This window comes from Gambusia affinis, linkage group LG05 (assembly GCF_019740435.1).
Source record: "Gambusia affinis linkage group LG05, SWU_Gaff_1.0, whole genome shotgun sequence".
Classification (NCBI taxonomy): domain Eukaryota; kingdom Metazoa; phylum Chordata; class Actinopteri; order Cyprinodontiformes; family Poeciliidae; genus Gambusia; species Gambusia affinis.
This window is the reverse complement of record NC_057872.1, coordinates 20,114,591-20,255,403: the sequence shown is the minus strand read 5'-3', so window position 1 is coordinate 20,255,403 and position 140,813 is coordinate 20,114,591. Positions and strand designations below refer to the sequence as shown.

At 39.6% G+C, this 140,813-nt stretch overlaps 9 protein-coding genes across 27 annotated transcripts in view; all 9 read left to right on the top strand.

Annotated features, from left to right (window-relative positions):
- arnt (aryl hydrocarbon receptor nuclear translocator) overlaps window positions 1-9,963 on the top strand; it is a 15,851-nt gene extending 5,888 nt beyond the window's left edge. The window contains exons 7-20 of one of the 11 annotated variants that reach the window (XM_044116000.1): window positions 71-173; window positions 260-325; window positions 429-514; window positions 609-685; window positions 1,556-1,690; window positions 1,774-1,848; window positions 3,255-3,406; window positions 3,634-3,750; window positions 4,204-4,297; window positions 5,733-5,914; window positions 7,164-7,350; window positions 7,699-7,861; window positions 8,032-8,171; window positions 8,268-9,963. In XM_044116000.1, coding sequence (XP_043971935.1) covers window positions 71-173; window positions 260-325; window positions 429-514; window positions 609-685; window positions 1,556-1,690; window positions 1,774-1,848; window positions 3,255-3,406; window positions 3,634-3,750; window positions 4,204-4,297; window positions 5,733-5,914; window positions 7,164-7,350; window positions 7,699-7,861; window positions 8,032-8,171; window positions 8,268-8,351 — 1,661 coding nt within the window. In that variant the 3' untranslated portion in view covers window positions 8,352-9,963. Of the gene's footprint in view, window positions 1-70; window positions 174-259; window positions 326-428; window positions 515-608; window positions 686-1,555; window positions 1,691-1,773; window positions 1,849-3,254; window positions 3,407-3,633; window positions 3,751-4,203; window positions 4,298-5,732; window positions 5,915-7,163; window positions 7,360-7,683; window positions 7,862-8,031; window positions 8,172-8,267 lie in introns of all 11 variants that reach the window. The other 10 variants (XM_044115997.1, XM_044115996.1, XM_044115998.1 and 7 more) reach the window with 10 other exon arrangements.
- A 1,707-nt stretch (window positions 9,964-11,670) lies between these two features.
- LOC122831117 (cortexin domain-containing 1-like) lies at window positions 11,671-11,865 on the top strand. The gene has a single exon (XM_044117069.1). It carries the CDS (start codon window positions 11,671-11,673, stop codon window positions 11,863-11,865), a length of 195 nt encoding a protein of 64 aa, XP_043973004.1.
- Window positions 11,866-12,283: 418 nt separating this feature from the next.
- Window positions 12,284-29,380, top strand: setdb1b (SET domain bifurcated histone lysine methyltransferase 1b). Of its 2 annotated transcripts, none has more exons than XM_044115993.1 (25): window positions 12,284-12,422; window positions 14,103-14,306; window positions 14,375-14,544; window positions 14,642-14,682; window positions 15,429-15,555; window positions 15,638-15,817; window positions 15,933-16,134; window positions 16,577-16,650; window positions 16,740-16,930; window positions 17,079-17,208; window positions 18,382-18,649; window positions 19,571-19,684; window positions 22,261-22,564; window positions 22,655-22,916; window positions 24,077-24,167; window positions 24,269-24,385; window positions 24,511-24,680; window positions 24,775-24,990; window positions 25,081-25,251; window positions 26,087-26,217; window positions 26,328-26,344; window positions 26,449-26,567; window positions 26,646-26,908; window positions 26,988-27,076; window positions 29,072-29,380. In XM_044115993.1, exons 1-25 carry the CDS (start codon window positions 12,406-12,408, stop codon window positions 29,187-29,189), a joined length of 3,786 nt encoding a protein of 1,261 aa, XP_043971928.1. In that variant the 5' UTR covers window positions 12,284-12,405; the 3' UTR covers window positions 29,190-29,380. The 2 variants fall into 2 exon arrangements, with proteins under 2 accessions (XP_043971928.1, XP_043971927.1); XM_044115992.1 differs by having other exon boundaries at window positions 17,076-17,208.
- Window positions 29,381-29,681: 301 nt separating this feature from the next.
- Window positions 29,682-37,205, top strand: LOC122830570 (meiotic recombination protein REC8 homolog). 2 transcript variants are annotated; one of them, XM_044115991.1, is made up of 17 exons: window positions 29,682-29,759; window positions 30,919-30,987; window positions 31,836-31,978; window positions 32,059-32,134; window positions 32,216-32,336; window positions 32,418-32,505; window positions 32,692-32,759; window positions 32,837-32,915; window positions 32,994-33,144; window positions 33,217-33,391; window positions 34,475-34,673; window positions 34,835-35,016; window positions 35,107-35,149; window positions 35,664-35,748; window positions 35,826-35,906; window positions 35,991-36,100; window positions 36,779-37,205. In XM_044115991.1, exons 1-17 carry the CDS (start codon window positions 29,704-29,706, stop codon window positions 36,880-36,882), a joined length of 1,830 nt encoding a protein of 609 aa, XP_043971926.1. In that variant the 5' UTR covers window positions 29,682-29,703; the 3' UTR covers window positions 36,883-37,205. The 2 variants fall into 2 exon arrangements, with proteins under 2 accessions (XP_043971926.1, XP_043971925.1); XM_044115990.1 differs by having other exon boundaries at window positions 32,837-33,144.
- Window positions 37,206-37,394: 189 nt separating this feature from the next.
- On the top strand, window positions 37,395-46,687 carry clk2b (CDC-like kinase 2b). Its single transcript, XM_044115989.1, has 11 exons — window positions 37,395-37,885; window positions 38,742-38,832; window positions 38,910-38,976; window positions 39,066-39,182; window positions 39,255-39,421; window positions 40,927-41,021; window positions 42,968-43,097; window positions 43,171-43,253; window positions 43,334-43,413; window positions 43,492-43,582; window positions 45,714-46,687. Exons 1-11 carry the CDS (start codon window positions 37,820-37,822, stop codon window positions 45,894-45,896), a joined length of 1,170 nt encoding a protein of 389 aa, XP_043971924.1. The 5' UTR covers window positions 37,395-37,819; the 3' UTR covers window positions 45,897-46,687.
- Window positions 46,688-56,532: 9,845 nt separating this feature from the next.
- LOC122830567 (cytochrome P450 11B, mitochondrial) lies at window positions 56,533-66,099 on the top strand. Of its 3 annotated transcripts, none has more exons than XM_044115983.1 (9): window positions 56,533-56,891; window positions 57,568-57,723; window positions 59,500-59,714; window positions 62,066-62,269; window positions 62,951-63,132; window positions 63,215-63,381; window positions 64,739-64,817; window positions 64,896-65,111; window positions 65,813-66,099. In XM_044115983.1, exons 1-9 carry the CDS (start codon window positions 56,599-56,601, stop codon window positions 65,921-65,923), a joined length of 1,623 nt encoding a protein of 540 aa, XP_043971918.1. In that variant the 5' UTR covers window positions 56,533-56,598; the 3' UTR covers window positions 65,924-66,099. The 3 variants fall into 3 exon arrangements, with proteins under 3 accessions (XP_043971918.1, XP_043971919.1, XP_043971920.1); XM_044115985.1 differs by lacking the exon at window positions 56,533-56,891 and adding an exon at window positions 57,097-57,169; XM_044115984.1 differs by lacking the exon at window positions 57,568-57,723.
- Window positions 66,100-66,152: 53 nt separating this feature from the next.
- pklr (pyruvate kinase L/R) lies at window positions 66,153-83,313 on the top strand. 2 transcript variants are annotated; one of them, XM_044115988.1, is made up of 12 exons: window positions 66,153-66,226; window positions 72,095-72,259; window positions 75,537-75,628; window positions 75,755-75,886; window positions 76,769-76,955; window positions 77,788-78,061; window positions 79,172-79,322; window positions 79,999-80,151; window positions 80,249-80,415; window positions 81,704-81,770; window positions 82,805-82,919; window positions 83,030-83,313. In XM_044115988.1, the coding sequence occupies exons 2-12, from the start codon at window positions 72,121-72,123 to the stop codon at window positions 83,131-83,133; spliced, it is 1,581 nt and encodes a 526-aa protein (XP_043971923.1). In that variant the 5' UTR covers window positions 66,153-66,226; window positions 72,095-72,120; the 3' UTR covers window positions 83,134-83,313. The 2 variants fall into 2 exon arrangements, with proteins under 2 accessions (XP_043971923.1, XP_043971921.1); XM_044115986.1 differs by lacking the exon at window positions 66,153-66,226 and adding an exon at window positions 68,384-68,555.
- Window positions 83,314-84,775: 1,462 nt separating this feature from the next.
- On the top strand, window positions 84,776-104,376 carry LOC122830566 (potassium/sodium hyperpolarization-activated cyclic nucleotide-gated channel 3-like). 2 transcript variants are annotated; one of them, XM_044115981.1, is made up of 9 exons: window positions 84,776-86,791; window positions 93,785-93,991; window positions 94,260-94,473; window positions 94,620-94,781; window positions 96,927-97,145; window positions 98,661-98,807; window positions 98,893-99,133; window positions 99,214-99,378; window positions 99,756-104,376. In XM_044115981.1, exons 1-9 carry the CDS (start codon window positions 86,076-86,078, stop codon window positions 102,002-102,004), a joined length of 4,320 nt encoding a protein of 1,439 aa, XP_043971916.1. In that variant the 5' UTR covers window positions 84,776-86,075; the 3' UTR covers window positions 102,005-104,376. The 2 variants fall into 2 exon arrangements, with proteins under 2 accessions (XP_043971916.1, XP_043971917.1); XM_044115982.1 differs by lacking the exon at window positions 84,776-86,791 and adding an exon at window positions 87,205-87,216.
- Window positions 104,377-112,340: 7,964 nt separating this feature from the next.
- zbtb7b (zinc finger and BTB domain containing 7B) lies at window positions 112,341-140,441 on the top strand. Of its 3 annotated transcripts, XM_044115979.1 has the most exons (5): window positions 112,341-112,693; window positions 116,797-116,898; window positions 136,478-137,529; window positions 137,612-138,231; window positions 139,286-140,441. In XM_044115979.1, the coding sequence occupies exons 3-4, from the start codon at window positions 136,484-136,486 to the stop codon at window positions 138,210-138,212; spliced, it is 1,647 nt and encodes a 548-aa protein (XP_043971914.1). In that variant the 5' UTR covers window positions 112,341-112,693; window positions 116,797-116,898; window positions 136,478-136,483; the 3' UTR covers window positions 138,213-138,231; window positions 139,286-140,441. The 3 variants fall into 3 exon arrangements, with proteins under 3 accessions (XP_043971914.1, XP_043971912.1, XP_043971915.1); XM_044115977.1 differs by having other exon boundaries at window positions 112,346-112,693; window positions 137,612-140,441; XM_044115980.1 differs by lacking the exon at window positions 112,341-112,693 and adding an exon at window positions 113,393-116,199 and having other exon boundaries at window positions 137,612-140,441.
- The last annotated feature ends 372 nt before the right edge of the window (window positions 140,442-140,813 follow it).

Here is a 140,813-nt window from a genome sequence, read left to right as displayed (position 1 = left end):
AAGATGTAAAAAGCCTTTTTAAGGTGAAAAAATAAAAATGGTAACTTTTCAGTCTCCTGTGCTTTTAAAGGAAGGATGTTGGACCTGAAGACAGGAACTGTGAAAAAGGAGAGTCAGCAGTCATCAGCTAGAATGACAATGGGGGCGCGCCGATCATTCATCTGCAGAATGAGGTTAGACTTGCACATTATAAATAAATCAAATGACTTTTTGTGCCAATCTTGATGCTCGGACATATTCTACAATGGTCTTTGTGCAGGTGTGGAACATGCCCAGTGGAACCAATGTCTATGAACAGGCTCGGCTTCCTTAGGAGTAGGAACAGGTGAGCAGACTCACACATTTCTACTCGAATTAGCGTAGAATGGATCCATGTTAACTGAACTTCAGGTGTAAATAGACTTTTTGTGTTTCTTGCTTCACGCCAGGAATGGTTTAGGAACACCCAAGGAAGGGGAACCCCAGTACGTTGTGGTCCACTGTACAGGATACATTAAATCCTGGCCTCCCGGGGGTAAATCAAGCAAATATTGGGCCGTTGTGATAAATGTCACAATATTTAATAGTGGATTTAGTTTGTTCTGTTTTGGTTATTATTTGTATTTCAGGTGTATCATTAACAGATGATGAAGCAGACAACAATCAGGGGAGTCGCTACTGTCTCGTTGCCATTGGGAGATTACAGGTATGAAACAACATAGATGACTATAAACTTCTCTCTCAAAGGTAATTTTAAAGGCAATATGTTACATGACAGATTAAATTAAAAATATTTCAGACAGATTGAGAATAAAGTTAATGTAATTGTTTTGAAATATATTAATTTTACATTATAGAAGCTTTCATAAAATAAATAGAGCAATTATTAATGTTCCTAAAGTCTGATAACATTTAGTTTTATTAACAAAGATTTGTAATGAAATAACCTCATGAAACTAAACAAGCAGAACTGAAAATGTATCTTGCTTATTGACTCTTTTTTTTTCTTGAAGTAAAAATATAGTATGAAACTTCATTGTAGATCATCGCAGATATGCTGCAGATCAGAAAGACCCGAGACAATTTTCTGCAGCAACAAGTCCTAAACGCAGCCGGAAGCCATTTTATGTTTGGCTTGCAAAGAGTGGCACATTTAAGACCTTTACAAGCTTTTGAAATGACACAATTGTTTCTTTTTTTTAGTCGGGATAACAAATAGCATACACTAACATTTATAGGATAAGCTAATTTGTGATTTCTGTTGCTAGATGAGCTTTCGGTTGCATAAAACATTAGACACAGTAAAGAATTATAATTCCATGAAGAACATGGTTTCGGCATTTCATTTATAACTATATAGGAACTTCTTTGGAAACTCCTACGCTGGGATTAAGACAGTGTGGGGAAAATCCTAATTTGCTAAATCAACTAAGCAATTTTTCCAAGAAAATTAGCAAAGTTATTACGGCAGGTAGAGAAAGTTGGGCTTAGAGACTGAGATGGATCAGGAAATCCCTGCTTTGTTGTCCTGGGTTGCTATGTCCTGCTTTTCATCGCCGCTCTCTGTTTTCTGCAGGTCACCTGTTGCCCTGGTGACACAGACCTGAACAGCATCAGCGTTCCTGTAGAGTTCATCTCCCGCCACAACTGCCAGGGCATGTTCACCTTCGTAGATCATCGCTGTGTGGCCTCAATCGGCTACCAGCCCCAGGTGAACCTTCAGCTCCATTAAAATATTCCTTAGTTCTCCAACTTTCTTTTAAACCAAGTAAAGTTTTTTTGTGTGTGTCGCAGGAATTACTGGGGAAGAATATTCTAGATTTTTCACACCCTGAAGACCAGGGTTTGCTGAGAGACAGTTTTGACCAGGTACTAAAAATATCTTGAATTTTGATTTCACTTCATTTTTTCTCTTTTCTTTTTTTATTCTAGTTCCTGTTACTACATTTGTGCATTTTGAGAGTAATGTATTAAATATATACTAATGTAATTTGGTAAACTTGTGCAAATTGGAAAACTAATTTTTCTCCTTTTATATATACGTGAACTTCCCATTTTGGTTTTTGTTACTGACGAGCATATCAGATGCTCGTCTTATGAGACGTTTCCCTTTAATCGTGGTCGGCATGTCTCTGTGTTCATCGAGGAAGCTGGAAAAATTACAGATTGCGTAAATATGCTTGTGCAATTCAATTAATTAGAATACCTTTGAAAAGTTTAAGTAATTCAGCCCAAGAAGTGACTCTTGTACACACAGTGATATATTTCAAGCATTTTTCAGTTAGTTTTTAAATATGGATTGCATTTATTACAAATCTCCAGCTTCCCAGAACATTTGAACAATCCATAAGACCAATAAAAAAAAAAAAGGGGATTTTCTTTAATATAGTCATGATGAAGTCATGGGGAAGAACGTTGATTCGACTACTGTGTCACTGACCCAGGAGCCCCAAAAGGAGGAAAAGCCACAGAGGCTGTTGGAGAAGAGTCTTTAAGTACATGCAAATGGAAAGTTGTGTGGAAGAAAAAAAGTGTTTTTCTTTAATAAGGACTACAGTTGTAGGAAATGGGATGGGAATCTTGGGATAACTCGTCTAAAACACGAGTCAAACTCGAGGGCCGGGGGCCAAATCCAGCCCACCATAAGTTTTTATGTGGTCTTCTAGACTCTAAAGGAGCCACATAAGCAGAACCTTCATGTCAAGATGTGTGCTTAAATATTACTTTATCATCAAATCAAATCTGTTTTCAGTCAAATTACATCAATTTATAAAGATTCTCAGTCTTATGTAATTTTAAGAATTGACTACAGAAAAGTTATTTATTAATATTTTAATTGTTGGTTAATGAGTTTTATGAATATATTCTGCCAAAACCGAACCTTTGAGGGTGTTCGTGATCATGATGTGGACTAAAATATAAATGATGCACATTTCTTTCTTAAACATCGTTTTCTATTGGTTTTTCCTTTTTATTTATTTTATTCAAGAAACAAAATGTCGGATTTTTTATTAGCTGTAGTCATGAAAGTGAAATGAATTCTTAACATATGTCACTGTGTAAGTATTGCATCTTCAGAAAGTTCTTTTTTTGGATTGAGTTAATGACATTTACTTTTCAGCAGATTTCTAATTTGCATTTAAAAATGACAATTCTTGAAATACAACTAAAACATAAAATTTGTTTCTTGTGAATGAGCGTTTTTTTTTTTTTTTTTTTTATGATTCTGCTGTTGGATGGAGTGACGGTTTGGTACTGTGGCTTTGCGTCCTCAGGTGGTTAAGCTGAAAGGCCAGGTTCTGTCGGTCATGTTTCGGTTCCGGGCCAAAACGAGAGAATGGATGCTGATGAGAACGAGCTCCTTCACCTTCCAGAACCCCTTTTCAGAGGAGATCGAGTACATCATCTGTACCAATGTCAATGTCAAGTGAGTAACGCGCGCTGCCAGATTACTCAACTGAATAGATAGCGAAGCAGTGGAAGTTATGAAATGTTGGCTGTTGTGAAATGTTGGCTTTGTTTGGATGCGTATCGATTTCCCTCCGTCCCCAGTTCCTCCTAAGCCTCAAACTCAGCGTCTTGATAAAAACCAAACTCTGATCATTCTCTCCCAACACTTCTGCTCTTCATCCAACAATGATTGTTGGGCATCAGAAACTCAACCCAGGACCCTCTCACTCTCGTCTCCTCCCCCGGGGCTCCAATGCCCCTGCCTCAGAGCAGCCCAAATGGCCATCCTGTTGTGCTCAGCCCAGACCCGATGGCCGCCAGGTGAGATCGGGCCTGAAGAGCTTTTCCTCCCACCTCAAGGGAGCGCGAGGGGCGGCTGCTTTCTGGGAGTCTGTAGCTGTCTGTAGCAGGCTAAAGTTCTTCTAATTTTTGGTTTCTCATTTTCCGTTCTGGGTGACTCTTTCTCCCTTCCTTCATTTGTGTTGAGCTTTAATAACTGTATTTAAAATAATAATAAAAAAAGAAGCATGTCTTATCAAGCTTTACATGTAGTTCTCAGACAAACCTTTTTTTAGAAGTGGTGTAGCATCTCAGTTATAAATGTGTTTAACAGACTTTCTCTTCACCTCTCCTGTGATTGTTTATGGTTACTGGTGGCAGGTTGCGGTGTTTGGGGATTTCTCGCTCATCAGTGAAGGGAAGGAAAAAAAACAAATGAGTTAATTCTCGGTGGACAGCAATCAGAAGTCCTTGTTTTTGTGTTTGGATTTTCAGACAGCTACAACAGCAGCAGCAGCACGCCGACCTGGAGGGAGGGGCAACAAGAGATGGGATGTATGAGGCGGGACCAATCAATATCCAGCAACAGGTACGGAGCACTGACAGCAACAATTCTCAATCAGTTTCCTCAAGATATCACCAATATCCCCTCCCAACACAGGGTCGGTTTGATTGATAACATCTCAATTAGCCTGGCGAAACTTCACCTTTAATGTGCTCTTTCTGAAAGGAGACACATTTCGCATGTGTTTTTATACGTTCTTTTGGGTCTTTCCAAAAACGGCCAAAGCGCTTAAAAAGAAAAAAACAAAAAAAAACATTTTTTTTTTGTAATAAGTTGATGTTTTTTGGAGTCTGGAAAGAAAGCCATTTCAAAAACCTCCAATATGTAGAGTCACAACCTGATCACTGCGCCGTTGCCTAGCAATCCCAGCCTGTCACCTAGCAACCAGAGCAGCACGTAATGGTCAGCTGGATTTTCTGCTTTTTGCGATGTTCGATAGATGCTGGAAAAGACAAATGTTTTGCTGTTGACCTACCATCCAAAAACCACTTGCTTCAATCTTGTTGGTTGGGTAGAAGGGTCCGCTTCTGCTTTTCAAAGATGTACAGATGTGTAACTGCGGATCTCTGTTTGCAGCCATTTTCACTGTGAGAGTGTAAACGTTGAGTTTGGGGCGTGGCCATCAACAGCTTATTTGGATTTAAAGTGATAAGATGCCCTAAAACAGCTGAAAGGAGCTCAAAACGAACTGATCAGTCTGTTTATGATAAACAATGTTTGCAAAGGCTGTTTAGACCTGAACATGTAGTGAGGGTTGTCACCATGTTGAGTAAGAGTCATGAAAAAACACCGTGCTCTATAAAGTAACCCTGTCACAACTCGGATGATTCGGCAAACTGATAACTGGTTCTGGACTCTGATACGGCCGCCTCTTGTAGTCACTCTGAGCAAGCAGATTTGCGTAGCCACAGACTACTAAACAAAAATATAACACTCATTTTGCAAAAACATTCTAGGATATTTCAAACAAACACATTTACCTTGAAGAGTGCAACTTTTATTTTTTAACTACAAATTGACATGTGCAGTGTTGTTCTTGTGGAGTTCTACAGCAATACTAACGATGGCATTTTGTCACCTTTCAAAACTATGAACATTAATGCAAATTTTAGACAAAAATCCAGAGCTAACTGTATTTGTCATAGTCTGAACTCCTGTTATCATTGACGAGTCTAAAATTTGCTTTGGTCGATGCAGCGGGATGATTGGTTCAAAGGTTTCTTTGTCTGCTAGATTTAGACCAGAGATTTACGATTTATTACCAAATAAATTTAGATTGTTTATTGAAAATAAATAAAAGAAACATTAATTACATTAATAGAAAAATTGCAATTTAATGTGTCACTTAAATATTTGTCCCCATAAATAGTCACATTTTGATTCAATCTAACAGATCACAGTTTTTATCCCCCCTTTTAATCCCATATTTGAACCTTTTGTGGTTATTTTGTTGTTTCAGATGCCGGTGCAGCCAGTGGTAGCGGTGGGGCCGGACCACGGCAAAAACATGGAAAAGCAGGAGATCTATCCGCCCATCTTCCCAGGGTCAGATCAGACCAAGGGCATGCCAACCAACTCAACACCTTCCACTCAGATTTACACCAACAACTTTTCTGCTGGTCGCTCCAATGACTCATACAGGTGGGGTGTCTTTTGTATAAACAAGCGTGTCTGTGTGTTTACGTGCACATTTTGTTCTCAACCTCCAGAAAATTTACTGCTTGCTTTTTGCCCAATGGGAGCTTTGCAAACGACCTGGTGTCTGAAAACGCATTGTTTCCTGTGAATATGCTGTGGAAAGATTTATTAGACTGATATGTTTTCAACCTGCCAGACAGTTTTCATATCTGGACCTTTGCACACATAAGAGTGAACTGGGCTTGGCTCTTTGTTTGAAATTGGTTGATTTGCAAGGAAAGCTGTTAGTTCTGCTAGTGTGCCTTTGCTTATCCTTGTTGATTTAGTGGAGGTTTTTACCCAAAGCAGCTTAGAAATGAGAAATAATATGTAGCAGACAGCAGAACAGGTTAAGAAGAATAGAATAGAAATATTTCTGTTCAACAGCAGCACAGTGGCAAATATAGCGACACAAAGAAACAGAATAAAGTATAAAAATACTGTATATTAAGAGAAAAATTTCAACATTAAAACTGTATGGCTATTAAAACAAATGGTGTACTTCAGTCCAGAGGAATGTGCAAGTGAGCTTAATTTAAAAATGTGCAAAACGTTCATATCTATCTGAGCGTTAAGATGGATCATTTATAAATGCGAGGTAGCGATTGTGTTAGGAGTGTTGGTTTTAAGGATGAAATAAGATGGAAAAGCAACAAAAACAGTTCAAACTAAGACGGATGATTAAAATCACAGCTTCACCAACTAGTTTATGAGGCTGATTTCCAAACATAAATTTCTTATGAACTTTTTACCTTCCACTATTTCTTTTTGCACCCTTAAAAATGCAAACACTATTTCCCAGAATGTTTTTCATAAGCTCTGTCTAACTTTGTAATTCAGCAAGAAAAGCTCTGATTTCCTATTTAATTGTTATTGTAGCTAAGCCTTTCTGTGGTAATTAATTATTTATATGGGATGCAACTCTGCAGAAAGGACGCTCCATCTGTTTTATCTCTGTTAGCATAAGTAACGATGAACGTCTTTGGGTCTGTTGGCTTCATGCACGTGAAGTCAACGGAGAGTTGGCAGCTTCTAAACCGCTATCATTTTTTATCCTCCCCAATGATGGCTGCACCGATATTGTAAGAACTGCCACTGTCAATATACCTCGTAAAACATAAGTAAGCACATTATTTTAGATGATGATTGATTATTTTTATGTTTTAGGGAAGCCAGGTACCAGGGTTCTCAATCCTGCTTATTGTCTTTGCAGACCAGTCACTATGCCGCCACAGATGACACAGCCGGCGCACTCGGCACCGCAGATGCTGCCTCACATGTCTCGCCAAAATGGCGCCCCGCAGTCTGTTACCCCATCAAGCACTAACAGCCCCCTCCATGGACCGTCAGGAGGATGGCCTGGACCCGGACTTGCAGCCAAGCCGCAGTTCAGTAACCAGGTAACCCAGGTAACGCTCTGTTCCTCCTTGTTTTGTTCCGTAACTTCAGACTTTGATTGGTTTTTTGTATTTATTTTCCTTGTTGGTCCTTGAAGCGGGATTCATAGAAGAATTTTTTGTGCTTTAGTTTTTCTTGTTCCTGATATAGAATGTAAAATATTAATATCGGTTATAAGTCATATCACATTATAGTGAATTGAAACTGTCTTCTTTATGTTGTTTTTATCTCCAATGTGTGGTTCTGGAAAAGTTTTATATCTTACCTTAAATGTTTGAAATGTTTGTTTGTGGGAACCCCGTTGAGCAAAGCCGACCCGTTTCTACTCTAACCAGCAGGTTGCTCCGCAGGCAGCAAAGACGATGTCTCAGCAGTTTCCTCCAATTGGAGGATTCGGAGGCGGCTCTTCTAACACCTTCAGCCAGATGCCCACCGGTGCCGCTCCCACCCCCACCAACGGCACAAACTACCCTCAGATGAATCCTCGCACCAGCCTCAACACCAACGGCTACGGTAGGTCATAGAAACTAGTGGCAACTTATGAGAGCAACCAAATTAGACTGCACTATACCTGCAAATAAAAGGTTTTTGGCTACTTACGACTATTCCGATTATAAAACACCCCAAATCTAATGGCTTCTGACATTGCTGCCTAGTCTCACCATTCTGTGCTCTGCTTTTAGACACTTCCCAGTCTGGAGGCCAGTTTCCACCTCGAGTGACGGAGGGGGTGTGGCCTCAGTGGCCGGGCCAGCAGCAGCATCCTCAGAACAACAGAGAGCAGCATCCTCACGCTCAGGGAAACCAGCAGGACATGTTTCCTGTGAGTAATGGGAACTTACTCTATATTACAAACCCCCCTCTTTTCTGCTGTCTCTCGAAAGAATGTCGTTCTTCTGTTTTATTTGTTTGGTTTTAGGATGTGTTGTCTATGCTAGACCAGCCTCCCGCCTTTAACAGTGACGACTTTGAGATCGCCATCTACCCGCCGTACAACGAGTGACCAGCGCGACGCCTCTCTTCTTCCTCCCCCGGGGAAATTTTTCCTTCACATCTTCTGCTCCTGAACTCTTCCTCCTCCTCATAGTGGCAGTCTTCCCTTTCTTTCTGTGGCCTCGCTGTAAGTCAGGTAAAGAGGAAGGGACATTTTACTGCACCTAAATTAAGTAGAAAGTGAAAGAATAACATTATAAAAAAACAGAGATATTATTTTCACAATATTCCAGTCATTGTAAGAGATTGCTGCAGCTAGCACTACCCAAAGCTCCATACCGGTGTTGTAGATATGTGGTATTAGTATTTTGGAATAGAAAGATATGATAAAACGCACAATCGCACCACCACATGTGGATGGACTGCACAGAAAAAAGAAAAAAAAAAAACACACACTGCCACTTTTTGAAAACACACACAGAGATAAAATGGCCTTTTATTGCAACATGTCAGTGGTTTTTCTCAGGATTACTAGAATATTTTACTCCTCAGCAGGTATACTAAGTATTTCAGAGAATGATTTAAAACCTTGGAAAGTACCAGTAATATATATATATATATGTTCATTTAATTAGATTTTTTTTATTCATTATGAATCCACAGCATGTATTTGCATGATTTACAGCATTAAATATTCTGCAGATTTATGTGTAATTTAACGTATACATGGCTGACTTCACCTATAAAAGTTTCTTTACACTTCGAGTTACTTTGACAACACATGTGGATGGCAGCACATCTTTTATTCAGTCTCTCTGCTGGCAGCAGCTTTTTTTTTTCCCATTTTTTTCATTGCAGATACACGACTACCGCCCCCATGTGTGCGAGTTTGTAAGATTTATGCATAATTAACAAAAGGTTGTTGGGTATCTGCCTTGCGTCATTTACCCTACATTTGTAGGATTTTTGTACTCCTTTTGTAAAAGAAATGTATTTGTATAAAAAAAAAATAATCAGCAGCAATAATTGACAGACAGGATTTATGTCTTTTTAAAGCCATTTTCACCTTTCTTTTTAATGTTTTAAAATGCAGAGATGTGATTGTAATCTTCGGATTTTAATTATGCTTCTTGAGTATTTTATTGAGCTATTTGTCGCTTCTCTTGCGTTGGTGTTTTACGGTTAGATCAGGGTATTCAAGCGAGTGGACCTACATGTGAGAATGTACAAACAGGTTATTTTGTTTCTGCCTCAGTGTTTTTCTCTCTTTTTTTCACGATGTTTGGGTGAGGACTCAACTTTTGCCAACAGGATGTGTTCTGGACAGCTTTCACAGTGGAGCAACGCGAGATAAAACATCTTTCATTTTTAAAATGTTGAATTTGAGATCAAGTGTTTTATTTTTCCATGTCGGTGTGTAACATTCACACACTTGTAATAGCAGGCTATGTAACTGCAGTGTAGATAATTGAGTGTTTTCTGAGCTTCCAAAGGATGGCATGTTGGTGATTTGTGTTCGTTCTTTAATGGTTTTTGTGTTCAAAGCAACTGATTACTCTGTATCCAGGTTTATTTTTCACTCTTAGAAACACAAATATATAAATATACTGTATATGTTTATGAAATTTTAAGAGAAATATTTGTTGTTTTTTGTATTAAATTGATATATTGTCAAGACTGAAGGGCTTGGTGGTTTTTCTTCTGAGTACCACATTTTCGCAAGTTTGTATATATTTAGAGAGATGGAGATATAGCACAAGTCATATAAAAATAAAAGGAAAAAGAAAAACTGCACTTTAAAACTTCATTAAGAATAATAGGAATATGCAGGCGTTGCATAATCAAATTCAGACCAAGTAAATTGCTATGACATAGGGTTGGTCAATAAATCGGTAATCTATATTGTGATAGACATATAATGGTTCTGGTCCAATATTCAATATATAGAATATTCACTAAACTTTGATCCAGAACTGCACAGCATTCTGGGAGATGTAGGCAGAGGAAAGGCTTTAGTGGCTCAACTCTTACAGCAACTTAAGCAATGTGTGTGGCATCACCAAACTTGATCTTTGGTTGCTTAGCAACAACCTGTTCAATCTATCAAATTTTATTTGTACAGCACATTTCAGCATCAAGGCATGCCAAAGTGCATTACATCAAATCAAACACAGAAACACAATGCAACATAGAATCAACAATCAAAACATGACAATCAGTCAAGTTCCATCAATAAATTTGTAATTGATTACGTTTCAAATACAATCCTAAACAGGTGGGTTTTTAGTTGAGTTTGCATCTGTAAAAGGTTTACCGGTTACACTCCTACTGTGTTATAAGGAACAAAATAGCTATTGGTATTTTTATTCCCTTTCAATCACTTCCTGCCTCATGACTAAAAAAATAATAATGGCATAAAATAAAAACTGGATAAAATAGGAAAGGCCATGCCACCAGTTTGGAAGTATTTCAGATATTTCAGTCATTGCAAAAATCCCACACAAATTAGGCTAGGTTAGAAATTTATGCAGAAAACAGCTAGAAATGCGCCAGTAGTATGGATTCAGTTTCTATCTTAGTTTTTCACCACTTACAACTAACAACAGACAAATGTAATATTTTAAGGCACTCATGGAAACTTGAATCTCATTTAATATGCAGCATATATTCTTATACTTTAACTTAAATGCTTCCCATCCGTTTGTCCTGTTCTATGGTATTTGGTTTTATTTGAATATACTCACCTCACTTTTGGCCTGTGCATTCATTAGGTAACCTGCTCTGTTTGTTTTTTTTTTTGTTTTTTTAACTCAGGATCAGTTTCTGAGCCCTCTTAACTAGATTACAGCTAAAGCATCATATCCTCTTTCTTCTCTAACCTTTTTTCCTTCTTTGTCATTTCACTTCCTACTTTTTTAGAACATTTTTGTCATGGAATAATTTTGAGTGTTGTTCACTGGAGCAGAACTGTGTGTGAACTGTTTCATAGTTTTATTTTAAGCAAACTGGCATGACTTCAGAGCGTGCACACCACAGTAAAAGCTTACATTTTCAGGCAATTCCAAGGCAGATGTAACAAGTTTTCCGAATTTTTCTGTTCTGCACAGATACATGAGAGTTCTAGTCACCGGAATGACCTGTTTGTTACCAAACTCCCTATTAACTATTCAAGGAGGCCACAGTTGCAAAGCAGGAGCCTGTGTTTGGCTCATTGGAGGAAAAAAGGTGAAACAGCAGAACAGAACTAGGCAATAAAAAGATATCCGCTTAGGTTAACTATAGTGATAAACAAAGCAGAGGTGGAATGATGGTAAACTTTTCAGGATCTTTTTTTTCTGGAATCAGATGAGATGTAGAAACACATTTTTGGATTTTGTGCATTTGTGAACATGGACCCTTCAGTCGGCCCTCTGAGAGGATTTGAAGTGGATGTGGACCTTGGTTTTGCCCTCTTCTTTTTCTTCCTTCTTTGCTTCTTTTTGCTCGTGACCATTGTTCGCTGTGCTCACCTGGTGCTGGACCCTTACAGTGCTGTTTCTGTGTCTACATATATGGAGGAGCAAGAGGACGAAACAGAGGAATGATGGAGACCAAAGAACAGTTAAGACTCCTCACGTGGATGCATGCTTTGGTGACTTGCTCTGTGTGCCTGTGAATTCTGAATCTTGAAATGAAGTGAGTGTGCTACGAAGAAGGTTGAAGATCTTTTAAGTGGCATTATTGGAAAGTGGGAAATATTTGCATAAAAATGATTCTTAGAAAACACCATATTTCCTAAAATAAAATGGATTTTCTAAGCAAAACAAGTCAGTAAATATGCAAAGATATTTAGAAAATACAAAATAAAAAGTAGATGCTGATATTTAACAAAGAAAGTTTCATTAGATGATAATAGCTATTAAGACAGCAGCTGTGGAAGAAAATCCGCAAAGATTAAGGGTAAAAGTATTTTTTAAAATTTTAACAGCCTGTCTTTTCTGACTGGAAGTGATATCATTTTGAGCGCTTTTATTTGACAAGCAGCACCGCCCACCTCGGGTGCCCCGGCAACCACAGCATGCGCTACTCTTTGTAGCAACCCTTCGCGTTAGCAACAAGCTAGTTTAAAATTTGCAATCGACAGGATGGAAAGCGGTGATGGGTGAGTGTTTTAATTAGCCTTTCATTATTTGTTTAAGTTCAGTGTGTGTCACGTTTTTGAGAACAGTTGCAAACTATAAAATAATATTTATTTTTCAGGCAGCCGCCGCATCCTGTCTGAAATATTAACACATTTCATTGCTCATGCTAGGCTAACCAGCTAGCATGCTCTTGAATCTTGGTTGCTGCTAAACAAAACACTTTGAAGTTGTGATTTTTTGAATTGATACGCTGACTTAAATAACTTTATTTTGCAAGTCTGCACATTTTATACATTATAAACAAAAAAGTCGCAATATTACTAGTGTATTTGTTTCTACTGTAATTCTCAGATGTTTACTAAGAAGATAATCATACTGCCTTATCAATCAAAGCTATTTTGCGCTTGCTTCTTTACTTTCTGACTAAACCTTCTACAGTTTCTATGAATGAGCGAGTTACAAACACAGAAAGAAAACCGTTTGCTTTTCTGCTTGACCAAACTGAGCATGGGATCTGCTGCATCCTTTACTGCTAATGGTCGCATTATTTTGCTCGGACTTATTCTGTTTTAACTTGTTTTTATCTGGAGGATATCTAGGGGAAAACTCAGAAAGGGAAAATTCCTGTAAGATCTTCCCGCAGTTAATTGCTCTCTTAGTGTAAATGGAGTGTTTTTATGGGCACTTATGAAAAAGCAAAAAAAAAAAAGTTTGTATTTTATACTTTTTTACTCGGTTGTTATACTTTTCAAAGGTGATTTTGTGTCAAAGATTGACTGAGGCACTATTATTTTATGTTTTTTACAGACGGGTGCGTTTATGCTCCAACAAATAATGATAAAATATTCCATGTCATGTTTACATAGCAACCTATAATTTATTTTTATCCCATCTATCCATCTATGTGTCTATTGAAGTCTCTATAAAGACGTAGGAAGTATAAACTCTGTGATACTGTTATTCTCGTATTGCTTTCAGTAATAGTGTTTTAAAGTAAAAATATATAACTCAAAACTTCAACAGCATTCTGAGACCTTCCTAAAATACAACAATTAAACTGTTGCTCCCTTACAGCATGTATGTTGTGTTTTCTAATATTGCGTTCAGTGTTTATTATCTCACTCAGATTTGGATGAATAAGCAGGTTCTGTCATTTAAAATGGTAGCTTTCCTAATAAAATTATATTATTAAGCAATATTTTGATAGTAATGTGTTTGTGCTAGATATAGTCACCAATCTGACCTCTATTTCTTATGCTGATAAAAAATTTTAGTCTTATTCAAGCTGTGTAATACACATGAACTCAATCAGTTATCAAGTATTTTATTTGTTGTTTAATTTTAGAGTTAAAAAAATATGCATTTCAAGATATAGTTCAGGCATTTTATAAGTAAATTTTTGACCCTATTTTTATTGATTGTGGCTCTTAATCCCATACGTTCCACTTGACTCTGAAGAATTATGACAGATTAACTGTTAGCAACATTTATTAGAGGCACATTATCCCATTTCTTTGCTTAGACTATTAAAAATGATAGAAATTTCTCCCCACTGACAGCTCAATTTTGCGCCAGACTTTTCTGGGAACAAAGTCGTCACCATCACTTTCCAGAACCATAATTTGTTATTACACCTCCCTCGGTCACTCAAAAATCATATCAAGTGTGATGCTTTTCTGCTGGTTTTGTCACCTCCTCAGAATGGAGGTCGACGGCTGGGACCCCAGTCTGGAGGACGAGTTGGGAGTTTCGCTGGATGACCTGAAGAAATGGATTGAGGAGGCTGTGGAGCAGAGCGAGGCTGTGAAGAAGAAAAAAGCCCAGCTGATAGAGCTCGAGGAATGGGTGGAACAGAAAGAGAAAGAAGAGGCGAAGACAGAGAAACTTCTCAATGATGCAAACCAGTATGGAAGATGGTGCTTTTTTGTGGTGTTTCCTGCCATGTGCTAATTTTGTCTCTCTGATTCTTCAGGTCCGTATTGGAGTGTGAGAAGCTGGTGAGGGCAGCGTATGAAAACAACGGCCTCGTCTACCAAGAGAGCAGCTCAGAGGATGAAGGAGGCGGCGGAGGAGGAGGGCCCCCCTCTGAAGTCATCGAGATTGATGATGATGACGACGATGACGTCATAGCTGTAGGATGTTGTAAGTCACAGTTTTCTTCGGAGTGGCTGTCAGTGCTGCAGTAGCTGAAAATGCTAACATGCTTATTTTATCTCTCACTTCTGTTCTCCACCATCAGTGGTTCCTCCAAAGACACAAACGCCATCTAAGGACCCAACAGTGAGAACAGCCAGCCGCGGTTTTTCCTCTTCTGATGACCAAGTGTCCATGATGAATGATTAATTAAATTATGTGTAAAACACAGTTTTCGGCCGTGAAATTAATATTTCCACCTCCAAAAATAATTGTACACATAGCATCGTTTTCTGACAGGTTTTCATCCACATCAACGCTCACAATCTGGTCCTGAGTGTTGTATGAAACATGCCAAACCTATAGGGGGCAGTGTAGCGCTAAACTAAAACTTGTCAACCAATCAGATTACTTCAAAACAACCAAAACTTCCTGTTAGGAACTAAACATTGTTTGAGTGGCCTGAAAAACGATCAATTTATGAAAGTGAAAGGGCTATGTGTATATTTTTATAGAGTATAACATTTTAAAATATAATTCTGAAATATGTCTTTACTACAAGTGTTGTGTGAATTGGTAACATAATCTGGAAAAATTAATAAACGGAAAATGTAACAAATAATAGAAGAAAAAAATGCACTTGAGTTACTTGGACGTAAACAAAAATAATCTCCTGCACCATTCCATATAACAATTAAGGCACCAATGGTAAATAATGCTCAACCGTAAACATTAACCAAGGCTCAAAAAGAAATGAGGAAGAAAGGAGCGCTCTGTGACTATCCTCATCCTGTTTTCCACTGCATGAATTGTCTTCTAATGTTCAACTAAAACCTGAAGTCCACATTGTTTCCAGCTGTTCTGACTTCTGCTGCCTGCTCTCTCATCACCAGTTAAATGAAGCCTCTGCAGTTCTGCAGAAAACCACCCAGCAGGTCCAGAAGTTGGTCCAAATAGTCACCAAGCCTTCCTCTGGTTCTCCTTTGATACGAACAGCAGTGCAATCTGTAGTTCAGCCAGGTGAGCACACGGAAAGCTTCTTGCTCTGTGGACCTGTTATTGATACTAATGTGAGGATTTAAAAAAAATTTTTATCCTCCAGGAGTTCAGAGCCCGACACCAGCAATATTTGTATCACAAGCTCCGTCTCATCAGACGATGACGCAGACGCAGCCAAACCCCAACATAAAAGAAGACGAGCTCAAAGTGGGGATGAACATCCTGGGAAAGAAACGCACCAAGACATGGCATAAAGGCAACCTGGTGGCAATTAACCCTGTTGGTGTGTTTCTTTTAAACTCGTCATAAGCATCACCTGTATTACGATGTTTTACGTAACTTTTGCTTTCTGCTCTGTTGGATTGTTTTGATAATCCATAAGCGCTCTTTGTTTCCAGGAAATGGTGTATTTAAGTACAAGGTGAGATTTGATAAAGGCAAGAGTCTGCTGTCTGGAAATCATGTGGCGTTTGACTACAACCCCACCCTGGAGAGCCTGTATGTCGGGGCTCGTGTTGTCGCCAAGTACAAAGACGGAAACCTGGTGTGGCTGTACGCTGGAATCGTAGCAGAGATGCCGAACAACAAGAACCGCATGAGGTATACATTTTATTTATTGTCATATAACACAGATTAAGAAGAACTTATAGGTTTACATTGGTAATTATTCTGATCCTGTGTGTCCGGTTGTTATTTACAATTGTCAGTTTTTCTATTCTTATTATCCATAGATTTTTTTTGTCTTCTTATGAGTTCATTTGTAACCATTTTATCTATTTAATGCAATTTATTTGTTGCCTCCTTAGCATAGTAAATTGGACAGGCACAGTAATATTCTAACATGGGTTTAATTACAAAGTTTTCTACAACTAGTCCTTTATAAGCAGAAAAGTGGTGTTAACGAATTGTGTATGCACATGTTTTCTCTGTCCTACTGATTGCTTGTAAAAACCTGCTTGAAATAAATAAATCAAATAAAACACGTGGACATTTTCAAAAGTTATGATTTTAAGTTCAATAACATACAACTTTTGTGTTTTAGGTTTCTGATCTTCTTTGACGACGGCTACGCTTCATATGTGATCCTTCCTGAACTGTATCCAGTTTGCAGACCATGTAGGATTTAGCTACTGTCTTTGGTAAAAAATAAAAATAACATGTAGGAAAAGAGATAAATGAAGAAGTTTTTCTGTTTCTTTGCGTAGTAAAGCGAACTTGGGAAGACATAGAGGATGCATCTTGTCGGGACTTCATCGAGGAGTACATCTCCGCCTATCCCAGCAGGCCGATGGTGCTCCTAAAGGTCGGCCAGATAATCAAGACAGAGTGGGAAGGGACCTGGTGGAAGAGCAAAGTGGAGGAGGTGGACAGCAGCTTGGTCAAAATCCTCTTTCTGGTTCGTACGAGCCACTCGTCCGAATTCAAATACCATTTTTCAGAGCTTCTAGGTCAACAGTTGCATTCATATTTCTTACAAAGATGTGGCACTTTAATCGTGGAGAGTGTTCTTACACAATTTTCTGTGTTTTCTTGGTGTTGAGAAGGACGATAAGAGGAGCGAATGGATTTACAGAGGATCCACCAGGTTGGAGCCCATGTTCAATCTGAAACTGGCTTCAGCAAACACACAAGAAAAGAAGCTAGCTGGCCACCAGAGGACAAGGCCAAACATGGGTAACTGGACACAGACTAGCATTCACACAGATTCGCAACATTAAAATCTTGTATTGAACCTTGTCAAAGCCTGACTTAATCGGAAAATCCCCCTGGTTCTGAGCCAGGACTGGTTGGATTTGAGCCTTTTTTATTAGGACTATCATAAAGGTATTTATATTATAATATTAATATTACATAATGCAAATTAATTGCATTACCTATTTTTACCAGTGCGTTACACGGTCAACAATACAGAGTCACAAATGTGAGTGAAAAGATGACGTGGAGTCCTTAACCACAAATTTAAAAAACATTTATATAAAGTCGAAGTGGTATGTTGCCCACATATTGCAGCAGTGAACTACCCTTTCTTTAGTTCCAACTAGTTTATAATTAACATTTTTAAATTTCCTTTCAAACTAAATCATTTGTTTTAAACCTTCCTGAATATTAAAATCTGGAAAACTGAGAATCTTCGCACAATTTAGTTTGAGACAATAAAACAGCTGTGATTAATGTAGTCACATGTAGGCCTATCTTGATCAATTTTGCTGGGTGATATATTATCCCAATAATAATGTGATAAACAATAATATTGTTGTTTTGAGACCATTTTGAAGTAACATAATGGTAATGACATTATAACGCAACTTTGGTTTTGTTTCAAAATAAAACACAACCAAAAACAATAAATACATTAGATATAAATTTACACTCACCTAAATCCATAATATCAATGGATTAAGATGTCAAAATTACCTTTCAGAAAATACCAATCATCAGATTAATTTGATTAATTGCTTATTGCGACAGGCTCACTCACATGTTGCTAAGCCTTATTGGAACAGTTCAACATTGAGGTGTTGGACCAAACAGCGACCTCCCCAACACGTGGATGTCAGATGTGCAGGACTAGTGCTTTTTATCACGATCACGTCAAGTTGCCTTCACAAACCCAAACAAAACTCAAAACACAAAAGCTGTACATTATATGATCTATTTAGTGACTATAACTTTGTTTTGTTTTGGTTTTTAACAAATATTCTTCTAAAACTTGCATTAATAATAGTATTTTGATCAGTAATTACTACATGCTCTTTTTTGGGGATGAAAGTTGGATCTTTAATGGAGACCTTCCCTCTGTCTGTCACTACTTCTACACTGTCTGTTGCTACTTTCTCCAATCTCTAGGAGCATTAAGGAGTAAAGGCCCAGTCGTTCAGTACACTGGCGTTGAACACGTCGGAGTTTCTCCTGCCAAACCTCCTCAACCGACACAGAGTCAGCCGCCAGCGACGACACTGATCCAGCAGCTTCAGCAGCGCCCGCAGCCCCAGCTCATCCAGCAGGTCCAGCCATCCCAGCAAACCCAGCAAACCCAGCAAACCCAGCAGCTACAAATTCAACAAACCCAGCAAACCCCTCAGCCCTCACTGGCTGCCCAGCTTCAACGCATTGAGTAAGTATTAGAGCTGAAACGCTTAATTGCGTTACTGAAATGTTGTGTGGATTATACATATTTAAAAAAAAGTCAATTCGCTGAAAGAACAACTCAGAGCAGTAATTAACCTAAAACTATGCCAAAACATTTTGCATTTAAGATAAAAAATATATATATTTTGGCTGTAAATATGTTCTACCCAAAATTTTCCACTGGATAAATTTTGGGTAGAACAAAATTAGGTAATGCCTAATTTAGGCTTTACCTAAAATTGTGTGAACCCAAAATAAAACTTTTAATCAGTCCAACAAACAATCACTATATCAGTCCTACACTACATTGAGGTAAGAGGAATAGCTGAGCATTTCACACGTTGATGTCAAAATTATGGTTTTCACTGAAGCGTCCTTTGCTACAAATGACGTAGCATACACTATAGAAATGCTTTTCTATTGCATTTTAGGCAATAAGATATTTACTTTCAAATTTTAAAAAGTTTATTTGTTTTTTTGCGTCTTTTAATGTTTGCATGAAAGCCAGTAATACGAACAGGTAAATAAGGATCATCATCCAGATCAGGGGTGGGCACTCCTGGTCCTCGAGGGCCGGTGTCCTGCATCTCTTAGATGTCTCCCTGGTCCAACACGCCTGAATCCAACAGCTGAATCACCTCCCAAGTGCAGTCAGGTTCTCCAGAGTCCTGCTAATGACCTCATTATTTTACTCAGGTGTGTTGAAGTAGAGATACATCTAAAAGTCGCAGGAGACCGGCCCTCGAGGACCAGGAGTGCCCACCCCTGATCCAGATGATAGGTTCTAGCATGTTTCACTTCCTGTCAGGGTATAACGATTACAGCTTCCTGGGAAGCTAACCTATGCTTTAATGCTCAAGTTGTCAAGATAAACAATTTTTTTTTCCTTTTGTTTTATCACCTCAAGAAATAAACATCAGATGGCAAAGAAGAGCACGTCTAATTTCATCCCTGGTGTCGGCGGGACGCATGCCTCCAAGATCTTGCAAGCTGCGTCCGCTAATGCCAGCAACCTCTCAGTGTAAGTTCACAGTTTTACACAATTAAATTCAGTAAACACAACCATGAAAGTAGCTAATAAAGCTACTCAGATTCTGTTCTTTGATCAAAAATTTGCACTAGATAGTATATTTTCTATTTTTAATACAGAAACAATGTTTGGTAAAGCTCCATTTTTGTACTGCTGTCATTTTGTGCTAAAGTCTGTGTCATACTAACAAAATTTGGTGGATGAAAAATAGCCCCAGAAGTGTTATTACAATAAACAATAACATTGTTCTTTTGAGGCAATTTTCAAGTAATATAATGGTAATAATCCAAGAATACATTCTCAGCCTTAAAGGCTTATTAACATTTAGCGCTGGACCAAGGACCATTTTTAAAATAAATAATCAGAACAACCGAAATAAAAAACTAGAAAATTCCTGAAGAAATTTAACCGGGGCCTGCCAAAGTGTGCCCGTCGGTTTGGACCCAGCGTTCTGATGGTAAAAATTAGCATCAATGCTAAGCTTAGCTCAAAAATTCCAAAGAACCACAAGAGAATCACAAGAATGTTTTCTTGTGATTCTCTTGTGTAAGTGTATCTAAGTGTATCAGCTAAAATTAGCCAAAATGCTAATGTTAGCGTGAATGCTGTCAGTAGCATGTGGGGCATCACGAGCATGTTGTCTATACTTGACTTACTCCATTCAGTATACTAAGCATGACTAATAAGTCAGAAAAATAGCTAATAGCTTATTTAAGTTAAAAGGCTAATGCTAACCTGAGACAAAAAGATAATACAGGCTAATATTATTGCACCGCCTTTGGCGGTGCACTAACCTGAGGATATTGAGGTTTTTATTTTGAAATTTTCAGTAAGCTTCATATTAGATGGCAACACTAATCCAATGTGTTACAGTGGTCCAGTTAAGTCAGTTATATGTTATATGGCCAAAAGAGCAATGACATGAGGTAAAACTTGTCAAGGCTTTTATTTAGTTCTGCCATAGTTAGAACTACAGTGATGCGTTTTTGTAGTCCTAATCAGCTGCTCTGCCCTCCTGTGTTCCGTTGCTATGGTAATGGATCCTCTGCTAACTGTGAGACAGAAAGGTGGAGAAAGAATTCTATCTTTGTGAGACACCCAGTTAGTTTTTATGAAAAAAGCAGTCCGGACAACCCCTTCCCATTCGGTAACCATGATACGTATTGGAAAACCGTTTGAAGCGTCTGAGAGGGCTATTTGTCGTCTCTGATAGTACCACGATTCATATCTGTAGCTCACTCACAGTAATAGCAGCGATGAGAGAAAAATGGTGTGTGCGGAGGTCTGAAATTTTTCAGAAAAGCATGAAAATGAATGGTTCAGCGCGTCAGTTATCCTGGCGCATGATTTGGCGATTTCAAAAACACTTTACCGGAGCAGGCATGCGTATCAATGTCATGATCGAGTTTGATACAAATAGTGCGATATTTGTGGGCGTGACGGCTATTTCAAAAATCCACTTCATTTCTCACTCTTGATGAAGCGGCAGTTGGTGTCAGTTACACTCTGCGTTTTCCTCTGGAACCTGTTGGAGGAAAAATATCCCAAGTTCAGAAGATGTGCTTTAACCTATCAGAGCTCTGTGGTTCCTCCTGTTATTCTGTAGTTTCTCATATTGAGATCATCAAACCAACATTCAGATCTACCATAACTGACTGACATTTGCTGGGCTCAGGTTTGCAACCAGCTTCTGACAGAGAAACCAGTAACTTCCTCCCAGTGTCAGAATCTCACCGAGGAAGAAACTGGATTAAGTTTTTTATCACTTTAATATGTCTGCTATAACTGATGTATATTTGCATAAGTCAATAGAGTTTCATTTACAATTTTTATATGTTCGTGTGATGTGGTGAGGGAAAAAGTAGATCTTAGTCTCAAAAGGTTTGGGCACCCCTGCACAAGAGGATCAATAAATATCAGTAAATTTGAAAATATGATTGAATTCAGGTACTGTGTGCAGCTTAGTGACATAAATCTCACTTCTATAAGTCAGTGGAGTCCTGAAGAAACCTGTTTCAAATGGGAATGTTTGTGTTTGTAGCACCATGCATTCATAGCCATAAAGTTACCTAAAAAAGAAGCAAAAAATATTTTTTAATCATAATTTTTATAATTACCACAATATTAAAACGATGTATCCTAATAAAATTAAGTCCATATCGTCCAGTGGCCATTTTAGTGTTTTGACCATTTTGATTTTATATCTTGTTTCCATTAGATATAAAACCCGTTATGATGGAAAACCTTCTGCTTTTGAAGAGATGTTGCTCCCGAATTTATTTCCCGTCTCTGACAATTTAACGCTTCCGTACAAAAGTTTCCGGCAAGAACATAAAAACTTTTTATTTTCAAGAGGAAAGGAGCTGATAAACTGTAAGTCTCAATGCCCTCAGGAAAGGACGAAACAACTCAGTTCAGTATTTTAATTGATTTAAGTGATTTAAATATCTTTGCGTAGCTGTTTATACTTAGAATTGTTTTATTTATGAAGAAACAGTTTTGACATTCAAAGTTAGCTGAATCACATTCAGTTTTTTGTCAGTTCTTTTAATGTTTTAAATCCACAGTGGAAAAGTGCAGAGCACCCCAAGTACACCCACGTCCACCTTCGCGCCTCTGTATCAGAGGCAGACGTCCGCCCTGGTGTCTCCTCCTACCATCGTCACGCATGCGATGGCCACCATCCCTCAGCAGCCGTCCTACAGAGCCCCGACGGACCGCATCTTCTACCTGGCTCACACCTGTCAGCCTGCGTGTCTGAACCGTGTTCGACCAGCAAAATCAGACCTGCACAGAGGAAAGAACCCCCTCCTCACCCCGCTGCTCTACGATTTCAGACGCATGACGGGACGACGCAAAGTCAACCGTAAAGTACGCTCGAGCCTTTAAGTCGTATAGAAATGCTGCTTGTGTGAATTAATTTAGTCTTAAAATGACGTTTTCTTTATGTTCGACCTTCAGATGTCCTTCCATGTTATCTACAAGGCTCCGTGCGGACTTTGCCTACGTAACATGGGGGAGATCCAGAACTACCTCTTCCAGACCCGCTGTGACTTTATATTCTTAGAGATGTTCTGTCTCGACCCGTATGTCTTGGTGGACCGGCCTTTCCAGCCTCAAAGGCCCTTCTATTACATTCCAGACATCACTAGTGGGAAGGAGGACATCCCTCTGTCCTGCGTCAATGAGATTGATACCACTCCACCACCTAATGTAAAATACAGTAAGGATCAAAACCATTTTCTACCAAATGTGGGATTTTTTCATATTTTTATTCTTCCTTTCTTTCAGTCTCATTTTTTCCTGTGCAATTTATTTAACATGGACACATTTTCTCCAAAATCTTCAGTATGAAAATATTCAGCTTCGATAACGACTAATTTATTTTCAGGCATTTCACTCATCTGTAATGGTAATCTTTAAATAAAACATTAGTAAAAGAAAAATAAGTTTTTCTAAGTACTAAGAAGAAATATGTCAGCTCCTTAAATTGGGAAAAGAATCAAATTTACTTTTGTGCATCTAAGATCTATCATGAGATGCAATGGTATACCATAACTCATTTTCACTTTGGGCCATATCAAAAATCTGAATGTTCTTAAAGGGCCAGACTGTATTAAAACCATTCAATTGCTAAAATATCAATAAATAGCTGTTTCAGCATTCAATAAGTGTTTCTTAAAATTAAATAATCTTTTCAAACTGATCAGTCCAGCCAGGATTGTTTTAGTTTTTTTGCAATCAAAATCAGAGATTTTCTGGCATTAATTTAGAAATATTTGTAAGGAATTTTTATATTTGCTAAAGTATGATGTTAAATATGAATTTTCTATTAATCGCCGTATTGATCACAGACTATGACTTGACATCAAGTGAGGCTGAGGCAGCAGTCACTTAAACTCAAAGTTTTGGCCAGTTTTGAGAAAAAAATTTCCAGTAAAATCGGAAAAAAAATGTGTGGATCTGTTGACTTTGTGTGAATTTTTCAGATTTACTGGGGAAATACTGGAGGGACTTATTGATGTAATTTTGAGCCCGAAGGGCCACATCAAAATCTCTGGTGGGCCACATTTGGCCCCCGGGCCTTAGGTTTAACAAATGTGACCAAAAATAATAAATGTTTCAAGATAAATAAAGAAAATCGGTACAGTTTCTCTTGTTTTTTCCTCTCTCTCTTTTTTTTCTTTTCTTTTCTTTTTTTTTTTTACATGAGAGCGAAGTTTAGCAAGTCGATCACAATCTGTGTCAAAATTAAAATGCGGCAAATTCAAAATGATTTCTAACTTGTGCGTTCAGCTGTACTTTGCCGCTGAATCCAATTTGCTTTGTGACAATGTCATACCTGACAGCTGTGCCTGACTCATTCTCTCCTCTCTCTACAAGGCAAGGAGCGAATCCCTGAAGACGGAGTATTTATTAACACCAGTTCAGACTTCCTGGTCGGCTGTGAATGTACCGACGGCTGTAAAGACAAGTCAGTGGAGATAATCGCCTTTATTTCAATTTGTCTGCTGCAGATAAGACCCTGGAAATTTGTCATGGGATCTTGGCATTTCTTCTTCGTTTTAATTACAGATCCAAATGTTCCTGCCACCAGCTGACCCTGCAGGCTTCCGGCTGCACACCTGGGGGACAGATCAACCAGAGCGCTGGATATTCATACAAGCGATTAGAGGAGTGCTTACCTACAGGGTCAGACATTTTCACATGCATAATTCACTCATGTCTTTCACAAACACACAGGGAAATAATAACTTAAAAACTAATTTTGTCCTCATGTTTTAATGTGAAATTCTTTCTGCCTGCTCTTCTCTTAGGATTTATGAGTGCAACAAAAGGTGTAAATGTTGTGCTCAGATGTGCACCAACCGGCTGGTGCAGCACGGCCTGCAGGTCCGTCTGCAGCTCTTTAAGACCCAGAACAAAGGCTGGGGCATTCGCTGTCTGGATGATATAGCTAAGGGATCATTTGTGTGCATTTATGCTGGTGAGAAACACGATTAGGACTGATGGGAAGACAGACACAATCAGGCTGCCATGCAGAGCCGATGCATTGTCTTTCTTTTCTTCTATTTTACCAGGTAAAATCCTGACTGATGATTTCGCTGACAAAGAAGGTCTAGAGATGGGTGACGAGTATTTCGCTAACCTGGACCACATCGAGAGCGTGGAGAACTTCAAGGAAGGCTACGAGAGCGAGGCGCACTGCTCCGACAGCGAGGGCAGCGGCGTGGACGTGTCCAGGATGAAAATCCAGCCGTCCGCTTTAGTCTCCAGCAGCGCTGCCAGGAAGAAAGGTGAATCCTCCCCCAAACACATGATGTCTCTGCTGCTTTTATTTACAACATGCAGCCATTTTATCATACATGTTTCCTCGTCCCCCGCAGCTCAGAGCTCCAGCTCTTCAGATGACAGCAATGACGAAGAGGAGAAAGATTCAAAGAGTGAGGATGAAAGCGACAGCTCAGACGACACGTTTGTGAAGGACAACTACTACACCCCCAGCTCTGTGTGGAGGAGTTACACGACTCGTGGTCAGGCCAAGGGCAACAAAGAAGGTACTGCAGATCCATCGCTAATGATCAAACTCAGCAGTAGGGGTGCAATAGACCTCTCTGAAAAAAATGAAGAGGCCACTGAAGTGTACCTCATTGAAAACCTCATGAACTCTTCCTGAAAACATCAGTATTGTTTCTAAATGAACATGAACTTGTTTTCTTTGCATTATTTGAGGTCTGGAAGCCTCAAATAATCTTTTTTGTTATTTTGACCATTAGTCATTTTCTGCAAATAAAAACCAAATTTTTGCTTGTAACTTCAGAGACATGTTGTCAGTAGTTCATAGAAAAAAAGAACTATGTTCATTTTACTCCAACTTATACCCATAAAAAGTAAAATCAGAGAAACTGATCATTTTAAGTGTTTTCTTAAATTTTTCCAGAGCTGTATATGTGAATGATTTCACTATCTTTATTTTCTTTATAGTATGTGCTCACCACACATTTGTCCTTTGCACGCTAAATATAAATTCAGTTTTTTTTTCCCCAAAAACTTACATTTCAGGAAAGCCCCTATTGCTCACAGAGTTAATCTAATTTAGAGGAAATCAACACATATTACTGATACTGATGATCTCACCGTGAGCAAATTGCTTTAATATTAAATGCAGGCGAGTCTTTTATGGACTCTCCTGCATTTAATGCTTAAGGGTCATTAAAAAATTGACATTTGGTAGAACAACTTAATTTATCACGTTTTGATAAACGGTTGTAGTACGTCGACAACATGCTAGCTAATGTTAAAACAGCGAGATGAATGCGGGTAGCCATGCTTTGCCTTATTACTGCCTGGTTGTTTTGCTAACTAAAGTTAATTCTTGCACTCCTGCTGCAGGGAGTCAGGACAGTAAAGATGGACTGAGTGTCTCAGCCAAAGGTCAGGATGATGAGAAACCGCCCTCTATGCCAGAAGAGACGGGGAAAAGCAAAGTGGCTTCCTGGTTAACAAGCCAGGGTCTGAAGAAGGTCAGATTATTTTACATCCTGATGTGTCCAGGTGCCACATGAAACAAACTCTGGATATATATTTTATTTTGGGTGATTTTTGCTTAGATACTCTGTTCTCTCTCCAACAGGAAACTGGAGACAAGAGGTGTGCTGAAATTCTCAAACTCTCCCTAAATTTAATAGGATGTTTTCATTTTAAGCTTTAATGTTACACAAAATGCCTGCTCATAGAACATCCTTATTCTGCAGTCAAATAAAGACAGAGCAATCAAAGAAACAGGATGTCATGACTCTATCGGACAGCGACGATGTTCAAACCATTAGCTCCGGATCTGAAGACAACAAAGAGCGAGAGAAAGCCACTCCGGGTAAACGCAGTTAAAAAGCAAAAACCAAATCTTTACTCTACGTGTTTCATGACTTTCCCACACTCTTCTTCGCTGGAGCTTCTGTATCTGGCGTGACCAAGAAGCAGGTGGCGGTGAAATCCACGCGAGGCTTCGCCCTGAAGAACAGCCACAGTTTGATGGTGAAACCGTCTGGGGGAGGAGTCGGGCCCAGCGCTCAGGGGAGCAAACCGGGCCACCAGGGGCAGCCTGGAGGAGGGGCAGAAAACGCTCCCAGAACCACACGGCTGTTCTTCGACGGCGAAGAGTCCTGCTACATCATCGATGCCAAGTTGGAGGGAAATTTGGGACGTTACCTCAATGTAAGAAAATGTTCTCAGTCATTTAAGAGCAGCTTTCTGTGATTCAAATTGACATGCTCTTCTGTTACCTGCATTACAGCACAGCTGCAGTCCTAACCTGTTCGTCCAGAACGTGTTTGTCGACACACACGACTTGAGATTCCCCTGGGTGGCGTTCTTCGCCAGCAAGTGAGTTAGAAATGGGTTCATTTCATCATTTTGGGGATTTACAGTTTAAATATGGTCTGTAAGCGCTGTTGTGACATACTAATAAAAGAGTAGGAGGTTCTTAAAGAGACAGAGGCCAATTTCATGGATATAACTGTGATTTTAATTTATTTTTGATTTATAAAGAGTTTTAAAAACAACCGGAGATAAGATAGTTTTAAGCTTTAAACATTTTCTCTAGAAAAAAATCTGGAAGCAACTAAGTGTTGTAAAACTGCAAAAGAATTCACACCTCTTCAACTTTTCAACATTACAACCTCATTACAGCCCATTTCTGGTTTAATGGGACACACAGAAACATATACAGCTTTGGAAAACATTAAGAGCCCACCGCTCTGATTTATTGATTTGATTGATTTCTGAACTCTTCCTGAGTTAAAACATTAGTATTGTTTCTAGATGAACATGAACTTGTTTTCTTTGCGTTATTTGAGGTTTGAAAGCACTGTATCTTTTTCGTTATTTTGACCCTTTCCCGTTTTCTGCAAATAAATATTACATTTTTGCTTGGAAATTCAGAGACATGTTGTCAGTAGTTTATAGAATAAAAGAAAAATTTTCATTTTACTCAAACATATAGCTATAAAGGGTAAAATCAAAGAAACTGATCATTTTAAGTGGGCTCTTAATTTTTTCCAGAGCCGTATTTATGTTAGAATGGCCCAGTCAAAGTCCAGGCCCAAATCCAGTTAAGACGGATGGTGTCCATCTAACCTGACTGAGTTTGAGCTATTTGGAAAAGAAGAACAGTCAAAGATTTAGTCTTGTGTCTGCAGAAACAGACCATAAACTATTTGCAGCTGCATTTACAGCCGTAGGTTTCACAAATAGAAATGTTTGCTGCTCTTCTAGATTTTGATTTAAAAGTTTTGAATACAACATATCATTTTGTTTCCACTTCATAATTACATTTTGTGTTGATCTATCACATACAATCCCACTAAAATAATTGGGTTTGTTGTGTTTAAAATGTGGAGAAGTTTAAACTGTATGAATATCTTATAGTCTTACATTTCAATATATAACCACAGAAGAAGATGTTTCAGCTAAAGAAGGAAAACCAAAATACATTAAAAGGATAAACATAATTTAAAAAATATGTTTCAAAGATTACTAGATGTATTTTTACTGAAGTCAACAGGGATTTTTATTTATTTATTTTGCAGCTTAAACCTGGAATTTGCTATTGGTTCTTTCAGCAGCTACTGCCATGATGATGGCTACTTCCTAACTACAAAGACTTTAAAGCCTTTTGGTGTCATTCAATTCAAATTCAAAAATACTTTATCTATCCCAAATTAAATATAGCAAAATTCTAAATAATACTGCAAAAATATGTCCTACTATACAAAAGAAAAAAGAAGAAACATTTGTCCCCCAAAAAAGCAGTTTTCCTCCCAAGAGGCAGGAATGAATGTCTGAAAAAGGAAGAAAATGTCAATGAAAGTACAGAGCTACTGCATTAATAACATATCAATATTAATATAGTTTTGTTTCCTTCATGCTGCATTTTGTTGTAGCTGGGATTTAAGTCTCAGACTTCTAAGCTGGACAAATCTGATAAAAAGGTTTGAAAACCTCATGAATGTGGTGTCAGGAGGTGTAATGATGATTTATTGGTTTTTTCTCTTATATTTCTTAAAATCCACCTCACATCCAGATGTTTGACCTTTGACATTAAGCTTCAAACACATTTGAAGACCGAAACATTTGTTACTGGAGCTCTGGTTTGTTGGGAGTCATTCCCAGATCAGGTTTTCATAGTCGGTCGAACCAATCAAACATTTTGTAATGGCTTGCTTCAGTTACAAGTCTAAATATTATAGATCAGAAATGCCTAATAGTTGTTTTTTAACTCATTTGCACCTTCATTCTTCTTCATATTGTTGTATTATCTGATAAAGTTTCCTTCTGTCTCTTCCGCTGATGTTTTCTTCTTGACTGTGTTGCGTTCAGGCGCATCCGGGCCGGGACAGAACTGACCTGGGATTATAACTACGAGGTGGGAAGCGTTGAAGGCAAAGAGCTGCTGTGCTGCTGCGGATCCACAGAGTGCCGTGGACGGCTGCTGTGATCCACCCGGACTTATCCCAACATCCCCCCTCAACGCCGAACCTCGTTTATTTTATGTTTTATTAGGTTCTAGGAATTTTATAACATCCCGTTCTTGTCGTGTGTTTATTTTTTACCAGCATGTGACTCTTGAGTGTCTGATGTCGTCCATTAAATGTTTTCTTTACCTCCGAATAAAAGTTTCTTCAGTGACCGGAGCTCCTGCTTTGTTACTCATGTATTACTGCGTGAATTGTAAGGTATTTTGTGTTTTCTGAAAAATCTCTTGCTGACCAAAAACAGCTAAATATGTTTTATTTCTGCTTGATGTGACTCAAACTTGCAGAAGTCCAGGTTCCCTCAAAACGATCCGTTTCTTTCCATTTATCCAACCGGGCAGAGAGTTTGTCCAATCAGCTCAACTCAATCTAAAAAAAACAAAACCAAAACATTTGTCTCCAACATAAAACTCAGAGCAGAAGCTGCTAACCTTCATCAGTTTTGGATGGTTTCTGGTTTACTCGAACGCTTTTAACATGTTTTACTACCCGGCTGTTTTAAACCGTCGCTCAGGATGTTTCTCTACGATCTGGTGAGTGAAATCTTTTAAATCCTTCAACAGTCCAGTGATTGCATTTACAATCTGAACCCATAAAATGTACCTGTATGTTTCCTCTAAATCTGATTTTTAAAAATGTATTATTGAGGTTGATGTGTTGCATTGCTGCTTAGGAAAAAACAAAACAAAACTGGTGAACTAAGTTTAAACTAAGTTAATATCTGTCATTACAAAAGAAAAATGGTTATTTAAAGAAGAAAAGGACAATCTTGCACAAAGTGACAAAATCATGAAATACTCAATACATTATTTCTTTCATAAATGTAATATATGTCTACGTTTTTTAAATTTAAATCTGTAACCTGTTCGATTTTAACACAAAATGGGTGCACAGAGTTGACAAGGTTTTTTTTTATTTTTTTGATGTCAGAGTCCAGGTGCACCTTTAAAAGCTGACTAACAAAAACAGCGTCTCTGAAGTCAAAACAAAAGTGCTGCAGCGTTTGATGTGTCCTTAACCCAATGTAAGATTTCTGAAGATTAAAGAGAGTAAATAAAAAAAATAAAAAAAAACTCAGCTTGATTCCCACAGGTGCTCCTCAAATGTGAACATTTAATATTTTTTTGTAGGTTTTCACCAGTTTTGATTCTAACTTTTAACTTAAAGAACATATAGCTCCTTAAATTATTAGCGGAAATCACAATATTAGAATATAAAGAGCCACAAATTTAGTTCTTTAAATATGTAAAGATTTTTTTTTACATAGAGATGCTGGTGAATAATGACAGGATGCTGTAGAAATCCCAAAAATAATTTTATATGATCATTCAGAAATGAGGATTAAAATCTAAAACCAAAATTGACCTTATTTTTATGTTTTTTATGTTTTTTCCCAAATTCTCTCAAACTAAACGTTTTCATGGATCAGTAGAAGAAAATGTATTTCTGATCCTTTTCCAGGCAAAACATATTTAACATTACATTAATCTGTAATCAAATATTTTTTAGTAAATGAAAAATAACTTCAAAGTATAACGTTTGTTAATTAGTTATAATAAAGACCTTATAAGTTGTTCTCTGTTGGTGGGATTGTCATTGGGATCGGCTTCAAATCGGTTTGTGAAGCTAATTTGACAATTAGCTCTGTCTTCTGTTTTTAATTCAGCAGTAAATGAATTATTTACATTTCAGGCTGGTTGCCACTAATGGCATCAAAGTTCCTCGCAGGGATTTCCTGAAAGTCAACGTGAAAAGGACTTGGTAAGTGTTTTTTTTCCCCAAACTGAAGTTGCTTTATTCATTGCATGACAGTTTTATTTGTTCCACCATTTATGCAAAAGGTGAAGCGCAGGGACAAAATGGAAAACAGTTAAAGTTTTATTAATATAAGAAACAGAAAAATACTACAAATGCAAAATATAAATTGCTGAAATATAATAAAGCAATCAAATCTTTTGATTTCATGCAGAAGATGCATTTTTTTTACTGCAGCTTTCATGCAGCAAACGTGTTTCCCCATGAAAAGTTTTAACTTGAAGGAGTTTTTTGTGGCGTTTGTTCCAGAGTTTAGGAGATTGATGTGTTTTCCTGGTGTTGGTCAGGACTCTGACAGCATCATTTTGAATGAGTTGTAACTTCCTGATCTAGTTTTTACAGAGACAACAAGATTCTAACCAAGTAAAAATGAGCATTTCATTGTATTTTTCAGCCACATTGCAAAAAAGTAATTAAAGACACACTTTTCCAAATATCAACTTTGTATTTGGAGAAAATTACAACTGATAACCTAGAAAAAAAAATCCTAGAAATAATTTGGTTTTTTTTTTACAACATTTTTAACCATCCTTTTTTATGCCTTAAGAAAATCAAAAACACTTTGGAAAGGAAAATCCTGACAAAAAGGATCATAATTCATGCATGAAAGGGTCATGTGGCGACAAATGAATCTAAAGTCGCATTAAAAAGCAGCGTTTGGAGAACGGAGCCTTGAGGAATCCCACAATCGATTTTCAGTCACGTTTCTAATTAAGGCGACACAAAGTCGTCTGGGTTTCTCAAACCAACCAACCAAAGAACTAATGATGTTAACAAAGCTGTTGCCTTGGCAGCGATGACATCATGAACTACGTGCTGGAGCGGGTCGCCCCGCCTCAACCCGGCCTGCCGCGACCCCGCTTCTCCCTCTACCTCTCCTCACAGCTGCAGTACGGCATCATTCTGGTCTACCACCGGCAGTGCACCATCTTACTGGGTTAGAAAAACTATAAAAGGTTGAAAAGTTTTGGGGGGAAAACCAGTAATGGAGTTCATGACAAACTAGTTCCCTTTCAGAGGAACTCCAGTCCATTCTGGGCCAGCTGTTGAAACAACGAAGGTCAGGGAAAAGGGATCTTTCAAGCCAAAGCAAGTATGAACTTTTGCTTTAATATAGTAAAATCAAATCACATTTCTTCTTCTTCTGCTTTAAGTCCTGTTTTATTCATTCAAGGTCAGCTGCAGTTCTGCCTGATGCCCTGATTCTGATGGAGAACACAGAACGAGCTCCGGATCCTTTATTTGGAGAGATGCTCCTCCAGGACACGATGCCCAGCCCGACGCAGCTGATGCAGGTGCCGACTGACGGGAAACGAGCGCCGAGCCGATGCATGTCGCTCAGGATAACTGAGGTTTTATTCTGCCTTCTGTGTCAGATGAATTGGGAAACTCTGCGAGAATCCTCTCCTGAGCTTCTCGAACAGAGCAGCTCAGCTACTTCTTCTTCTCCACATCCAGAAAATGGTAGGATTGTTCTTTATGTGCTGCAACTACATTATGTGGTGGTGGGAGTGTCATGGTTTGGTCACAGAGTCAGAAAGGAAACGCTCCTCACCTTCCATCCTCTCATTTTTCCCTGCTGTCTTCACCGGATTGTGCATCAGCCATTTTTAGTTAAACGATGGGTTGTGTGTTTTTTTTTTTCCTCAGGCATCTCCGCTTCCCCAGAATCCATCACTCTGAGCGAGCCGGTAGCCGCCCCTGCCCCCGCCATAGAGGTTCGCCTGCTGGCTGAAAAACGATAAAAACCCTTTCAGTCTGAGTCTCACGGCCTTTTTTCCTCCCTCTCATCTAGTTTGATGAGGAAGACTTCACTGATTATCTTCCAGAAATTGTTGCTTTACTCCTGGATCAGCCGGATCACTTTCAAGAAGGTTTGAGGAAGATCTTGTTTCTCAGCTGTAGTGTAAGTTACCAGATGCTTAATGGAGGAGCTGCTGCGTTGTCAACAGGAGGTTTGGAGCCAAGACAAGAAGAGAGGAGAGAGAGGGCAAGAGAGAGGGCAAGAGAGAGGGCAAGAGAGAGGGCGAGAGACAGGACGAGAGAGAGGGCGAGAGAGAGGGCGAGAGAGAAGACGAAGGAAATGACTCCATCCATCCCAGAGTAACGCCTTCCTCCTCGTGTACAAACATAAATGAGAAGAAACAAAATCCGACCGACTGTTTCATCTTTCAGCCTGCAGCCGCCCACCGTCTCCAGCGAGGGCCCTGAGCGGCTGCCTCTGGAGGAGCCGGGCCCCTCTGAGGAAGCCCCCTTAATGCCCAGAGACCAGGTCACCCCGGTGTCGGCGCCCGGCGTCCCCTCACCGCCGTCTGCAGCCCGGCAACGGCGCAGGAGCCCCGAGTTAGAAGTGTGTTCTCTCTTTTTGTTGTTCTTCTAAAAAACTGTAGTTTAAACTCAATCATCATTGCATAATTAAATACATCTTTATATGTTTTAATAAAGATTGCCTACTATGCAAAAGTCACATTTTTATGCTTCCATTTCGGCTTCTAAAAACAGCCCAAGTTCTTCAAATAAACAGAATTTTGGGGGGGAATAAGTTAAATTTTTCTGTCTTCTGATTGTAATGTCACAAATCTGCAATGACTGCCCATCACCTAGAAACCCAAGCTGAGCTCCAGAACATCTGATCAGCTGGTTTTACCTCTGTATGTGCTGTACAATGGCTGCTGGAAAAGACAAGTGGTCTGTTGTCAATTTACTGTCCAGAAAGAACTTGCTGCATTCTTGCTAGTTGTGCAGGAGGCTCCGCTTCTGCTTTTCAAAGATGTACAGCTACATAATTACTCATCTGTTTGCAGCTATTTCCACCTGTGAGTGTAAAGGTTGAGTTGGGGGCGTGGCCAGCAGCAGCTGACTTGGATTTAAAGTGACAAGACGCCGTAAATCATCTCATTCTGAAAGGAACTCGAAATAGACAGAACTGATCAGACTAAAATCTCATTATCTAAGAATGATTTTGTGCAAAATATGAGGTGAACACGTTTTGTATAGACCATAGATCCGTTGTAACCTGTTGAAGGAAGCATAATCGGTCACCGTCACATCAGTCAGTTTTAGAGGCTGATTTTGTCCCAAAGGAGTTCAATTTAAAGTGACAGTACCAACAATCACTCCCTCCTCCCCTACAGATTTGATTATTTCAGAGTCTATACTCCTTGTCCAATTAATACCAATAATACTTAATAAGCCATGATTAAAAATGACACAAATTGTTTTCATTAGTTAAATTGTTCTCTTTCGCTTTGGTCATCATAGAGTGGGATGCAATGGTTGCGCAGAGAACACAAAAACATTTCAGGACATTATTTTACAGTTTTAAGATGCTTTAACGTTCCTTCGACACCATAAATCCTCTCCTGCAGCCATCTTCCCATCACCAATCACCCGTTTTTTTAAATGTTATGTCCCGATCCGCTCACCCCGCCAGGAGGTCCAACCTGAGGTGAAAAAGAAGAGGAGGAGGAGGAGGCAGCTGGTGTTCTTTGATCCGGAGACGCAGCTCTCGGAGACGGAGCAGCAGCAGCAGATTGAGGAGCCTCTGATTGAGACCAGAGCGCTGGCCGTCGCCCCGCCTCCGTCTCACAGGGTCATTCCTGCCGCCGACCTGCTCAGCAATCCCTGCTGCTGTCAGTGAAGCTATTTTCCACTTCAAAATATCCAACACTTACTGACTCCATGAGTCTCTGTGTGTGGCACCGACTTCCTGTGAATTAAAGCTTTAATGAAGGTACTGAGCTTAGCTTTTTCCTGCACTGCTGCTCTGATCCACACACCTTTACATCGCCAGTTTTGCCTGAGGAGATTCTGTCTCTGTGGAGACGGGCGGCGGTCGTAACGCCGCTGTCGGGGCCCGACCTGCAGGTTGGGGACAGGGGGCCCGAGTCCACCGACTCGGAGCGCGAGCGAGAACGGGAGGCGATGCAGGAGGCGGCAGCAGAGGAGCAGAGAACCGACGAGATTTCCACAGAGGTGTGGCCAGGTGTTTCTGCTTCTACTGATGAACTGATGTGAATATTTGAGGGATTTTAAGTGTGTGTGTGTGTGTGTGTGTGAATGTAGGTCCAGAGAGCAATGGAGGAATCTGAGATGATGACAATTTCAGGTGATATTTCTGGTTTTTTTCTTCACTATTCAGTAATAAATAGTTATTGAAACGACATTTCAATAAGTTATTTTAACTTATTTTTATGGTGACTGAAAACAGATAAAAACACATTTGATTTTATTATAAAAAATGAATAATTAAAAACTCATCATTAAAAACAGTATTTGATTTTTTTCCCCCCCAACTTCCTGATGTCCCCTTGTCACCTCCCGCTCGTCCTCCAAAGGCCCACGGCCCTCACTTTGATAAACACTGTTCTCAGATTTAACTTTGTAAACCTTTTGCTTTTAACATTTACTCTAGTTTTTTTGTCAGAATTATATGTACTTATGATGAGCTCAAACATTTAAGTGTGACGAAGGAATCTGTCTATGGGAAAATATTTTCTCAGCTCTGTGGGAGTTAAGTTCAGGTTAAAAGTCATGACTGACACTTTTCAGACTTGAGGTTGTCAGCGCATGAAAACTGAAGGTCTTGTGGTGTGCGTGTGTGTGTGTGTGTGTGAGTGCAGCTGAGTCTGCTCCATCTCTGGAGGGATTGGACCAGCGGGAGGCGTCTCGAGACGGTTCTTCTCTGTACACGTCGGAGAGAGAATGGTGGGTGGCGAGGAAGCCCGTGTGTCTCTGTTGGTGGGGTCTCGCATTGAGACGCGTCCTCCTGTGTGTGTCTCCAGGTCCACCGTCTCCACGACGCTGCAGGACATCCCAGAGGCGGTGGACGAGAGGATTGAAGAGTCGCCAGTGGAATCCCCTCGGTGTGCTTCTCTGGACTTTTGAACTCAGCTAGCTGGGTCTTTATTTACATTTTACATTTTATTTTTGCGTCTCCGTGTTCCCAGGTTGCTGCCGGAGTCGGCGGACTTTGAAAACGAGCCGGTGCTTTTTCAGTCGGTTTTGCCGTCTGGAGCCAACCGCAGGACAGTCAGCGGCATTTTTCAGAGGCTGCTGGGTAACGAGTCGCCATTTCCACTCGCATCTCTCACGTTGAAGCTGGGATTATTTTACAGCTTCTCTGATCGATATGTGGCCTCTGGTAACTCTGCATGTCTGAACCACACCAGTTATTTGTGGTTATGAGCAAAAACAGTTTTTTGACATGAATCTGATTTCTCTACACTCCAAAAACACAAAATCTTACCAATATTTTGGTCTAGTTTCTAGTGCAGATTTCTCAGCACAATGTCTTGTTATAGGTGAAATAATCTGCCAGTGGAAGTAACATTTTTCCATCAATAATAAGAAATGACTGACTTAAAATAAGCTCATATTTCTTGCTGAAAGGTCGCTTGGAAGTTAACTGTGTCTTATTTCAAGTGTACTGAGATTTTTCCACCAGAAATGCTTGGTAAGGGTTTGTGTTTTTGCAGTGTCAGCCAAATGCAGGTCAGGTCACATGAAGGAATTTGTTGACTTGTAACTGTTTACATACAGTTTCTTTTCCAGGACTGAAAACTGACATTTATACAACAAAAACTTTGACGATTCTTTTAAAAATAAGAGATTAGCAAACTAAACTGCAGGTTGTCTTTTTTTTCCATTTCCACACAGGGTGAAAATTATATTACCTAAAAGAATACAAACTAGACGACACTGGAAACCTAAAGTCACGTTTCCATTTTGTTTGCAGAGAATTTATCGTTCAACAGGATTTCCGCTGAGCAGGCAGAGCCGTATGGAGACATCCAGATCCTCCCCGGGCCCAGATATGAAGAACTGGATCTGCCTTCATAATCTGCTCCCAGCTGAGACTCTTGAGGATTTCCGAGTTCACTATTTCAACCACTGCATAGTTTTAAAAGTTGCATGATTTCCAATTGATCCCTTTATTATGTATTACTAGAATGAGTTTTGTGGTTCTAAAGTTCTTCTTTCATTAAGCAAGGGAAGATTTGCATCAGTTTTCTGTGTTTCTGGTGGTTCTCGTAGGTTTTACGAACGACATGAGATCTAATCTGAATCCTAAATTTGATTCTCTTTTGTTCCAGCTTTCATATTTGAAATCAAAGCTCCCCGATTCTGTGTTCCTTTCAACAATAAAATGCATTTCTGTTGAATTTGTGCTGATTATTCTGCATGCTGGAGGGTTTGTGGGGGAGCAGGCCGCGGGGCAGATGAGTCGAGCGACACTCGATCTTCCTCTGCCTCTTCACACATCTTAATTCTCCTCTGCGGACCCTGAGAGGCCAGGGGGTGGGTGGGGGGTGGGGGGTTGTGACCAGTTTATTATTAGCGTCTGTCTCCGCTCGCCTTCGCTGTTTCTGTCGTCTCATTCTGTCCGTCACCCTCCGTCTTTGTCTGTACTTTTGCTTTCTTCTACTTTTTGTGTGTTTGGTTTTTCTTTTTACGTTTTTTTATTATTATTATTATTTCTGTCTGAGTTTCTGTCTGTCCTTGTTGACTTTTCTGTCAAGTTTGTGTCTTTCCTTCACTTCAGGTTTCTGCTGACAGCACTGGAGGCTATTTTTTACTTTTTCAGTTCTAGATCCTCTGCTTGTGTTTTTTTAAGCCACTTATTTCATATTCATGGTGCTACCCTCATTTCTTTTTCTCTACCTAGCTCCTAAAGCTTATCAGCTGCCACTTTATCTGCTTCTCCTTAAAGGAACATCCCTCTATCTTCTCTTCCTCTTGAACTTGACCTTGCTAGTATCTGATCTGCACCTCTGTGATGGGAAACAAGGAGCTGTTTTCTCTCCTGAAGGGCTTCCTGGACTGCATTTGTCTCCGCCTGTCAGTGAGTACCATGGATTTATTTTACTTTTTTCATCCATAGATCTCTCTTCTTCATTTGTATGATGATAGTTTTGCCTCAAACCAACAACAACAGACTCAGTTTAGTTCGTTTATCCACAAACTCCCCAGCTTTTCAAACACACTTGTGTTTATGTTGGTCAGTGTGACTTTAGTGTGCGTGTTTTTTGGCGCGTTTCCAGCGCTGAGTATCTCCTTTGCTTACATGCTTAGCTTCTGATATTAATACCAGCCTCAGAATGGGGATCGAAATAGACGCTGGCCTCACCCAAAGAGACCAGAAGTCTCTTATTAGCCTCTTTTAGTCGTTGCTAACATTTCTGGGATCAACGGCGCAATAAATGACAGTTTGGGTTTTGAGAGGAATGGGGCTATTTGTCAGATCTTTCTAAACGTAGGACATCATCAGGACATTTGTGTTTAGTTCATAGTTCAAATACTACTTTTACGAAGGAATCATATTTAGTGAACAGATTTCTCTGGTGCTGATTACAGAATCCTTACTCCAGTTTGTTACACGGTGTTGAAAGTATCATATTTGTTTTGTTTTTCCTTGAAACAAACCAAAAAATTTTTTTAACTCCTCAGATGAAAAAAAAATGGATTTCAAATTTAGATCTCAGTAAAATATCCTGCATTCAAAATATTTCAGCGCTTTTCAAACAGGAGTGAAGATTTTAGTACAAATAAAAGAAAAACCCTAAAACCTTACAAACTGATCTCCATGCTGGTGACTTTGAATTCGCCGGATGTTAAATGGAGACCTTCAACTTTATCTCCTGAAGTTGGATCGGTCTGTTTTTAGTGAAAGCCGGATGGTTTCTTGACTTCGTTTACAGCAGAGAAGCATCAACATTGAAGCTGAAAATGAGCGGGACTCTAAAAATGGCCACCTGACCTACGACAGCGGGGACATCCTGGAGGACAGATGTAGGTGCAGAACATCTGGCAGAGCGGGTTGCAGCTGGAATCCAACAACACAGATTAATCTGACCGCTGTTTTCCAGATGAGGTGCTCGACACGCTGGGAGAGGGAACCTTCGGGAAAGTGGTGCAGTGTCTGGATCACAGCAGGTAGCTCCTCCTCCGATTTAATGCTAACTGGGTTCAGTGCGTGAGAGTTTATGGGCGTTAGTTGTGACGTAACGCGTTGAAACACACAGAGGAGGAAGACCAGTAGCTCTGAAGATCATCAAGAACTTGGAGAAATACAGAGAAGCGGCCAAGCTGGAGATAAACGTTCTGGAGAAAATCCGGGCCAAAGATCCTGAGAGCAAGCAGTGAGTTTAACACTCAGCGTGTTTTTAATGTTACAATTCAATGTGTGTCATGTTTGCTTGTGTCCCCTCCAGTTACTGCGTTCAGATGCTCGACTGGTTTAACTTCTGCGGCCATGTGTGCATCTCGTTTGAGCTGCTGTCTCTCAGCACCTTCGACTTTTTGAAATCAAACAACTTCCTGCCGTACCCCATTAACCAGGTCCGACACATGGCGAGCCAGATCTGCCACGCTGTCAGCTGTGAGTGCAACACAAACCCCTGCAGCCACGCCCCCCCCGTTACCTGTTTCATCAATAAGAGAGTAGGGAGATGTTTCACAGTGGGGATGTAAAAAAAAAAAACAAAAAAAAGTTTGATTGAGTGAAACAAAAGAAGATGACGCGAAAGTTTCTGGTTTAAATCTGCAGGCCTGACCAAAGATACAACCAAAGAAAAACTCGTAATTTCTAAGTGTGGAAACATTTAGTTGTTGTTTCAAGTCCACAACTATTTATATAAATCTAATTAAGCTAAGACACCAGAATGAGATTGTAAGGATTTTTTTTCTCCATAGTGGGGTTTTGTAGGGTAGTTATAAGCAGTCAGTGTCTTACCTGACATAGATGGCAGTAAAAGCAACTTCCCAAAAAGTATTTACATAAATAAATGAGTTAATCAGTCAGTTGAAGTAACATAGCATGCCATCACACTAAAATATTCTAAAACTGATTAATCTTTAGTAAAAGATTAAAAAACGACTAGATGCATATAGCAGCATCATGATGTATAGATCACTCTTTTGTTTTACAAATCTTATAAAGCTTACAAGCAATGGATTTAAACTGATTTAAATTTAAATTTGATACTACAGATGCATCTGCAAAATATATATTTTTTTCCTAGTTAGCGAATGGATCATACTAAATGAAAATCAGTCACACTGACAGTAATGCTGCTCTTCAATGAAGTTGCTGGTGAGTGAAAAAGATACAGAGGAAGATGTTTTTAGTTTCAGAGAGGTGCTTAAAAAAGAAATGAGAGGAAGCACAGATAAGTATTAACGTATTAAGACATGGAGCAAGAGAGAGCATAAACTTCAGGAAGTAACAGGAAGGCTGAATGTATTAGTAGATTTATATGTTTCACTCCTGAGTAAGTTGTTAGACTTTTTATTCAGGGATAAATTAAACAAATACCTCTGGAAGTGCCTTTATTTAATTAAATAGTTATTATTATTATTATTATTATTATTATTATTATTATTATTATTATTATTATTATTATTATTAGTAGTAGTAGTAGTAGTAGTTACTTTGGGGATACAGATGTTTAACAACAATCTCCTGTTCTGTATTAAGTAAAGATAAAATGACAGGATGATATTTAATTCCAACATTTGACTATAATATCAGAACAACTGGAGAACTAACTGGCAGAATAAGATAGCTTTAAATGCCTTTTTACTTTTTATAAATAAACAAAGAAAAAGTAAAAACAATGTATCGTTTTTCATTATGTAAATGATCGGTGCAATATTTGTAACTCCTCTAACTCCAAATCAAGTGTTTTATACCCACTGTAATGCCAGTTTAACCAAGATGAATGTATATTATTATTATTATTATTATTATTATTATTATTAGAAATACCATTTATTTTCTTCAATTAATCTGACAGGTTGCCGTAGATTAAGAAGCCGCCAGCGGGGGGCGCTCGTTTCTGACATATGCAATGATGTTCTGTCCTGGCTCGCTCTCGTCCGCAGTTCTCCATGACAACAAGCTGACTCACACCGACCTGAAGCCTGAGAACATCCTCTTCGTCAACTCCAACTACTCCCTCATCTACAACGCTGAAAAGGTGACAGTCGGCCTGCATCCTTTAAGGAGGCCGCACGGCGACAAAGCAGGGATTACCGGTGGCAGGACAACCTCAGAGTTTCCTTTGTGTTTTCTTATTTAAATGCAAATTTATCCCAGCAGCAGAACCATGAGCCACCCACAGGAAGTCTCCTTTTAGCTGCAGGTTTATCCGTCAAGACTGCAGGCTGTATTTGTTGCACATTGAACAACATGTGGCATTTGAAGATAATATATGTTAGAATTTTTTTTATAAAAGTTGAAAAACGACAACCCTGATAGTACAGCTCTAACTTTTGTAGCATTTCACTTTGTTACAGAGCAGGCAGAAAGAGGGAACTTTGACATCTTTTCAGAGTTTTGGATTCTCTCTTTAGCAAATCTGATAAAAGTTCCTGAGATGGATAGAGAAAAGTTAATTTTGTATCTGGTGGTTTTGATTTAGTTTATGTTTTGGATTTTATCCTAATGAAAAACATAAATATAAACCATCCTTTCTTATGAATTAAAGCAATCTGCTGCTTTTAAACACTTAATGATGTTCTCTATGAAGATTCCTCTTGCCTTTGGAAGAGATGTTGGCCCAAAGCATGACACATCCTCCTCCACCCTTGACAGTGTGCATGAGGTGCTTTTCCAAACCCATTTGATTTTCTCTGTTGTTGAAAAGCTTCACATTTTTCCAGATGAAGCTTCAGTACTCTCATGGCCCCATTGTTGAGTCTCACTCCAGCTGGTTAATGTCTGGGTGGTGTGTCTCCATTGGTGGTGTGTTCCCCATTATGGCTGCCGTCCCACTGCAGAGCTGATGCTCAGATCCAGTTTTTTTCTGAAATCACATCTCCAGTGTTTGCAGTTCAAAACTGACCCACGCAGGTGTAACTTTCTTCCAAAAAACATGGAAGAAAGTTGCTTTCATATTACCCCGTTTGTTAAGTTAGTGTAATAACTCACAGAACTATTGCAACTGTCGTCCATCTTGCCAACATTCCTGCCAGCCCACAGTTAAGACAAATAAGTGACGTTAAAGTTGGATCAAAGCTGCTTTGGTTCTTCCCCCGGGAATCACATCGGACAAGATTGAATACAAGTCAGATTCAGGAGCACATATTGTCACTTTCCTAAATAATTTTTATTTTTATTTTTGACAACAAAATAACTTAGGCCATTATTTGAGAAAGGTGACAAGATGGAAGTGGCTCAAATCTGACTCAAGTAAAATTAAATTTGGGCCAGATCTGAGTGTGTTCTGACCTGGTCACTTATCCTCCCAAAAGATCTGATTTGGGTCACATTTGCTTGCAGTAAATATGGGCAGCAACGTGAACGGGCGGTGAACGTGCTGTAGTTTCGCCAGTTTCTCTGAAAAATCTTTATATATTTGTTTGTTGCCTGTTGCCCCGTCCAGTTGATGCTGGATGCTTTTTTTCTGCCATATTTGATTAAAAAAAGCTTGTAGTTCAAGGTTTGACCAGGGGATTATTGACTTACAGCTCGCCGTCTTGCCAACCACCACGGTCTCATTACAGATTGAAAATGTTACTGTTGGTGGAGGAATCAATGGATGCAGTCTGCTGCCAATCAGGTCCCTTTTCACCTGAACACGTAAACTATAAAACATGCAGCCTGGATGAAAATAACAAACAAACAAGTAGAGTTAAAGTAATGCCTACTTCTTTTTCTTTCATAAGTTGTTTGTTCATCAAAGCAGGCAAGTTACCGTCTACTAAATCCTTAGATATGTACAAAACACAAAAAGACCGGAATCATCCTGAGGCTAGAAATTGTTTTTGACTTCTTGAATTAAATGTCTCAAGTGTTCCCAAACATTTTCGCTCTGGTTTAACTGTAATTAAATCACCTGAAGCGTGAACATATGACTCAAAAATAAGAAATGAGATCCAAACTGGACCTTTTCTCACGTGTCTCTCTGTGTCTTCTGAGTAGAAATGTTGTGAACGGAGGATAAGAGACACAACGGTGCGGCTGGTTGACTTCGGCAGCGCCACCTTCGAACAAGAACACCACTCTCTGGTCGTCTCCACTCGTCACTACAGAGCCCCAGAGGTCATACTGGGTATGCTGGACTCTTCCCTCATAAAGCTGTCAGTGATGTTTGGACGGTGGTGAAACTCTCTCGTCTCCCACAGAGCTGGGCTGGAGTCACCCGTGTGACGTTTGGAGCATCGGCTGCATCCTGTTCGAATACTACGAAGGCTTCACACTCTTCCAGGTCAGCGCGACGGAAATCTGAAACTCTGCTCAGCCGTGTTGTTTTGTTGTGGGATTTAACTCCGCCGCTTTCCATCGCAGACTCATGACAATAAAGAGCATCTGGCGATGATGGAGAGAATCCAGGGACCAATTCCTCTGAGAATGATTCAGTGGAGCAGGTTTAAGCCCACCGACCCTTAAAGCTTTAAAACCCAATCTGAAACATCTGGCTGAATTTTATTTATTCTTCCCCACAGGAAGCGCAGGTATTTCCATCATGGGCACCTCGACTGGAATGAAAGCTCCAAGGCCGGACGCTACGTTAAGTCTAAGTGTAAACCACTGAGGGTAAGCTGAGGGGGCTGCAAACATCTGAAGTGGATAATTTGCCATATCCCTGTATATTTTCCTAAAATATTCAAGGAAAATGCAGCTGAGGAAGCTGAAATACTGAGGACTAATGCTACTTGACACAATATTGGCTTGTTGCAATTTACGATTCTTTGCCGCCCTGTAAAACCCCCCAAAAACTTAAGAAATAAGGAAAAGAGAGTTTCCGTTAGTTATCTATAACTCTAAGATACCAAACAGAGATTGGTGATTTTCACTCAGACAACACTTTATTACTTCTTGGAAGAATGAGAACAGCAAGCAGACATTCTCAGTTTCTCCTTCAGCACATCGAGCCACTTTTAGCCTCACTTCTAATAAATTAATGTCTTTAGCCATCTTAAGCCATAAAAGCCTTTGGAAAATGACCTAGCTCAACTGCTATATAGCTATAAAGTATATCTATTTTACAGTTGGTGAACCAGAGTTGTATTTCTATTTTGGGGGTTTAGATCCATACCAATTCATGCTTTACTACAGGCAGATTAATTTGACTTCTTTAAAACATCTGCTTTTGAATGAAGACCTTGCTATTTTTATACAAGGCATATTTTATTCAGCTGCGTCTATGTTCCCTTCAGTCCAGAGTCTAAGTGGAAGAATGTTGTTGTTTTTTTTATCATAAAAATCACAATCAACTGAAAGTCAAACTGTTATGTCTCTTTCTATTCATCTCATTTTGATGTCATGCAGATATTGAACCAAGCCGCAGAAAATTTGCTTCTACTATAACTTCCAGTTAAAGAACAGTGCTCAGTTCTACCATCTTTGACCAAAATTAGCAAGAGTGGAGGCCCTAAGAGCCACATGCGTCTCTAGAGTCGCAGGTTACAGACCCTTGAACTAGACGGAGTCACTGCCTACTTATATTCGTCTTATCACTAAGTTTTCTCACAGGGAGTCTGGGAACCAGGATTTCTGGCTCAACGTTGTAGCTCTTAATTGGGATGATCTAACCTTGAACGTAGAGGAGCGCTCTATCCTTATCTGTACCTCCCAGCATCTGTGAGCCTTCCTCCCTGAGGTCCAGCAGGGTGAAAGTACAATGAGCCTCGCATTAATGCAACTACTGCTGCACCAGGAAGTCATTTAGGAAGTTATTTTCTAAAATAATGTTGTTGTTTTTTAAGAAAACACCCAAACATTTTTTTGGCAATAAGTAAGATTTTTTTTTTGCTATCTGGAAAATGAGCCATTTCAAAAACCTCCCGGATATGTAGCCTATAGGTGTAAATTCAAGCTGTGAGACTCTCTTCAGCCTACTGGCGTCATCAATTACCACGCCTCAGCCAACCAGCACCAGATTGTTGCGCCGCTGCAGCCAATCACCACGCAAGAGCTCCTTCAAAAGACCAAACCACCACGGTTCCACCTGCTTCAGTCGCGCCTCGACCCACCTCCTCCCCGTCTCCACCCTCATCCTCACGGGTATCTTCCAGACTCCCTCCAGGCTCCTTCCTCTCCAGGGTCCACTCCACCACCAGTGTCCAGGGCCGGGGAAAGACTACCATGAGCTTCGCCCCGAGCCGATCATCGAAGCTCACGTCGATTCTCAGCACTCATGTCTTCTGCCGATGTCCGAGCGCCAAAGAACTTTGGGCCAATAAAACTTTCTAACTGTTGCTTTTCTCTGTGTGAGTCTCTACAGATTGAATTAACATGACAAATCAGCAGGCACCCCTCACCTACCAACTAAAATTACATGATGATCGAACCCGTTACCTAGCAACTACAGCCAAGCCCAACCCCATCACCTACCAACTCAAGTGGAACTCCAGCATGTTTGGTCAGCTGGTTTTACTGCTGTACAATGGCTGCTGGAAAATAGATGTGTTTTGTTGTTGACGTACCATTCAGAAACCACTCACTGCGTTCATATTGGTTGTAATTGAGGCTCTTCTTCTGCTTTTCAAAGATGTATGGTTGTGCATCTCATTATCAAAGAATGAAGTTGTGCAAAAATGTATTGAGTATATTTTGCATAGTCCATAGACCTATCCTAACCTGTTCGTTGAACAATAATAGGTCACCTGTGACCTTATTTCTCCCTTTAAATAACAATCTTCTACTTTGTCCCGTGGATTTCCAGAACTACCTGTTATCACACGGGAGAGAGCATCACCAGTTTTTTGATCTCCTGGAGCGGATGCTGGAGTACGACCCGGTGAAACGGATCTCTCTCCCCGCCGCTCTGAACCATCCCTTCTTCCTGCCGCCCAGTCAGTCTGCACGGACTCAGGCCTGGAGGAACAGCTGGGACAACAGCAAATGACCCTGAAGAGCTTCTTGGTGCTTCATGGACCACATGGATGTGTTTACAGGTTTACAACAAATCGTTCTTAACACTGTATTCATATTGTGAAAGAGAGTAATTGAGGGCTCACAGATTAGGCAGAGGATTAATTTATTTGCAAATGAAGAGGTGGATGTTGTGCTGAGGAACGTTTAAATTAGAGTGAGGCTGAGCTGGATTGCACCGACTGAACACTGAAGGTTTGAAACTCTGATAAATATCTGAACAAAGCCTTCTTCATTCCAAAGAATACAAATCCTCTTTATTAGATTTCTACTCAAACAAACTGTGAAGGAAGCTTTTAGCTTTACGGACCCTGTTCTTCTTTTACTTTGCCTTATTTGCTCCATGTTGCATCATAAAAGTTAAAACAGTTTTTCTGTTATTTAGACGAGATCCAGTGTCAAGCACTACAAAAATATACAAAAATTAGATAAACTGCTTAGAGAAATGTAGCTATTTAACAAAAGGGGATAGGTTATAAAGAGGTTTGTTTTTGTGCACTTACACGGAGTTAGATCAGAGAGAAATAGGAGCAGTCTTCAGCTCACATGTCAGAAGAAAAGGAAGTATAAAATGACAAAATATCACAAAGTGTGTTAATATATTTACACTTTAAAGCAAGGAAATGCAAAACCTTAAATTTATGTTTACATTCTGTCATCTGACAATAATAACGTCTGTGTTTTTTTTTTTTTATTATAAATTTTGTATGAACTGACAACTGTGATAGAATAATAAATGAGTCTCCTGGCTCGATGATGAATCCACTTCAGCTTAGTTTTGTGTTCAATTCAGTTTTGTTCACTTTAAGTTATTTCAAGTGATTTTTGGCCAAATTCAGTTCAGTTGGTCATCCACTCGAGTAGCTAGCAGTACCTGGCAAGCTAGCAGTACCTGGCTAGCTAGCAGTACCTGACAAGCTAGCAGTACCTGGCTAGCTAGCAGTACCTGGCAAGCTAGCAGTACCTGGCTAGCTAGCAGTACCTGGCAAGCTAGCAGTACCTGGCTAGCTAGCAGTACCTGGCTAGCTAGCAGTACCTGGCTAGCTAGCAGTACCTGGCCAGCTAGCAGTACCTGGCCAGCTAGCAGTACCTGGCCAGCTAGCAGTACCTGGCCAGCTAGCAGTACCTGGCCAGCTAGCAGTACCTGGCCAGCTAGCAGTACCTGGCAAGCTAGCAGTACCTGGCTAGCTAGCAGTACCTGGCAAGCTAGCAGTACCTGGCCAGCTAGCAGTACCTGGCCAGCTAGCAGTACCTGGCCAGCTAGCAGTACCTGGCCAGCTAGCAGTACCTGGCCAGCTAGCAGTACCTGGATGGCAAGCTAGCAGTACCTGGCTGGCTAGCAAGAGTGGTTGGCTTACAAGACGTGATTACGAGAGAGATAAATCATAATTATGAGATATACTGTAACTTTTTTTTTTATTCTATAAAATACTGTATTGCATAAAAAGGTTTAAATAAAAAAAGAAAAATCAGTGCCAATTTTTAATATCTGATTAATTGTCAGAATAATCAATATTTGAATTGATCTATAACTAAAATAATAGTTGTTAGTCGCTTACAGTCCAATCTTGTCCCAGAGACAATAGAGGACAGGAGTTTACACGTATCGGTCAATTTTTTATTTATTTATTTTGAGCCACATGTTGCATTGGCGGAGTGTGAATCTGTTGTAAAGGCCGCCGCCTCCAGCAGGTTGATTGAGTGCAGAGCGAACGCTCACAAGGCTGAGCGGTGGCTGCCAGCTTCCCTCTGCAGCCTTGGCAGACTGACTGAGAGCTGAAACTGAGGAGTGCTTGTGCAGATGAATGATGTGTCTGTTCATAATCATGTTCTTTGGTAAGCCAAGCATGGTTTCAGAAAGTTCATGGACATGAACTGAAGTCAAACAGAAGAGAGTTTTTTTCATTTACTGCAAGTCATGTGGTGCAGACAAGAGGAGGTTAGAAAACAGTGTAGGTAAGAAGTATCTTTGAGAAATAAATACGTAAAACGACATGCAGTTTTTGTGGTTTTGGTTTTTCTTTTTGTTTGTCAGATTTCCATAAACAAACAGGAAACATTTTTTTGTTTGAATAACAGTTTCCCTCGTGGGAGTGTAGGGTGATTTTTTTAGACACAAATAATTTAAATTAGACTTTAAAAACTGCTAAAGAAATCATTTAATTTACCTGTAAATGCTCATGTTTATTGCATTGGATGAATGACAACTGAGTGAGTGATCCCACACACCTCAGGCACATGTCAGGTCACATGCAGGTCATGGTAATTCACTGTGACATGAGTGGGTTAGGCTTCCTTTGAAATCCTTATTGGGCTTTGACCTCAGCGGCGTCCCTGACCTCTGCGGTGATACGTGTATGATCACACCTCGGGTTCTGGGGATGTACATTTTTTTTAGACAGTTGCAATACAGAAACTCACCTCTCTATCTAGAAAAAGGAACTTCCCCTATTTGGTTTGTACTTCATTTCTACCTGCTTTCATCCCATCCTTCTTTCCTTCTTGCTCTCCATCCCTCCCACTTTCCTGTCTGTAGTCTACCTTTCCTTAGACTTTGATTCAGAATAAAGATAAACATAAAGAGGAAGGATATTCTTTTTTAAAAAGCACATATTCCATCCTAATGCCAAGTAAATCAAATCTAAAAGCACATTAATGGTACCTTCGGTGTCATTCTTTGTGGAAATTCAATTTAAATCAGTGGAAATATTGCAGGAAAAAAATGTATAGTGGCTTAAATCTCGCAACTGTTGCATCTGTGTTTAAAAACATGGACTGGTTCCTTTTCATTTCTAGCCAAAGTTATTAAGTGTCGTTTTAGAAGATCCAAAGAGACACAGGTTGCAGACGCCTGCACTACAACAACTTATGAGAACTACCTTTAACATTTTTACTAAATCTCCAAAGGTACAAAATAATATCTAAAGATTAAGACTTTACTTTAAAGGACTCAGTTTGTTTCTGATGTATTTAGCAATAGCGATGGGATGCAATGGGTCTTGATGGAAGTGTGTATGTCGGTACTAGAACCACTTAAAGGATTCTGCAAAGGATCAGCATCAAGCATGTGACGCAGCATCCATACACACGTTCTCATGCATGAGGAACTATGCTTTCATCACCAATAAATGATTAACTATGGGTGACACACAAACACATTGTTTTCTTAATTAAACCTGATCTGACAACATTTAAAACAGGACAACTAGACTCCTTGGGCTTTTTGTGCCTATCCTCTCTTCTTGCTCCTTAAACTGGTCCCAGGTCTGTTTCTGCACATAAGCTCACGGGGGCGTGGCTGAGTGCTGATCCAGTTAAAGCATTAGCCTCTGTGGGCAGAAATTGGAAGAAATCTCAGCAGTGAAAAGGAAAAGAATACGAGAGTTGAAGTGAGTTAATTCGCTGCCAGCCAGCTGGAGAACTGAAGAGCAGAAAATCTTCTGTGAAAACACATTTGGGGACATAAAACACAAGAAGGCCACCAACCGAGAGCAAGGCGGCTCTCATCAATCCTTTTATTATTTCAACTCAAAATATGTTAAAGCACATTATAAATTATTAAATGTACTGTTTCTATGAGTTTAGAACCCCAAAACAGAGTTTCTTATATATATATATATATATATATATTTATATATATATATATATATATATATATATATATATATTTTAGTCACATATACAATCAAATATGTTAAAGCACATTATAAATTATTAAATGTACTGTTTCTATGAGTTTAGAACCCCAAAACAGAGTTTCTTATATCTATCTATATATATATATATATATATATATATATATATATATATATATATATATATATATATATATATATATTTCAGTCACATATACAATCAAATAGTTGAGTTTATTCTCTTGGGCTAAATTATTGCTGCGTGCTTTTGTGTTTCACAATTGGAAACACGAAAATTGCCGTGAATTATTGGGAAAATGCGTCAGTAAAGAAGGAAAGGTTCACACACCCTCTAATGGACACAGTAAACATCAAAACATTTCCTCTCTACCAGTTGAGTAATTGTGTCTTTGCTGTGACTTTTATTTCACATCTGAATCTAATTTAAAACCTTTCTGATGACTTTATAAAGGCTCTCTACAGTCAGACCTCTTCTTACTGGATGGGATTTGCTTTTCATCTGGAAACCAATCACTTCCTCCTGTCTTCTTTAAAACTTAACGTGCTCCAGTCGTGAAAACTTCTTCTTCCCTGGTTTTAGCCCAAAACATTCAAACAGTCCTAAATATATCAGTGTAGTATAAACACAAAATCGTGATGGAGTTGTTGATAGAGAGTATAATTTTAGTGTCCCATCTACTTTCATTGAAATTTATTGTTTCTAAATAACTTTATTCATGCCTTTGATCGTTTGTTCTTGTGGTTAAATTGGCATTAGAAATAAAGTCTTACTCTCTCTCCTTGGTTGCCGTTAGAAATTGGGTTTAATTTTAACGCAAAGACACTAAAGCAACTGAATAAAATTTAACATTAAATGCTAAATGTTCAGCAAGGATATTGGCCAATATTGTGTTGCCAAAAATAATCACAGTTTCTAAAAAAAATTGTTTGATCACAACTTCTGAATTGTATTTGCTGTAGTGACAGTTTCAGACTGGGCTCAACACAGAGCGCTTTTAAATCTGATTCCTTCAGGAACATTTCTGTGAGTTTATTCCTCTGATTGGACAAACACCTTCTCTAATCTTCTCTACTGTCGCTGTCTGCAGTGATGGATAAATCTGGTTGTGAATTCAAAATGTCATCATTCTTCAGCAACTTTCAGGTACATTTTTGTTTCCTTTTGTAAATCACTCAACCTAGAATGTCATAAGCAAAAAAGGAAACATATGTTGTTTTTTTAATGGATTTTAACTCAAATTGAATGGCTGAGAATCTACTTTTGATTCATTTACATCGTTTCTTTCATGAAATAGTTTCTCTTTCAGACTCAGCCGCTTTTGGTCACACTTTTCCCAGGTTTGTCTTCTCCTTCTGACTTCATAAACAAGTGGTCTGTTGTTTTATGAGGATTTGGGGAGATTTAAGATGCTGTGGTTTATCTGGTGGGTTTCCTGCTCTGTCACCTGTCAGCATCCTGATATCCAGACCAAATCCTGAGAGGAATATTGAAATAGGTCTGAAGTGAGGCCAGTAGCGTACGTGTGGGTCACTCAACATGACATCGCCTGTAAATCTTCCTCACAGACACGTGAGTCATCGGGTTTGTTCTCTGCTACGGCTAACGAGATTCCCCTCGTTAAGTCCTCTAATCTACACTGAAGAGCTGGAGGCGGCGAGGTGCGGAGTGAGTCTCTATCAGGTAATGAGGGAAGCAGGGAAGGAGTTTATTTTCTCCCGTGAGGACCCAGACCTGCAGCTCCCCAGGAGCCCTCTGGCCAGATCGCTTTGCTTTAAAGAGGGTTGCCCTCAGGTTGAGGTTCTACAGGAGAAACATCTCTCCATCTGGAAGGGTAAGAAATCTCTACGTACTGTTTTGAGATGTCTGGATAAACAACCTCCTCAATATCCTGTGGATTAAATAGAGTGACATTTGCCACTTTTTGTCCCTGTGTGTGTTTTAGCTTTCTGATTTAGCAATGTCCCAGACGTCTTGTTGATGATAAACGCTTCATATGTGTGTGTAAGCGGGGTGTGGGAGGCCTACACCTGAGCGTCTGAGCCTTGTCCGACTCCCTGTCCTTGTCCTTGGTAGGTCTCAGCCTGAGTTATTGCTGAGACACATCAGACTGCCAGACTAATACAACATGAGCGAAGGAGAAAGCCATCACACTTCCACACGTCAGCTTTCGAGGAAATAGGGGCGTGGTCGATCGCTCTCCGCCAGCCAAACCGCATCATGGAGTCCGTGGCGAGACTGAAGAAGTCGCTGAGGTCGCCCATGAAGAGGCTGAGCAGCTGTGTGGCGGGGCCGAAGGAAAAAAGGTTGTGTGCGAGACCCAGAGGGAAGAAGGGCAGGGACAGGAGAAGATGCAACTTACTGGGGAAGACCCCTCCATTAAAGGCCTCGAAACTCAAAGACCCTTCAATGATTCGGTCGTACCAGGCCGACCTGGAGAAACAGAGGCAAGTTAGAAACAAAGTAGTACTTACACTTTCTTTGAAAGGAACCTTTGACATTATTCACGTTTTGTGAATAACTTGCAACAGCAACAAACTATCTATTTTACTCAGTGGTTCATCCTGATAAAGTGGAAGAAAAATGTTACAACCCCAGTTCCAATGAAGTTGGGACGTTGTGTAAAAGAGAAATGAAAACAGAATACAATGATTTGCAAATCCTTTTCAACCTCAGAAAAGGTTTTTAATGTTCAAACGGAAATCTTTGTTTTTTGCAAATCTTAACTTATTTGGATTTTGTTGCCAGCAACACATTCTAAAGGTTGGGACCAATTCACTGAAATTGGGGTTGTGCATAAATTTTTTTAAAAATTAAAAAATAAGAAAATTGTAGTTTGTATTTACATCTCCATCCATTCAAAAGTCACTCAATTAGTAAATTGAATCCACCTGTGTGTAATTTAATCTCAGTTTAAATCCAGCTGTGAAGATCTCTGAGGTTTCTTAGAGAACAAACAGCAACATGAAGAGCAAATGACAAAGACATTTATATCTTTCACATTTTTACTCCATTTGGGTCTAAAGTTCTTCTAGAAATAGTCCAAACTCTCAAAAAAACACCCAGCAGTTTTTTGAAAACTAGTTAATGTTTGTGTTGTCTGGAAAATAAACAGTTTCAGAAACCTCCTGATTATCAAGTCACAATCAACGGGCGCCGTTACCTAGCAACCACAGCCAGGCCCAGCCTGTCACCTATGACTCTGATTAAATATTCAGACATGTATTGTTGGACTAGCTGTGTTTACATCATGTCATTCTAATGCATATCCTCCATGCAGCGACTGAAGAGATGCTTTAGCTGAACTGTGTCTGAAATACTTCAGCTGTGTTTCCTGTTTATACAGAAAGCTGCGGGAGGCCATGAACACTCAGAAGAACGCACAGAGGGCAGCTATGAGAGCTCACTTCAGGAGAAAATATCGACTCTCAGAGGTGTGTGAGGAAAACAAGACACACGACTCATCGTAATTCAGCTGCAAACTCTGTCTTAGGTTAGAGGTGGACTTTTTGTGTCGATTAAAACCAAGGCGGGGTGTTATGGAACATGTTCTGTTAGATGCTTAATAAATTTGGGAACAGAATGCTTTCAGAAAGCCACATTTTCTCTCAATTCCTTTAGTTGCATCTGACAAAAATAAATATCAAAGTAAAGAGCTGATGCATCCCTCAGCGTCTGGTATTCGTTTTAACTTTAGACTAGAGATTCAGATGAATATGGAGTCGGCTCCACTAAAAACAGGAAGGATTTTGGTGGTTTTTGGACAGCATGTGAAGAGATGTTGGTGTTAATATTTATGACACAGACTTTGAACGGCGGAGTGGAAACTGAGAATCAGCCTGAAGACTCCACCGACTGATTATCCTCACAGATTTAGCTGCTTTCTTACCTACTGACTGCTGTTTTAGGAGCTGGAACCAAGATAATCTTCATCTATTTAGTACTTAATTAAACTTTTAGCCACCTTTGATCACTTCAATTAAATGTTTTAAAAAATATGCACTCTCAGACTTAATTTAAGACTGAAAACACATATTATTTTTTAAATGACTTACCTGCATTTACATAAGTTACACTGAGAGTTCAGTTCTTGTTTCTGTCACCTTTTTGTGGCCTTCACCCCTTTTTCCTGTTTTGTTTTGCCAACACGATTCAGAGCCCTGAGGATACAAACCACCTGAGGTCTGTTGGCGGCAAAGTATCGCTCCCCCCTGAGCTGTCGAAGATGATTCATCCCGAAACCAGAACCAAGGACGACAGCTTCAACCTGCTTAGCGCCTTCCAAGGCCTCGGCATCAGCAGGGCTTTGTTTACGGGAGGGAAACCCAGCAGGACGCCAACGCCAACTCACGGAGACTCTTGTAGGGTCATGTAATCAGCGCTGTGTAGATGAACAGAGAGAGGTGGAGTGTGTGATGGTGTAAATTATGATTTTTTTAAAAATGAAATTAGAGGCTTAGTTTAATCTCAGCTGCTGACTAAATGACTAAATGACTGAATGCGACTGTGTTGGTTAGAAAATATACATATTAAAACCCGGTTCAATGAAGAAATGTTCAGTAGCAGAATAACTTTAATACCAAAACTGCAAATAAATGGAAATAACGGAAACATTTACTTTAGGGATTGCTGTTATGTTAAATTTACATATAGCTTAAATTAAAATATAGTCAGTTCAACTCAAAAGATCTCATCTTAGCACACTTTACAAGAAAAGCAGATCGGACATATGTATATGTATATATATATATATACATACTACTAATTATTATTTTATATATTATTATCTTAATATTGATAATAATAACTAATATTTATTATTACTAATAATAAGGCACCAGATCAGAAAAGTTACAGTATCAGGCTTCAATTTCTGATGTATGTACTATTTGGAAGATGGGACAGTTTTACCTGAATCTCTAAGGATCTTTTAGCTCTGACATCAGTGTGTCAGAGCTAAAAGATCCTTTTAAAAGTCTTTTCATTGTCAGTGGATTTTGCACGAAGCCTTTTAGCTGCTGCTTTTAAAACGGATGGAAACTTTGTGGCCTTGAATATTCTCCTAGTTGGAGCTTTATGAATGGTGTGCATGGATAAATCTTTCTTTTCTGCTCTTTAAACTTTAAACTCTGCTGCCGTACAAAACAAATAATGCTGAATCAAAATGTTAACTGAGCTGCCACACAGTCTGTATATATTGCTTATATATTTTATACAATGTATATTTCACATGACCACCACATTATTTTTTGTGCTCAGTATAGTGGAATATTGTTTGATGCATTATGAATAGCAAGTTCATCTCGATGATCTCGACCTGTGGCTTCAGGATGTTTTAACAACTGCAACTTTTCTAGCTTCCTGTAGGAGATAGCTGCGCTCTACAACTAGTACTAGCTAGCACATCAACAGAAACAAGCAGCTATTTGATGACAGATGTTATTATAAACAGTATATTGTTATTGTTTTATTAAACATTATAGATCCAACTGGTGATCTATACACAAGTAAGGAACCTCAGGGATATAATTGTATAAAATGTAAAATCTTTTTCATCTTTATGTTGTTTAATTTTTTTTTTTCATTGACTCACTGTAAATATGTTCAGTGCTGTAAAACGTACTTACACCTGTCAGATTTTTTTTTGACATTTTGTCAAGCTTAGATATTTGAAATCATCAAAAAAAATAAAAAATAAAATAAAAAATTAGAAAAGGAAACCCAAAGTATTTATAAAACACAATTTTAAAGTCCAAACTGACCTTAAAGTTTGGAAATGTAAATGTTTCCTGTGTGAAACAATCACTGTTGACAATTCTTTTCTATAATTTTGACCCACTGTTTTTTTGGAGAATTGTTTTATTCTCTCACAATTTCTGGTCACACAGACTCTTTATCTGCCAAACCAAAACTGTGTTTGTTGAGACATTCAGAGGTGAACCTACTGGTGTGCTTTGGGTCAAGGTCCTGGTCAAAGGTCATGAGCTGATGGCTGGATGTTCTCCTTCAGGCGTTTTCTCCTGCTTTGTTGGTTTTACCAGGTTTAAAGCGACGCACGTCTTTTGGAAACTTCTACACTTGTTTTTTTTTTTTTTCTCAGTTCACTTTTTCTGCAGATCTTGAGGATCTCCAAGATGTTTCTGTAAAATAGGAGTTAATTTTTGTCAAAATAGATGCCATTTTATTGGTAAATGAGGAATAATGACATGAAATCAGTCGGTAAGCTCTGCAGTGCTTTAGATTGTCTTCTTGGTCATTTGTTAATGGTCTCTTGGAGTAATTTTGGTCAGCTGGTCACTCCTGGGAAGGTTTACCGCTGCTCCATGTTTTCTTTATTTGCAGATAATGACTCTCACCTTGGTTCACTGGAGTTTCAAAGCCTTAAATAACTTTTTTACCCTTTCCAGGCTGAGGATTTCTTTAGATTGGGGCCTGATAAGTTTTTTTTGTTTGTTTTTTTTTGGGTTTTTGTTTAGGTCTTTTAGTCATCAGTCATTAAAAGATTTTTGGATTTACTCTGGTTACCTTTGATATTACAATTAGTTTGATCTGAAACATGCAAGTATGACAGAAAAGGGGAAAAGGTTTATATGGGGCTGAATACTTTATCAGGACTCTGTATGTGTTTATGAGCCACAGTTTAAGGTCTTATCTTTTCTTTTTTTTTTTTTTTTCTTTTTTTTTTTTTGCTGTTAAGCTAATTTTAGTAAGGCTTATTGAAGGTTTTTATACCAAACAGAAAGCAAATAAAATAACCTTGTAACAAGAATTTACCGTAGTGGAAAATTTTATTGAAGACATTTTTGTTGTCCAGCTGGTGTCTCTCTGTTTTGTATGAACATTCTGGCTCTGTTGTCTTTCTCTTGAACTCTGATGCTCGTATTAATAAATCACCACCTCCTATCGGTTCGTTAGAGCAATAAAAATACACATCCAAGGCCCTGTGAGGCTGGAAGTAGAGCAGGAACGTAACCAGTCCTGACAACTGTAGATGAGAGTGACCGACACATCGTGGTTGGACCATGAGGAGAGTACAGGGAACATCTGGGTCCAGGTTTTTAGGCGTTCTACCTCAAAAGGGTTTTTGTATGACTGCAGCAGGGACTGTGGTGCATGCTAACCTGGAAGGAGGCAAAGGAGCTCTGAAAGCGGTCAGAAGAGGCGGTGTGGATGGACGGGTGAGAGGCTTTGAGGAGATCCCTCATACTGGGAGGAATGGTTGGATCAACCTGCTGAAGTTCTGGAGAGAAAATCGTTTCCAGCAGCTTCACAAGCACATGGAGCGGACCTTCAATGTCCTCGGACCCATTTACAGGTACAGAGAGATGTTTTGTTTGTGTGTATGTGGTTGAGTGGCGGTTCTAGACCAAAGTCGCCAGGGGGGCCAAGAAGCGGCCAGTTCAATATCCAAAAGATTGAACAAAACAAAACAAAACAAAACGTCGCTGAACATATGAAGTGAGCCAAAGAGCCAGTTGTAGTTCTGGAGCTGCAGGTTGCAGACCCCTGATCTAGCAGAAGAAAATTATTGTCTCAAAATGGATGAAGCTAAAAGTGAAACAGAGAAATGAAAGAATTTGACTGAGAAAAAAGGTGAGAAAAAGTCAGTTTTTAAAAAGAAGCTGGATATCTTTTAAGGAGAAACATACCTATATCCAACATCAACATTTTGTACAAACTATAGCTATTTATTTTATTGATATGTGTATTAAATCTGTCACACATCTTAATGATTTCTTTTCTATGATGTGTGTTTGGTTGGGTTTAAAGCCCTGATAATGAATATTCTAAACATCAAACACCTAAAACTGTAAAACTGAAAATATAAAATGAAGTTTCTCTAAATGACCAATTAGTTACGGTTTCTGTGCCAGCGGATTTCATCGTTCATCACTCCTACTGGGGCCCTGGCCCCCTGATGGCCCCGGTCTAGAACCGCCCACGACGTTGTGCCTTTGTTCTTACACCAGCTCTTCTGTCTGTGTTGAAAGGGAGAAGGTGGGCACTCTTAGCAGCGTGAACATCTTGTTACCGTCTGACATAAGCGAGCTGTTTCAGTCGGAGGGGCTGCACCCTCGACGCATGACCCTGCAGCCGTGGGCCACACACCGAGAGATACGCAACCACAGCAAGGGAGTCTTCCTCAAGTCAGTGCCCCGTCTGCGCTTTAATGACTCCTGTTGAGGAAATACTCACTTCCTTTCTGTCTGCAGAGACTTTTTAGACTCATTGCAGTGCAATCTGGTGATAAATTTTAACTCATGGCAGTTTATGTTTGCATAAAAAGTGAGCCAAGTTGGATGAAATGATGCGCAGTATGCTTTACCTTCCGGTCCTTCTTCCCACTCAGAGAGCGTTTGGATAGCAACATGTCTGAAATGCCAGGATGAGTGAAAATTGAGTGAAAAAAAGAAAAGAAGTGCAAAATCAAAACATAAAATGTGTCAACTTCAAATATGTTTTTATCCCTGAAAGCTTTGCATTTCGTACTTGAGTTCAGATCTTGCAATGTTTCTTATTTACAGTTATAGTCAAAATATCTGATAGTTACACAACATAAAACTACCAGACTTTATTTGTTTTATGGACATATTAGAATCCAAGGGCTTTACAAGAGGTTCTTATTTATAACAATGAAAAAAAAAGTTCTCACAGTTAAGCCAGCAAAAAAAGTAAAAAAAAAAAACCAAACTACTTTGTCTTCTATTGCTGAAAATAAAAGTTATGTCATCAATACATGGTACTTTTTATGCACTTTGTTTTAGAATGCAAATAATGTCAATATTTTATCACTAATGCATTTTTGTAGATACCTATAAACTTATCTAAATTCTGCACCAGGTTTGAACAAAATAATTCAAATTAAAAACTCCAAAAACACCTAAAGGCCAGAAGATTTATCATACATCTAAAATTAATCAAAAGTATCAGTACTGGTATCCAAGAGTCGCTAGAAGAAAACCAATGAGGGAAAGTAGCCATAAGATGTAATGTTTGCAGTTTGAAATGTCATCAGCTCAGTGCAACAAGGTGGTGGCAGCATCATGCTGATGGGATGCTTTTTTTTAGCAGAGAGAGAAAAGCTGGTCAGGCTTTTCAGACAATTATTTGTCAAAAGTTTCTACTTTGTGTTGGTCCATTACTGGGGTAAGAATTAATCGTTTATTATTTATCATGTCATGATAAGAATTTAGATTTTTATTGTTGTCACAATAAATTTCAATTAATTATGTTAAAAAAACAACAAAACTGTTTGTATTGTCAGGATTGTTAGTTTTAGTATTGAACAAACAGTTCAATAAGAACCAATGACAAAAACATTTATTGTTGTTTCTCAATAAATACAAATAAATATGAAAATATGATTAAATGCAATTATTGTGAGCAGTTTAGTGATACAAAACACACTTCTGTTTGTGACTGGTGTTATAAAGCAGCATGGTAACTACTGGTTATGTTTCTCAAGAGCGGTATTTATGTTTGTGGCTCTATGATTGCAGTCAAAACTATACAGTTATTTAAAAAAGAAGTAATTAATAGTTCTCAAAGTTACTTTTATCACAATAGCACCAAAAAATATCATGATAAAACTTTAAGTCCATGTCATCCACATCTGGTCTATCACATGAAATCCCAATAAAACACAATAAATTTGTTGAAATGTAGTAAAAGTTTGAGAAGTACAAATACTTTGTATCTTCAGCTAGAAATTCCACTCAAACAAAATCAAGTGGAACAAAACTAAACATGTCAGAGTGGATTTATTGTATCTAGTTGACATGGTTGTAGTTACTGTTGATCTGGGTTAAAAAAAAAAGATGTTATTATGGTTACAGAAGACAAACAAAAGTAAGATTTTACTTTCTTTTATCACTGGGAACGTCCTTTACTTCTCTGCTTCCCTGCCGCTCTTCTCTGTCCAGGAATGGTGAGGAGTGGAGGTCCGACCGCCTTCAGCTGAACAAGGAGGTGATGCTGAGCGCGTCGGTGAGGCGATTCCTCCCCCTCCTCGATGAGGTGTCGAAGGACTTCTGCGGCATGCTGCAGGCCAGGGTGGAAAAGGAAGGGCGAGGAGAGGAGGGCAAGCGGAGTCTCACCATCGATCCCAGTCCTGACCTTTTCCGTTTCGCGCTGGAAGGTCAGGGAGTGTCTTTGTCACGCTTTTTCATTAGCCGAAGCACCCATAAAGGTCATAATAGTTTGAAAAGTAAAGGAGGCAGTATATTAAAGCCCACACTGCAAAAAATACAAAAACTTACCAAGCACTCTTGGTCTAGTTTCTTGTGCAAATATGTTAGTACTCTTGAAATAAGACAAAGCTAACTTATAAGTACCTTTTTAGCAAGATATAGGAGTTTGTTTTAAGTAAATAATTCCTTAATACTGATGAAAAAGGAGAAATAATCTGCTGATGGAATAAGACATTTTAACTTATAATATGGAGAAAATGTCTTATTCCACTGCTACTTTTTTCATCCATGTTCATGAATTATTTACTTAAAACAATCTAGTTAGTTTTATTTTATTTGAAATGTACTGAGATATTTTGCTGGAGAAACAAAAACATTTAGAAAGATTTTGTTCTTTTTGTAGTGCAAAAATCAGCAATTCCTGTCACAAATGCTGACGCGGATACCGCAGCAGCTTCTGACGTCAGAGGAATTACACAACTTACAAAAATACCACTCTTTGGAGATGTTTAATACAATTCCACTGAACCAATCACCCTAGGGAATATATTTACAGACTGTACGTGAGCCAAACTTCAGTCTGACCCGAGGCGAATCGTGTTGATGAAGCAGGAGGTCAAGGAGAACATGGTCCTTAAACATCAGAAATGATCAAAGCTGCAGTCTTTCTTGCGTCCGTCTGCAGTGCTCCGCCGCCACATTTGCAAGTGTGAATCCCCTCCTGTGTGACTCAGTGTGAGGATGATAACTTAGTCATGTGGGTCTGATCTAAACGGACCGCAGTGCAAGGAAGGTGTAAAGCCAGACGAGGAATCGGCTCCAGTGAAACTCAGCCCAGGAGGTTTATGTGAGGATAACGCAACGCGAGCACGTCTGACACTCGATGGATGTGCGAGGAAACGAGCCGCAGCTTCTCCAAGACAACAACTCTGCTTCACTTTGCAGAGACGGATTTACAAATGAAATAGCAGAGAAACATGCAGATGGATTTCACACACTCTGGGAGAAATAATCACCATTGTGCAAAAACCTTTTCACATTTTGTCTCACAATATCAACCTTCAGGGTGTTTGTTGGGGATTCTTGTGAAGCATAACTGGGAAGTGGACTGGAGAAGGTTGCCTCACATTTAAACAAATAGAAATCTGAAAAGTGGGACATGCATTTGTACTCAGTTGAGGTGTGCGATATAGATCAGATACCAAGTAAATACAAGGCCCGTATTGTTGATACCAATAACGATACGATGCTGTATATTTAGGTTTGGTATATTGTCAAATATCTGACTTTTTCCTTTGAATTGTTTTGGTCAAATCTAAGACAAAACTTTGACAAAGTTTATAGAAATCTACAAAATAAAATAACATTTTAACATGAATTGTGTGCATTTTTCCTAAATAAATAAAATACAAAAAAATTATCATTTGAAAGAAATCAAAACAAAACCATTTTGTTGAGAAATTTTAAAAACATTAAAATAAAAATTCAACATGGAATGTGAAACTATTGATCTTAGAATGCTAGTATTGACTCAGTATTGACAGTGACTTGGTAGCGATTTTATCGATATTTTGAATCGATCTGTCCGTCTCTGGTATTCAGTGCAGTTTTCATGTCTAGCCAATAATTATCTACTGGATTTAGCTTTGGACTTTGACTAGGCCACTGTAACAGATGAATCTACGTTGATCTGTCTGATTTTGGTCATTTTCTTTCCGGATTAACTCGTATTTTCCTCCATCAACTTTGACATGCTTCCTGAAAAAAAACATCCCTACAGCATGATGCTGCCACCACTGTGTTTCAGCATAGAAATTGTGTGTTCAGGTGATTTCCTGTTTAGTTTTCCTACACATATTAATGTTTTGTCTTATCTAACCAGAGCACCTTCTTCTGCCTCACTTTTTTATATTTGGATGATAAATTGAACACTAATCTGTGGGATGTTCAAAGCTTTAGTATTACTTTTAACTTCTCTACAAATGTTTCCCCGACTGAATTAAATTTAGAAATTGTGTGACATCAGAAGATAGGATCTCACTATGGATTTAATCTATGAGTATCAGAGTAAAAGGGACTGAATACAAATGCTTGCCACACTTTTTAGAATTTACTCTACAATAAAAACATTTGAAGACTTTTACATGTTGCTGTGAATCCTAAGTCCACGAGCTGAAAATAATTTGCCGAAGGTTTAAACGCTGAATTAAAAGCGCTGACGATTTAATGTTCTGTTAAGCGTTTGCTTTTAGTCACCCGTCTAATCCTCCCACCTTCTCTTCTTTCCTCGCCTCTGCAGCCAGCTGCCATGTGATCTACGGGGAACGCATCGGCCTCTTCTCCTCCTCTCCTTCGCTGGAGTCTCAGAAGTTCATCTGGGCAGTGGAGCGAATGCTGACAACTACCCCTCCACTCCTCTACCTGCCCCCTCGCCTGCTGCTCCGCATCGGCGCTCCCCTGTGGACCCAACACGCCACAGCCTGGGACCACATCTTCAGTCATGGTGGGAAGCAGCACAGCTCTGATTAGCTTAAGACAGTGGTGTCCAAATGTTTTGGCGTGGGGGCCAAAAATGTCAAATTGAATTCACAATGAGGGCCACAGAAGTCTCTAAACTCACAGTGTTTCATAAGCAAATAAGCAAATAAGTCAGATATTTACAGACAGCTGAACTATAACTCATTTTACATTAAAAACATAAGATGTGTCTACTTTGTTGACCAGAAAAAAAAAACAAAAACAAAAAAAACTATAAACCATATTCTAGATTTTTCAGATTGATTTGCTTTTTCTAGATTTTTCAGCAACAAAAACAGGATGTGGCTCACTCTTGATTTATTTTGCCAAGTTTATTAAATGTCAGTGCCTATTAGTATTAAAATTAATTCAATTAAATTCAAAAGAAAAGGATTTTCTATTGTAAAATGTTAAATTGTCTATATCTTCTTTGAAATGTCTGGCATCAGTGATAATTTCACCCTAACATTGTTTTGAAACGAGTATCTGCAACAACTTCCAGGGAAACCAAATTTAAGCCATTGTTAAAGTGCAACCAAGGGCCACCCAGAATCACTCAGAGGGCCGCAAATGGCACCCGGGCCGCACTTTAGACACGCTTGGTTTAGAGTAACATCTTTAGTCAGCGGCAGCTTTCCCCCTAACTCAGTTATTCTGCTTCTTCAAGCTCAGGCCAGGATCCAGAGGGCTTATCAGCGGCTCTCATCCTCCCAGGCTCGCCGCTCTGCGACTGGGGCAGCTGAGGGCCAGTACACTGGCGTTCTGGGGCAACTCATGGAGAAAGGGCAGCTATCTTTAGACCTCATCAAAGCCAACGTCACTGAGCTGATGGCTGGAGGAGTGGACACGGTGTGTGTTTGTGTTTGTGTGTCCACGTGATAATCGTTCATGGCCAGAGTCTGTGTCACGTCTCATTTGATCCTCTCTGCAGACGGCTGTTCCTCTGCAGTTCGCCCTGTTTGAGCTGGGACGCAACCCCGAGGTGCAGGAGAGCATCAGGCAGCAGGTGAGGACGTCGTACTCACAGGCCGGCGGTGATCCTCAGAAAGCCCTGCAGGGGGCGCCGCTGCTGAAAGCCACAATCAAAGAGGTTCTCAGGTACTTTGACACGTAAATCTGTTCTGGTGCTTTTGTTGGATTCTACTTCAACAACAGACATTCACTCAGTTGTGTCATGAAGTTCAGTGAAGTCATTGGGATTGATGGATAATCATTTTCAGATCAATAGAGCAAGAAGATATGGAATCGTTTTACAATTTCTGTTTCTGAAACCAGGCAAAACGTCTCACCATGCAAATGGCTCAGCACTGACCAGAGTTAAGACAGTGGAAAGGAAAACACATCAAAACTATGCACAGAAAGCACAAAGAAATCTGAGTTATCAAAGATTTATGGTGCAAATGGAGGGATACTAAATTAGTCTGTGGAGTCTTCCATCAACTGGATTAATAAATAATCTGATTTTACATTAATTAGTGAAACAAAAAGGATATTAAGCGATCTTAAAAGCCACATGAAGAAAAATGAAATCAGAAATGTCAAATTAATTTTAGTTAATTTGTTTAATATCCATCATATTGCTGTTTTTTTTTTTTTTTTTTGCTACACATTAAAACCATTAAGTTAAAATCCAGCCATCATGTTGTTTGGGCTGTTGACATCCAACTCTATTTTCCAATATAGTTTTTTTCTCTCCTGATGCAAAGAACAGTGTTTTAAAGCAAGAAAATACTTGAATTAAACCAGATAGTCTGGTGAATAAAACTTGTTTATTTGCCTTTGAGTTGTCATGTCAGCTGTTTCAACTTTAATTCTTTGGGATTTTTTGTGGCCTTATAAATATTTTTCAGAGGATTTTTGTTTTTATGATGAAGTAAATCTTATTGATGTGTTTTGTTAAAGATTTATGGTTCCTAAATTGTTTTGGAATCACCTTTCCACCTTTAATAGGAAAGGATTTAATTTAAGTTTTGCTCTCAGATGTGTTATTTTTAAGACTATTTGGAGGAAAATCTTTAGGATAGTAAACATTAAAACAAAGAAATTATAAAGTGTTTATCTTTGTTTTTAATAAAGTAGTAAACTGCATCTACAACAATACAACCAAACAGATCTATTTTTATGTCTTATACATTAAGCAACTAAACTATGTCGTCTTTTAAATGATTTCATTTGTGATATTTTGAGTCGAAGCAGCGACTTTCAGTAATGATGTTTAAATCTAAAACAAAAACACCAGCAGCAGCTGTGACTTTGAAACAGTAATAACCTCCAGTGATGGATAATTTGTTCCTTTGGACCAGCAGAGCAGGAAAAGCAATCAGAAATTGGGAACAGCTTCCTGAAGTATGTGCTTTCAGTAAAGGGACACCTGAGGTTGTGTCGGGAATTAATTGACAGAAAAAAAAAAAGGTTTAAATAGCTGGAAATATCAGTGCTTATTGGTTTGTGTCAGGTTGTACCCGGTGGGGATCACAGTGCAGAGATATCCTGTCAGAGATATCGTTCTCCAGAACTACCACATACCTGCAGGGGTAAGTGTTGCCCACTTTCCATGCTTACCCAACATGTCCTAAAACATGATGGTTACGAGTTTGATATCCCATCTGCAGACGATGGTCCAGGCCTGCCTCTATCCGATGGGAAGGAGCTCCCTGGTGTTCGAGGATCCGCTGCGGTTTGATCCGGGTCGCTGGGGCAGCAGCAGCAAGGAGGACGGACGGAGAGGAGAGGGTCAGGGCTTTCGCTCTCTGGCCTTTGGGTTTGGGGCGAGGCAGTGCGTCGGGAGGAGGATTGCTGAGAACGAGATGCAACTCTTGCTCATGCATGTGAGTCACAGCAGACAGGGCGGGAGGAAGAGAACAAGGGGAGGGAGGGAGTGAAAAGCAAAGAAGGGGGGAAAAGATAGAAGATAGTACCAAGGGCGTAGGTTTGGTCTAAGTTTTGGTGGGACCTTACAACTTACTGACAGAAGTGTGTCCACACTGCTCATCCATCCATCCATCCATTTTCTGTTCACCCTTCGTCCCTAATGGGGTCGGGAGGGTTGCTGGTGTCTATCTCCAGCTATGTTCTGGGCGAGAGGCGGGGTTCACCCTGGACAGGTCGCCAGTCTGTCGCAAAGCAACACAAAGACATACAGGACACACGATTCACACACACACACTCGCACCTAGGGAGAATTTAGAGAGCCCAATTAACCTGACAGTCATGTTTTTGGACTGTGGGAGGAAGCCGGAGAACCCGGAGAGAACCCACCATGCACAGGGAGAACATGCAAACTCCATGCAGAAAGACCCCGGGCCGGGAATCGAACCCAGGACCTTCTTGCTGCAAGGCAACAGCTCTACCAACTGCGCAACTGTGCTTCTTCTGCTAAAATCATTTTTAATTTAAAGTAAATGAAAAAAATGAAGTAGTGTAAAATGAAATGAATTAAGAAAGAATCTGAAGTCTGAATCTAAAGTCTGCTCTGCCTCTCCTCTTTCCTCTCCCCTGGTCCTGCCTTCATCCTCCTCTCTCTGTTCAGATCCTGCTCAACTTCCATCTCAGCGTTCCGTCCTCAGAGGACATCAAAACCTACCTTACCCTCATCCTGCAGCCAGAGACTCCACCGAGGATCACCTTCACCAAGCTCTGACACACAGGAAGGGAAACCTTTTACCATCCAACACGTTTTATTCACCACGTTTAGCTCAGTTTAACTCCTCTCTCCTAGTTATAGCTGAACTGGGAGCTCCATATGCTTTCTCATGCTTTGTATTCATCTACAATGGAGTCAAATAAAGGATGATTTCCCTCTCTTGTGTTCTGTGACTGAACTGTTGGCATTTCTGTCCATGAGATGGCGCTAAAACTCACAGCTGACACACCCCGTTAATATTTTTTCCCCTACTTCCTTTTCATGTGTCAGTCTTTCCCTGCCTCTTGCGGCGTCCAACAGGTTGGTAATTTTTTCCACTCTCAAGATTCAAACTGTGAATGAATCTGTTGTGATGGTCAGTGTGTAATGTAGGAAACATTCCCGGAATATTTACTTTATTTAGAAGGCAGATCTGCTGCTTGGAGAGATGCCTTCCCTTAATTTTTGGCCGTCTTTTTCCTTTTAAAGTAGGTTAAAGTGAAACACGGAAAGATTTCCTGGTATATCTCCTTTTTCCAGCGTCACATTTTCATATTAGATTCAAACCGACTTTGATTTTAACTGCGGCCTTTAGCTCTTTTGTGACATTGTGCAGGCTCGGGTTGCAGGTTAGACTTCCAGTTTTGGAGCAAAGGTCTGTTTAAGTTAAAGATTTACACGTTGCATTAGTGTGGGACGGTGCGTGACCGTGCGTGGACACCACTTAGCAGAGTAAACTGTGCTCATGAATGGAAAACCTCATTAAGCTGCCATTTATTACACACACGTCTCGTCTAATTTCTTACACTGCGGGGGTTTGGGTTTTTATACTCAAATGGCAATTTGCTGCTGCGAGTGTAAACAAAACTTGCCGGGAAATTACTGAAGTGTAAAAAAAAAAAATAATTACAAGTTTCATTTTTATGCAAAAGACGGTTGTCAAAGAGGTCTCCCAGTTGAAACACTTTAACAATCTAGCGAGAAAAATGAACCTAGAGAGAAAAATATATGGATTGGGTCAAAATGTTGGTTTTAATATCAAAAACAGCATTATAACTATAATGTTTCCAATTACTTTATAGCAGCAGGTTGTGTTTGTGGAATAATATAAAACATACAGGATTTGATTGTTGTGTGAACGTAGTGAATTTTTTGTAATTTAATTACGGTATGTTGACTACAAGGTGCATGGTTGTACTGTTGCTGTTCAGCATTTAAAGCCATGGATTCTAATCTTTCTACATGTTTTCTTGTTCTCCCTGTGAAGCCTGGCTATTTCTGTCTACCCTGAAATTAATTAATCTCCCTAAATTGCTCTTCGGTGTGTGCGCGCGAGTGTTTTCTCTTGAAATAATAATAAAAAAAGAAACACTTACTAATGCTCTGTGGAAATCTCAAGCATTTACAGTCGCTCTCACCTTCTGACGTTTTGGTGAACACGTTAAATCACTCAAAGCAGCTCCTTTTGAGCAGTTCACATTACTTTTGTAATCTTCTGCTGTCAGATACAACTCAGACTGATTGGAATGACTTTTCTCTATTATTAAAAGTCAAACATTTTCTATGACTCAACTGGCTTTCTGAGAAACATCAGCAGCTTCTTAGGACATTTTTGTTTTGTCCAAGCGACTCTTCAAAACCAGCTGCTGCTGTAAAGTAAGAAACTCTTTAGTGTTTCACAACATTCATTGTGCTGTCAACAGATAAATCAACACAATGCGATGAGCAAAACAATTAAGACAAGTTAAAATATAACTTTAGCCAGGTTAAATTTGTGCAGCAGTTTTGTAGTTTTATGCTGTAGGGAAGGGGTGTCAAACTCATTTTTGTTTTGGGCCAAATTAAGATCATGAATGCTCTTAAAGGGCATAAAACTCGTTCACAAACTGTTAAAATATCAATGAATTCTTCAAATTAAACAACATTATTGAACATCTTTTCAGCGCCTGTAGGATTTTGTGTTTGTGGTACTAATTTGAAAATCTTTGCAATATTTGCGCTTTTTTACGACAGAAAATGCAACTTTTTATTCCTCGCTGTATTGATTGTGGACTATTATAATCTGACATCAGGTAAGGCTGAGGCAGCTGTTTAGTACAAGTAAGAAAGTTTTTTTTGTCAAATTTTTGAGAAAAATCTGCAATAAACTCCAAATTGTAAGCGCAAAAAAGTGTGTGAATTTGCTGCTTTTCCATGGACTTCCACAATAATTCTCAAGAAACTGGGGAGACTGATTGATATTATTTGACAGTAAACAGATACAAACTGCAATGATTTGATTGATAACATAATATTTAAGCACATTTAGTGTTTAATCTAGAACCTGGGGGGCCACAAAAAAAGCTATGGCGGGCTGGATTTGGCCCACGGGTCTCCAGTTTGTAGAGCATCTTGCTGTCTTGGTACCATCGTGGGTTTGTTGACTCAAAGCGTTGACGGTTTTAGCATCATATTGACCCGCTCAGGACTAATGCAAATAGTGTGAGTGGGAGGAGGGAGAGGAGGGAGAGGGAAAAGCTGAATGAAGACTCTCGTTCTGGTGAGATGGGACTCAGTGAAAGACGAGCACACAACTTTGAGAAGGATAAATTACACAAATAAAAGCAACAAATTAAAACGAGGCTTGAAGCTCCTGGATGGATGAAAATGGGTAAGTTGATCAGTCGCTTAGAATACAGTAGAAATTACTCTTTTTTTTGTCCCACAGAGGAGAAATTCAGCATCAGATACAAAAAGTTCCTCAAGTGGTAAAAAATATTTAAAAAACAAGCTTATCAATAACAATAGTAACAGTATTAATAACATACTGTACAAAATTATAACGTAAAGACAATGTGCAGCTATTAGAATAGAGATATTATCCTCACACACTATGGGAAATGCAACTGAGTAGGATGACTTCTTAAAATGTGCTTAATTTGCATGTGTTTCCTTATTTGCAGGTGAATAAGAGATTCGACCAAATTAAATCAACAGTAACATGTTTTAAAGTTTGAAATGCTTTAAGACAATGTTGCTGGTTTTTAGCCAGTTTGATGGTCAATGTTGGAGCAGAAAACAGTTTTTCCATCTGATTGCATACAGCACCTGCAAAATTACTCATAACCTGGAACTCAGTCATTTTCACGAACTAGCTGGAAACTTTGTGTTTTATTCAGATTTTATAGGACAGACTAAAATGACACGTGGTTTTCAAAACTTTTATTAATAAAAAAATCTGAAAAGCTTCTTCTACGCTGCTACCCCTAAATGAACTTCAGTCCTGCCAATTGTCTTAATTTAATCAGAGTGTTATTAAACTGTTGTTTGAAGGGTTTAGAGGTTTGTTAGGGAGCTTTGGGGAACAAACAGCATCACCAAAATCACAGCAGATAGTTAAAGGGAAAATAAGCAGAGAATCTTAAAGTTGGGTTATAAATTATTTGATATCCTGAGCTTTAAACATCTCATAGATCACTGATCTATCAGATTTTCATCTGAAAATGGAGAGAGTTTGGTACAAGTGCAAAACTGCTATGTCACTGTGGTTCAACTAGGAGAGTAATTGGAGAAATAACTCTGGTAACTCTGGAGGAGCTGCAGAGTTGGTGGAAAAATCTGTTCAAAACCAAGTTACACTTGGCGTTTCAGGTCAGACTCATGTTTTGTAACTCTGGTGTCTTTGACCCGAGCTGTGCTTTATTTATAACCAGCTTTCCAAGAACAGGAATCGATGTGTGTGTTGTCAGGTGCGTGCACACATTTCCACGTGAGGGAGAAAGGGTCTGAGGGAGGCGGATCTCAGTGGGACCTGTGATGATGTGTGCAGCAGAGCGGCAGAACTGGGTCACAGGGAGGCGCAGAGAGGAAGCAAAAACGGAAAACTGACAGATTCTGAATCTGCAGGATGGAGGAGCTTTTATGATGCAAAGCTCCTAGACAGCAGACGCTGTCAGGAGTTTTGCAGGCTACCTGTCCATTAAGCATAGAGGACTCTGATGCAGTGTCAGAAATAATGCAAATGATCTGTTTCCTCCTTGTTTTTATAAGCGTAGCCTGCCTCCTGTCGTCCTCTTTCCTCAGCTTTTCACACCCTGTTGTGCTGTTTGCACTGACCTTGTCTGTCAGTTCTGCCCACTTTTCTTTATGGTCCATATTCGGCTTTTACTACTTTAGAAAACAAAACAATAAAAACAGGCTCGACTGACTGTGACATCCTTCGAAATGGACTTAATTATTAGAGATCAATCCCTCCAGAAGTCTTCTGCATGAAAAGCCGGAGCTAATTTTTCTGGTTTAATCTCTCAACTCTTCACCACCAATGGATGATAGCATGTCGAGTACCGCTAACTGCTAACCGCTAATTGCTTCTATTTTTAGTCTAAAAATAACAAGACGGGATCTCTGAAAGAATTCTTGGAATCAAATTGTTTGCATTGACGAATGAAAAGCAGAGATAAGTAAACAGAAGACCAGCCATTGCCAGGTCAAACTCAAACTTCAAATCGATACTTTCTAGAATCGTAGAGCCGTTTTCTTAGAAACAGATGTTACATGTTGAACGCCAGGCTGCAAGGCTGGTAGCAATTTTTCTCTCTGACAGAAACCAGAGGTCCAGCTGGAAGAAAAAGGAGTATCAGATTTGTCTTTGTTAGGGGGACACAAACAGACGTGAACACGGGTGCAGATCTTATTGTGCATCTGCTGCAGCTGCAAAAATAAAACCGTCGCTGTGATGAAGAACCGGGAGCTTTTATTAGTCACATAGAGAAGCAGCTTCTACCCTTTCAGTCTGTTTAAAACACACTTAGGTGCTTTTAAGCTTGTTTCAAAGCGCGCGTTGCAACATAAGATGAGCCCCAAATGAAGTGGGTCTCTTGTGTTGAAGCAGTTCAAACCAAAAGTACCAGATTTGCATTTATTAGTTCATTTCTGTAAGCATTAGGTGCATTAAGTAGACATAAGTGAGACCTGTTGGATTATCATGAGCCTTAGCGGTGATGTGAACAAAGTGTTTTGCTAAGTTTGATGTGTTTTATTGGGATTTTGTGTGATAGAGTAACACAAATTAGTGTATAATCGTAAAGTGGAAGGAAAAGGTTGCATATTCCCTTCTGTTGTCTCTGCAATAAAAAAATCTGAAAAGTGTGGCTCACATCCTCCTGCTCAGTTCAATGCTTTAAAAACATCATTTGCTTTGGTTAGAGCTATGAGTCTTTAGGAATTTGTTTTAGCGTTAGCTTTTTTTTCAGATGAGACAAAGAGCATCTAAACATCAATTATCAAATCTTTGAGCCTGAGCTGAATGAATGTCTGGACTTTAACTAGACCTTTCTAACACATCGATATGCTTTGGTGTAAGCCATTCCATCGTAGCTCTGACTGCTGCATTTACACTGGGATTAAATTAGTTTGTTCAGAGAAACCAGCTACGCTTTATCTTTTTTATGAGTAGCAGAGTAGAGGGGGGCAAATACAAGTACCAGACACACATTTCAGTTTTGATCAGCAAATGAATGTGGAAAAAAAAACATTCCTAGTATTTTGTGATGCGTTTATAACAAAGCAAAATGTGATAGTTTATGGGGTGTAAATACTTTTATAGTCTGCTTTATGTGAAGCTTTGCGACTGAGTGACGCGTTTTATCATTTTATTTCTAACAGATAAAAGATTTATTTTCCTCTTAGACATTTAGAACATCACTCTGACCACAATCAAAACAACAGAGATTCAACCACGTTGTTCCACCATATCTTCTCTGAGCATCTTGAACGCATCATTTATCATCTTTCTGACGTTTTGCTCCACTGAAGAGGGAAACATTATTTTAGAACAAATATCTTGTGCACCTTTCAGTCGCCTGGAAAACCTTCTGCTTTGAACGACTCCCTGCATTTATTACCTTTGTACTCTCAGTTTTCAGACACCCTTTCAGTTCTCATCAAAGAATATCTGCAGAGCAGTGGCTTGTTGCTCGTATTATTAGCTGCTAAACACAGATGAATGTCAGCATGTAATCCTGTGTGACCCCTGCAGGTGGTTGTTAATGTCAGCCCAGCGTCTCGGTGAAAATTAGAAATCGATCATTCTTTGTTATCACTGATCCAGACATCACTTTGCACCCTTCATTCATTTTCACAGCTGGAGTTCGCAGCCGCGTTTCCTCAATTAGCTTCTCCCCTCTGACGGCGCTCTCCTTGTCCCCTCAGCTCTCATCAGGCGCTACTCGGATGTGATGACAATGCCGGACTCTTTCATTCAGCGCCAGCAGCTGGACGCCAGCATGGCTGACACCTTCCTGGAGCATCTCTGCCTGCTGGACATCGACCAAGAGCCGATCACAGCCCGCAACACCAGCATAATTTGCACCATTGGTGGGTGTCACAACCGACCCAGACGGCGGGTTTGGGCTCTAGGTTTGTTTTCTGACAGCTGTCATGGCCGACTTCCTGTCACGACAGACGTGTCCAGCTGTCAGTGCGCTGGCGGAGTTTGTTGGTCAGGAATTGCAGCAATAAGTCATCAGAAAATTAGAAGAATAGTTTGAAGGAAAAGTTATTCTAGGTTTTTTTCTGTTAGTTTTTTTTTTATTCCTTCTCATCCTTCTCATTGAAGGCTACAATGTCCTGAAAAAGGTTTATTTATAAAGAACATTTTACAAGAATACTAATGGTGCTCCACATGTTTGGACCTGCATGTACAATTTTGCTAATTGAAACTGTATGTTGGAAGCAAACGATGGTTATCTTTAACATCATATCAGTTTAAACATCCCCACAGACAGACTTTTACTAACATGCCATCTCTGTGACATTCATTAAAAATTATTCTGGGACAGAAATCCCTGCATGTGCTCAGAACCACTAAACGTGATTAACTCTGTCCAATAATTTATGGGAAGATTAGGCTCTTCCAGTCTAAAATCTCTGCAAATCTAATTCACAGATATGGTATTAAAAATAATTTAGCAACTGAGAGTGGAGATTTTTCCTCTGGTCTGTTGAATCAACCCCTAAAATGATTTGGGGTAGTTATGGACAATGCTTTCTCTATGTAGAAAAGCAGACAGAACAAAAAGCACACAAACCCAGTTGGGTTCAGTGGTGCAGATGACATATGAGTGAATGCACATTTGTGAAAGGAGCATTAGTATTCAATTATAAAGACAGGCTGTGGAACAACAAATGTTTCCAATAAATCTGCCCAGAAAAGAGATCTACTTTACAAAAAGAACCATGAAGTTTGCAGCTTTAATCAGTTTGGAGAGTCTTATAGGCAAATAACCTGGACAATTATTCTACTAAACAGTGAAGAATTGGAGAGAGAAGCTGAATAAAAGGGAGGAATGAATGATGAGAATAATAGGCAGGAATATTGGACGGCACCAATTTGATGCTGAATGAAACTGGACTGTAATTAAATCAATTTTATTGATTTGGGCATTGTGTAACTGAATCAAACCTGGGCTTGTTTTTTTTTCATAGTTATGTGAGGAACAGGTGTACTACAATAGGGTTGCATCGACCCTTTGTCTCACTACACTTTATATTAGTAAGAAATCCAGAGGTTGTTTAAGCAACAGTGAATGGAAGCAGCTGAAAGTCTCACTGATACCTACCAACATTTTCTCAGAGAAAACCACCACACCACTCAAACTGCATGATCTGTCTGAAGGAGTGCTATAGAAACCTCTCTTAAAACAAATCCTGCACATTGTTCTGGATGGGAAATGTTGGAATTAGCATCTGTTGTTCATTTGGCTCAGACATCGAGGATGAAAAAGAAAATGAAAACTCTATGTACAATTGTACCAACAGAGGAGATATTCACTTGTACAAACTTTGCTGATTTTGGGTGGAATTAAGGGAAAAGCTGTAAAATAAAGTGGCCTAAATATTTTATTCTGATATATGATGTACATCTAATTTTATTCTTTACTCAAATTAGATGGAAAACTCTTTCCTATGTTGATGTTTTTCAAAGCGACCACAAGTATCAATGGTGACGTCACATTTCATCCAAAGAGTGACAGATTCACGGTCAGAGGTCAGAGGTCAGACGTAAATGTATAGACCTGGAAATATGTTAGGAACGTGTTGATGTTTAATTAATAGTCATATTGATCTTATTGGTCAAGCATTTATTTTATTTAGCATTTGGTTAAACCATTCATTTAGTTTGTGGCTAAATATGTACTAAAACTATTATTTTTTTATTTTATAGACTTCTGTCGTAACAATGTCTCTTTAAGAGCGACGCAAAGCATGATGGGAGTAGAAAGTTCATTATCTCTTTACCGTGATTGTATACGGTAAAGAGAGAACTCAAATCGTGGATTTTGTTTAATAAAGTTGCACAAAAGCGAAAATCTATGCCTTTTTAAGTATTTTTTAAGGGTGCAACGTAAACAATGAAAAACCCAAGCATGGCGGACATTGTTCATGGAGGTGGTCGTAATTTTCTTAATACTGTAAAAAACTGTTACCAGTGTTTCACTACTCATTAATTCATCATTTTCCTGTTGCCAAGGTCTTTAATGTCAAGAAAATAATTAGTTTTCTGTTTGAAACAGGCAGTATTGCTAATGCTAGTTTCTTTTTAGAGGAGTCTGGTTTTAAAGATTCTTCTATCTGCTTCATAAAAAAATGGGAAGACCAGTTGAGATTTATTGGTGTTTCATGCTATTAAGATTTTCAGGTGATTTAACCTCAAAGCATAATATCTGTCATTCCAACTGAACTGAGTTAGATTGAAGTTTCATACTGAAACTCTTCTTGTTTAATTGCGTTTTGAACATTGAGGAATGGATAAATGAGGGATTAAATCACAGGAGAAGGTGTCCAGTCATAAGAGTCTTGGCCTCTTGGACCTTTGTGGATCCCAGCCTCGTTAAGCGACTCTAACAGTTTGAAGTTTTACTTTAAGCATGAACAGACTTTCTGCAGCTGAAGAAACAACTCAGACAGTTATTCACACCCACAGCTAATTTAGTGTTCTCGTTTACTGTGATCCGGTTATGTTTGGCCTGTGGGAGGATAACTGAGCAGCCCGAGAAAAACAATGAGAGCAATTAGCAAAAACTGCAAACTCCACACTGAAATAGATGTTAGAATCAAACCTTGCTAACATAAAGCCGGCTTTAAATCCCGGCTGAACGCGTTACTGTTCAAACAGGCATTTGCACGATGTTCATTTGGATTTTTTTGTTTATGTATTTTTATTTTTGCGAGGTGACGTTGTGTCCTCAAAGCACGCTTTAAATAAAATATAGAACTATTATTATTATAAATACTTATACTGCTTCAAAAGGTTACTTATTGCTTCATGTGGTGGCAGACTTCTGGGTATTTATACTAATTTACATGCATTTATGGGAGGCAACAGGGTTTCCCGCAAATTAGGATTTGTAAAGGAAAGGTGTGCGGCCACCTGTGTGCACACGGCTTTATGCATCCGACACACTTTTCTAAACTTTTCCGTACGCCAAGTTTCAACGTGAAAACTGTGCTCTCTTTTACGCATGAGGCCCCTGCTCTTTAGCAGAACTTATCTGGAAAACTTGATATAAAATAGTAAATTTATTGAAAATATAAGATTTGATTTGATTGGTGGTAAGTTTCTTGTTTAATTATGATCTGTGTCATTTCTCAGGCCCAGCATCTCGATCCGTCCCGAAGCTCCAGGAGATGGTCAAGGCGGGGATGAACATCGCTCGTCTAAATTTCTCTCATGGAACTCATGAAGTGCGTGAATGGCAGTGATTAATGCTTCCCTCTGCTCCTCATTTCACAATCCAACAGCTTGCACACTATGGTCATGCTGTTGGATTTGCACTCGGTCATAAATTACTCTCGTTCTCTGCCTTTTAGTATCACAGCGAGACCATTATAAACATCAGGGAGGCAGTGGAGACCATAACATCTGACCCTTTGTATTATCGAGCAGTGGCCATTGCTTTGGACACAAAGGGCCCAGAGATCCGCTCTGGTCTGGTGAAAGGGGTGAGTGTGTTACGCCCGTTTATCAAACACACATAAAGAAGAGCAGAAAATCTCTTCTCCCTGATGATGCCGGTTTGTTACAGGTTGTTATTTCTGTTGGAAAAATAACAGCTGTGGGCGTGAGATGCTTCGCATTTTCATCATCATTGTATTGTGTTGTTTGTGATTCTGCTGCCTTTAGCCTACTGTGCAGAACAAATACCTCCAAGGTTTTGGCAGACTCCTCGTGCGTTGATTAGCTGACAAAATGCACCAAGAGAAAAGTGATCCCTGCTTTCTGTGTCTCATACATCAGTTTAACAGTTAGTCTGGAAGATTAAGTTGCTTCTGAACTGCTTTTTGTCTTTTTACCTTCTTTGTGCTCCGTGTTTACATCGTATCTACAGGGCTTGATAAGCTATTCTGCTACTTATCCTGTCTGTACGCCAAACCTCAGTGTATTTTATTGGGATTTTATGTATTAGACCAACACAAAGTAGCACAAAATTCTGAAAGAAAATATATTTATGCAGATTAAAATGTGAACAGTGTGCATTTTCTTTGTTTTGTAGATTAAATTTTGTTAAGAGCAAAAAGAGCATTAGCTCTTTAGCAAGTTAGCAATTCAGACAAATAATCCAAGTGACGCCATGTGTACACTAAAATAAATATTTATTTTGAAGAAAACTGGAGCTTCCCTCTGGATTGTCTTTTTGCGATTTATTTCATGGAGATTTTGAAGCCATTTCATGTCAACACCTCCCATCTTCAAGTTTTGCCAGAAAAACGACAAACGTGCTTCTCGTTTCTAAAAATGTTTTTCCAGTCTGTCAGTCCCCGTCAGGTTTTGTTTGTGTGTGTGTGTGTGTGTGTATTTGTTTTTATGTCTGTGTTTTTGTGCAGAAAGTGGAAGAAGAGGTGGAGCTGGTGAAGGGCAGCCATGTGCGAGTCGTCACCGCAGAGAGTGACAAAGACAAGACAGATGGGAAGATAATCTGGGTGGACTATCCCAACTTGCCTAAAGTCCTGGAGAAGGGAAAAAGGATTTACATCGATGACGGCTTGCTTGCGCTCAAAGTATTAGAAATAGGTAACAATGCATTTTAACATCCCCACTTTTCATTGGTTAAACAATCTAAACACAAGCAGAAAATCAAAAAGCTATAGAAGTGTTCATACATTTACAAATATCTGCTATTGTTGTCATGAGACTGGGCTTTTAGGTATATATATATATTTTTTTTTTTTTTTTTTTTTTGCAAGTTTTTATTTAACAAAGTGAAAATTGGTCTCAACCAAAAATGCATGGTTAACAGTCTCAACAACCAACAATTCAACATGGCTGCCAGCTGGTTCTGATCAGCCCATCATCAACACCATGAAGGTATTTTAAATTTCCAAAGTATTTCAAAGCTTTCCAAATGTTTAGTTTTGACTCCTAATGGAACTGGGACCAATAGAATAAGAAAAAAAACCCTAAAATAATGCACTAATCATCAAAAATGTTTATATTTAGCTTTTTCTGTAAATACATGTGTGTACAAATATGGTCATTCTGTGTCCAGCAGGTGAAATAAATATTGAACACATCATTCATAGTAACTGTATTTCTAAAGTTGTACGGACATGAAATTTTCATCAGGTGTTGGTATCAACCTAAATAATCTATACACAGGAAGAAATCAAAACAAATACGTTCAGAAATTAACTTACGTGTAATAATGTGAAATGAAACAGGAAAAAAGTATTGAATATTTTTACTGGTGTTTATTTCAAAAGCTTTTGTTGGTAAGGACAGCTTTAAGACTCCCCATTTATGGAGAAACTAGCTGCATCTGCTCCACCCTGAGATTTAAATCTTGAAGGTTTGCAGGAGTGTTGTTAATATCCTCTATATAATCATGCTGGTCTTGCTCCTGCAGGTCCGGACTGGGTGGACACGGTGGTGGAGGCCGACGGCGTCCTCTGCAGCCGTAAAGGCGTCAACCTGCCCGGCTGCGATCTGATCGGCCTGCAGGCGGTCAGCGCGCAGGACGAGGCCGACCTGAAGTTCGGCGTGTCTCATGGCGTTGACATGGTGTTCGCCAGCTTCATCCGGTCAGCCCACGATGTGAAGGAAGTGCGTCGGGCTCTGGGGCCTCACGGTCGACACATCAAAGTGATCAGCAAGGTGGAAAGCAGACAGGGAGTTAAGAAGTAAGTTGGTAGGAATTTTTTTTTTTTTAAGTAAAACCATTTGGGCAACAGAATCTGCAGGCAGCTGGTCTAATAATTAGACTGTGACAGGGCTCATAAATCTGTAGTTGATGGTGGTCTGGCCCCCTCCATCAGGCTGGTAGTGAGGATCATTTGTCAGCTGTGGATTTGACGTGTTTGATAAGCGAGCGGTGTGGTTGTCTGTGTAAATTATTGCCGCCATTAAAAATATCAGACACAGTTTATGTCGCACCTCGGCTGCCTGCGTTACTTATCAGATGCTCTGCTGCAGCTTCGACGATGTGAACACCTAGCTTGACTTGCATTCACTCTGGCTTTTACTGCTCAAAGAGACACACACATTTTGTACATTTTCTAATTAACCAACTGTTGCACATTCCTCTGGACTGGAGTATTTTTATAACTACAGAGTGTTTATGTTAAAATATGCCCTTGCTGTACAATATTTTTATTTTTTATGATGTTTACATTTTTAGATTTTTTTGTCTGAACCTTTTTGCTGGTATTGCCTGTTGCTTTGCTGCTGTTCCACAGAAAAATCCACTTTGTGGGACAATAAAGGATATTTGTAATTCTATAAACTATTTCCTGCACTTTTTTCTTGCATTTAAAGCTCACACATAATTTATTTTAATTTAATACAAGCTGTTTAGAAAATTCTTTATTTTATTTTATTGCAACCTGTGTTATCCCTGCTTTTAAGTATATCTTAATTCATTGTGCTATGTTTATTTTTCATTTCATTCATATTTTTTAGTTTTTTTCTCAGTTGTGGGATGTCAGGAAAGAACTTTATTTATAAAACAGTTTTTTTAAATTTATTCATGGTTGTTCATTGTTATAATTTATGCATTTAAGTTATTTTTTAATAAAATATAAATTATAATTTTTATTTATTTTTTTTTTTATTTAAATGCAGTTCAATATTAATATTGTGTGTTTTTTCATGTAATTAGTCAGTATTATTTGTTTTATTTTCAAATATTCAACTTCATTAACAAATTTTATGTAATTCAGATGTCTTAAAATATACTTTATTTCTTCCAATTGAAGCATTTCACCTCCTGACACTTTTTATTTCCGTGTTAGCTTTGAGGAGATCCTGGCGGAGAGTGATGGTGTGATGGTTGCCAGGGGTGACCTGGGAATTGAGATTCCTGCTGAGAAAGTCTTCATCGCCCAGAAGATGATGATTGGGCGCTGCAACTCTGCTGGAAAGCCCGTCATTTGTGCCACACAGGTCAGAGCGCAACTGCAGCCACATGAAAGAACGCAGAAGTGATAAAGTGTCGACTCGTAACGGCAGCTTTAGCTTGTCCAGCATCAAACAAGTCAGTGGAAACCTACATTAAAGATGCTGATTAACCTTCTCCTCCAGCATAATGCACCAATAAGCAATTTCTCTCTCGTACTCGTCTCATCTTTCTCACACAAACCCAGCCAGAGAGACGCATGCTTCCACGCTCCTGCAGCCATGTTGAGTCACAGTGCTGCATGTTGTTTATGCTCCCGCTCTTGACTCGCAGTGACAGCGTTATAGCAGGTTTTCTACTCGAGACCTAAGCTCACAAACGGCACCTACACACTAATCAGCGATATCTGCAGCTCCCTAAGTGCTGCAGGAAATATGGTCTCTGTTAGGCGACGCTGCAAGCTATCTCATTTTCCAACCGCCGGCCCCTCTTATTGACTCGTGTTGTTTCGTAGCCGGTTCACTACTAATGATCTTTGAAATTTATACTTGATTGCCTCTGTGTGAATGATCTCTTATTTCCCTTTCATTGTTGTGTAGTCTATTTACAAAGCCCCTTACTTCCTCTCTTGGATATTTTACCACATTATCTGTTTCTTCAGTCTTTTATTCTGTGACTAAGACTCTTTAAAGGAGAGAAATGGTGTGCTTAATGTGTTTTTAGATGTTGGAAAGCATGGTTTCTCACGCACGGCCGACCCGAGCGGAGAGCAGTGACGTGGCCAACGCCGTGCTCGATGGAGCCGACTGTGTGATGTTATCTGCGGAGACCGCCAAGGGACACTTTCCTCTAGAGGCAGTAGCAATGATGCACTCAGTGAGTCTCACAGTGTGCAAGCATTGGTCCGTTTTGCTGCATTTCCATTAGAAACACTCATTTCTTCTGTTTGCTGTTCACGTTTGCTCGATGTTAGATCTGCAGGGAAGCAGAGGCCGCCATCTACCACCACCAGCTGTTCGAGGAGCTGCGTCGGCTCACCCCTCTGTCCTCTGACCCCACAGAAGTCACTGCAATTGGAGCTGTGGAGTCGTCCTTCAAATGCTGTGCAGGGGCAATTATAGTCCTCACCACCAGCGGCAGGTGAGCCATCGCCCCACTGGCATAAAAGTTCATGTTTACTTTACATCTCTGTAAATATCTGTTCACTTTTCGTTCAATCTCTGTTAGACAGAAACAAATTGTGATGACAATCCTAACCTATAGCCAAGGTTCAGATCACTAGTATGACACGACTCTTAGATGTGTTACCAAATCTACGTACGTAGATACAATACTCAAGGCCGTAGCATTGAGTATTTTATCTCTGTACATATATTTTATTTTTTGTGTCACAATTTACTGAATTTTCTTGGGAGTTTTGGGTGATTTCTGCACCTGTAAGACTTTAAGATGACCTATTATACTTCATTGAATATGTTAGGATTATACAAAACAATATTCTCTATATTTTTTGTACAAAATCATTCTTAGATAATGAGATTTCAGTCTGGTCAGTTCTGCCAGAATGAGTTACTTTAAGGGCCTCTTGTAATTTTAAATACCAATAAACTGTATTTTATTCCAGTTTATATAAATAAGATGAAATTATTTGTATAAGCTGGAGTTCATGGATATTTTAGCAGTTTGTGAGCAGGTTTTATCAATACATTCTGGCATTCATGATCTTAATTTGGCCCAAAACAAAAAAGAGTTTGACACCCCTGATCTAAATGGTTATAATGCCAGCAACAGTGAGTCACTGTTCACAAACTGAGGCAATGTGGAGCAGTGGAGGATGGATGGAGATGCTGCAGCATTTCCTAAAACACAAAGCTAATGCTTGAAAACCTTCCAGCCGGGCTGAAATCACAGTAGCCGACAGCAAAGTTTTTATTCCCTCACGTTGCTTTGTCTAGGTTTTTAGTCTCTTAATAAGTGAAATCATGATTTGAACACTGCATTTCGTATTTATTTATTTGGGTTATTTTTGTGTGATGTTCAAATGTCCTAAATCAGTAAGATGCAACAATATCTGTAAGGAGGCAGACTGCTAAAGCCTGGACGGATCATTAAGCACTGAGGAAAAAAGGTATACTGTCTGGCTAACAATGAGGAAATTCAGACATACATTCATCATCTACCTTAACAGCAAACAACAGATGGGATCTAGAGAACCTTTGACACAAATCACCTGAAATTATCAGATGATAACCTCCTCTGGTAATTGAGAGCTGACTGTTGTTCCTCTCTTAAATTAGACATATGGAAACCATAAAATTTAGTAGAGACACAGTGAAGTTAAATGAGTGACCTGTGCTTAACAACGCTAAAACCAACCTTTAATATATTTAATTAAATGTTCTGTCCTTCTCTCCACCTTTTTCTCCAGGTCGGCACACCTCCTGTCCAGATACCGGCCTCGCTGTCCAATCATCGCCGTCACCAGAAGCCCTCAGGTTGATAAACTCGGAGATAAACAGTTGTGTGTTTGTCTCGGTTTAAATTACAGCTTAATTGTTGCTGAGTCATCCGTCCTTAAAAAAAAAGAAAAAAAACTGAGCAATGAGCGACGCAGTCATTATTTACTCTCACTGTTGTAAATATTGACAGTGTGGACACATCAGAGTGAAAATTAAAGACGTTGTCTGCAGAAAAAACCTGGAATCCTATAAAAACATTTAATCTAAAATTATGAGCTCAAAGATGATAAACAGAAAATGAAACTGACAACAAAAGCAAGAATACTGTGAGGAGTTAAAATCATGGAGATGAGGTGAGCAAAAATATATAATTTATGATTGTATGAACCAAACTCTGGCTTATTTCTATTCTCTAATTTCATCAATTTGCTTTACTGTGTTGTGTTTAAGCTGACACCTTCAAGCGGTAAATGATTTTAAAGTAATGCTGATCTTAATGCTGAGTTTTGAACAGGGAACACTTTATGTGAAGGGGTGAGCATAAGACTGACATGAGACTGTCGTTAACATGAGACATGAAAGAGTCTTCATAAATGTTTACGACTGTTGTAACAAGCAATAATAAGCAAATAATGACACTTTTAATGCAAACCTGCAACAAAAGTTAATTAAAAGTGTCAACTTTGCATGCAAATAATGAGACATTTAATGTAAAATCACATTAAGATGTGCATAAAAAGTCAATTCAAAATGTCAACTTTGCATTAAAAGTGTCTTTATTTACCAAATAAAGACACAAGCATTCATGAAGACTTCTTCATGTTGATGATGGTTGTTATGTCATGTTAAGACTGTCTTATGCACACACCGTCAAATATAGTGTTACCAAAAAAATGACTAATCCCTTGTCAGTTTAAAATTATGAGTCACTTTATGTTGATCTGTCTTAAAAAATAAAAGCTTTTTGATTTATTTTTTTTGGAAAGGCTATAAGAGTGTGAACAAATCCAAACACCGGAAGGGCAAAGATTTTAAAGTAGAACAAAAATGGCTGACTGCATCTTCCTCAGGTGGCGCGTCAGTCCCAGCTGCTGAGAGGCGTATTTCCTGCTCTTTTCCACCCTCTTCCTGCTCCCGTCTGGGCCGACGATGTCGACAACAGGGTCAACTTTGGCATGGAAATAGGTCAGTGGGTGTGTGCGCGTGGGTGTGCGTGTGTGTGTGTGTGTGTCTGATGTTTGCTCCCATCATCTTCCTCTTGAATTTAAATAATTTTCACTCACATTTCTCTCCAGGGAAAGCAAGAGGATTCTTCAAGTCAGGAGACATGGTGATTGTGGTGACGGGCTGGATCCCAGGATCCGGTCACACCAACATCATGAGGGCAGTGAGCGCCTAGCAGCTACGCCTCCTTACTACATCCTAAATCTGACCCCCATCTGCGCTGGGAAGACTTTATGGTGAATGTGGTTTTCACTACAGCACTGTCGCAGTTTGAGGTATTATGAGGAAACATGCACTGGTGAATCTGGTCTCATGTGTGATGAATGACTCCTTCAAATAAAACCTGAAGCTTGAACTGCGGCTGTCCTCTCATTACTGTCAAGAAGCTAACTGAAGCTAACTTTAGCTTCTTTATGCATTAAAATCAGATTTTATCTGTGTGTTTGTCCATGTAACACGATGCATGGATGTGTTTAATAAGGTTGAAGGTTATCTTCAACCTTATTAATAAAGGTGATCCATATTCTTTCTTGCAAATGTTCTTTAATCCTTAAGGCTTTTTGCATTTCCCTCTTCTAAAAATACAATCTGCAAACATATACAAGCAAAAACAAGACTTTAAAGAATAAAGAAGTATACAAAACATATACAAGATACAAAATGCAACCATAACACAAAAACAAGGAGAGAAACTCTGGAATCAAGAAAATGAGTCTGTATGAAATTAGTATTAAAATAACTCAAAACAAAAGAGTAAAAACAAAACTCAAGCACTTCAAAATGAGAAACAAAAAACTGCAAGAATAAAAATTTATAATAACTTGGAAAAAAAAGCTTTAAAACTCACACCAGAAAATATGCCAAAGAAAAAAGTTCTTACTAATAAAAATGTTGATCCGAAAAATGAGGAAAATATGAAATGATTGCACCCGTCCATCATCTATATCCTCTCATCCTTGCACAGATTGGGGTGTGTGACTTCATAATTCAGCTGCTGCATATCTCCAGTAATCAGTGAATACACCCAAAGGTCATCGTCCTAAAATAATATATGTCTGGACATTTTTATAGTTGTTGCTAATGTTGTGGATTAATTTTCCAAGAATCTAAGTAGATTAGGTTAACATATGTTCCTCCTGAATGTGAATTAAACATCTTCTCTTTTTCTGTTCAGTCAGGGTTTGCAGTTCAGATATCAATGTTCTTTTGATTATCTGGATTAACAAATCTGAATATTTAAATTTTAATATTCTTCTTAAAGTTCTGAGGATTTAATTTTATCTATAAAATGCAATTTAAAAAAATCAATAACAGATACAGATGAAATCAGATTTACATGAACCTCTGATCTCGGTCCAAACCTGCTTTAGGGATATCAGTTCTGTCAGGAGGAATGGGTCAAAATCTCAGCAAACTTTAATGAAAAGTTTTTGGAAGGAAACTCAAAATGTTTCTTTAGAAGATATAGGACCTGTTTTCTAAATTTGTAAAAAAAAAAAAAAAGAAAAAGAAAAAAAAAGCTATCATCATTTTGGCATTTAACAATTCTGAACAATTTTAGAATACGGGTATAATGTGATTTAATGTCTGACAGACGGTGGATTTGTGGTTCCACCTGTAGGAGCGATAACCTCTCCTCACCTTCAAGAAGACGGTCCTTTTTTCCGTCTCTAAAGTTTCATCATCGCTCTCTGCATTAGCCGCTCCCACGTTGCATTGTCTTGAATTGATGACGCGTGACTAGTACCTGCGAGACATGCGTGTGTCTTGCGCCAGCCGCGCACGCGGCCTTTTTTTTTTTTGGAGGGGGGGAACGGATGATGGGGATGCGGGTGCCATGGTAACAGGACGATTAGATCCGGACCTTTATATGCAGATTTATTTATTTAATTCTCATTTCAGCGCGCCTGTGTGGATGTGCAGGCTGTCGGAGTGAATTCCGCGAAAGACCTTAAAACGCTCAACAAGTGTCAGGTTGTTTTTTGTTGTTTATTTTCTTCTTTTTGTAAATAATTGTGCTGGATACTCTTGATTCTGCGGAGTTGTGAGGACAAAGCCGCTTCCCTTTTCTGCGTGCTGGAGGCACGTATCTGTTCTCGCAGGAGGACGCCGCCTGTTTTCTGGACGGAATGTCATTTAAAGTCGTGTGAAGTGTGGATGGAAACTGAAGCTGCTTCTGAAAGCCTGAAATATCGCGAACAACCGAACCAAGTTAACACTCTCTGCTCCCTCTGTCTGTGAGCGCTTCAGTCGGGTGGACTTTCTTTCTTTTTCTTTTTTTCCACCGTTCCTTCCGTCATCATTTCTCCTTGGATACTGACAATGACTGCGTGTCGTGTTTTCCGAGAAAGCATGGACTGAGATTTTTAGGGGGTTGCTTTGACTTGTGCGCGCCCCGCGGACCGTGTCTCATTTTTGGGGGTGTGCGTGTTTGTGGACGCGGTGTCAGGATGGATCGGTGCGCGTCGGAGTGCGAGCGTCTGTTTTGGTCGATACTTTATGTGCAATAACTGTGACCGAAAGAGCGAGTGTCCTTGTCATTCATCCTCGGATGGATGTTCCGACCCAAACATCCCTTACGTAATGACATGTGTGTTGGAGGTGAAAAAAGGCATTTCTGGATGAGTGGTGTGGAGAAATAGGCGACGCCGACGGTCAATGAGCGACCAGGACTCTTATCTACAGCAGACCGGAAAGCCGGTGCCAATATGACCGGCGCTGGAGCGCTGAGGGCGGCTCTGGAGAGGAGAGGGAGGGCCGCGGACGGAGAGCAACCTTTCAAGGACGAGGAAGGAGGAATGATGGAGAAACATCTGTGAGGACAAACGAGACTCTTGAAGTGGGGGTGAAAATGAGGCTGCTGGCGTGACAGTGGGAAGAGTAAAGAATTAAATCATCTCCATTTCCAAGGGCACGGAGGTAAGGATGGCCACATTACCGGAGAGAGGGCGGGGGTGCGAGGAAGCAGCTTCAGGAGAATGAACACAGATTCAGGTTACTTTCCCCCTCATCATCTTTTGTTTTAATAAAAGCGACAGAGACATCTTTACCTATGTAGGACAATCTGAACAGGTGATCACAGCCTACAGGTTATAGCACCATTCTCCCTGAGTGGGGATGGATGGAGTGGCGAGAGGTGTGGGCACTCCTGGCAGCGCTGGGGGCTCTGGGGGTGACACCCTGCCCAGGCGGACTGATGGTGAAGCAAAGCGGCGCAGTAAAGGCAGCCTGCCCTCCCCGGGCTACCGTCTGTCCCAGGCCTCTCTGGAGGGAGAGAAGGGCTCCTTCAGTACAGACAGCTCCTCCATGGGTGGACGAGGCCGCCGCCCCTCCATCATGAGCTCCTCCCCCAGGGACAGCCTCCCCTTTCGGGTGGCAGGTACCCCAACCACCCCGGGGACCCTACCCATGGCACTACCACCTCCAGCGGCATCCTCCTCCTGTGGCTCTACCCATCCTCCTCCTGCTCCACGCTCTGTGGGCTTCGCAGCATCCCGTGCCACCCTGGCCTCCACCTCCTCCACTGGAACCGGGGTCATGGTGGTGGCCACTGGCGCAGAGACAACCACCACAGCCTGTAACACCACCGCAGCGGGGACCCCGGACATGGCATGCCAGTCTGGGCTTGGAGGGTTCGGTATGGGGCTGGACGGAGAGGACTACACCCAGTCCAACCAGAGCACCTTCATCCAAAGACAGTTTGGTGCCATGCTACAGCCTGGAGTCAACAAATTCAGTCTCCGTATGTTCGGGTCCCACAAAGCTGTTGCCATGGAGCAAGAGAGACTAAAATCAGCAGGAGCCTGGATCATCCACCCCTACAGTGACTTCAGGTATGGAGCCACACAGAAAACAATCAGCAAGCAACTGGTAGCAAATGGCACCTGTAGCACATCAAAGACTGATTCTTTTAGGGAGAATTGGTTCAAACAAGTGGAATTGTGATGCATTTTAAAAATCACACTTGAAAGACAATGAAAGACACTCAAGAAGAAACACAGCACAGAAATACTTTGGAGCTTTAAAGAAGGAGAATGATGAGGGAAGAGGGCAGGGCTAAAGGGATAGAGAGAGGATGTGGAGTATTAAAGAACTAGAAAATTTTGGAAGAAATTTAAACGGGGCCTGCCAGGGCGCGCCTGTCGGTCTGGACCCGGAGTTCCGACCCAAAAGTCAGCGTGGACACCACAGGAAGCCGCAGCACGATCGACTGCATGAGGAGACAGTGCTGTGGATAAACCAGTCAAATAAATCAGTGGTCTGGTTATTTTGAAATTCTTGTTAATCTTCATATCAAAGGGCCACACTCATCCAATGTTTAAGAGTCATTGGATTAAATCAGTAATATGCTCATGAAAGCAATTACTTGATGCAAAAATATTCAAGGTAATAGAAAAATAGGTAATAGCTTATTTAAGCTAAAAGGCTAATGCTAATGAACTGCCTTGCTGCACAAGGCAGTTCCCTAACCTGAGAGAAGAATATAAAGCATTCTAATATTATTGCATCGCCTTACGGCGAGTCAGTGCACTGCCACAGGCGGTGCACTGACTCACGTCAGTGCATTCTCAGGTCAGTGCATTCTCAGGTCAGTGCATTCTCAGGTTAGGGAACTGCCATGCTACGCAAGGCAGTTCATTAGCATTAGCCTTTTAGCTTAAATAAGCTATTACCTTTTTTTCTGTAGCTCTAGCCATGTTTAGTATACTGAAACAAGGCAGTTCCCTAACTTGAGAGAAACAGATAATGCAGAATGATATTAGTGTCAGTTAGAACTACAGATATGGTGTTTTTGTAGTCCTATTTCTTATCATTACGTCAAAGGTTAATGTTAATGCCATAACATGAGAGAAAAACATAATACAGGCTAATATTATTGCACCGTCTTATGGCGGTACACTAACCTGACTGAAATGGTGAGGCTTTTATTGGTTTTAACTCAAGTTAATTTAATTTCTTCAGAGTTGTTGTAGGTGGTGATGGCTATCAGCAGTAAAGATCTCTTGTAGCAGTCTGTATCACAGGGAATTTGAAGAAGCCTCTGACTAAAGACACTGTCTGCCTAAGGCAGTCTCTTGAGGAGGATGGTCTGGGTTGTCCATAATTTTCTTGAACTTATATGAAATCCTTCATTACGAAGTGAAAATGCTGAGATGGCACTGTGACCTGGGGGTCACCAAATGCTAATTATTATTATTTTTTAAAATATATATGAAAATAAAAAGCAGACATGAATTTAAAAAATAAAAAGTTTATGTAAATAAGCATCCATGATTACCCATCTCTCCCTCCACATGGCCTCTTTCTGCACGTTACAAATGGCTAACGATGGTTAAGCTTGTGTCTGATTTGTAGTGTAGCGACAAATTAAGGTGACGTTTGAGGAAAATGGGTTTAACTTGACAAAATAGGAACCAGGGGAAAATGCCTGTCCTCTGAACCCACAGTCAGACAGTTTTCTTAATTTAGTTAGTTTTTGTTTGTTCGTTCATTTGTTCCTTTATGCTGGCATTCTTAAATGTTTGTTACACTGATCAGCAGCAGCTAAAAACTGTCTGGGGTTTTCCAATTATGGTATTTATGATGAGCTGAATCCAAAAATTACATTGGTTTTGCTCAATCAGGTCAACTTTCTGAACTATTGTGCAACATGAGCATCAAAATGCAGGACTTGTTCTCACATCTGGATCAGATTCCTGATAATCTGGTATCAATGAGTGACGAGCAGGAGGAGAGAGTCCATTGGGGCATAAAAGAGATAATGACGTAATGTTCAGTTTACATGTACATACCCTTATCAGTGTTTATTTTTCACTTGTGATATTTAATTAATACACTCTGTTAGAAAACATCTTTTCTTTTTCTTCTAAAATCTTTTTTGGTTAAGAAATATAAATGGAAATGAACCAACAATGTCACAAAGTGTAATTTTCTCTAAATCAAATTAGAATAAAAACCTGACCTGATTGGGAAAAATGGATGTCATTTTTGGATTCAGCGGTGCAAAAATAGTCCTAATTCTGTTTAAATACATAGACAACTTCCAAAAATACATTTTATTGGAACTCAGTGTTGCTTATGGTACTTTCTATTTGTGCCTGGGAGTTCCCAGTAGTAAGTACTACTGGGAGAGTGCCCCCTTTGGTGAGGACCTTGTCTTTGGTTGTGTTTTGGGAGACGCACCATGGAAGAACTGCTGCTCCTGTGATGCTTAGCAACCAGTTGCTACATGACATATTTCTGGTTTTATGCAAGTGAGACTTTAAATCTGACTAGATTTAAAGTCTCTATTAGTTCTATTGGTTCTGTTAGCATGCATTTTCCTAAATCAGGCAATAACTTGTGTCATAAATATGTTTTTAATTCTATCATGTGGGCAACAAGGTAGATGCTCACTGGAGGCGTTAATCCAGGCTCGTTTAGTAGCATTTCTCACTATAATCTCTAGAACTGTGCAGGTGGACAGTGGAGGGACTGACAGCTTTCTTAATCTCCAGACACACTGCAGGAACAATGGATGACTTGATCCCCAAGGCTCCTGGCCCACTTTGAGTCATTAGGCACACACAGACTGAGTAATTTTTTGTGTATTGTCTGTCAATGCGATGATCGCCCTAAAGCTGTGAGAGGGATGGGCGTTGTCGCAGGTGAGATGATGTACGAGGCTCATGAGGAAGCGAGCAGCAGAATGACAGAGGGGTGTGGAGAGGCTGATAGTGTTGTCGCAAGAAGAAAATTTAGGATTTTTGACTTATACTTACTGTAAATTATGCAGACTGGGCATGCATTATGCATAATTCACTCATATAACTTTGCAAGTACTCGTAGTCTGGAGCGACACCTGAAGAATTATGCATGGCCAAGTGGCAGAAAAGAGGAAGTAAATTACAGCTAAAACAACCTCATTTGAATCATCCTTGTGCGAAAGTGTCTGTCAGGATATGTGTAGGAATGGGCCTGCATGTAGGGGTATCATTACTGAGTCTGATGATAAGCTCCCCTCTTCCCACATAAAGAGACAAGCTACTCCTGCTTCACTTCTAAGAATATATCAAGTGAATGAGAATTAATCTATGTTTGTGCACAGCTTTCATACAGATGATGGGTGATGGTGGACAGATGCAAGCATGGAGACAATCACAGGTTCCTCAGGAGACACTTGGTCTCAATTACAGTAAAAATTAGTGTTCAGTTTTACAACAGCTGAGCAGGTAGATGCAGGTCAGGGGTCGTCCAGCACCCGTTTGTATTCAGAGAGGGAATGCTGATGAGGCAGCAGACACCATCTTTGATTGCATTTGCAATTCCTATTTTTGTGGAGTTCAATTGAACACGACGAGTACAGAGACATACAGGTATGTTTGCTTGAATCGAGGATACAATCCATAAAATGAGGTCAGTGGAGATCAGAAATATAATTTATAAGGTTTTGGTTTTTAGTTTTAGTACAAGAGAGAAATAATAAAACATTGGTATCAAAGGGAACTCAACAGATACCCCCAAAACTTTTAAAAGCATTTTTTTAAATCAATAATTACAGTGAAAGATTGGTAGGTATAAATAATTTGCCTATCATGTTGATATTTCAAATAAGTTGGAAAATGTTTTTTTACAGGATGCAAACAGTTGAAGCAGACCAGAAGAAATTCCCCAAGTTACTAAATATATATGCACACAGAATCATTAATTGATTATCTAGGGATAGTATGATCAAACCCTTATTTAAATGCAACAATTCTTCAGAAGTTGTTTAAAGAAACGTAAATCCAATTAATAAAAGTAGAACAGGCAGCTCCTGTAAATAAATAGTAAATATCCTTCTTCCACACTCTGACTGACCAGAGATTTGTAATTAAAACCAGGGTTCATGAATTTTCCCCAAAGAAAAGAAAAGTGTTAGATTTGCAGCTGTTAAACACTGCAAGATGCTTGATTCATAGGTATTATAATATTTAAAATTAAGCTGTTCTTTATATGTGAGTTAATAAATAATGCCTCTGGATTCTCCATTGGAAAAACAACAATGAAAGGAGACTTAAGCCAAGCATGCAAATTAAATTTATTCAGTTTGTTGTCCATCCATACATCCATCAATCATTCATTTTTTCACATTTCTTTACACAAACAACTAGACATAATGTAGCATGCATGCACTATTTTTGATTGAAATGCTTCTGGGTTTTTGTTGTTGTTTATTGCCAAAAAAAAAAACAATAAATAAAACCAGTAATTTTTACTGTTTATTTTGTAAAAAAACAACAAAAGAAAACTTAATCACAAAACTAGTGCAGCTGAATCTCTTTAATGCTTGCTGCAAAGCCGCAACAGAAAATGTCCACGAGTGTTTTTCATCTAACCTGTGGACTGGCTTAAAATGTAAAGGGACACATTTTGACCAAGTTATATTCCTGGAAACATGCAGGATGTTATTCGTCTATAAATAGCACCGACATGAACAACCAGTACGTGATTCACAGATTTATTGAGCTCTAATCAAAGTTAACAAGGTGTGAGCTTGAGGTCAGGAATAGCGCTCCATCTTTGCTGCAGGAAGCCTTGTTTGCGTTGCTGTGAATAATCCCTGTGTTTATCGCCAGTGATTACGAAGCGATGCATCTGTCAGTGTAAATGACAAACTTTGAATGGGGAGTGTGAGCAGAAGCAGAAAAATGACTCATGCAAACCTAATCTTCATCAGTATTGGTGGTAGCCTCGCGCCATGAGGTCTTTATTTGACTGAATTAAGGATCAGTATCAATCGAGTGCAGAGCTCCAGTGCATTTTCTCAGGGAGAAATGAGTCTGTGTTTGAGAAGAAGTGAATCAAAGTAATGGATGAAGGGATTAGAAGAAAGGGAGACGGGAAAATGACAAGGACTGTCTCCAGATGATTGGATCGACTCTTCTTTCATACTTTCATACATCACTTTTGACATCCAAATGACATGATTTATTTACTGAATTTATATCAGAGAGCTTAAATACGTCACTGAGAAATGTTCTCAAGCATGAAATGCAGACTGATGAGACCTCCCAAGGTTATTTTTCTTTCATTTCATTCCTCTCTCTTTGTCCCCTATTCCCGACTCAGTCAAGGATCTCTTTTGTTAGTAAAGATGAAAAGATCGATTTATAATGTGTGTGCAGGGACTCCTCCTTATTCATCACTGTAAAACTCTACATTTATTGACTCCCCTCTTATTACAGGAGCATAAGCTCTGTCCATTTTAGAAAATTAAATTCTAAACTTAGAAAATTAAATTTGAACAACTTTATTCAGCAGGGAAAGATTACCTGTTTAGGAAACAGTTGTTTCAAAGAAATCCATCTGTGAGTACCAGGGACTTTTGATTAGTTATCCAAGACCACAGCACAAAAATAGATATTTTGAGAATTTTTAATGACCTTTTCTAACCTCTAACTTGTCACCATTCTACAGTATATTACATAATAAATCACGACTAGAGTGTGTCATCTTGATTCTTACTGGACAATATTATATCAGTCTATTATATCAGTCCTTTTGACATGTGGTTGTACGAAAAGCAGAGGTATTACTAAAAATATCTGTGTTCCTGTTGGTTACAAAAGAGCAAATCTATACTAATGTCATTTTATATTCTTATAATAATCTACTGGCTGAAACGTGGACACCATTTGGACAAAATCTTACTGCTGTTTGACTGTGCTGTCAGAGCACATTATCCTTACAAAAAGCAGCAGTGGAAACAGAGTGACTTGACACAGCTGGAAAATATGTTGTGCATGTTAAACAGATTTAATGGAGTAGAACTATTGTGTTTGGATTTTGCACACAGGGATTTGTGTGACAGGGTGCAATGTCACTCCAATTTTATCAACACATCTATTTTTAAATTATTTTATTTACATATATATTTTTCTACTTCTGAAAAAAAAATTCTACCTATTCTAGAAACTACAATATTAGTATTGTAGTTTCTAGAATATAAAAATGCCTAATCTGGACTGTAATTTAATGCAGAGATATGGGAAGGTTTGATCGAGATCTTCCTTCTGTATGTTTTACTTTGACAATTAAAAAAAAAAACATTTTAAAGTTGGAATAACAGAGAATATCATAGATTAAAATACCTTTTATTGTCCCAAATGTTGAAATTCAGGTGTAACAGCAGCAAATTGACAGCAGATCAAAGCATGTAGATTCAGCCTATATATATATAAGAAAAAAAAAATAATAATATAATGTACAAAACAGTCAAAATTACAGCATAATATACTGTGAAGTTATAAAAAAAATAAAATCTATCAATGATTGGTAGTTTTTCAAGATTTCTGTAATCTTTCAAAAACAAAAATAATGCAATATTTTTTTTTATTTATTCTGCAGTTTACTGACATTTAAATTGAAGTTAAATTGAACGGCCATCAGGAGAAATCTGGGCTGAATGGCCACTTAGAGAGGAAAAACCCATTACAGTAAACCAGACACACTGGAAAAACTTTAGTTTGATTTAATATCAGACAGTGAGGAAAAGAAGGTTTTCTGTCTTTATTTGGTTTCTGCTGTAGTTACGACCACAACACTTAGCAACTCTTACAGTTTTTAACCTTCAACTAGAACAAGATCATTCCCAGATCAGCAAGTGTCAAATATTACAAAAATTATAAATACACCAGGGATGACTGAAGACAATTTCACCATCATGCAAATTGTTGGTTGATAACAATCAGTGATCATACCTCCTTCAGAAAAATACTTTCGTCTTCTTCATCTTTACGTCTGTGTTGATGACACATCTTTGAACTTTAGTTAAAAATGGAGGTTTGTGGTTTTCTATCTTCCAGATTCTACTGGGACCTGCTGATGTTACTGCTGATGATGGGGAACCTGATCATCCTGCCGGTGGGCATCACGTTCTTTCGGGACGAGAACACCCCTTCATGGATAATCTTCAACGTGGTTTCTGACACTCTCTTCATGGCTGACCTGGTTCTGAACTTCAGGACCGGCATCATGAAGGAAGACAGCACCGAGATCCTCCTTGACCCAAGGTCAGTTTGAGCATATGGGAGTATATTTTTCTTTATTTTTTCATAAAGTATAGTATCAGTAGATCCAACCTGTTTCCTTGGATACCAGGATGAGGTAACGGTTCAGACACATTTGTATGCATGAGGGGAAAGATGGTTCAGCCAGGCTTTGTTCAAGTTCCAGTGTACTCCTGATGAATACTGAGTCCAGCAAACACCGGACTCACTTCCACAAACCCGCCCAGCCAGATGAGGCCTGCCTCTTCTCCTCCATTTCTCTCCACCTCAGGGCAATCCGCCAGAAGTACCTGAAGACCTGGTTCCTCGTGGACTTTGTGTCGTCCATCCCTGTGGACTACATCTTCCTGATGGTGGACAGTTTGGACTCGGAGGTCTACAGGACGGCCCGGGCGCTGCGGATAGTCCGCTTCACCAAAATCCTCAGCCTGCTCCGTCTGCTGCGTCTGTCCAGGCTCATCCGCTACATCCACCAGTGGGAGGAGGTGAGTGGCGGACGCCATGGACGAAGAGGACACTTTCTTTGACAATTACGTCGTGTTGTTTTTTTGTAAACTCAGGTTAAATCCTGGAAATGATCAAAGTCCAAGTCGAAGCTGTTAATTCACCCTATTCTTAATTTTTCCCTCAGATCTTCCACATGACCTATGACCTTGCTAGTGCCATGGTGAGGATTGTAAACCTGATCGGTATGATGCTGCTTTTGTGCCACTGGGATGGCTGTCTCCAGTTTCTGGTCCCCATGCTGCAGGATTTCCCTTCTGACTGCTGGGTTTCTAAGAACCTGATGGTGGTGAGTCTCCACCCAGGTCCAATGTTTTTTAGATTTAACTTGTTGATTTCACAATAAACAGCATAGAAAGTCCAAGTTGAACTTAGTAAAACCCCGAAGTGAAGCTCTGATTTCTTTTTGTGGTATTTTAGGTGACAGAATAACACGACATAGTGGATGCTTGTGAATTAGAAGAAAATGGTTTATTTCTTACCACTCTTCCCTATAATTCCCGATTTGTGGAATGGACATCTAATAATTATCCAGTCAACAGATGATCCTATCAGGCTTGTGGATCTCTGGAGCTTCTCCAGAGCTGCTATGAGCCTCTTGGCTGCTGCTCTGATTATCATCTCTTTGAATGACCGTGTCTCGGAAAGTTTGCAGCTGTGCCCTGAACTGAGGTCTGTGAGATGTTAAAAGACACGAGGGCACTGTTTAATTACCTCAACCTGGCATAAACATTGTTACATTTTATTCTCTCTGACCTGTGTTGTTCTCCATGACACTAATGTTCTCTAACAAAACTCTTTGCTACATTTATACTAAGTTTAAATATTTATTCTAACTCTCTGAAGACAAGGAGGTGCAATAGATTTATTTAGAAGTATTAGATGTCGCACTTTTAGATTTTTGTTTGTCTAAATGTGAAGAGCTATGAGTCCCTTAATTTCCACTTCACTTTTTTTCTCTAGTTTGTGTTGCTCTAGCAGATATAATCCCAATAAAAGAAATTAAGTTTTTCCAGCTGTAACTTGACAAAATGTTTAAAAGTTCAGTTTGAATTCCTTACCATTTGCACTTTGTCTGAGCATGTTTGTGAACAGTATTTGTTTCAGATGAAGGCAGAGGAGCTGATGTGTACACAGTGAAGCTGTTTATCAGATGTGACACAGTTTCCTCTTTGTCTTCGTTAATTGGCACATGCAGCATCACATCCTGCTGGAACAAGATCGGCTATAATCATTAGGTAGAAAAACGAATAATGTTTAATTAAAAATCTCAGCAGACATCCTGTAAATGTGGCGGTGCATACCAACAACAGAGACCCACAGGCTTGCTGCAGTCGATTTGTAATTGTATGAACAGCTGACTCACGTCTCAGCGGTTGCCATGAGTAAAGGTTGCTAAGCAGGCTGATGTTCGGATTCTCCCCAGAGAAAGTTCCCACATCCTCTGGACCATTAATGTCACTTTATAATTGGACTCAAACAGGAGGTGCACACACACACACACACACACACGCACACACACACACGCACACACACACACACGCACACACACACACACACACGCACGCCCACGCACACACACACACACACACACACACACACATAGAAACAACTCTTCCCTCCTTTCCTTTTGTTGTTCATTTCCAATCTTTGGTAATCTGAGGAAGGATTGGTGCTTTGTTTGCCTTTTGATGTTATGATCTCATCCAGGCTTTCTGAGGTGAACAGAGAAAAGATTCATCTGTATTTTCACAAAATTGAGAATCCTTCTTGGCACCAATTCCTTAAAACATAGGTGTCAAACTCGAGATTCGTGGGCCAAATCCGGCCCGCCATAGTTTTTTATGAGCCCCTCTAGATTCTAGACTAAACACTAAAATAGTCTAGGCTCTAGACTATCTTAGTCCAGATTTCATCTGTTTACTGCCAAATTATATCAGTCAGTCCCCACAGTTTCTTGAAAATTATTGTGAAAATTCACGCAAAATCAAGAACTTGTGCTAACAATCTTGAGTTTATTGCAGATTTTTTTCAAAATTTGTCAAAAACTTTTTTTAGTTGTACTAAATAGCTGCCTCAGCCTGTCAGAAAACGGATGTCAGATTATGGTCCATGATCTATACAACGATTAATAAAAAGTTGCATGTACCGTCACAAATATTTCCAAATTAGTACCACAAACACTTACTGCAAAGAAAATCACAAAAAGAATCACAAAATCCTGGAGGGACTGAAAAGATGTTCAATAATGTTTAATTTTAAGGATTCATTGATATTTTTAACAGTTTGTGAACAGCTTTTATCAATACATTCTGTCAAAATCGGCCCTTTAAGAGCATTCAGGATCTGGATTTGGCCCAAAACAAAAATGAGTTTGACACCTCTGCCTCAGAATAATAAACTTATTGCGATTGTGTCCCCTCCTTTGTCTCAGAACGACACATGGGGTGTGCAGTACTCCTACGCTCTGTTCAAAGCCATGAGCCACATGTTGTGTATCGGGTATGGCGCCCAGGCTCCCGAGGGGATGACTGATGTGTGGCTCACCATGCTCAGTATGATCGTCGGCGCCACCTGCTACGCCATGTTTATCGGCCACGCCACCGCCCTCATACAGTCGCTGGACTCGTCTCGGCGACAGTATCAGGAGAAGGTGAAACATGACTGTCATCCATCTGCTGCTACACACCTGTTTAAATATTTATGAAATATATTTAGCGCGATCTGCTCAGTCTGCTTCTCTGCAACTGACCCTGAATTGCATTTTTAGGCTATCATGTGCGGCATAATTTGCTTAACCCTAATCATAACAAAGAGAATGTTGTATTTTGCTCATTTTTATTTCAGGAAGAAATTGAAATATTTCAATTTGAATATAAATCTACTTTTTTCAGAATTTAAATTGTTTAAACTTTATTCTAGTGGCTGCTGCGCTGTTTCCTGTCTGTAAGAAAAATGTTCACTGACAAAAGATTGAGTGTAAAATCTTATTACACAATTCATTTCTTCTCTTTAATCATTAACAATTTGTAAAATGCTGAATGTTCATGTAGTTTATTATCCCTCTGGGAATATTTGAAGCCCATAATTTATGAGAATATGTAGTTTTTTTATGTTTATTATTCTACAGTTTGAATGGAAACTAAGTGAATTCAGAATTTACTTTCTAATTTCCACAGTTGGTTATGTATTATTTGGGAAGATATACGGCCAAAAGTCACAGATTTACACTCATCAGCGTTTCATAACAGAGAGGTAACAGTGGTGGCTTTCATTTGCTTGATTGAAAAGCAAGTGGAGCTTTATTATTGCATCGTAAATTCAGATATGCTTTTTGAATCTGGCAAATCTTATGTTGCTTAACAGAAAAAGTCAAAACGTTTGACTTTTTCGATGCTTGCTTTTTGCATCTTTTCATTCCATGTGCAGCAACAATAATGTTTAAAATTGTTGCTATTGGGTCCAAGTTAATTCCTCCACTTAGTTAATTAAAGTTTTAGCAAAAGGCTCAAGTTTAAATGTCAAATAGGCCTGTCATAATAATCAATAAATCAATTAATCACATGATATATAAAAACTAGATGATAAAGTCTTTAGTTTAGTGCTTTGGTCTCAACTCAACAATTTTGTTTATTAAACCTTCAAAATTCATTTTATTTGTTGTTTTGTTTATTTATCTTGGATATTTAAAATGTACTTTGCTCATAGAAACCGATGCAAAAATGCATCAAATGGGATTTATTTCCAAATTTAGTCAATTTCATGTCAATTGCTTTCCAGTTTGGTTTATAACTGCAAATAAGTTCAGTACATTTGCCTTTTCCTCTACAGCCTCCTGCTTTGGTATGAGAGTTCCAGTTTGGCCTCATCGGCTTACAGAAACAAAGACTTACTATGAATTTATTCTTTTTAGCCTCCACTTATTAGACCCTCCAGATTCATCTACATCATTATAGTTTCCTCTCTAAATTTCAACTAAACCAGTGAACCCACAATCTCAAGGTGTGGTGGTGTGTCATTTAATTAAAGTGATAAAGGGACTTCATGATTAGTTGTTTAGTTTTGAGGAGCTCAATAAAGCGGCCAATTTCACTCTATGAGCAGTTAAAAAAAATGAACAAAGTGAAAATTACCTCTCAAAGTGAAGGTTTTTCTTTTGTAACTGCAGTACAAGCAGGTGGAGCAGTACATGTCCTTCCACAAGCTTCCTGCCGATCTGCGACAAAAGATTCACGAGTATTACGAGCATCGCTTCCAGGGTAAAATGTTCGATGAGGAGAACATTCTGGGAGAGCTCAGTGAGCCACTGAAAGAGGTGATGAATTCATGAACGCCCACTTTATTTGTTCCTGCCTCCAGCGCATCGTGTTGACTTTCAATCTCTTCTTATTTTCATTTAGGAGATTGTCGGCTTTAACTGCAGGAGCCTGGTGGCAAACATGCCGCTGTTTGCCAACGCTGATCCCAACTTTGTGACCGCAGTGTTGATCAAGCTCCGATTTGAGGTGTTTCAGCCAGCTGACTTCATCATTCGTGAAGGAACCGTTGGTCGTAAGATGTACTTCATTCAGCATGGACGGGTCAGCGTACTGACCAGAGGCAACAAGGAAACCAAACTGAGTGATGGGTCCTACTTTGGGGGTGAGGACTTAGTTTTTGTGCAAAATAAAATGCTTAATTTAACTGTTTTATGAATTCACTTGTGTTCCTTTCTTCTTCAGAGATCTGCTTGCTTACTCGTGGACGAAGAACAGCCAGCGTGCGCGCAGACACATACTGCCGCTTGTACTCTCTCAGTGTGGACAGCTTTAACGAGGTTCTGGAGGAACACCCAATGATGCGGCGAGCCTTTGAAACGGTCGCTGTTGACCGTTTGGACCGCATCGGTAATTTCTGGATTTTTCTAACTCTGTATTGTGCAGCTGGTTGCTGTTTCTCAGTTAGCCACAACTCTTCTAAATAATGCAATTATCAATCTGTGTTCCTGAATTTACCAGGCTCTTTCATGATTGACATCAAATGGGTTAAAAAGAAGGATCACTGAAGACAAAAGCAAATTAGCTTGTTCACCTTGGATCTCTCTATTAGAGAAGTCCATACCCTGTTTAATTTCAATAGCACCTTTTTCAACTGTGAGGAATAGCAATTATATAGAGCACAAAAGCCTGCAGAGCCTCCAGAGGCAAAAGAAATGCTGGAAAAAGTTTGTGTCCCTGTCATTAATGGGTTAAAGTAATGTTTTTGTGCTTTTACTCCTCTACAGGTAGGAAGAACTCTATGCTCCTGCGAAAGTCATCCCAGGGTGGTTCTCTCGGTGGGAGTATGGGTCGTGGCGGAGGCCGCGGTGGAGGCGGTCCTGGAGCTGGCCTTGCAGCGAGTGGTCTGGGCTCCTGCGACAGCATGCTGGTGCAGCAGATTGTCAAGCATGACAGCATGCCAGCCATGCAGGACACCATCGCAGCTGCTGCTGCAGGAAGGAGCGGGATAATTGGAGGAAGTGGCTCGGTGTCCCCTCGTCCCCGCCCTGTCATCTGGGCACCACTTGTCCATGCTCCCCTGCAGACGGCTGCTGCGACCAGTAATGTAGCCATCGCTCTTACGCACCAGCAGCAACAGCAGCAGCTCCAGCAGCTGCAGCAGCACGCTCTTGGAGCCGGTTTCTTCTTGCCGTCTCCTATGATTTCTCCTTCACCCTCATCCACTTTTCCTCTTTCTCCTCCTCGCGCTCCTGTGCTGCAGCCCCTTCGCCCTTCAGTGAGCTCTCTTATTGGGATGATGACAATGGGAGGAATGAGTGGTTTGTCCCCAAGAGGATTTCCGCTGTCACCCTCATCTATGGGCCCTCCAGGTGGGGTAACATCCCCTCCAGTTGCTAAAACACCACCCACTTCAGCTTCTTCTGGACCAACTTCTGTCCAGCAAGGACGGACTATTATCTATGGTCCCTGTTTTCAGGCTGATCACCCCTCAATGACAGCTGGGGCACTTGTAACCCCACCAGCAGGAGGGCCAGGCTCACCACTGCACAAGGTACCACCCACCAACCCACCCGCGTCCTCCAGTGGCCCATCAGATGGAATCAGCTGTCAGCAAGGTGCCAAAGAGGCTCTTCTACGTCATGGGGTGAACAGTTGTCAGGGTCTGCCAGCACTGGGGAGGTTAACCCAAGAGGCCAGGCTCCTGTCGGCCTCGCAGCCCACTCTTCCTCACCGCTCCTGGGCCGCTGTGCAACCTCATCCTCCTCTCCATCGGAAGGCCTCTGGTGGGAATTTGTTGGCGGCTCCTTTCCTGGCAGGACAGTTGGCAAGAGGTGGCAGTGCAGGCATGTTGACCAATAACCCTACACTACAGCTGGTGACAAACATACCATTGAATGCACAAGTACAGGCCACAGGTCCTATTCAGCCGGCTATGCCACAGGCAATCCCTGCAAACACAGCCTCTGTGCCCACAGCTGCACACATCCCCTCTACACCTTTCTTGCCGTCTTCTTCCCCTCCGAAGCAGACCTCCCTCTCCTCTGTTACCCCGTCACCTACTCCTTCTTCTCCGACAACTATTCTTACCCAAACACCTCGACCAAAGCCGATTCCTTCGACATTGTCCTGCTGCTCCTCCCCACCCTCAGCAAGTCCGTTGTCCACACCCCGTCCCAAACCGATTCCTACACCTTCTCCCCATTCTTCCTCTCCCTCTCCATCCTCCACACCTCCTCCCTCAGCTGTTTCTACCCCAGTTCCTCTGGCTCAACCTTACGGGCCCAGATCATCACTTACATCTTCATCTCCCCCATCCTCTGTGCTTTCCTCTTCTCCGCCACATCCCCAGAGCCCAAGAGCCAAAGCATCCAACACACCTCCTTCTGCCTCTCCGCTCTCTGGCCACAGCCCTACCTTGACCCCAACTGTGTCACCAATACCCACTCCAACTCAGACAACCCGCACCCGACCTTCTACTCCTACTCAGACACTTACTCCTACATCATCCCCGTCTCCTTCTGGGCCCTCCTTTAGTAAATCCCAGAGCCCCACACCTTGCCTCCAGCCCTCTGTCTCTGGCTCACCCAGAGTTTCAGCCTCAAGCAAGACCCCAAAGCAGACTTCCCCTTTTAACCCCATTCAGTTGTCAGCCCCAGCCTCAACACCTCTTAGCACAAACTCTCCAACAAAAATCACTTTCTCAGTTCATCCTGTGAAGCAAACCTCTCCTGTCCTTTCTCATAGTCCTATTTCTGGCTCCAGCCTTTCTACCAAACAAAGCCCTTCAACGGCATCATCCGCAGCAACTTCATGTCCCAGCCAAAGCTCCTCAAACCCTTCCTCCATTTCTACCAGTTCCTCCACCACCACAGCCTCTCATCAACAAGCTTCCACCGCTGCAGCCAACCAGACAGCACACACTCCCTCCTCTGCCAAGTCCACCTCGCCAAAAGGGGGGAAGAAAGACCCTCAGCTGGCAGTCACCAGAACAGACTCGGAGGGACTAAGGCACAAACTGCCTGCTAACATGTAAGAGGAGGAAGAATATTTCATTGACCTTATGTGCTTCAACCAGTGCTAAATACCAGAGCCATGGATGTGCAGACTTGAGTCAAACTTGCCACCAGGTAGCCCATGATCTCACATGAACAGTTCATACATGTTGAATTTACTCTAGGATGTGGTTGACTTAGAATATAAGGTCTTCATGGGACTTTCAGCAAAGCCATTGATTGAAAAGGACTTCATGGGAGTGACCAGTGGGTCTTACTTGCTAAAAGGAGCGTCTATTGAACATCCAAATGTATCGTGTCTGTGTTAGTGATTGTTGGAGCAAGCAGGTAATCTGAAGTGGAAATATGCTGCACTGTATTTACAGAGTGGTTGGGAGTAGGCATGGGCAGGTTACAGTGTCAGAGTACCCTGAGGTTTTAATCAGGCGTTTCTTAAAAAATTATTTGAAGTTATTTTAATGAAAAACCACAGAAACATCAGGATGGCCAGGAGATGTACTGGAACAAACGTATCACAGTTTTGCCCCTCGACCAGCTGTTGCTGCTGATCAGCTGGCTGAAAGAAAGCTGCTGCACCTTTTTTTTATACCAAGAAAGGTAAAAGCTGTTGATTAAAAATGAAAGAGGTACCATCTAACACTCTTATTCAGGTAACTGTTTAATAACAATAGTTGGTATGCTACATGCTAATCAACTGCAGGTCCTATCTAAACAAATAGCTTGATTAATCGATCAGCTAATATCATATATGCACCACATATATGATACATACCACAATTATTTATATACCTCTGGCAGATTTAGCTTTAAAGTAATCATTTGACTTTATCAAAAATACCAGTGGAAATGTGTAGAAAGTTGGTCAGCAGTTACAAGAAATATTTGATGGCTGCAATACCTATACAGGCCTTTCCATTCGTTATTGACAAAGGTTAGAATCATTTTTCAATATCCCGTTTTTGATCAAATGAAAATATAAACAGAAATATTGTCTTTTTTGATAATTATACCCTTTTAATATTTTGTCATGTTCCCTATCAAAAATAAACTTCTTGTTTGAAGAAAAATTACCGTAAACCTAAAGAGTAAAAAGCGGAGAATGAACTCGGGCTAAACTATATGTTTGTCTACAGAGAAAAATAAATAAATGGAAAACAATTACATTTACTTAACAACTAACAATAAATTAAATTGTTTTTATTATACAATTTTACTTTGGTGTTTCAAAATTAATATAATGCCTAGTAAATGTTACAAAAATCTGTGTTATAAATCAATATTTTGTATTGTTTTGTTATTATTATTTGTATTTTATTATATTTATTTAAATGAAAGCAATTGGATCATGGGGGGCAAATTAAATTTTTTAAAAAGTGGTATTTTTACACAAATTTTTCATATAAATCTCAAACCAGCCCATGCCTACACAGCAGGGTTATTTACAGCAATATTTATTAACAGTTCCACTCATTGGTGACAAGAAATCACCTTTGCAGGGATTGTAAATGTGAGAAAATGATCATTTTATTGCTGTTGGGGTGAAAGGTCACTGTGATAGAGCAGCAGACACTTCCTGCTTTTCAGCTCCAACTCCCTCTTGCTTCCCATTCTCCACCAAAATGTAATATTTTCTCATCAGAATAAAAACAATAATTATATTGAAACTCACTGTAAACTTGATGCTCATATGAATTTGAGTAATTAGGATCAGTACACTGGTAGTTTTGTTGTCCCTGGTGTGTGTGGTGTTTAGTTTTTGAACAATGCGAAATCCTAAAAACCTACATGTTCACGCTGACAGCTTCTGTGAAACTGTGCTTTTCTATGTGCGCGACTCAACGCTGCTCTGCTGTGCACCGAGGCTCACATGATTTTGTTCCAACCGGCTTCCTGTAGGCTAGTGTGCGCTTCCTCACCGTCGGCGCCTTTGTCTTTCATCTTCTGTCTGTCTAGCTGCCTTTCATCTGATTTTACAGCTCTGGTTGCTAGCAGTTCCTTTGACGCTCGCAGACTCCCTCTCCCTTTTTCTCTCGGTTTGCCCAACACTTTGCTCGCCGCTGCCGTCAGCCTCGTCTTCAGTTAGCGGCGTCCTCCTTATGTCGCCGTGTGACGCTGTTTCAGCACCGTTTCCAGTGATGTTTGATGTTTTCTGTGGGTAGCAACAAGACATTTCAATCTTGACCCTTGATACCATGTTGCCTAGACTATATATGTATATATATATTTAAGGACCAAATGTTTTATTTTTATTTATCACAGCTTTAGCTTTTGAAAAGAAAAAGTAGCAAATGATGCTGCCAAATGAACATGTTGAGTGTGGCACTAAGGATGGTGGTAATGTGTGTAATGATGATGATGAGAAGTTGCTGCTGGTGTACATCTGGATGTAAGAATAAAACAGATTTAGTATCAACTTGTGTTTGGCCGTATTCTCATTCCCAAGCTCAGAACCATTTAGATTTTCAAACTAAACATTCAGTTTTTTTTTACCACAAACAAATAAAAAAGGGCAGAACATAAAACAATGAACACATATTGTATATTGTCATGAGTTTGGAAAAGGAAATGTATTTGAAAAGCTGATTTTTGCATTGGAATGTTTCAGCTGAGATGTTTCAATTTGCTAAATTTTATATACATTTCTTCAGTACGCCGTATTCCAAATTATTATGCAAATTGGATTTAAATGTAATAAAGATTAAATTTGTTGTTGTGCTATTAAATTTATAGATGATATTGTGTGTCAGGCCTCTTTGAATCACTATAATTAATTTCAGAGTGCTGGTTGCTTAGTTTGTCTGATGAGATCAATTAAAGAAAATCTATTTCAGAAGGATGTTCCACATTATTAAGCAGGCCACAGGTTTCAAGCAATATGGAAAAGAGAAAGGATCTCTGCTGACGAAAATCATCAGATAGTTTGGTGCCGTATGACAAGATATGAAAACATTAGATATTTAACAAAAACTGAATCGTTATTGTACTGTGAAGAGATTTGTGGCTGATTCAGAACAAAGATGGGTTTGTGCAGATAAAGGCAGAATGAGGAAGGTTTCTGTGAGACAAATTCATCAGATTAAGAGAGCGGCTGCAAAAATGCCCTTACAAAGCAGCAAACAGTTGTTTGTAGCTGCTGAGGGTGGGATGCAGTTCATACCAAACAGCAGCTCTGGGAAGGTTTTCTGACCTCCTGCAAAGAAATTCAAGCAGAAACTCCACAAACTCACAAGTTCAATGGATCAAAAATTGTGCTGTGATATCAAAGAAGGTTCCTATATTAACATGTTCAGATGTTTTTGATTGAAATAGCTTTTGATTTTAGTACATGTGCCCACTTAATGCTGCACATTCAAAGAATGAAAGTTTGCAATTCTTTATAATCTATAAAATGTTTAGAAAATCTGCTGTGCATAATAATTTGGAACAGTGCATTTTGAATTTTTTATTTGTGAAAAAATACTGTTCTCATGGGGAGCTTTGTTCAGTAAAATTTGATTTATACTTTAATAGTTCAGGACTTGAAATTATACTGACCATTATTTGCATCGACCATTTAAGAAAATCTGAGAAAATATCCCTTACATAATAATTTGGAACATGGTGTATTTGTCAGAATTGCCCGCTAGCTGTAAAAGTCGGGTGAAACATTTCCAATGTCCTTTCTATAGTTTCTCACAATAATTTATTGTGATTTTGGACCCATTCCTCCTCACAGAACCAGTGAAACCGAGTCAGATTTGGAGGTTTTCTTTATAATCCTGCCCACAGATTTTTTTAAGGCTCAAGGTTTCCACTCATAAACATTAAGTCTGTTATGCTTAAGCCACTTTTTAAATTTATTTATTTTTTATTTTTTTAATTGGCTTTACACTTCAATGGCGGCTCCATTCCAGATGCAACAACAACCTCCAGATAGCGGTTGACTCTTTTGTTTTTCTTTATTTTAAATCTTAATAAAACAATTTATCAGACTGATCAACATTGTTTAAAATTGCAAACTGCAGTCAGAGTTGCTCTATTTGTTGCAGGAAAGTGTTTAGTTGTTTGATCTTGTTTCAGATTAATTTGTCAATCTTGGATATTTAAGTATTTTTAAAATGGTTGTTTTTGATGAGCTAAAAGAGTTTTAGTTTAACTTCAGATAAATAAATTCCTTAAAATAAAAAAGCCTAATACACTGGAAGAGTGCGTTCTTCACTCAGGCTAAAGGGTGAAAGCAAAGAACAGAAATGACCATAAGCAGAGGTGAAAACAAGGTATCAGCTGTTCTTCCTGCGAATTCACAAGCTTTCACTTCCACTGTAGCACAGGTGTCTGCTACAGGAAGTTAGAGAGGGAGAAACTCAAAACTATGAAAAGCTCTAAAAGTCCAGTTTGAGGAAATTTATAGTTGCAAGCACCATCATTACCCCATTCAACTTATACTAACCGTTTTCTGGTTCATATAGGAACATATTTGCTCTCATGCCGTCCCCATAACCCTAATTAATCTTGACAGGATACAGGCAACATTTCCAGGTGTTAGTTTTTGCTTTGTACATGTGTGAAATGGAATGGCCTGGCAGTGTTTAATGATAATCCTGTAAATCAGCATCCATAAGCAGCTGTTTTGACACATAATCAATACAGTGAGTAGTTTTCGGTACGGGTGTTGCTGAGGATGTGGCTTTAATTTTAACATTATTTGTCAGCATGGCAAAGGTTACTTCAACCGTGACTCATATGCAGCTGAAAAAGTCATTTGATATTACTCACCCATAAAGTAAAGGCTAGGTTATCACACTTATCTATATTAACAATCCCCAGTCTTTTCAGTAAAACACAATATAGAGTTATATTTCTAAGGGAGCAAGGTAAGGGTTTAATAAAAAAATACTGGTGATTTGTGCATTTCCAAGGACGCTGTGAAAAACATACTGCTTTATATCTGCACAACTCAAGGATATCTGATCTGAAACCAAACAAGCACCTTCTTAGATTCTCCATATTTCAGATTCTGTTCAGTTAGAGTTTCTAAATATTTCATTGAATCTCCTGTATGCTGCAACAGAGAAAAATATAAAATACAACCCGCCCTCTGCCACAAAACCTCCATTTAAAGGAATCAAAATAACACAAAAAAATTCAGGGATTTCATTGGGTGAAGATTTCAACTCAAGTATACATTTGAATGAAAACTACCCGTCACCACGACCTTTGATTTCCCTAAAATTACCCAAAGATTACACATTTTCCCTTCATTTTCTTTGCGTCATCAGGGTAGATTCACATGGAGTACCACTTCAAACTTGAATGTGACCCTGGTGACTCAGTCTCCGACGAGAGCTTTAATTAACTGAAGCTCTGTGACTCAACCTCACCATTGTGCAATAAAACAACTTCCAGTTTGTATTAACAAAAACCACCCGCAGATTGTCCTGATGCTCTTTCTCCTGGATTCACAACCTTCTCCTCCCAGCAAAGACCAGACTCATTCAGATTCAAGGTTAAATTCGGGAACCTTGAAGTCGCTGCTGCTGCTGAATGAAACAATTTGAAATCCAACCTTCGATTTGTAGACACACACCTGCTTCTCCACTGTTTCACATTTTTTGTTCTCTCTCTGCTCTCATTAGTAGTCAGGTAGTCTGCAGCAGCTTCTCATGCTTGAAACTACCGATTACAAATTCATGTACAGTAAAGTAGCTGTAGAATAAATAGTTGCATGAACACCACTGCAGTTTAATTACAGACAGGCGAATCTGTGATGCTGAATTTTCCTTCAGAAACCCTCAGCTAATCTCGCTTTGAATGCCTTTAATATATGGAAAACCAATAAAATTGCAGATAGTGCAGGCAGATTTGTTGGTATGAAGTGTAATAACTTCTTTAATTTCAGATGTATGAGAAAATCAATGCAGGGCAAATAGAAAGTACAGCATTGTGAGACAGTAGATCTGAATTTCATAAAGTAAGAGGTTTATTCTGAAACTGCTGAAGTTACAGGCAAAAATTAATGGGATGTTTTTATTTTCTTCTTGGATCTGGAAAATATTAACATGAAATTTCTTCCCACTTTTCCAGGCACAATAAAATCCGGTGAAGCACAGAAATCACTTGTTCCTTCAAAAGGCACTGCCTACAAAATGCTACGTTAAGGCCACAATCATTTGTGTCCATACATTGTTTCAATAATTCACCTGAATTAAATAAACCAAATTGTAATTGATCTTAAATTTGGAACAGTCATGGATGCTGTTAAACGTTTGTAAATTGAGTGTAGATGTTAATATTTATGTTTTTTGTTTATTTTGGGGGGTTTTACCTTCAGGAAAATCTGAGTTGTAGATTTCACAGTGACCACTAGATGGCGGAAGTGCTTTAAAAATAATTTACACACGACAGGAAGGAGAAAGATGCGTCGAAAGTGCCGTTTTATTGCTTTAAACTAACTTTATCGTAACAGCAGAGAAAACAAATACTTTTAGAGAAATTCTACTTTGTGAACTGAATATTAGAGGCCGCCGTGAAGCCCAAATAGTGCTCTGCAGAAGTTAATGATGCCAGAAGTAGCTTGGATCTGCAGCCATGAATAGAGCTGGTGCGCAGAAAAACAGGCCTTGTAATTGCTGCCTGTCACTTTGGCTCTGAAATAGACTCAAAGGGAAGTCTTTATCCTCTGGAAACAAACTAGACCACCAGACAGAAGACAAATAATAACTGTTTTCATCCTTTGTTATACCACAGTGTTGTAATATAACATTTATATATATATAGAGAGAGAGCGTAAAAGCAGCAGTCAATCCACAAACAGACGGCGGGATCCTTCCTGCTCTGCTTTAAAACAGGTTGCATTTGCTGCTGCAAGTTCAACCACAGACTGAGGGTAACTCCTCCGTCTGAGAGGCTTTACAGGAGGTAACACAAATTTCACAACAGATCAGGTGTCACAACACAGAATAAGGGTTAAAACATTTAATTAAGGAACATATTCATGTTTTTTGTGTTACAAATTGCATTTATTTCTAAATGAAAATTAAATTAATTGAGAAATGAAGCTTAGATAAAGATTCTTGAGGTTAACTGTTCCACCACTTTGTTGAATTGAGGACAATAAACCTTTCTTTTTCAGTTGTGGGTTTGTAAATTGGTGCATTGCTCTCAATAAAATCAAATTTGGGAAGCAGGTAAATAACGTCTTTAGCTCTGGGTTAAAACTACGAAATAATAATTTAATTTATGGATTTTCAATAGCTTTTCAGCATCTGTTAGATTTGTAATTTGTCCACTTGTCACTTTCATTGCCCCATTAGAAGTAATATAGAGATAAATAATTAAATTTGTTTCTGTTGTACAGCAAACCAGCATAGATAGACAGTGAGATCACTGCTTTAATAAATTGTTATAACGTATTAGTATTATCACTGTGGAGATTGTATATGTCATTTACATGTACAGTCTAATAAATAATAATAAATAATAGAAATCAACCCCTTTTTGAATAATTGAGGATTTGAGTGGCGATAAAACAAAGTGAAAACACACATTAGTGCAGTTTTTATTATTTTAAATCACTGTGATTAGTGAGCTACTGTCCTTCTAAGAGTCCTGACCCCTGCTGTGCACCTCACTGGAAAAAATGTACATCGATGACGCATACTGTTCACATGTGCCGTGTAACTTTTTGTTCTGGTAGCACAACCGCAAGCACAGATTTAGGGTTTGGGGGGGTGGTAATACAGGTGGGCTGTCTGAGTTCACCGCAAAATTATATTTAGACTTCCTGCACCCTCCATACAAAACCCACCAACTCACACACACACACACACACACACACACACTACAGGAGCGACATTACAGCAGATGAGAATGAGATTCAGGCTTTGAGAAAGCAAGGTGATTCCCATCCCCATAACCACTTCAAAAACGAGCGACTCTTCAAAGTTTTTCAGCAGGGGAACGAAGCTGCTCTTTAGTTACATTTAAAGACCAAACAGAGGCGTCTGGGGAGGCAGTGTGGGAAGGCGGCGCTACCGCCGGTTTGGTACGAAATTTTAAAAGACAGTTTTTAAAATATCTTAAAAATCAAGGCAAAACCTTTATCCTTGTAGGGTCGCAAAGGGGCTTGAGTCTGTCTCCATGGTGATTTGTGGAGAGGCGGTGAAAACCCTGGATGGGCTGCTAGTCCACACACACACACCAATTTACAGAGATCAATTAAGAGAGAAGTCACGCATGCAAATGGAGCAGACTTGAAACTAGTTACATTTACTTAAGTAATTCAGAAAAAAGTGCTTCTGGAAGTAGATTTATTGCGTCATATTTTACTTGTACTATAGAAATATTACTTTGAAGTAACTCTACTCTGACGCTTTGGCCCCTGTGACAAGGAGAACAGGCAAACTGCATGCAGAAAGGAGTCACAATGGAACCCTGCAAAACTTTTCTATTTTTATATAAGTGGTAAGCATCCGTGAACGCATACTGATCATGTTTTATAGCTAATTCAATGACAGTACATGGTAGAAACCGCTCAGGTAGACAATGAAACACACTGAATCACAGGATCGAAACAGAACTCACTGAAGAAATTTACCAATTTACAGCAGGTTATCCTCTTGAATTATTGCTTCAGTCAGAATAATTAAGGTTACTCAAACAAGAAAGTCTTCTGCTGAAATGTTTTTGACAAGGAAATTATGAAATAATGTGCATCTTGCACCAAGTTTATTTAGAAATGGATGTCCATATTTTTTTATATAAATAAAAATCTGAAAACTGTAGTGTTCATTTTTTGTCAACCCCTTTTATTCAAATATCCTTAAATAAAATGCAGTGTAGCCAATTATCTTCAAAAGTAGCCTAATTAGAACGTGGAAACCTTGCACACCTGCTCCGTGAAAGCAAACGGTGTTTGTCAGAGAACAATAGTTCACTGTGACGAAACATCCCAGGTACAATCTGTCCTCAAGACCAGGACGAGTTACGCTCTCCACAGATCTTAACTTTATGAATAGAAAGTAATTCCTGAAAATACGTAATTTTCCACGAGCTATGCAGGCGACACAGCAAAACTGAACTTATTAACCTATGTGCAAAACAAACTACACTACACCCTAAACACACAACGCTTTTCAAGACAGTGAAGCTGACTGGAGATGAATGGAGGTAAATAAAGAACAATCCTGGAAAACACTCAGGCTAATATCACTCTGGAAAAAAATTAAAAGAACATTTTAAATGATCAGTTTCTCTGATTTTACTCTTTATAGGTAAATGTCTGAGTAAAATGAACATTGTTCTTTTATTCTACGAACTAATCAATCAATCAATCAATCAATCAAACTTTATTTGTATAGCACATTTCAGCAGCAAGGCATTTCAAAGTGCTTTACATCAAATCAAACACAAAAATACAATGCAACATAGAATCAACAATAAAAACACAACATAGTCAGATTCCGTCAATAAATTTGCAATTGACGCTAATGACATATCTCTGAAATTTCAAGCAAAAATTTAGTATTTATTTGCTTAAAATGAGAAATGGTGAAAATAACAAAAAAAGATGCAGTGCTTTCAGACCTCAAATAAAGCAAAGAAAAAAGATTTACATTCATTTAGAAACAACAATACTAATGTTTTAACTCAACAAGAAATTAGAAATCAATACTTGGTGGAATAACCAGGAGGTTTATGATGGGGCTCTTAAGTTTTTTCAGACTTATATATATATATAAAGTGTATATCGAGTGTATAAACCATATTTAGGTGTTGAGCTTTGTGTACTTTTTTCTGTGAGCTTCTCTTGCTATATGCAAATGAGGAGTCTAAATTTTATGCAAATGTAATGAACAATAAAACATCTTGTAATAGATGTGACTCTCTCAGCACTCTGTTGTTTCCTTTTTTTAAGTGATTCATAAAAAAGTAATTCTAAAAAAGTCCCTACTGTTGCCCTTTGAGCCTCCACACTGGATATGATACATCCTCTGTGTGAGTTTCATTTATCACGGTACAGTTTCCTTTTTACTTGACTGATCTGCAAGGCGCATGGCTCTGGAGCTCTAACTCTCTATCCATGGTCACCGCCAGATGGTTTCTGGGTCGGGAAACAGCTGAGTCATGAGTTTATTAATTCTGTTTCGACTGAAAATGCTTTTGCATCTGACAGGTAAGCTGGTGGCAGATATCCCTCAATCCGCTTTCACTGCCCACCTCTGCGCAGATATGCCCAGAGGAGGAGGAGGAGGAGGAGCCCACCTCTCTCCGACAGGCACTGCTTCGGTCCTATCGGACCTCGGCCGGACCCCTCCCCGTGTGCCCTGCCCACCCCGGCGGTCTCTTCTCCCAGCCCTGCCAGAGCCAATCCGGCGACCGGGTGTAATAAGTAGGACAAGCCGCTTCCTGGTTCTCAGAAAGGAGGAGCTGGGAGACGGAGTGGGCGAGCGGAGGCAGAGCACCGTGGGGGGGTCAGAGCGCCAGAGAGCCGGCGGTCCGCAGAGACAGCAGGACGGGAGGCAAGAGAGAGGACATTTGGCGAGGAATAAAGCCCCAACCGTGCGTTAAAGTGAGGACGGAGTCTACATTTAAGAAGACAAGCGCTGGGAGGATTTAAAAAAGGGGAATTTAAAGCTCTTAGAAGTCGTCAGGGTGGGACGGAATAATCCAGGAAGTGTCTGTCAGGTGGGAGGCGACGAGTTGGGGACAGGTGACACACCGGCACTCAGGTAACCGCTTCTCCTGGTTCCTCTCAAAATGACACAAAACTACAAAATATTATCATTAAAAATTAGTCCGCTTCAGTCGTAGCGATAATAAACCTTCCTCCCCACTTCTTCTTTAGCAGGGTGACAGAAGTGACTGTCCTTCTCACTGATAAATTCCGTCGACATCATTTGGTCTTTTTCACCTTTTAAACTAAAGGAAATGAAATATTTCTACTGGTGAGGCTGTGAGAGATGAGCGCTTCGCGTTCAGGTGAGACAGGAGAGGAGCGGGGTCGGCGGGTACATTTCTGAACACCGGGCTGCTAATTATAGCCGAGAACACCGGCTGACATCCAAAACCTAACCTGCTCTCACGCACATCCACCTGGACGTGCGCAGTCAACCAGATATGTATGGCAAGCCATTAGTGGCAAATTTTGGCACTTTTCCAACAAGGAAAATTATGCAAAAATATATTTTAAAACCTATTCTTTATAACATTTTGATGTTTTTTTTAAACCCTGTCATTGAATGACTTTTTAAACCTCAGCTTACACCACTTTACATGCTCTTTCTGAACTGTGGAAAAGTGGTATTCAATAATGAATTTGAACAACTTGCTGTAATAGTTGATGGATTTCCCACCTTTCAACCTTCTGGGAATGCCCTGTTTTTTGGGGGGGATGTTTTCCAGCAAATGATGTTTTGAACACTTCTTATGACTGGCAAAAGACATGTTTTATATGGTCATTCAATTCCTGCTCATAAGCCAATTGTTGATTAAGTCTAGATGGTTTAAAAGTCATCAGAGATCTCATCTGAAGAGTTGGGATGCCATAAAAATTGGTGGGAAAACTCTCTGGGATGCGGCATTTTGTGCCAGTGAATGTTGTTTTCTAACACCTGTTTATGAGCGGTAAAGTAACTTGATGTTTTATTTGATCACTGAGGTTTGATTTTCCACCGAGCAATAGTTGGGGGTTTTTCTGAACGGTGTTCAGTGAACACAAACATGAAGTTATTTCATATAGTGCATGCAGCTGGAGACCCAGCCTAACTCTTTCCAGGTTGTACATAATGTTCTTTCTGGTTGGTTCATTCACAAACCTTTCCAGTTCTCTTCCAGTTTGTAAGAAGAATATATAACTTAGTGTAGTTTGTGTTTAAGGTGGAGTAAACTTTAGAAGTTAGTAGTTATGAAAAGAAAGAAAACTAAGAATGCTGGCGTCTAAGTAAATTGCTAACTTTGATTGCTAACTTTGCATCCAGGTTCCTGCTTCCCTATCAGGAAACTTGACCTGAAAACCTGTGTGTGCTGAATTTTATCATCTGCACCTGCCCTTTGCAGTAGACCAGGGTTTAATGTGAGCACCACAACAAGACTCCCATTCAAAGGGTGGTGCCAGAGACATTGCCCTTAAAGAAAACCGTGAGTCAGATCATTGGCATTTGAAGAAAAAGATTATGATTTCTGTTTTGTAAGAAAGTTATCTCTCAGGGATTTTCTGTCAAAAAATTAGTTTATTCCTGTTTTTCTGATCACTTCTTTTTCACTACTGGACAATATACAAATCATCAGAATTGTGTATCTCCTAGCGAAGCGCTGTTTTAACTCTTCCAGAATTAGTGGAACAGACGTGTGTCTATCTTTGTCCCTGTTGTTTAAATTCATTTATTTAATAACAACCTTTACATAATTTCTTTAGCTGACAGGTTGGCTAATATTTGTCGGTGTTGGCTTGCCATAGGATGTGCTGGATTTAGCATTCTGTGCCAATAAAAGATCTCCCAACAGTGGTCTGTTAATCATCATCATCATCATCATCATTATCATCATCATCCCCAAGGCGCACCCAGTGTTTTATTTTAATCCTGACCCAATCCTGTGTTACAGCAGGATACATGCTCAGGCTGTAATGTTAGGTTAAGGCTTCTGCCTGCCACACTGGGTGGGGAGATGACTGTCAAGCCAGTGGGCTTGTGCGTGTGTGTGCGTGTGTGTTCATTATAGAGGTAGATGTGTTGCTGACTCGCCCCTTTGACAGACCGGCCTGACTAGCTCAACTCGTTTGGGTTTGGTTTCCTCATCTTGGCCGCAGCCTGTTGTTTAAATCTCTTGGTCTTCACGCTGGGAAATTATCGCTTCCACTTGTGAGTAAAACTGAAATTTGGAAAGGGGAAAAAAAAAAAAAGAAATCATCATTCATCGTAATGTGGCAGGACTTTTCAGAACTGACACACGCTCCGGATTTTCCAACAAATTCTTAACACCAGCTTTGCTAACCCAGCAGACATTTATGTGCAACCCAACTAGACGGTTGTGTTTCGTCCCTCACCTCCGGTGTCCTGAAAGGACTCCGTCACGCTTTGCTGTCTGCAGGCCTCTTTGCTTCACACATTTATTTACACTTCATCTGCATTAGGCACTGGCCAGAATGAGACTCTCACAATATGAAAACCTGGAGATAAAAATTAAAGATTCTCTGATCTGATTGTTGTTGATCTGCATGTCAAATACTGAAAAATCAGACTTTTTTTTTGCTGTTCATTAAATGCATTGAAACTAAAAAACACCAACAAAAGTGAATGAAACATTATCTAGTTTGATAAAAGCAGCTCAAGTTTCAATGCATAAACAACATTACTTCATTTTCTGTTGGATTTTAAACTACTGCCTCTAAGAAAATAGCTGCAGCAAAGTTTTTCCTCTTTCTATATGATATAGCCTTGAGGAAATCTGAGTTGTCAGATCAGACTGTAAAAAGAAAAAGTTGCCATCAGCCAGGAAAAACTCGTTCCTTGCATCAGCCAGTAAAATAAAAATACATTTAATTTTACAACAACTGCACAATTGTGAGGAAAGGCTGATGTGCACCTGCAGCAGACATTAGGTTGTACAGGTGTATACATAAGAACAGCATTATTCATGCTGCTAAAATAAATTATTGATAATTGCGGTTGTATGAATGTTATCTTTGACGTTTATTGTTATTTTAGTTTTGCGACATAGAATTGAACAGAAATGTAGACTAAATAACCAATGAACTCAGCAGAAATAAGTAAAAAGGTTTAAGGCAAAATATAATCTTCCTTTTTTTTAGCAATAAAAGTTTAGCAAGAGGATATTAAATTAAATTAAATAGACAAAGTGTTTGCTTAGGCAACTAGCCTGCAGTTGGCCACTTATATTCAAATATCTCACCTCCTTTTTTCCAACTACTACAGTCAATTTACAAAACTCTTAATTTGCACTTTGACCCATCATGCTTCACCGTGCCTGTAAAAGCTAATCTCCTCTTTAGTGGAAGCTAAAAACTCTTGGAATAAAAAAGCATTCTGAATTCTAGTTGTTTTGTTTTGCTTTGTTTTTTTACAAAAACAAACAGAATTACTGTAATTTGAGTGAAGCTCCTTTAGTTTCCACACAATGACGTTCTGTCTTGTTCCAAGCAGCTGAATTCGTCGTTTTTTTGTGAGTGAGAGAAGAGTGCAGCGCCCCTCTTCAGGCAGTTAATTGACAATAACAGGTGAGGGAGGAGCAACATTGCCGTACTGTATGCTCTGATAGCCAAACAAAACCCTTATTCTGCCTTTTCTCAGTTTTGACACCATATCTTTTTAGGTCAGAACCCTGTAAGTCTTGATACCAGTAACTGGTATGTGCCTAATCTGTATAATCTTGCTCGTCTTTCATTTTGATGGGGTTTTTTTTTCCTGAGATTTGTAAACATCAGGAAAATACAAATGCTGACCACAGGCTAGCAGCTCGGTGTGGTGTGTAATAATCATGTTCATCTGTGAGACGTGTGTCTGTGTGGGCTTTCCTGACCCAACCTGCTGCAGGAGGGCTTCTTAGAGAAAGAAGTCAAAAGAGGAAGCAGCTGGTTTCTATCACTTTTTTTCTGTTCTTTGAGAACCACCCTTCATGCTCCAGATTAATGTGATATATCATATGATAGTGTGTGGGTGTGCATGTGAATCTATTTGCATCTTTGCAAACTTCAACATGTTTCATTTCTAGTTTTTATGACATTATGTCTCTGATAGGAAAGACACTCAATTTGCACCAGTTCTGGATAATCAACAGTTATTATTTTTACTTTATTCCTTTTGCTTCCCTTTAGGTTTATGATCTCTGGCCTCTCAGTAAAGGACAAAGGAGGAAGGGACAGCAGTGTGACAGACTGACAGCAGGCAGCATCGTCTCCTGGGTTTATGGACTGGAGGTAAGAATGTTTTCATGGATTTAAATTCTGCCTTTTTGGCCGTTTTTGTAAAACTCTTCGTCTTTGATGAGTTTTGGGGATGTTTAATGGGGTAAATATTACCTCCCCCCCCCCCCCCGACCTTGAACAAAATGTCATACTCATGTTTATAGCCTTTTTGACATGACTGCATGGTGGTTTTGTGGCCACATGACACATCAGGAGTGAAATAAGCACTGAACTTGTGAAATGTCATGGGAGTTAATTTTTCCCAGCAGAAAAAGCTTAATTACAACTTGTGTCCACTTTATCTCCATCTGCTTTCTTAAGATAAAAATGAAGGATACAATAATTGAGGATGTTTTGTGTTTTTTCTCTATGGGGGAAGAAAAATTGCCTGATGATTCAAATCCAAAAAGCCAAATTCCAGGAAACCTGCCTCCTCCACTGAGGCAGGACTTTTTAAATAATAGGGAACTCTGGTCATTTCCCGTTTCTTCTTTTCTTTTCCTTGGAACCAGTTTCTAGTTGATGCTCATACAGTTTAGTATAACTGGACTTGAAATGCAGGGATAAATTGTTAAATTTGCGGCTAAATAGAGCTTTCAGTGCTTTTTTTTGGTCACTTGTGGAAAGCCATTACGATCTTTTATGAGCTCGATCTCCACTCACTCGTCCAAAGTTTAATGTTGTAGTTTTGTGGTTATGTCAAATGTACTATGAATTGTAAACAGTCCAAATATAAAGAAAACTCGGTAGTCTCACGCAGAGTCTCATCAAAACCAGCATGATTCTGGTATGACTGCTGCTGACGGTCTTACTGGGGTGGTTTCTTTGGCTTCACCTTTTAATTAAACATTTATCGTCACTTATGGTCTGCCTGCACATTCATAAAGTTTTGATTGAAAGCTGAGTGTCGCGGTCGACCGTCTGAGAAAATTATCATAGCTGAATAAACAGCATGAACAAGCTGACAAAAAAAAACAAAACAAAACAAAAAAAAACACCCAGATGGATGGATGTAAAGGAACTTTTCAACTGAGGGTATTTAATTTTTGACATTTAAACATTACATGAAGCTTAAGTTTTAAAGCTGTTGTAGTCTAAAATTGACTTTTCTATAGTTAAATGCTTGTTTTAGATGGTATCCTTCTGATGGTGCTTTCTATACTGACTGAAAAGTCAGAATATTCATATTTGTAGTTCAGAAAAAAATCAACTGGATCATCTCCTAAGGCTAGAAAACCAACTTCAAAAATCAAAGGTTGCTTAGCAAGCCTAAAATCGAAATCCAATATGGCTTCTCCTTGTACAAATTTAGAAATAAATGCACTGATATTGAACTGTAGCTTATTCAATCACTGTCTGATTGTTAACATGTTGAGTTTGGATTCGCAAAAAGCAGAGAAAAACATTATTTGAACATAACGATTAACAAGTCCAATCAGTTCCCACCAGCCCCGGCTCCAAACCAGTTTAACGGGGTGGGTGGGGTGGGGGGACATCGACTTATTTTTTTTTGGGGGGGGGGGCTAAATGAATCTACGTAGTTGAACATAAACAACAACATTGGTAGCCTGCAGGCTACTTGTTAACAAGCTTAACTTGATATATTGGTATTAGCTAGTCATCTTTTAGCTAACATAACCTGCAACCAGCCGCATTACTCAACTCAGTCGGTTAGTTTGGGGGGGAAACTGTGCAAAGGTCTTTGCATTTTGCTGGTTTGCTGCCATGATTCTAACACACACCTGAGTGGCTCTGCACAGCAGCAGCAGATCTCCAGGACAGGTGTAACCGAGGACTAGCATCTTAGCGCTCATGTTGCGTTTAAAGGCGGCTCGGAAAAACAGGTTAACAATGGATCCAGTGCGTCTCAATTCCAGTCCTCAGGCGCCTCTATTCTGCATGTTTTAGATGTGCCCCTATTTCAGAGCAGCTGATCCAAACGATTGCATTACCTGTTCTGCAGGCATCAAGTACTGCAGAAGCCTGTTAATCACTCATAGATTCAATCCAGGTGTGTAGCAGCAGGGAAACACCGAAAACACGCAGGGCAGTAGGACAGGAGGGCCTGAGGACTGGAATTGAGAAGCAACTGCTGAAAAAAAAGTGACAGAAGACATGGGAAGTGCAGAAGCCCCTATTGTATCAAATCAATATAGGAATAACGGAGAGTTGGCCATATTTTTCAGAGTTATTGTCCAAAAGATTTTCTGGGGGAAAGTTTTTGGAGTCTAATTATGACGTTGCACTAGAACCGTATCACTTTTTATCATGTGGGAAAAATTAAGTTAATAAATTAAAAATGGAAAACTAATTTTATTGTAATTTTTCTGTCATGAGCTCCTCAAAAATATCAGCACATAATATTTTACTAAAGTTAAAGCATCTAGATTTAGAAGAAAAATGAGTTGTAAAACAGTCCAAAATATGTTTGCCTTTTTAAAAGAAAGACAATTAGATAATTCTACTTTTCAATATTCTTAGTTTATTAAACATATTTTAGATTGTTGTGATCCTGTTCACTATCAGAAAAGCAAAGAATATGTTAAATAAACTGCAGATATTTAGTGGATTTAGTTTTGCATTTTCCCTTTTTAAGATTTGCAGTTATTAAAAATCCTGCCATGGATAATAATAAATAAAAAAATTGAGATTGGAGACGTTTTTGAGCTTTACATTCTGCACATACCTGATGTTGGTTCATATCAGGAAGTGATGATAAATGTTCAACTTTAAGCACAAAATCAGCAAACACTAAGACACCTGGCAGGTTTAGTAGCTTTTTCTACTTCTTGGTCTTACATTGTCACATAGTAGCACCATTTCAACAAATTTAATGATCCTTCAGCATAAATATAAATCTGATAACACTTAATTAAAAAATGTAAGCAGCCCTAGCCTTCTTTTCCTCTCCATCCATTCTGGTTTTCATGCCTCCAGTTGCAAACAGACGGAGATAATCTGAAATCCATTTGCGCTCGTTTATCAGGGGGAACACTTAGTTCCACCAACTTCCCTGATATTGACTTTATTATCGAGGTCGTTGCACATTCTTTGCTTCTCTGGCATCGTTTACACCACAAACACTTTGTGGTGGTCAAACTTTGATAAACGCCGGGAGGGAGGAGTTTCCTGGAGACATCGCCGTCCTTGGAACAAAATATGAGCTGAATAAAGTGGTCAAGCAGTTGAATATTTTATAGGCAACCTGGAAGTTAACTCCTCTGTGGTTTGCTGGCTGCAGTCGCTCTATAACTCCAGAAGAAGAAGAAGAAGAAGAAGAAGAAGAGCAAAGAACAGGAAACATTTTTACAATTTCATTTTTTGTTGTTTAAGGAACTTATTAGGGATTTTGATGTCCTGTGTTGTAGATCGTAATATAAATACATAAGGACATAATCTAATGGATGAGCTAATGAATTACATTTTTTTTGACATATTATCTTTTATTTATACAAACAAATATTTTAACTATGATATTTTCTAAGCCCTGGAAACAAAACTCAATTCCTAGAAAATAAATTTTACTGAGGGGTGTTTGAATTATACTGTTATTCTTTAATTGTTTACTTAGTCTTTTTGTTCCTCCGTGACAGCGGGAACCACGTCTCTTAAACACTCCTCAAAATAGGAAAGACTAGAAAACATGGCATTGAAATAAAGTAGTGTGAGATTATTCTTCTGGAATAAAACAACTGATTATCAGAGAAAAGAATTACGACAAACATGCAAATTATTTAATAATTATATAAATTCCTCCTAAAAATCTTTATGTAGATGCCTGAATTTTAATATTTTTGTGATAAATTTCAAAGAGAAAATTTTACTTTTAATTAAAATTTAGGAATGTATGGAGTTTTATGGATAATATATAGCAGTTTTACATTTAGTAGTTTGTTAAATTGTTTCTAATTCTAAGTCATGTGCATTAAGAAAACAATGTTAAAGACGGTTTTCTTTTTAAAATATCATCTTTTCAGCTGGTGCAACTTGTTTTTGGGTTTCTCTTTACGGAGCAGAAAAGCAAAAATATTCTGTGCAATAAGCAATTAGAAACTATCAATACATTTACGTGGAGTTAATTTTATACTTTCATTCTATTGAGATTAAACTAATAAACATGCATAACATCATTGTAGTTGTATTTAGCTATAATATATCAGCAACTTTTGCTATTTGTTTTGAATATAAAGCAACTAATCATGTTGTTTAACATTTTTAATCGTAAAAATTTGAGTGTAATTCCTTGATACTCTGATATAGTAATTTGTTTTGAGACTCTTTCAGGATAAATCTCTAATAGATGCGGGTTTATTTTGGTATAAACCCGTTTTAACTCAGCAGGTTTAGTTGTGTCGACCTGATCTGTAAGGATTCAAGTCCAGATTCAAGTCCAGGATCTGTTTTGTTCCAGCGTTTCCTAAGATCTTCATTCAGGTTTGATTTCTTTCGTTTGTGCCTGTCGTGGGCAAACTTGCGTGACGGCTCATGTGACCGTGGCCTTGCTGCACTGGTGACAGCCATGTGTCCGTGAACTGGTGGATAGAGGGAAGTGACATATTGAGTGGTCTGTCAGGCAAGGAGCACACGCGCAGCTGTGCATGTGCGCACACACATCCACACATGCATACATGCACACGGTTCCAGGAACTGCTTTAATTAGGGCATGTAAGGCCTTATAAATTCCCCCTTTTCAGACCTGGGTCTTTCAGTTTCGCATGAACCAAGTGAGTGGGAGGAAGGTGGGGAGAGACAAGAGAGAGGAGGAGGAGAATGGGAGTTTTTTTTTTGTTGTTTCTCCCGTGATGTTTGAAGGTGTCTCATTGTCTTGTGTTATAGTTGCTCCTGTCGTTCTGAGAATATCTTTAGTATTACTCTCAACTGTATTCATGTGAAAATAATGAGAAATTACACCCCGGTGCTCAGACCGATGCGTCATCGTTTGCATGAGGGTCACGGCGGTTCGTTGGTGGTTTGATGTGATGGCACCTTCCCTATTAGGCCGCTGCAGGAACTTCTCATGTCTTTCCCGCCTTCGTTTAAACCATGTTAATAAGTCAAGGCCTGGATTTCTGAACAACTTCGCCACCCTTGCCGGTTGTTTCTCCACCCTGAAACTGTAATAAGTCAGGGATGACTACACGCTGTCCGTACTCAAGGCTGCTGCTGTTGTCGTCGAGTCTTGGCCCTACTCGTTCTGTGTCAATAGAGGAAGTTCTGTATCTGCCATTTCCTCTTTTCAGTCATGAGTTTCTGTAACATTCGACAGCCCTCCCTTGCTCTCGACCACCAGCCTCGCAGCCCACGCCAGCGAAGGGTTAACCAACAAGGCAGGTGGCCTCGGCTCTCTGTCATCGTCTTCTTCTTCTCCTTCTTCTTCTTCTGCTTGCAGAGAAGTGGAGCCTCGAGAAAACGGCTACACAGGCTGAAGGAGTGGCAGTGATTCAGCTTTTCTAGTAATGCTGCAATTGTTTCTGTACACACTGAGCGGGCGGTTATCATAAATAGGTACAGTGAGACAACACTTCAGGGAAAGTGAGAATAAACACCCAAACATGAGCAGGCAAAAGGGACTCGGCGCTGCTGAAAGTGACCCCTTTCATGTGTGTCGCTCAGAGGGGAACTCCAGCAGCAAATGGAGGCCTGTATTCCAGAGGGGCTGCTTGTTATCCCTTCATGGAAAAAAAATCGAATCATCTTTGTTAATGTTTGAAAACAAATCAATTATTTATGTGAAATAACATGCAACCTATTTGTTTGCTTCTTGAAAAAATACGGTTGAAGCCAGACATCTATGTAGCCCGTGCAAAAAGACCCAGGAGCTTTGCATAGTCTCACCGTCAGCTAGAATTAACAAAATTATTTGAATTTGTCTAAATAATAAGGCAAGTGTCGAGATTATTTTTCAAATATTTTGGTTTGTATACACAAATATGTTTATGCCTTTGGAAGATGTCATGACTCGAAAAGTAAGATAAAAAATATTAGTTTCCAAATTCACTCCAGGCCAAAAGCCTTACATTTTGAAGAACTGAGCTGCTGTATTGTAAAACTTAAATTAAAGTGTTTGCTTATAAAGATCATCGCTACATTTGGAGGAAAAAGTGTGAAGCAAGTCAAAGAACACCATCTGAACTGGGAAGCAAGGGGATTAAAGCATCATGTTGTGATCATTCTTCACCGCAGGAGAGACTAATACACTTTACTAAACTCAGGTTATGATAACGACCTTTAACATGCAGCTAAATTTAATATGCATGAGAAAGTTAATATCTTAACCCGTTATGAAGTTTCTGATTAGAGCTAAAAAGTAAGGCGGCCTGCAGATGTGACCCAGTTACACCAGTTCTGTCGGGAGGAATGGGCCAAAATCCCAGCAACATTTGACTCAAGTCATATAATATAAGCTGCAATCCTTCCAAATATTTAGGAAATGAAGGTAACCTTTTGGATTTGTAGGTTGTAAACATAAAATCTCAAGTTTCTCAATTATTTTTGTGTTTAGCGAATTCAAATAATCTTTGTAAACCCAGCTGACCTGAAGCAGGAAACCTTTAGTTTGATTTATGGTCAGGCAGGAATAAAAAATGATTGTTTTTGTATCTGACATCTGGTTTCAACTTTACATGCTTCTGCCGTTTTAAAGGAGGAAAAACAGAACAATAAACAGTTTTGATTTGTCCAGCCCTTCCACTGAGATTAATGCTGGTGCTTTACCAGCAGCGTGACTCTAAAACCTCTTCCTAGATTTGCTCTGATGCGTTTAGTTGCCTGTAAGTGAAGTAGAAACGGACACACTCCTCCACTTCTCATTCTGCGCAGCTGATTTGTCAGGAAGTTGACACATCTTTCCCTCATCTCCTCTGGTTACATTCTTCTCTCTCTCTCCTTTCTGTTTCTACCTGTCGGGAAGGGATTGTTGTTATTCTGCTTTAACTCCCCTCCCCGGCCTCCCCCGAAACGTTTCTGCGTGTCATTCGCTTTAATCTTTCCATCTGCTCTCGTGGCCGACCATCTTCACTGAGCACAGGAAGAGGAAACCGATCAGGATCAGTTAGTTTTGCGACACTGCTGTGTGTTTCTGTGTGTGTCCAGTACTTTTGCAAGATCTTCCTTTTTAAAGCGAGAGGCTGTTTGTGCAGGAGTACTGCTGCTGTTCAGATCCTCCCTTTGATGTGGCAACTCTAAATACAGGATGCACACTTATAAACTCGCGCTTTATGCTTTTGTTCTTGTCGTCTGCCCTGAACAGTAAAGGTTTGTTGAAGACATGTTTTCCACCCAGGAAAACCGGCATAAAAGGAGCAACAAAGCACAGAAAAATCACTTAATTCGTCTTATTTTACAAATCATTGTTGTAAATAAATATATTGCTCAAATCGTACACTTGAATTGCTTATGCACCTTTCATGTTGCCTTCATAAAACCCCCCACATGTTCTTCAACGCCCACTCTACCTGAACTTCATAACACACACAGGGATCGACACTCATCTCTACTCTCAGTACTGAGAAAAAAGCACCAAAATAACTCTTTATACTAACTTTCTGAAGATATCATCAAAAAGGTTTTCATTTTGGCTTGGAAATTATTTTGCAGTTACAATTTGTTGTGCTGCAGTCTGACTGCAGAGCATTCAGACTGCTACACTAACATTTTGAACAGTCTAGCAAATATAAATAAAGCTACAACATTCAGTCACATTCGACACGTTTTCTGGAAGGATCTTGAAAAATACAAGAAAGTGATTCATCTAATCTCTTTTATTGTGACTTTACAGTTTTGTTTTGTTCAGTCATGGACACAAACAAAACCTCTGTGTAATAAAGCAGTACTAAACAACACTTTGAGAAAAGTGGATAAAATTTAATAAATCTGACCAGAAACGGTCTCTTCTTTTAAAGGTTCATCAGCACTACTAATACAAATTATTGTTTGTATACGACAAAAAAATATTTTTAGATTGTAACATTTAACTGGGGTTGATGTACAAACATCTTTATTTTTTTTAACTATAAACTTAATACTTGAATTCCAACTTACATGGTATATTAATCATGTTTTGCATATATAGTAATTACACTTGAGAGCCCACACTGTATGGGGCTCTGATGTATTCATGTTGAATAAATATAAAAAATTTTTATTTTAAGCTCATCCGAGTGTCAAAGAACCTTTTAATTAAAAATGTGTGACTTTATATTTAGACGCAGAGGTCTAAATATAATACTACAGAAGTCCATTAATCTTTGTCAGGATTCAAAATAGCAAAGACATGAGAACTTTCTATTGTGTTTGTTTATTTTCAGGAGTTGAGTATGTCTGTAGAGCACATTTCATCAACAAGGCGGTTCAAAATGCTTTAAATAATAAAAACGTAACACAATAACCAGTTATGAAACAATATCACATTTTGTCAAATGCCATAAACAAGAATAATCAAATGCCTCAAATCAGTGTTTTTGTTAATCAAAGGCGACTCTAAACTGTTTTGGTTTAAAGGCACTCGGTGTTCTGCAACCCCAGAACCAGGAGACCCGAGTGGTCCGATGAGTGATTTATAAACTAACAAAAGTATCTTAAAGTTTAAACGAACCACTTCTATTCCAGAAATGGTCACGAAAGTATAGCTACTTACCAAAACGTTCCCATATCGACGTCAGAGTTTGTACAACTTTGAGGAAGTTGAATGTTAAAAATGTTGCTAAAAACTGAACCAGCAACTTAAGTTTTATTTAAGCAAATTTAATAATTGTGCCATCAAATCTGAGTTTTCTGGCATTTGTAGACCCAGATCACCTACCTTTGACACAGACAGTATGGACCAATAAATACCCTGCAGGAACAGATAATTTGTTAATTTATCCAAGGCTGCAAGAACATTTCGTACTTCACAAGAACTCATGCGAAAAGCTCATAGCAAGTCCTCAGAGGTCTCTCACACTGCAGCACGCAAGAAAAAATAAGTTCTGCTCACAATGAGCTTCAAGATTATGCTGCAAGGACTCCAAAGGAGACGGAGCAAATGTATCTGTCCTTGGAGAGTATGAATAGGTCTAAAATATTAAGCTTCATAAGTTACTGATGATTCAAACCTCTTTAAACTCATGTTCAAAAACATTCAGATTTAAATAGCATAAACGTTCAGTGAGCCGTTTCCAGGAGCTGGATTGTTTTGCAGGTTTGTGGCTGAAAGCTGAATGTCTAAACTTCTTTCAATGAGGCTTATTGCTTCAAAGAGCTTGTAGTTTTTGTCACACCTTTTCACACAGAACTACACAAATCTCACTGAAATAAATTACAAATTTAAGATGAACTTAAATATAATTCATGAAAATCGTCTTGAAAATCACGGCGCATTTAAAATTAAGTTTATTATTTAGACATTTTCCATGGTTTTACAAGATCTTAATAATGGATCTATGAAGTCTTTCTATCATAGGTATTGAATTACAGTTAGTTATGTCTTAATTTTGTTTATCCATTCATTCAGTCATTTCTTCTTCTGCAGGTAGATCTGCTGCAGAGAGTTGCATCTTGGCGTCACAAAGTTTCCATAACAGTTTACTTGAATGCTTTGGCCTACATTTACTGGGGTGCTAAAACACTTTGGAAATCTTTGGATGCTTTCTGATAACTCTGCTGGAAATGATGCAATAAAAAACATCAGTTTAATCAGCTGAAAAGGCAACAAGAAACTCCTAAAATTACAGATTTTACTAAATAACCATTCCTTCTGCAAGCTTTGTTTTTCTGCAAAGGAGTGTGAAAATGAACCAAGTTTGTATTATGAGTTTCTTGGTCCACAGTTACACCCCCACAGTTCCCTGTTTGTACCACAGCCCGACCTGCTAAAACACCCCCACTCAATTACTGCAACTGTGCTTATAAATTACTCATGTTTGACCGTAACGAAGCTTAAAACCTCGACTTTCGTTGATTCTTTTTGGGCGTTCACACGTACTCTTAGCGGCGTTACAAAAGAATCGAGTTCAATGCAGTGAATGGTTCGCCTACACACACCTTGATGCCCCGGCGTTCTTACACAGCTGTGAAGAGCTGAGGGGTAGAAACTGCTGACCAGATAAGGAGCTAGAAGAAAACGGGGGGAAGCAAAGTGTGAAACCACGCCGTCAGCAGGCTTTCTCTCTCACATCTGTGCTTGTTCTCCATCTAATGGTGAAACTCCCTTTTGGTGATGCTAATGATAGAGGTGGCTGCTACCACATCGCTCCCTCAGACATCTGCCTACACACACACACACACACACACACACATGCATACACCTGCGAGGACTCTTGCTACTTCCTGTGGCTGCGTGCATGTGTTCACCTCTTGCTCGATCGTTGTGTTTATCTCCCAGCCGTCATGTCACGGCTTCTCTCCCTTCTGTCTCTCTCTCTTTTCTCTCTATCTCTTTTTCTCTCTCTCTCTCTCTCTCCCCCTTCCTCTCCCCTAGTAACTCAACTCTGTCGACTCTTGTTTCACGTCTCGTTGCCAACACAGATTGTTCGAGGCCGGGACTAGATTTTCCTGTCTTAACCTCCCCTCTTCTTCACTTTATCTGTTGGAGTATCTCTACACCCACTCCCCATTCTCTCACTCTCATGTGTTTCTCCTCCCCCATAACCTCCTTATTTTTGTGATTTCTAAGAATATGTGTGTTTTTAGAAGACGTTCCTCCCTCGTGTTCCTTTGTTACCTCTGTCGTATCGTCTCAAATCTCAGACCATTTTTCCTCTTTCCAACCTCAGATTGATTTCCTTTCCTGCTGCTGCTTCCCTCAGTGTTTCACCGTAAGAAGCTGAGCGGAAATGTTTTTGTGTACAGTGATTTTAAAAAGAAACACAGCGAGAGCTAAAACAGGTTTTCTTGACTTGCTGCAGCAAATAACTTTCAAAGTTAGGTTTTTCTGACCAGAGTCTATAAGAGGAATAATTTGTCACATTTTAGACTTTTATGTGAAGCATAAAATAAATTTACCACCATAAGAGACATGAAAAGACAAACTGAAAAACAAAATAAAACACAGTAAAAATCTGAAAATACAGCAGTTTGAAAAAAGTCTTTGTCTCAAACTCGCAGAAAATTTTTGTGTTTGTAACAAACTGAAAATTAAGCTTAAATACAATCTTTAGTAATGCTAAAGTTGCACAAAATTATTAAAACAATCTTTTCTAAAATGTTATATTTATCGCAGTTTTAGACATAAAAATGTGTCGGCTCCAGAAAGTACTTCAGTCGCTGAAGTAAATAAACGTTTTTGACTGAGTGGTAAAAAAAAACTTAAAATACAAATCACTGATGCTGTTTTATAATACACTAATGGTCCAATATACCTCAGTTTAATGGTATTTACATGGACAAAAGCATTCATGATTGAATTGCAGGTATATTTTCTTTCCTATTTATTATTTTTGATTCATATATGATACAGAATAAACAGCTGATAAGTTTTACACCTCTGGAGTTGAGAGCACAAGATGCTAATTTATCAGATTAAATAGTTGGTCTGTTGGCCGCAGTTTTAAAACACTGTTGTCGTAGTGAGTGCAGTAGATGGTAATGCTATAGTTTCCAAAATATCAGTTTTCACACCACACGAAATATTTGCAAATATCCAAATTTTTCTTCACTGGAGGTGAGGAAAACTTTTAATAGCCTTCTGTAAACCAGCTACGGGGGATGACACTGTTGCTTTAAATTCTGCTTGATTTTTTTTTGTTTTGCAAGAATAAAATGGATGCAATTTAAAAATCTAAAATATTTGCAATGTCAGTATTAAGTTATTAAAAACTGATGTAGCTGCTGCATCCTTGTAAAGCAATATTCTTGCTAATAATGTTGGGAAAATCTATAAAATAAAATAAAAATAACATTTTTAATTATTTATGTTCAATATAGAAAATATAATCCCAGCCAACAGTCCACTGGATTGGGTCCTAAAGTTAATCCACACCTCATGTCAATCTCTCTTATTATATATTAACTATTCCAGGAATTAATAATAACATTTAAACTAAAGATCAGGGTGATGGGAAAATGCCTTCAAAGTCGTGGAGCTCATTGATCAGAAATTACCAGCAGGAACTTTCAAAAAGCTCTTCAACCGTCATAAGGAGGTTTTGATTGCTCCAAATCTAAATCAGTCTGGCGTGTGAATAATTTTTGGATCAATTTCAGGTGATCTACACCTGAAATTGATTAAAATACCCATCATACCATGAATTATCATTTATCCCTAATTGTACATGTGCTCGTTGTTTAAATACACTATTCTATACAGCATCTGGTTCTAAAAACTTCATTATACCTTGAGTTCAGGTTAGAAGTCGTCTGGTGTTATTAAAGGACAGAGCATATATATATGTGCACCCAAATGTCTTGCCCCATGTGCTGATAAGCTGATAATCCTCCTGCAGATTCGCATGGTGTCCAGGTCTGGCATGCAAACTGGCTGCTGCTGTTGCAGCGTGCAGCCGAGTGCTTTGGTGTGGGAGGGCGAGGGGATAAGGGCCTCTGCTCTGCCAGCCAAATGAATAATGTAATGTGTTTCTGGAACGAAGACCACACCGCGCGCATGCGTCAAACTTCTCACACGCACACAGAAAGAGACACCATAATGCCCCAGTTGCAGTAAGAAAGGAGGAGGGCTCGCTTCTCGCAGGGGCTTTCTTGAAATATAACCTAAAAAAAAAGAACATTTGCTGAGTAACATCTGCTCAGCAGACTTCTCTTTTTTGAGTTCTGTCATCACAGGGGACAGTCAGTGTAATTATCACGATGCTGTCTCAAGTCTTGTCTTTGACAAATTCAAATGGTGATTCAAATTCTGCCTGGTTGGGTCTGCTTTTTATATCTGCTGGTGGGATGCAAATGTGCAGTCTGGAGGGAGATGTTGGGACACACAGCAGGTGGACTTTGTGTTTTATCTCCCCGCAGAAACGAGCTGCGTGTTTCAGCTCCGTTTAGAGATGTTAAGGTGAATTTTAGTTTTGGTTTGGCAGGCATACGTGCTCTCATCCTCTCTTCTCATCCCCCAGTTTCCTCCTCCTCCCCTGCTCTTCCTCACTGAAGGTGTCCCGCTGCTTTACTCTCTACTCTTAAATGAGTGAAGTGCAAAGTTTTCTCTTTTTATCGTAAGCACTAAACTGAAGGAAAGTGGTGTGAGGAAGACGAGAGTGAGGAGGAGAAACGGTATGAGCTTGAATTTTTACTTTCCGTGCTTTTGATGTTTTTTGGGGGCAGTGGATGCTGCGTGTTGCCCTGATGTGTTATGTTGTGGTTAGGAATAACGGATGAGAATCACTATGAGAAGGATGTTAGTCACCGGGTGTTTCGATTGACAAATGGACGCAAACAAGAACTGTTTCTGTTCTTTTCTGATTAATACGTTTTATAAGGGTAACAGAGCAGCGTAAGTGTGTTCATGGTTCCCTAAAGGACTTCTTAACTTCTGCAAAAATATATTTCTGCTGTAAAGATCTCAGACAGTTTGTATGAACTAAAATTAAAAAAAAGAATCTAATTTAGTTAGTGGGGTTTGGATGAGGAAGCCTTCAACCAACCATGTGTGCTGCACACACATACAAAAGGCCTCTTTGGAAAACATCTGACATCAGAATTTATAAGAGTTTTTCTCCATCTCCCGCTCAGACTGGGTTTTTTGTGTGAAAAGCATAAAGTCATATTTTCCCCCCTTTAGAGCTGGAGCTCGATATAATTGAGGTGGACTGGGAAAACTTACAGCCTTAAATGGAAAATAGCAGCCATAAAAGTTATACCAACAGTCCCAGTTGTGTGTGAGGTTGAGCTTTGTTTTTTAAGCTATATGCTTTGTGTTTGTATTCAGGCCCACATGCAAATGCGTCCCCTTTTTCTCTCGGGTCATTTACGGTGCTTTTTTCTCTTTAAGTTTCCATTTCCCCTCGAGTTACACGTCTGCATCTTCCAAACACGTCGGGATTTTCTAGCCTTGCACTTATATTTGGCATCAACACAACCTAAATGCAATTTTCGATCTCTGTCAGCGTCAGATCCTCACAAGAGATGCACAATTTTGGGTGTTAAGAGAGAAAGGAAGAGGGTTCGCATAACGAAAGCATGGGGTGAAGGCAGCGTAAAGGTGCAGGGCTGATTAATTCCTCTGCCGTCGACAAAACGAGTGGGAGGATGAGTGCAAAAACACAAAGACAGAGGTAATTGTTGGAAAGATGGCATCGGAAGCATTGAAATGAATATACAGCAGAATCATTTTAGGCTATTTAAAAACATGTTGAGTAATTTATAGAAAAACAGATAAAATTTTAAACCTACCCAGCCTCGTTAACGAGAGCAAATTTGAAAAATGTGGTAATTTCATTCGCCATGAGTGTTTGTAACATCTTCTTGAGGGCCGTTTCTGACTTACTTGCCATGTGTTGCAAGATTCTGCCTCTCATGCAGACATGTCCTTGGCGAGCAACAGAAACAAAGTGACGAAGGAAGGAGTCAGTAGGGGATACGAACGCTGTCACTGTACACTTTTGTCTGCATTGAGTGACTCACAGGCAGACAGAAAACTGATGGGAATCACTGCATCTTTTTTTTTTAAAGTTTGTTTTGTAATTTTCCGAACACGTCGGAGTTCTAAGGAATAGCCTAAAATAACGAGCTCGAACCACCAACTACCCATGATGTGTGTGTGTTGTGTTTTTTTTTTTTTTCTTCCCCAGAGCCGGAAACTTAATGTGCATTGTTGTGTGCTCCTCCTAAAACCCCTTTTGTCTCTTGCTGCTCTGCACTGCTTCATTTTCTAAAATTCGTTTCACGCTTTGAGATTAATTTCATAAACTTGGACCTCCTGTTTTAAATCATCCTGATACCATAGATGCATTTAGCAGACAGTAATTATCGTAATGTTGGCTATTATCATGCAGGACACAGTGTACCCATGCAAGGTCAGGTCAAGTATTTGCACTCTGCCCTACAGAGATTTAAGCACCAAGTTGTCTCTTGGATTTACCTCTGCTTGTTTTTCTTCCAGTTTTTTTTTACTAGGCTAATATATAAGGCTGAAGCAAATAACAATTTTGGTACTTGATTTTTATTTTAACTGAAATTTTATGTCCATGGTGATAAAGTTTAACTTTTCAAGGGCAGTGTGACATCTCCACAAAAAGCTAAAGATAACACTGTGCAGAGTACAACACAAGAAATCCTCACATTTTGTTTTCTAAATCCTCCAATTCGGACGATTTATTCAAGGCCAAATCTGCTGGGAATTAGAGAAACGGCGAGTGAGCAATCAAATGGACTTCCTCACTTTTCTGCCTCGGTTGTTCGCTGTTGTCGCCTCACATTGAAGAGAAAAAAGCCTTAAAACTGACTTTCAGTTAGAAAATGGCTGTAAATATTTGCTTTACTGGCTTGGTTTTGTCGTCGGAGGAGCAGACGTTTGGTTTCAAAGGAAGAGCTCCGTGCAGCAGGTCGTCTCCGGGGTGAGGTATAATATGGGTTAACTCTCATATTGCACCTACCTGAATGTTTGATTGGGGAGCAAAATGACTCAGAATGGCAATATGATTTCTGTTCTTACTTAGTTTTTGTTGGGGTTTTTTCAGCTTCGACATTATTTGCCTGGAAATTATTTTTAATGTGCTTTTGGCTGCGTTTGCGGGTTTCCTTCCTGCTAAACCCGTTAAACTCATGTTTGGGTCTTAACCCCAAAGGTTGTTTCAACCGAGATCCCCGCTTTACCTTCTTCTGCGCCGCCATCCGTCAACCTGTTGGGTCCCCTCTGCTCCGGGGAAGGAAAGGAGACGGTGTTTATCGGAAAGTATTCGGAAAATGGGCCGTTGGGTTTTGGAGAGAGGGGGCGCGTAGGCGACGATCATTGGGGGGGGAGGGGTATCTCTAGATCTCTCCGTCAGTCAGCGTGCACCCTCTTTTGATACAACAGGAAGGAGAGTCAGTGACAGAATGCTCGAGAGCGGTAGACATCCCCAAGGACGAGCACTTGTCCTCGACCTTTGACAACCAGATCAAACCTTCAACCTGCGCCCCTGTGAGGAAACAGGTGGTTTTGAAAGGCAGCGAGAAAACGAGCAAAGAGTGAAGACGTAAAAATGGATACCACGAGACAGAGGCTGCTTCGTCTCCAAGGGACTGTGCCCATAAAGATGGGCAAGGTAGGACTGACATTTCAAACCTTTGAGTTGGACTTCATATGGAAAAGATATTCTAGATAAGTTGTCTGGGTTGGGAAGGGTTTCTAAAAGCGTGTTTGAAGAACCAATGTCAAGTTCTTTTAATTGTAAGGGTGGGGTGCCAGCTTTTTTTTATTTCTCTTTTATTTTATAAATAGTCGGTTGTTAAGTTCGTCACCAGTTACGACGAACAATGGTGGGTGGGGGGAGCCACCGACTTGCATGGAAGAGTATGCGTGCATGTGTTCAGTACATGTGTATGCGTGTGTGTGTTTAATAAGGTGTGTTTTGGAGCAGGTTATTCAGGTGGGTGTGCTGTTGTTGTGCGGAGCCCTCTGGGCACGGCGTGAGCGCTGTCATTGGACGGCCTGGGGGGGGCTGCCGGTTGCTATGGGTGGGAGGCAGAGAGCGGAGGGGAGTGGAGGATGAGTTGTTTGTGGAAAATCTGGTCTGCTCAGGTGTGTGGGAGATGTAGCATCAGCCAGGTACAATGCGGACGGGGCGCAGTGCGTGCCTGGAGATCTAAAGCAGGGAGTAGTTGGGCCTCATTTCTGCCAGGACTCTTTAGGAGGAAATAAACTTATTGTCCCTGCTCGGCTTTCATTTCTGGAGTTTGTCACCAGCCCATCACTCATGATGCATGTTGAAAAACCGGCTTTTGAAAGGTCCTCATTAGATCAAAACAAAGTCACTAAAGAGACCTACCATGCTTTTGAATATCTGAGCGGCGGACATTTATATGAGGCCTCCTCTTGCTGTTTTCCTTCCTCATTCTTTCACTGGTTCCCCCCCTTTCACCCACTCTACTCTGCTACTTCCTCCCTCTCCCCTGCTTGCTTTTCGTCTCTTCCTCCTCTAATAGCCCTTTGCAAGTTCTTCTCCAGGTATTTTAATCAGTTGGCTAATGCTATAAAGGTTTCACACACGAATTAACCTACTGCCCCTTGGCTACAGCGCCCACAGGGCATTGCACAACCCTCTATCCTTTCCACATCACCGCCAGTCATCTGGCTTTATATCACGCTCTGTCTCAAGAATTGCTTCTACTTTTTTTTTTTTTTTTTCTCTTGCTTTAATGTTTCGCCCCGCTCCCTCGTCCGCTCCGTTCTTCTTCCGCTCACCCAGCCCCCTCCTGATGGGCTGAAATCGCTTCCTCCTGATTTGGTAATCTGGATGGCAAATACAGGATGATCATGGGGGGCAGACTGGTTGCTAAGCCCTGTTTAAATTGTCCCTCATGTGAAGGAGAACTCCTCATGTCAGTCACGCTAATAAAGATTTACTTTTAGAACGGGTTAAGCAGAGGTCTGGGTAAGCTCTCCCTCTTAGAAACTGCAAAGAAATAAGTAATATTCAACGTCACCGTCCCAATAACTTTTCCACATTTTGTCATGTTTCAACTAGGGATGGCCATTTGTTGTATTGATTATCATTTATGGTAAAAACATTTCTAACAAGATTCATCAATAAACTTGATAAATTACAATTAATGACATTAAATGCAAAACAAAAATGTTTTCACATTTTCTCTTCTGTTCGTTCGACAAGAGTATTAATAAATATCAGTAAACTCTAAAAAATGATTAAATCTGGTTACAAATATAAATCACATTTCTTTCAGCAACAAATATCCTGAAGAAACGCATCTCAAATGGGAATGTTTTTCAAGAACAATATCATAAAATTACCTAAAAAATAAGTAAAAAATAGCTTTGATCATATTTTTTTTATTGTTTTCACAATAGTACTGCAAAATATTGCGATAAAATTTGAAGTCGATATTGCCCACCCTTAGTTATAGCCTCAAACTTAAATATATTCTAATCTTATTTCTAATTACAGTCAAACACAAATTGATGCATAATTGGAAAGAAAATTGATAAGTAAACATTGTCAATAAAAATCATCTTGAGATCAAAATTGTTTCATCTTTGCAAAATAGCTCAGGCTGAGTCTGTCTTTATACATGCTCTCAGTTGGATTTAGATCTGACTTTGACTAGACCATTCTTACACGATTATGTGTTGATCTAAAAATTCTTATTACAGTTTCTTTTTATGGTTTTTGCTCTACTGGAAGGTGAAATTCAACTTCAATCTCAAGAGTTTTTCTAACGAGTTTTCTTTCAGGATCATCAACATGGAACTAAGATTTTATCACAATCTGTTGTAGTACTATTGTGATAACAGTTAACGTGTCAATGAGAAGTATTTATTACTCTTTTTAGGTAACTGAATGTTTGTGACTCTGTTAAAGCACACAAAGTTCCACAAATACTGCTCTTAACAGAACCTACCCGTTGTGACTTGTGTCATTAAACTGCAAACAGTGACTGCTTTTAGTCATATTTTCAAACTTATTGATATTTATTGATGCTTTCATTGAACAAATAGTGGAGAAAATAGTAAAAATGACAATCCTGGAAATACGGACAGACTTGGAAATTATTAAACATTGTTTATTGGAATTCAGCTGGAAAAATGTACATCAAAATTTATCATGATGAATAAAAAGCGATATGATAAATGTCCACACATTCTCCATCCATCTTCTCATTGGTTTTGCAGCCTCTCTGCTCCTGCTGAAGAAAATAATCCCCACACAATAATGCTGCCAACACCGTGTTTCACAGCAGGGATGGTGTGTTCAGGATGATGTGCAGTATTATTCTCCACTACATATATATATATATATATATATATATATATATATATATATATATATATATATATATATATTACTAGTGTATAGACCAAATATTTAAAACAATGCTGTTCCTCTGGATCTCTGCAACTCCTCCAGATTTAATCTCCTTCTCTGATTAACATTGTTATTCCTTACAAAACACTATTAAATATAGTGGTGGGTATTTATCAGAGTGCTTATTATTTATCGTGAGACATTTCTAATCCAATTAAGAATCTTGATTTGTCGTCAAGATAAATTTCAGTTATTAATTGTTAAAAAAAATACTGAATCATGACCAATGACACTGTAATGAAAAATAACATTTCACCGGAAATTTTATTTTTGCTACATTTTCCACTCCTTTTCCACAAGAGCGTCAATATCAGTAAGTCTTAAAAAAACAATTAAATTTGCATTTTAGTAATAGAAATAACATGTAAGTGGCGACCTGGATAAGTCTTTCAAATGTGAATGCTTATGAATGTTGTGCCATGCATTCATAGCCATACAGTTACTTAAAAATTAAGTAATCATAATCTTCATTGTACCACAAAATATCGTAATAAAATTCTAAGTCCATGTTGCCCCACCATAATTAAATATTTAGTTCAAGGTGTAGAAATACCTTTGCTAAATACTTGTTATAAAACTGCATACCATTTTTTTACTGACCTCCCTCAGTTCTTTTGCTTACTTAATTTTCCCTTCCTGTGCTGTAGGTGGCGATGTCTCCAGGAGAGGACGGCCTGATTGGGATCCCCTTCCCGGAGCACAGCAATGAGCTCTTGTCCCACCTCAATGACCAGCGCAGGACGGGACTCCTATGTGACCTCACCCTTACCTCTCACGGGGCTCGCTACCCAACACATCGCTCCGTCATGGCAGCCGTCAGCCTCTACTTCCGCCGGCTGTTTGGAGCGGAGGAAGGCGGCGGCGGGGGGTTCAGTGTTTGCCAGCTGGACTGCGTGGCTCCTGACGCCTTGGACGCCCTGCTGGAGTTCGCCTACACTGCCACGCTTACCATCCCCAGCTCCGGGATGAGAGACGTGCTGCGAGGCGCTCAACTTCTGGGCATCCAGTGCGTGGCCGACGCCTGCAGAGACATTCTCGGAGAGACGGCGGAGGCCGAGGGGGAGACGGCGGGGGAGCAGCGACCTCCGCAGATGACTAGTGAGAGGACGGTAGAGATAGCAAATGTTGTAGAGAAAATATCCAGAAGAAAAACGGACAGAAAGAAGGTGAAAAAAGTTGGCTTACCTCACAACTTCTCACCTTTGAACCCGCTGCCCGCCTCTCCTGCCTCCCACCCTTCACCAGCATCCGACAGCTTTCGCTCCCTGCCGCCCACCCAGCCACCCAGCCCCGAACCAGAGGAGCTTCACCCCAAACTTGGGCAAAACGGGGATCCAAGAGCCATCCGAGAACCTGGGAGAGGGGCCACACTAAACGGAGGGCTCCTCCACTGGGCACAAGAGCGACCTCTCATAGCCCACCAGCCCCCGACCCAGAACGACAAGCTGTCTGAGGACGACGACATGGAGGGCTTGGGCGACGACATGATGAGATCTGGCTCCTTCCCCAGCTCTGTAGCAGATCGAGGTGCCGCCACGTCAGTAGCAGGAGGCGGGAGGAAGAGGAAGTCTCAAACCCCACAGCAGTGTCCAGTCTGTCAGAAGATTATTCACGGAGCCGGGAAGCTGCCACGCCACATGAGGACGCACACCGGGGAGAAACCCTTCCAGTGCTCCGCCTGTGGAGTTCGCTTCACACGGTATGACAAGTTCATACAAATGTGTCGTGTCATTTCACCTCTTCTCTTTATGCCTTCTGATCATTAATTTCCTCTTGTTTAGCAATGACAAGTTGAAGATCCACATGAGGAAACACACCGGGGAGCGCCCTTACACCTGTTCCCACTGCCCTGCACGGTTTCTCCACTCATATGACCTCAAAAACCACCTGTCGCTCCACAGCGGGGCGCGGCCCTTCGAGTGCCCGCTCTGCCACAAGGCCTTCGCCCGAGAGGACCACCTTCAGCGCCACCGCAAGGGACACAGCTGCTTGGAGCTGCGCACTCGTCGGCCCAGGCGGGGCCCTGAGCTGGGCGAGGACGGCGGTGAGAAAGAAGGCAGCCCTCTGTCTCTACAGGCGCATCCCTCCGTGTTTCACCCTCGCTCAGTTCTAGAAGGCGGCGGCGGGAGCGGCTCCATCGGCGGACCTTCGCTGATATTCCCAGGCGGCATCGACAGGGAAAGGTCGCTGGCCCTCCAGGCTCTGACCCAACTCACCCCGCAGAGGCTGGCCGGCTACCCCGAGCTTTTTCTGCGAGGTCTTGACATGCAAGGTGGAAGAGATTCGGAGAGGGAAGATCCTGGAGGAACTCGCTTGCCGGCGCTGCAGCATGACAGATGGGCTGATGAAGTGGAAGACGAAGAAGTAGAAGAAGGGGAATAGTAGAAAAAAACTTTATGTGGTAAATATCCACAATAAAAAATAAATAAATATAATTATCTCAGGTAGCTGGACAAATGACCTGCTGCTCCATACAGAGAGCACTTAAAACTTATCAAAATACATTTTAAAAAAAGGAAAATCGGGTTTTCTGAGATATTCTTAATGTTGGTCTTCTGATTTTTGGCATTTTATTGACTTATTTGTCTGTTTATGTTTGCTGTTCAAGTATTTTAGGTTTGACTTGTCTCTAATACTTCTTTTCTTGCTGGTGTTTGTTGAATATCTGCTCACCAGGACGCTTCTCACTATGCAAACTAAAATCCAGGGCTTCAGAATGGAGAAATATTTAAAGATGTGTATTTTTTTTGATTCAGATGCAGTTTGAAATTCATATCGCCTATAAGATCACAGTAAGGTTTGTGTGTCCGCTGTCCTCTGGTGGCTGTCGGTGGAAATACAGAGTCATTTAATCAAGCTCATTCCTTGGGTTAAAAGCAATAATTTTGTTTTTGTTAGTGGTTTGATCTATGCTTTATTTTGGTGCTGAAACCAAAGATCTGCTGGGTTTTTTTTTTCCTTGTTTTGCAGAAAAAGAGAGAGTGGATGAGTTGTAGCCAATGTTGGGTTTGAAGAGAAGATTCTTCCCAACTCTTTTGAAAAGCCATGAGAAAGACTCTACTTAGTTTTTCAGAGCCAAAGTGCTCTGAGCTAAATGCCTGACCAAAAACAAAATGACAAAGTCTGGATCAGTGGGTTGATTCTGGTAAAACATGCAGCTTATATCAGTCTTCATCTGCTCTCATTTATGTTCTTAAAACAAATAAGTGTGGCAAAATTTTGGGATTACTGAGACAATATACACCCCTTCTGTGTATTTATTTATTTATTGCTATTTATTATGGCCGTCTTAAGACCACATCCATCCTGAACCCAGAACAGAGAAAAACCTACGAGAAGCCGCACTGATGATTTTTGCTCAGCAACCCCCATGTCCTCAAATGCCTTGTTTTTTAAAAGGCTGATTGTCTTTTTCTAAGCCATTTTTCCTCAAACGCATTCTTTGCACATTTCAGGTTCTGCAGTAAAACCGGCACATTCCTCCCTTCAGAAGGTAACACAGTGGACCAGAGCAAAGACATCGGAGGTGGGCGGCGGGGTTAAAAACTCCTGGAACTTGAACACAGATTGATTTTCCTGTCGGTAACTAAGTGTGGACAATATGCATCACACACATTGCAGTTCTTGTAGTTTGGCTGTGACTAAAAGGGGCCATTACCTTTTTGAGTTTATTCATCTCTGACCAAAAACTTTATGCTTTCCATGGCTGTCTTGCCTCATGTTGTGCAAACATTAATGGCTTCTTTTTTTTTTCCTGTTATTCTCAATAAAATCCATCATGTAGCATATGTGCTCTTCTGGCCTTGGGTGCACTATACCCTGTCTTTGCTGTTTTGGAGCTCCCCGTTTCCATTTTATTTGCACTATGAGATTGGAGAGCTTCGAGCTTTTTGACCAGCTTTCAACATCTTATCCTTTAACTCTCTCCTCACTATTTAAAATTCTAATTAAGTAGACAGTACTTCTGTAAAGCCCTCATACATACTTCATGACATTAGTGGAGTTATATACACACAAATATATGCATATAGATATATTTTTGGGATGAAGTTGCCTTAGGGTTTTTTTGTGCTGCAACTATTCTCAGGAAATCTTGAGCAATGCACTAAGTGATTATACAAAATGTCAAATGGGAAGCAAGCGGTGCTTTAGGAGGATTGATACTCTTCATGCAAGTGGGATTCCAGTAGTTTGAAATATTTTTTTTTGTCTTGTAGATTTTGTAATGAAGGAAATCTTATGTACAGATAAAGGTAATGAAAGTAAACTCCTGGCCTTGCTGGAACCTGTCCTACTGGAATGGCAGTATGACGGTTGATCCTGTGCATGAAGGGTGTTGGTGCTCCCAACGAAAAGCTTTGTGAATGAATGACGGTTAAACTGATGTCAGCTGTGAAGTGTGTGTTTATATGTGAGCTGTTTGTTGTTGTTTTTTTTTCTTGGCTTCGGTGAGGGGACTTTAAGGGGTACGGTCTGAATAGAGACCCCGCTATCAGGGATGCTTTTTTTTTGTTGTTTCAGTTTTTAGAGGACTCCTTCTCCGAGATGCAAATTCATTTCCCCGTGATTTGTTTCAGATGATGTAAAGAAAATAAAGTTATCTAAGCTTGACTTTTTGTGTGTAGTTTTCATCTTACTCCTCAAAAGTGTGACATTAGTCAGGTTTGCACCCTCTGGTGAGCAAACTTTGCAACTGTTTAACATGTTTGTATTACTATAAAACATGCCACAAAATGATTATTGTAAAAAACACAAAGAGTATTTTTTCAAACAAAACTTAATCATTTTCAGATGAGCTCTTCGACCTTTTTTCCAGCTCAGTTTCCTGTGATTTCACACTGTGGCATACACACATATGTCACTTGCTAAATGAAAGTTATTTCTGGGTGTTAATAAAAATTTATTTGCATAAGCGCAGCAGCTCACACATATTATGTTCACCTCACCACTGTTACACTTCTGATGCAATAGGAACTCAAATGT

Excerpts from the sequence above, each read along its gene's own strand:
- LOC122830567 (XM_044115983.1), top strand. The coding sequence starts at position 56,599 with ATGAGGAGAGTACAGGGAACATCTGGGTCCAGGTTTTTAGGCGTTCTA. Across the intron at positions 56,892-57,567 it reads GTCCTCGGACCCATTTACAG|GGAGAAGGTGGGCACTCTTA; the intron begins GTACAGAGAGAT and ends CTGTGTTGAAAG. Across the intron at positions 65,112-65,812 it reads TGCAACTCTTGCTCATGCAT|ATCCTGCTCAACTTCCATCT; the intron begins GTGAGTCACAGC and ends CTCTCTGTTCAG.
- LOC122830570 (XM_044115990.1), top strand. The coding sequence starts at position 29,704 with ATGTTTTACTACCCGGCTGTTTTAAACCGTCGCTCAGGATGTTTCTCT. Across the intron at positions 31,979-32,058 it reads GCAGTGCACCATCTTACTGG|AGGAACTCCAGTCCATTCTG; the intron begins GTTAGAAAAACT and ends GTTCCCTTTCAG. Across the intron at positions 36,101-36,778 it reads CATTTTTCAGAGGCTGCTGG|AGAATTTATCGTTCAACAGG; the intron begins GTAACGAGTCGC and ends TTTTGTTTGCAG.
- clk2b (XM_044115989.1), top strand. The coding sequence starts at position 37,820 with ATGGGAAACAAGGAGCTGTTTTCTCTCCTGAAGGGCTTCCTGGACTGC. Across the intron at positions 39,422-40,926 it reads GATCTGCCACGCTGTCAGCT|TTCTCCATGACAACAAGCTG; the intron begins GTGAGTGCAACA and ends TCTCGTCCGCAG. Across the intron at positions 43,254-43,333 it reads AAGGCTTCACACTCTTCCAG|ACTCATGACAATAAAGAGCA; the intron begins GTCAGCGCGACG and ends TTTCCATCGCAG.
- LOC122830566 (XM_044115981.1), top strand. The coding sequence starts at position 86,076 with ATGGATGGAGTGGCGAGAGGTGTGGGCACTCCTGGCAGCGCTGGGGGC. Across the intron at positions 93,992-94,259 it reads GAGATCCTCCTTGACCCAAG|GGCAATCCGCCAGAAGTACC; the intron begins GTCAGTTTGAGC and ends TCTCCACCTCAG. Across the intron at positions 99,379-99,755 it reads TGACCGTTTGGACCGCATCG|GTAGGAAGAACTCTATGCTC; the intron begins GTAATTTCTGGA and ends ACTCCTCTACAG.
- zbtb7b (XM_044115979.1), top strand. The coding sequence starts at position 136,484 with ATGTCTCCAGGAGAGGACGGCCTGATTGGGATCCCCTTCCCGGAGCAC. Across the intron at positions 137,530-137,611 it reads TGTGGAGTTCGCTTCACACG|CAATGACAAGTTGAAGATCC; the intron begins GTATGACAAGTT and ends CCTCTTGTTTAG.
- LOC122831117 (XM_044117069.1), top strand. The coding sequence starts at position 11,671 with ATGGACCCTTCAGTCGGCCCTCTGAGAGGATTTGAAGTGGATGTGGAC.
- pklr (XM_044115986.1), top strand. Across the intron at positions 79,323-79,998 it reads CCGTCATTTGTGCCACACAG|ATGTTGGAAAGCATGGTTTC; the intron begins GTCAGAGCGCAA and ends ATGTGTTTTTAG. Across the intron at positions 80,152-80,248 it reads CAGTAGCAATGATGCACTCA|ATCTGCAGGGAAGCAGAGGC; the intron begins GTGAGTCTCACA and ends GCTCGATGTTAG.
- setdb1b (XM_044115992.1), top strand. Across the intron at positions 19,685-22,260 it reads AATGCCAGCAACCTCTCAGT|TGGAAAAGTGCAGAGCACCC; the intron begins GTAAGTTCACAG and ends TTAAATCCACAG. Across the intron at positions 26,909-26,987 it reads ATTTGGGACGTTACCTCAAT|CACAGCTGCAGTCCTAACCT; the intron begins GTAAGAAAATGT and ends CCTGCATTACAG.